The 144,179-nt window shown below is 33.2% G+C and overlaps 1 protein-coding gene across 2 annotated transcripts; it reads right to left on the bottom strand.

The window, feature by feature from the left end:
- Positions 1–31,029: 31,029 nt before the first annotated feature.
- Positions 31,030–90,451, bottom strand: LOC118204812 (transcriptional regulator ERG homolog). 2 transcript variants are annotated; one of them, XM_085815344.1, is made up of 5 exons: positions 89,620–90,451; positions 74,454–74,549; positions 55,817–55,870; positions 55,471–55,524; positions 31,030–35,188 (listed from the first exon to the last, which is right to left on the bottom strand). In XM_085815344.1, the coding sequence occupies exons 1-5, from the start codon at positions 89,630–89,632 to the stop codon at positions 34,650–34,652; spliced, it is 756 nt and encodes a 251-aa protein (XP_085671470.1). In that variant the 5' UTR covers positions 89,633–90,451; the 3' UTR covers positions 31,030–34,649. The 2 variants fall into 2 exon arrangements, with proteins under 2 accessions (XP_085671470.1, XP_085671471.1); XM_085815345.1 differs by lacking the exon at positions 89,620–90,451 and having other exon boundaries at positions 74,454–74,562.
- Positions 90,452–144,179: the final 53,728 nt, after the last annotated feature.

Here is a 144,179-nt window from a genome sequence, read left to right as displayed (position 1 = left end):
TCTAAGCACCATGAGGAGGTCTTCTGATAAGCATTGTTTACTGCTAAACTAATCTGCTCTTCATAATTAGAAGCCATCATAGAACCTTGATTTCCCTTATTTGATTGTCCATATTTTCTATCAGCTATTTTCTTTCTGCATTCAGATGCCTTGTGCCCAATTTTCGAGCAGTAATTACACTTCAAGTTTCGAAAATTTCTTTCAGCTGGAAAATTTTTGTTTGAATTTACCTTCCATTTTTCATTTTTCTTCTGTTCTTGATTTCTTCTTTTATAATCAGTATAGTATGCATTCTGTGAATCTTGAGATGTTTTCCCTTTTCTTGCTTCCCATTCTTCTAACATTTTGATTTTCAAAGATTCGGGACTAGGTAACTGATCTCTTGATTCGATGGCGCATCTAAAATTTTCAAAATTTTCTGGAATACTATAGAGCAGAAGAATCGATAATAAATCGTCAGCTATGTCAATTTCCATTTGTTTAAGCTTATCAACTATTTCGAAGAAATTATTCAAATGTTCAGACATCGTTTCGCTTTCCACCATTTTTCTAAATAAAAGCTGTTTTAATAATGTAGCCTTCTTCGCAGGTCCTTTCGATTCATATACTGATTTGAGTTTATTCCACACAGCATTTGATGTCACACAATGCTTTATATGACACAGTTCACTAGGATTAATAGCAAGAATTATATCTGCGCGAGCTTTTTGATCAGCTTGGAGCCATTTCTTTTCGTCCTTGGTTCCTTCAGCAGGTTTTAGCGCTTTACCGGTTACATAATCCCAATGGTCGTTTTTAATCAATACTGCTTCTATTTGTAATTTCCAACTGTCAAAATTATCTTTTCCGAGCTTTTCTATAGTAGTCAAATGCGACATAATGTAATACAGTCTCTCACAGCCAAATAAAAACAAAATTGAGCGCTATAAAAATAGGCTTAACTGAACGCTGATCAGTTCTTACCGTTGATTAGACGTAACAGTTCTTGTATTGAATTAGGCTTAAGAGTTCAATGCTCGAAAACTTCAAAATGTTCATTTTAAAATAAGTATTTTGCTAATTAGGCACAGTTGAAACGTTCCTGGGCCCATAACCATTGAAGAAATAAATAAGCCTAAATAGATTGTAATATCAATGAACATTTTTAATGACAGAGATTAACTTAAACATAGTTGCGTACAGCAGAGCAAAAAAGGCGAAGAAGTAAGAATGGTATACATATACATACATACGTAATAAACAGTTACGTCATCATTCATCACCGCGCGGATAAACGCGAACGGCGCATGCGTCAGGAGAAGCTCTCTTAAGCTAAACGTCGTATTATAATTTATGATACAACAATCCCCCTTTCGACGTTTGGCGGCTGAAAAAAAATAAACATTAATCATTTACAGTTATTCCAATTAATTTACAGCACTTAGAATGTTTCGAAGCAGTCAATGTTTTTGTCAGTACATCTGCAGGCATTTTCTCTGTTGGCACATATTTAACGTCTATTTCATTTCTTTCATAAATTTCACGAATGAAATGATGTCTAATATCTATGTGTTTAGTGCGTGAGTGATAAACAGCATTTTTCATAAGCTTTTGTGCACCTTGATTATCACAATATATAATGGTTGGATAATCAGCAGTAAAATTTAATTCTTTAAGAAAACGACGTAAATAAACTGCTTCTTTGGCACTTTCTGAAAGACTGATGTACTCTGCTTCAGTACTTGATAATGCAACAGTTTGTTGCTTTCGTGATTCCCATGTTATCGGATTTCCAGCTAGCTTGAATAGGTAACCTGTATACGATTTTCTAGTATTAACATCAGACGCCCAGTCGGCATCGGTATATCCAATAAGTGCTTTTCCAGTCTTTCGAAATTTTAAACAATAATTTTTAGTTCCTTTTAAGTATCGAAGAACGCGCTTTGCAGCCAACCAGTGTAATTTTCCAGGATTGTTATTAAATTGGCTCAGGTGACTGACGGCATATGTAATATCCGGCCTAGTAAACACAGAAAGATACATAAGCGAACCAATTAGACGGCGATAAGGTACATTGTTCATTTCTTCCTTTTCAGTTTCAGAAGGACACATTTCTTTACTTAATTTTACACTAGGATCTAAAGGAGTTGCTACTGGTTTTGCATCTTGCATATTAAACCTTCGTAGAATATTATCAACATATTTCTGCTGAGATAAACTAATAGAATTATTATTTACATCTTGATTAAATTCTATTCCAAGACAATAATGAAGTTTGCCTAAATCTTTAACATGAAATTCTTTAGAAAGATAACCTTTAAGTTCAGCATATAAATCACAGCTATTTGTTGCTATTATTAAGTCATCAACATATAAAATTAGAATTAACTATGCTATTATTAAGTCATTAACATATAAAATTAGAATAACATATAAAATTAGATGTTTTCATCCTGTATACACACTTATCTGATCGTAATGGTTGTAATCCAAAAGTTTTTGAGTTTTTTGTCTAATTTTTCATACCACTGTCGTCCACTTTGTTTCAAACCATAAAGAGACTTTTGCAAAGCATAAACATAATCAGGATTATTTTGGGTCTTCAAAACCTTTAGCTTGTTCCATGAAAATTTCTTCTTTAAATCTCCGTTAACATAAGCCATAACAAAATCTAGTTGATATAATATAAGGTCTTGTTCAGCACTGTATGCAATCACAAGTTCTTATAGAACTTGCTCTGGCTACTGGAGCAAAGGTTTCATTAAAATCAATTCCAGGTTCCTGTGCAAATCCTCTAGCAGCCAATCGAGCTTTTTTCTTTTGAACTGTTCCATCTGCATTATATTTCGTTCTAAGAACCCAGCGACATCCTATTACCTTTTTGTTCTGTGGTCGCCTTTACTAATTTCCATGCACCATTTTTAACTCATCAGCCGATATTTGCTTTACATTCAGAGGTTCTTCCTTCTTTTTATCAGGAATATTTTCGAAAAATAAAACTTCTAAATCTTTATCATAATTAGTAGAGTTTTCAAATTCATCAATGAATCTACGAGTAACATCTCGGCTTATAACGATTTTTCTGGAATTTTTATTCCACAGCCTGTATGCTTTCGATTCATTTGAATATCCTACAAATATATGTTCTTCTGAACGAGGATCGAATTTCCCTTTAGACCTTTTATTAAGTACAAAACATTTCTGTCCGAATATTTTGTAATGAGATAAAGTTGGCTTGATGCCAAAAAATAATTCATAAGGTGTTTTGTTTACTCCCAGGTTTCGATTCGGGCAACGATTACAAATATAAACAGCACAGTTCAAGGCTTCAGCCCAAAAGGATTGGGGAAGATTACTTTGTAGCAACAAACTTCTGGCCATTTCAGTTAAAGTTCGGTTCATGCGTTCAGCTTCTCGAATTCTGTTGAGGAGTCATTGGTGCAGAGAATTCTCGTTTAATCCCGCATTCTTGAATATATTTATTAAATTTTTCTCCGCGATATTCGAGACCGTTATCAGTCCGAAGGATTTTTATTTTCTTTCCTAGACGATTTTCGACCGCAGCTTTGTATTTAATGAATGCATTTTTCACTTCATCTTTAGTTTTAAGAAAACTGACTTCGACATAACGCGATTTGTCGTCTATGAAAGTAACAAAATAACGCGAACCAGCATGGGATGGGACTCTCATAGGTCCACACAAATCTGAGTGAATCAAGCTACAGTAATTCATACTTTGAAATTTGATTCTTTTGAAAAGGTTGCACAGTTTGTTTACCTCTGATACAGACTTTGCAGTCTTTTAGAGATTCAGTGTTATTAAAATTTAAATTTCTAACCATGTTATCAGACTTAAGTCTTTTCAAATCAGACTCATTTAAAATGACCTAATTTAAGATGCCACTTTACAAAATCCTGTGCTATTGCAGCTGTTTCAGCGCTTTGATGTATATAATAAAAGATCACCATGACGAATAGCCTGCACTAGTATAGATCTATTTGGGTTCTATTATTCTAGCATGTCGTTCTGTAAAATTACTGAACGATTATTTGCAGTAGCTTTAGATGTTGACAGCAAATTACATTTTAATTCCGGAACACACAACACATTTTTGAGCGTAAGTTTAATTGTCTTATTTCCGTTAGGTACTTTGATAAGGACAGTTCCAATTCCTGTAATTTTTGCTGTTTTGTCAACTGCTAACTTTATGGTTGAATTCGTTCGAGGGTGAAATTCTGAAAATAACCTTCTGTCATTGCACATGTGAGATGTACAGCCACTATCTAAGCACCATGAGGAGGGTCTTCTGATAAGCATTGTTTACTGCTAAACTAATCTGCTCTTCATAATTAGAAGCCATCATAGAACCTTGATTTCCCTTATTTGATTGTCCATATTTTCTATCAGCTATTTTCTTTCTGCATTCAGATGCCTTGTGCCCAATTTTCGAGCAGTAATTACACTTCAAGTTTCGAAAATTTCTTTCAGCTGGAAAATTTTTGTTTGAATTTACCTTCCATTTTTCATTTTTTCTTCTGTTCTTGATTTCTTCTTTTATAATCAGTATAGTATGCATTCTGTGAATCTTGAGATGTTTTCCCTTTTCTTGCTTCCCATTCTTCTAACATTTTGATTTTCAAGATTCGGGACTAGGTAACTGATCTCTTGATTCGAATGGCGCATCTAAAATTTTCAAAATTTTCTGGAATACTATAGAGCAGAAGATCGATAATAAATCGTCAGCTATGTCAATTTCCATTTGTTTAAGCTTATCAACTATTTCGAAGAAATTATTCAAATGTTCAGACATCGTTTCGCTTTCCACCATTTTTCTAAATAAAAGCTGTTTTAATAATGTAGCCTTCTTCGCAGGTCCTTTCGATTCATATACTGATTTGAGTTTATTCCCACACAGCATTTGATGTCACACAATGCTTTATATGACACAGTTCACTAGGATTAATAGCAAGAATTATATCTGCGCGAGCTTTTTGATCAGCTTGGAGCCATTTCCTTTTCGTCCTTGGTTCCTTCAGCAGGTTTTAGCGCTTTACCGGTTACATAATCCCAATGGTCGTTTTTAATCAATACTGCTTCTATTTGTAATTTCCAACTGTCAAAATTATCTTTTCCGAGCTTTTCTATAGTAGTCAAATGCGACATAATGTAATACAGTCTCTCACAGCCAAATAAAAACAAAATTGAGCGCTATAAAAATAGGCTTAACTGAACGCTGATCAGTTCTTACCGTTGATTAGACGTAACAGTTCTTGTATTGAATTAGGCTTAAGAGTTCAATGCTCGAAAACTTCAAAATGTTCATTTTAAAATAAGTATTTTGCTAATTAGGCACAGTTGAAACGTTCCTGGGCCCATAACCATTGAAGAAATAAATAAGCCTAAATAGATTGTAATATCAATGAACATTTTTAATGACAGAGATTAACTTAAACATAGTTGCGTACAGCAGAGCAAAAAAGGCGAAGAAGTAAGAATGGTATACATATACATACATACGTAATAAACAGTTACGTCATCATTCATCACCGCGCGGATAAACGCGAACGGCGCATGCGTCAGGAGAAGCTCTCTTAAGCTAAACGTCGTATTATAATTTATGATACAACAATCCCCCTTTCGACGTTTGGCGGCTGAAAAAAAATAAACATTAATCATTTACAGTTATTCCAATTAATTTACAGCACTTAGAATGTTTCGAAGCAGTCAATGTTTTTGTCAGTACATCTGCAGGCATTTTCTCTGTTGGCACATATTTAACGTCTATTTCATTTCTTTCATAAATTTCACGAATGAAATGATGTCTAATATCTATGTGTTTAGTGCGTGAGTGATAAACAGCATTTTTCATAAGCTTTTGTGCACCTTGATTATCACAATATATAATGGTTGGATAATCAGCAGTAAAATTTAATTCTTTAAGAAAACGACGTAAATAAACTGCTTCTTTGGCACTTTCTGAAAGACTGATGTACTCTGCTTCAGTACTTGATAATGCAACAGTTTGTTGCTTTCGTGATTCCCATGTTATCGGATTTCCAGCTAGCTTGAATAGGTAACCTGTATACGATTTTCTAGTATTAACATCAGACGCCCAGTCGGCATCGGTATATCCAATAAGTGCTTTTCCAGTCTTTCGAAATTTTAAACAATAATTTTTAGTTCCTTTTAAGTATCGAAGAACGCGCTTTGCAGCCAACCAGTGTAATTTTCCAGGATTGTTATTAAATTGGCTCAGGTGACTGACGGCATATGTAATATCCGGCCTAGTAAACACAGAAAGATACATAAGCGAACCAATTAGACGGCGATAAGGTACATTGTTCATTTCTTCCTTTTCAGTTTCAGAAGGACACATTTCTTTACTTAATTTTACACTAGGATCTAAAGGAGTTGCTACTGGTTTTGCATCTTGCATATTAAACCTTCGTAGAATATTATCAACATATTTCTGCTGAGATAAACTAATAGAATTATTATTTACATCTTGATTAAATTCTATTCCAAGACAATAATGAAGTTTGCCTAAATCTTTAACATGAAATTCTTTAGAAAGATAACCTTTAAGTTCAGCATATAAATCACAGCTATTTGTTGCTATTATTAAGTCATCAACATATAAAATTAGAATTAACTATGCTATTATTAAGTCATCAACATATAAAATTAGAATAACATATAAAATTAGATGTTTTCATCCTGTATACACACTTATCTGATCGTAATGGTTGTAATCCAAAGTTTTTGAGTTTTTTGTCTAATTTTTCATACCACTGTCGTCCACTTTGTTTCAAACCATAAAGAGACTTTTGCAAAGCATAAACATAATCAGGATTATTTGGGTCTTCAAAACCTTTAGCTTGTTCCATGAAAATTTCTTCTTTTAAATCTCCGTTAACATAAGCCATAACAAAATCTAGTTGATATAATATAAGGTCTTGTTCAGCACTGTATGCAATCACAGTTCTTATAGAACTTGCTCTGGCTACTGGAGCAAAGGTTTCATTAAAATCAATTCCAGGTTCCTGTGCAAATCCTCTAGCAGCCAATCGAGCTTTTTTCTTTTGAACTGTTCCATCTGCATTATATTTCGTTCTAAGAACCCAGCGACATCCTATTACCTTTTTGTTCTGTGGTCGCTTTACTAATTTCCATGCACCATTTTTAACTTCATCAGCCGATATTTGCTTTACATTCAGAGGTTCTTCCTTCTTTTTATCAGGAATATTTTCGAAAAATAAAACTTCTAAATCTTTATCATAATTAGTAGAGTTTTCAAATTCATCAATGAATCTACGAGTAACATCTCGGCTTATAACGATTTTTCTGGAATTTTTATTCCACAGCCTGTATGCTTTCGATTCATTTGAATATCCTACAAATATATGTTCTTCTGAACGAGGATCGAATTTCCCTTTAGACCTTTTATTAAGTACAAAACATTTCTGTCCGAATATTTTGTAATGAGATAAAGTTGGCTTGATGCCAAAAAATAATTCATAAGGTGTTTTGTTTACTCCCAGGTTTCGATTCGGGCAACGATTACAAATATAAACAGCACAGTTCAAGGCTTCAGCCCAAAAGGATTGGGGAAGATTACTTTGTAGCAACAAACATCTGGCCATTTCAGTTAAAGTTCGGTTCATGCGTTCAGCTCTCGAATTCTGTTGAGGAGTCATTGGTGCAGAGAATTCTCGTTTAATCCCGCATTCTTGAATATATTTATTAAATTTTTCTCCGCGATATTCGAGACCGTTATCAGTCCGAAGGATTTTTATTTTCTTTCCTAGACGATTTTCGACCGCAGCTTTGTATTTAATGAATGCATTTTTCACTTCATCTTTAGTTTTAAGAAAACTGACTTCGACATAACGCGATTTGTCGTCTATGAAAGTAACAAAATAACGCGAACCAGCATGGGATGGGACTCTCATAGGTCCACACAAATCTGAGTGAATCAAGTACAGTAATTCATAACTTTGAAATTTTGATTCTTTTTGAAAAGGTTGCACAGTTTGTTTACCTCTGATACAGACTTTGCAGTCTTTTAGAGATTCAGTGTTATTAAAATTTAAATTTCTAACCATGTTATCAGACTTAAGTCTTTTCAAATCAGACTCATTTAAATGACCTAATTTAAGATGCCACTTTACAAAATCCTGTGCTATTGCAGCTGTTTCAGCGCTTTGATGTATATAATAAAGATCACCATGACGAATAGCCTGCACTAGTATAGATCTATTTGGTTCTATTATTCTAGCATGTCGTTCTGTAAAAATTACTGAACGATTATTTGCAGTAGCTTTAGATGTTGACAGCAAATTACATTTTAATTCCGGAACACACAACACATTTTTGAGCGTAAGTTTAATTGTCTTATTTCCGTTAGGTACTTTGATAAGGACAGTTCCAATTCCTGTAATTTTTGCTGTTTTGTCAACTGCTAACTTTATGGTTGAATTCGTTCGAGGGTGAAATTCTGAAAATAACCTTCTGTCATTGCACATGTGAGATGTACAGCCACTATCTAAGCACCATGAGGAGGTCTTCTGATAAGCATTGTTTACTGCTAAACTAATCTGCTCTTCATAATTAGAAGCCATCATAGAACCTTGATTTCCCTTATTTGATTGTCCATATTTTCTATCAGCTATTTTCTTTCTGCATTCAGATGCCTTGTGCCCAATTTTCGAGCAGTAATTACACTTCAAGTTTCGAAAATTTCTTTCAGCTGGAAAATTTTTGTTTGAATTTACCTTCCATTTTTCATTTTTCTTCTGTTCTTGATTTCTTCTTTTATAATCAGTATAGTATGCATTCTGTGAATCTTGAGATGTTTTCCCTTTTCTTGCTTCCCATTCTTCTAACATTTTGATTTTCAAAGATTCGGGACTAGGTAACTGATCTCTTGATTCGATGGCGCATCTAAAATTTTCAAAATTTTCTGGAATACTATAGAGCAGAAGAATCGATAATAAATCGTCAGCTATGTCAATTTCCATTTGTTTAAGCTTATCAACTATTTCGAAGAAATTATTCAAATGTTCAGACATCGTTTCGCTTTCCACCATTTTTCTAAATAAAAGCTGTTTTAATAATGTAGCCTTCTTCGCAGGTCCTTTCGATTCATATACTGATTTGAGTTTATTCCACACAGCATTTGATGTCACACAATGCTTTATATGACACAGTTCACTAGGATTAATAGCAAGAATTATATCTGCGCGAGCTTTTTGATCAGCTTGGAGCCATTTCTTTTCGTCCTTGGTTCCTTCAGCAGGTTTTAGCGCTTTACCGGTTACATAATCCCAATGGTCGTTTTTAATCAATACTGCTTCTATTTGTAATTTCCAACTGTCAAAATTATCTTTTCCGAGCTTTTCTATAGTAGTCAAATGCGACATAATGTAATACAGTCTCTCACAGCCAAATAAAAACAAAATTGAGCGCTATAAAAATAGGCTTAACTGAACGCTGATCAGTTCTTACCGTTGATTAGACGTAACAGTTCTTGTATTGAATTAGGCTTAAGAGTTCAATGCTCGAAAACTTCAAAATGTTCATTTTAAAATAAGTATTTTGCTAATTAGGCACAGTTGAAACGTTCCTGGGCCCATAACCATTGAAGAAATAAATAAGCCTAAATAGATTGTAATATCAATGAACATTTTTAATGACAGAGATTAACTTAAACATAGTTGCGTACAGCAGAGCAAAAAAGGCGAAGAAGTAAGAATGGTATACATATACATACATACGTAATAAACAGTTACGTCATCATTCATCACCGCGCGGATAAACGCGAACGGCGCATGCGTCAGGAGAAGCTCTCTTAAGCTAAACGTCGTATTATAATTTATGATACAACAATCCCCCTTTCGACGTTTGGCGGCTGAAAAAAAATAAACATTAATCATTTACAGTTATTCCAATTAATTTACAGCACTTAGAATGTTTCGAAGCAGTCAATGTTTTTGTCAGTACATCTGCAGGCATTTTCTCTGTTGGCACATATTTAACGTCTATTTCATTTCTTTCATAAATTTCACGAATGAAATGATGTCTAATATCTATGTGTTTAGTGCGTGAGTGATAAACAGAATTTTTCATAAGCTTTTGTGCACCTTGATTATCACAATATATAATGGTTGGATAATCAGCAGTAAAATTTAATTCTTTAAGAAAACGACGTAAATAAACTGCTTCTTTGGCACTTTCTGAAAGACTGATGTACTCTGCTTCAGTACTTGATAATGCAACAGTTTGTTGCTTTCGTGATTCCCATGTTATCGGATTTCCAGCTAGCTTGAATAGGTAACCTGTATACGATTTTCTAGTATTAACATCAGACGCCCAGTCGGCATCGGTATATCCAATAAGTGCTTTTCCAGTCTTTCGAAATTTTAAACAATAATTTTTAGTTCCTTTTAAGTATCGAAGAACGCGCTTTGCAGCCAACCAGTGTAATTTTCCAGGATTGTTATTAAATTGGCTCAGGTGACTGACGGCATATGTAATATCCGGCCTAGTAAACACAGAAAGATACATAAGCGAACCAATTAGACGGCGATAAGGTACATTGTTCATTTCTTCCTTTTCAGTTTCAGAAGGACACATTTCTTTACTTAATTTTACACTAGGATCTAAAGGAGTTGCTACTGGTTTTGCATCTTGCATATTAAACCTTCGTAGAATATTATCAACATATTTCTGCTGAGATAAACTAATAGAATTATTATTTACATCTTGATTAAATTCTATTCCAAGACAATAATGAAGTTTGCCTAAATCTTTAACATGAAATTCTTTAGAAAGATAACCTTTAAGTTCAGCATATAAATCACAGCTATTTGTTGCTATTATTAAGTCATCAACATATAAAATTAGAATTAACTATGCTATTATTAAGTCATCAACATATAAAATTAGAATAACATATAAAATTAGATGTTTTCATCCTGTATACACACTTATCTGATCGTAATGGTTGTAATCCAAAGTTTTTGAGTTTTTTGTCTAATTTTTCATACCACTGTCGTCCACTTTGTTTCAAACCATAAAGAGACTTTTGCAAAGCATAAACATAATCAGGATTATTTGGGTCTTCAAAACCTTTAGCTTGTTCCATGAAAATTTCTTCTTTTAAATCTCCGTTAACATAAGCCATAACAAAATCTAGTTGATATAATATAAGGTCTTGTTCAGCACTGTATGCAATCACAGTTCTTATAGAACTTGCTCTGGCTACTGGAGCAAAGGTTTCATTAAAATCAATTCCAGGTTCCTGTGCAAATCCTCTAGCAGCCAATCGAGCTTTTTTCTTTTGAACTGTTCCATCTGCATTATATTTCGTTCTAAGAACCCAGCGACATCCTATTACCTTTTTGTTCTGTGGTCGCTTTACTAATTTCCATGCACCATTTTTAACTTCATCAGCCGATATTTGCTTTACATTCAGAGGTTCTTCCTTCTTTTTATCAGGAATATTTTCGAAAAATAAAACTTCTAAATCTTTATCATAATTAGTAGAGTTTTCAAATTCATCAATGAATCTACGAGTAACATCTCGGCTTATAACGATTTTTCTGGAATTTTTATTCCACAGCCTGTATGCTTTCGATTCATTTGAATATCCTACAAATATATGTTCTTCTGAACGAGGATCGAATTTCCCTTTAGACCTTTTATTAAGTACAAAACATTTCTGTCCGAATATTTTGTAATGAGATAAAGTTGGCTTGATGCCAAAAAATAATTCATAAGGTGTTTTGTTTACTCCCAGGTTTCGATTCGGGCAACGATTACAAATATAAACAGCACAGTTCAAGGCTTCAGCCCAAAAGGATTGGGGAAGATTACTTTGTAGCAACAAACATCTGGCCATTTCAGTTAAAGTTCGGTTCATGCGTTCAGCTCTCGAATTCTGTTGAGGAGTCATTGGTGCAGAGAATTCTCGTTTAATCCCGCATTCTTGAATATATTTATTAAATTTTTCTCCGCGATATTCGAGACCGTTATCAGTCCGAAGGATTTTTATTTTCTTTCCTAGACGATTTTCGACCGCAGCTTTGTATTTAATGAATGCATTTTTCACTTCATCTTTAGTTTTAAGAAAACTGACTTCGACATAACGCGATTTGTCGTCTATGAAAGTAACAAAATAACGCGAACCAGCATGGGATGGGACTCTCATAGGTCCACACAAATCTGAGTGAATCAAGTACAGTAATTCATAACTTTGAAATTTTGATTCTTTTTGAAAAGGTTGCACAGTTTGTTTACCTCTGATACAGACTTTGCAGTCTTTTAGAGATTCAGTGTTATTAAAATTTAAATTTCTAACCATGTTATCAGACTTAAGTCTTTTCAAATCAGACTCATTTAAATGACCTAATTTAAGATGCCACTTTACAAAATCCTGTGCTATTGCAGCTGTTTCAGCGCTTTGATGTATATAATAAAGATCACCATGACGAATAGCCTGCACTAGTATAGATCTATTTGGTTCTATTATTCTAGCATGTCGTTCTGTAAAAATTACTGAACGATTATTTGCAGTAGCTTTAGATGTTGACAGCAAATTACATTTTAATTCCGGAACACACAACACATTTTTGAGCGTAAGTTTAATTGTCTTATTTCCGTTAGGTACTTTGATAAGGACAGTTCCAATTCCTGTAATTTTTGCTGTTTTGTCAACTGCTAACTTTATGGTTGAATTCGTTCGAGGGTGAAATTCTGAAAATAACCTTCTGTCATTGCACATGTGAGATGTACAGCCACTATCTAAGCACCATGAGGAGGTCTTCTGATAAGCATTGTTTACTGCTAAACTAATCTGCTCTTCATAATTAGAAGCCATCATAGAACCTTGATTTCCCTTATTTGATTGTCCATATTTTCTATCAGCTATTTTCTTTCTGCATTCAGATGCCTTGTGCCCAATTTTCGAGCAGTAATTACACTTCAAGTTTCGAAAATTTCTTTCAGCTGGAAAATTTTTGTTTGAATTTACCTTCCATTTTTCATTTTTCTTCTGTTCTTGATTTCTTCTTTTATAATCAGTATAGTATGCATTCTGTGAATCTTGAGATGTTTTCCCTTTTCTTGCTTCCCATTCTTCTAACATTTTGATTTTCAAAGATTCGGGACTAGGTAACTGATCTCTTGATTCGATGGCGCATCTAAAATTTTCAAAATTTTCTGGAATACTATAGAGCAGAAGAATCGATAATAAATCGTCAGCTATGTCAATTTCCATTTGTTTAAGCTTATCAACTATTTCGAAGAAATTATTCAAATGTTCAGACATCGTTTCGCTTTCCACCATTTTTCTAAATAAAAGCTGTTTTAATAATGTAGCCTTCTTCGCAGGTCCTTTCGATTCATATACTGATTTGAGTTTATTCCACACAGCATTTGATGTCACACAATGCTTTATATGACACAGTTCACTAGGATTAATAGCAAGAATTATATCTGCGCGAGCTTTTTGATCAGCTTGGAGCCATTTCTTTTCGTCCTTGGTTCCTTCAGCAGGTTTTAGCGCTTTACCGGTTACATAATCCCAATGGTCGTTTTTAATCAATACTGCTTCTATTTGTAATTTCCAACTGTCAAAATTATCTTTTCCGAGCTTTTCTATAGTAGTCAAATGCGACATAATGTAATACAGTCTCTCACAGCCAAATAAAAACAAAATTGAGCGCTATAAAAATAGGCTTAACTGAACGCTGATCAGTTCTTACCGTTGATTAGACGTAACAGTTCTTGTATTGAATTAGGCTTAAGAGTTCAATGCTCGAAAACTTCAAAATGTTCATTTTAAAATAAGTATTTTGCTAATTAGGCACAGTTGAAACGTTCCTGGGCCCATAACCATTGAAGAAATAAATAAGCCTAAATAGATTGTAATATCAATGAACATTTTTAATGACAGAGATTAACTTAAACATAGTTGCGTACAGCAGAGCAAAAAAGGCGAAGAAGTAAGAATGGTATACATATACATACATACGTAATAAACAGTTACGTCATCATTCATCACCGCGCGGATAAACGCGAACGGCGCATGCGTCAGGAGAAGCTCTCTTAAGCTAAACGTCGTATTATAATTTATGATACAACAATCCCCCTTTCGACGTTTGGCGGCTGAAAAAAAAATAAACATTAATCATTTACAGTTATTCCAATTAATTTACAGCACTTAGAATGTTTCGAAGCAGTCAATGTTTTTGTCAGTACATCTGCAGGCATTTTCTCTGTTGGCACATATTTAACGTCTATTTCATTTCTTTCATAAATTTCACGAATGAAATGATGTCTAATATCTATGTGTTTAGTGCGTGAGTGATAAACAGCATTTTTCATAAGCTTTTGTGCACCTTGATTATCACAATATATAATGGTTGGATAATCAGCAGTAAAATTTAATTCTTTAAGAAAACGACGTAAATAAACTGCTTCTTTGGCACTTTCTGAAAGACTGATGTACTCTGCTTCAGTACTTGATAATGCAACAGTTTGTTGCTTTCGTGATTCCCATGTTATCGGATTTCCAGCTAGCTTGAATAGGTAACCTGTATACGATTTTCTAGTATTAACATCAGACGCCCAGTCGGCATCGGTATATCCAATAAGTGCTTTTCCAGTCTTTCGAAATTTTAAACAATAATTTTTAGTTCCTTTTAAGTATCGAAGAACGCGCTTTGCAGCCAACCAGTGTAATTTTCCAGGATTGTTATTAAATTGGCTCAGGTGACTGACGGCATATGTAATATCCGGCCTAGTAAACACAGAAAGATACATAAGCGAACCAATTAGACGGCGATAAGGTACATTGTTCATTTCTTCCTTTTCAGTTTCAGAAGGACACATTTCTTTACTTAATTTTACACTAGGATCTAAAGGAGTTGCTACTGGTTTTGCATCTTGCATATTAAACCTTCGTAGAATATTATCAACATATTTCTGCTGAGATAAACTAATAGAATTATTATTTACATCTTGATTAAATTCTATTCCAAGACAATAATGAAGTTTGCCTAAATCTTTAACATGAAATTCTTTAGAAAGATAACCTTTAAGTTCAGCATATAAATCACAGCTATTTGTTGCTATTATTAAGTCATCAACATATAAAATTAGAATTAACTATGCTATTATTAAGTCATCAACATATAAAATTAGAATAACATATAAAATTAGATGTTTTCATCCTGTATACACACTTATCTGATCGTAATGGTTGTAATCCAAAGTTTTTGAGTTTTTTGTCTAATTTTTCATACCACTGTCGTCCACTTTGTTTCAAACCATAAAGAGACTTTTGCAAAGCATAAACATAATCAGGATTATTTGGGTCTTCAAAACCTTTAGCTTGTTCCATGAAAATTTCTTCTTTTAAATCTCCGTTAACATAAGCCATAACAAAATCTAGTTGATATAATATAAGGTCTTGTTCAGCACTGTATGCAATCACAGTTCTTATAGAACTTGCTCTGGCTACTGGAGCAAAGGTTTCATTAAAATCAATTCCAGGTTCCTGTGCAAATCCTCTAGCAGCCAATCGAGCTTTTTTTCTTTTGAACTGTTCCATCTGCATTATATTTCGTTCTAAGAACCCAGCGACATCCTATTACCTTTTTGTTCTGTGGTCGCTTTACTAATTTCCATGCACCATTTTTAACTTCATCAGCCGATATTTGCTTTACATTCAGAGGTTCTTCCTTCTTTTTATCAGGAATATTTTCGAAAAATAAAACTTCTAAATCTTTATCATAATTAGTAGAGTTTTCAAATTCATCAATGAATCTACGAGTAACATCTCGGCTTATAACGATTTTTCTGGAATTTTTATTCCACAGCCTGTATGCTTTCGATTCATTTGAATATCCTACAAATATATGTTCTTCTGAACGAGGATCGAATTTCCCTTTAGACCTTTTATTAAGTACAAAACATTTCTGTCCGAATATTTTGTAATGAGATAAAGTTGGCTTGATGCCAAAAAATAATTCATAAGGTGTTTTGTTTACTCCCAGGTTTCGATTCGGGCAACGATTACAAATATAAACAGCACAGTTCAAGGCTTCAGCCCAAAAGGATTGGGGAAGATTACTTTGTAGCAACAAACATCTGGCCATTTCAGTTAAAGTTCGGTTCATGCGTTCAGCTCTCGAATTCTGTTGAGGAGTCATTGGTGCAGAGAATTCTCGTTTAATCCCGCATTCTTGAATATATTTATTAAATTTTTCTCCGCGATATTCGAGACCGTTATCAGTCCGAAGGATTTTTATTTTCTTTCCTAGACGATTTTCGACCGCAGCTTTGTATTTAATGAATGCATTTTTCACTTCATCTTTAGTTTTAAGAAAACTGACTTCGACATAACGCGATTTGTCGTCTATGAAAGTAACAAAATAACGCGAACCAGCATGGGATGGGACTCTCATAGGTCCACACAAATCTGAGTGAATCAAGTACAGTAATTCATAACTTTGAAATTTTGATTCTTTTTGAAAAGGTTGCACAGTTTGTTTACCTCTGATACAGACTTTGCAGTCTTTTAGAGATTCAGTGTTATTAAAATTTAAATTTCTAACCATGTTATCAGACTTAAGTCTTTTCAAATCAGACTCATTTAAATGACCTAATTTAAGATGCCACTTTACAAAATCCTGTGCTATTGCAGCTGTTTCAGCGCTTTGATGTATATAATAAAGATCACCATGACGAATAGCCTGCACTAGTATAGATCTATTTGGTTCTATTATTCTAGCATGTCGTTCTGTAAAAATTACTGAACGATTATTTGCAGTAGCTTTAGATGTTGACAGCAAATTACATTTTAATTCCGGAACACACAACACATTTTTGAGCGTAAGTTTAATTGTCTTATTTCCGTTAGGTACTTTGATAAGGACAGTTCCAATTCCTGTAATTTTTGCTGTTTTGTCAACTGCTAACTTTATGGTTGAATTCGTTCGAGGGTGAAATTCTGAAAATAACCTTCTGTCATTGCACATGTGAGATGTACAGCCACTATCTAAGCACCATGAGGAGGTCTTCTGATAAGCATTGTTTACTGCTAAACTAATCTGCTCTTCATAATTAGAAGCCATCATAGAACCTTGATTTCCCTTATTTGATTGTCCATATTTTCTATCAGCTATTTTCTTTCTGCATTCAGATGCCTTGTGCCCAATTTTCGAGCAGTAATTACACTTCAAGTTTCGAAAATTTCTTTCAGCTGGAAAATTTTTGTTTGAATTTACCTTCCATTTTTCATTTTTCTTCTGTTCTTGATTTCTTCTTTTATAATCAGTATAGTATGCATTCTGTGAATCTTGAGATGTTTTCCCTTTTCTTGCTTCCCATTCTTCTAACATTTTGATTTTCAAAGATTCGGGACTAGGTAACTGATCTCTTGATTCGATGGCGCATCTAAAATTTTCAAAATTTTCTGGAATACTATAGAGCAGAAGAATCGATAATAAATCGTCAGCTATGTCAATTTCCATTTGTTTAAGCTTATCAACTATTTCGAAGAAATTATTCAAATGTTCAGACATCGTTTCGCTTTCCACCATTTTTCTAAATAAAAGCTGTTTTAATAATGTAGCCTTCTTCGCAGGTCCTTTCGATTCATATACTGATTTGAGTTTATTCCACACAGCATTTGATGTCACACAATGCTTTATATGACACAGTTCACTAGGATTAATAGCAAGAATTATATCTGCGCGAGCTTTTTGATCAGCTTGGAGCCATTTCTTTTCGTCCTTGGTTCCTTCAGCAGGTTTTAGCGCTTTACCGGTTACATAATCCCAATGGTCGTTTTTAATCAATACTGCTTCTATTTGTAATTTCCAACTGTCAAAATTATCTTTTCCGAGCTTTTCTATAGTAGTCAAATGCGACATAATGTAATACAGTCTCTCACAGCCAAATAAAAACAAAATTGAGCGCTATAAAAATAGGCTTAACTGAACGCTGATCAGTTCTTACCGTTGATTAGACGTAACAGTTCTTGTATTGAATTAGGCTTAAGAGTTCAATGCTCGAAAACTTCAAAATGTTCATTTTAAAATAAGTATTTTGCTAATTAGGCACAGTTGAAACGTTCCTGGGCCCATAACCATTGAAGAAATAAATAAGCCTAAATAGATTGTAATATCAATGAACATTTTTAATGACAGAGATTAACTTAAACATAGTTGCGTACAGCAGAGCAAAAAAGGCGAAGAAGTAAGAATGGTATACATATACATACATACGTAATAAACAGTTACGTCATCATTCATCACCGCGCGGATAAACGCGAACGGCGCATGCGTCAGGAGAAGCTCTCTTAAGCTAAACGTCGTATTATAATTTATGATACAACAATCCCCCTTTCGACGTTTGGCGGCTGAAAAAAAATAAACATTAATCATTTACAGTTATTCCAATTAATTTACAGCACTTAGAATGTTTCGAAGCAGTCAATGTTTTTGTCAGTACATCTGCAGGCATTTTCTCTGTTGGCACATATTTAACGTCTATTTCATTTCTTTCATAAATTTCACGAATGAAATGATGTCTAATATCTATGTGTTTAGTGCGTGAGTGATAAACAGCATTTTTCATAAGCTTTTGTGCACCTTGATTATCACAATATATAATGGTTGGATAATCAGCAGTAAAATTTAATTCTTTAAGAAAACGACGTAAATAAACTGCTTCTTTGGCACTTTCTGAAAGACTGATGTACTCTGCTTCAGTACTTGATAATGCAACAGTTTGTTGCTTTCGTGATTCCCATGTTATCGGATTTCCAGCTAGCTTGAATAGGTAACCTGTATACGATTTTCTAGTATTAACATCAGACGCCCAGTCGGCATCGGTATATCCAATAAGTGCTTTTCCAGTCTTTCGAAATTTTAAACAATAATTTTTAGTTCCTTTTAAGTATCGAAGAACGCGCTTTGCAGCCAACCAGTGTAATTTCCCAGGATTGTTATTAAATTGGCTCAGGTGACTGACGGCATATGTAATATCCGGCCTAGTAAACACAGAAAGATACATAAGCGAACCAATTAGACGGCGATAAGGTACATTGTTCATTTCTTCCTTTTCAGTTTCAGAAGGACACATTTCTTTACTTAATTTTACACTAGGATCTAAAGGAGTTGCTACTGGTTTTGCATCTTGCATATTAAACCTTCGTAGAATATTATCAACATATTTCTGCTGAGATAAACTAATAGAATTATTATTTACATCTTGATTAAATTCTATTCCAAGACAATAATGAAGTTTGCCTAAATCTTTAACATGAAATTCTTTAGAAAGATAACCTTTAAGTTCAGCATATAAATCACAGCTATTTGTTGCTATTATTAAGTCATCAACATATAAAATTAGAATTAACTATGCTATTATTAAGTCATTAACATATAAAATTAGAATAACATATAAAATTAGATGTTTTCATCCTGTATACACACTTATCTGATCGTAATGGTTGTAATCCAAAGTTTTTGAGTTTTTTGTCTAATTTTTCATACCACTGTCGTCCACTTTGTTTCAAATCATAAAGAGACTTTTGCAAAGCATAAACATAATCAGGATTATTTGGGTCTTCAAAACCTTTAGCTTGTTCCATGAAAATTTCTTCTTTTAAATCTCCGTTAACATAAGCCATAACAAAATCTAGTTGATATAATATAAGGTCTTGTTCAGCACTGTATGCAATCACAGTTCTTATAGAACTTGCTCTGGCTACTGGAGCAAAGGTTTCATTAAAATCAATTCCAGGTTCCTGTGCAAATCCTCTAGCAGCCAATCGAGCTTTTTTCTTTTGAACTGTTCCATCTGCATTATATTTCGTTCTAAGAACCCAGCGACATCCTATTACCTTTTTGTTCTGTGGTCGCTTTACTAATTTCCATGCACCATTTTTAACTTCATCAGCCGATATTTGCTTTACATTCAGAGGTTCTTCCTTCTTTTTATCAGGAATATTTTCGAAAAATAAAACTTCTAAATCTTTATCATAATTAGTAGAGTTTTCAAATTCATCAATGAATCTACGAGTAACATCTCGGCTTATAACGATTTTTCTGGAATTTTTATTCCACAGCCTGTATGCTTTCGATTCATTTGAATATCCTACAAATATATGTTCTTCTGAACGAGGATCGAATTTCCCTTTAGACCTTTTATTAAGTACAAAACATTTCTGTCCGAATATTTTGTAATGAGATAAAGTTGGCTTGATGCCAAAAAATAATTCATAAGGTGTTTTGTTTACTCCCAGGTTTCGATTCGGGCAACGATTACAAATATAAACAGCACAGTTCAAGGCTTCAGCCCAAAAGGATTGGGGAAGATTACTTTGTAGCAACAAACATCTGGCCATTTCAGTTAAAGTTCGGTTCATGCGTTCAGCTCTCGAATTCTGTTGAGGAGTCATTGGTGCAGAGAATTCTCGTTTAATCCCGCATTCTTGAATATATTTATTAAATTTTTCTCCGCGATATTCGAGACCGTTATCAGTCCGAAGGATTTTTATTTTCTTTCCTAGACGATTTTCGACCGCAGCTTTGTATTTAATGAATGCATTTTTCACTTCATCTTTAGTTTTAAGAAAACTGACTTCGACATAACGCGATTTGTCGTCTATGAAAGTAACAAAATAACGCGAACCAGCATGGGATGGGACTCTCATAGGTCCACACAAATCTGAGTGAATCAAGTACAGTAATTCATAACTTTGAAATTTTGATTCTTTTTGAAAAGGTTGCACAGTTTGTTTACCTCTGATACAGACTTTGCAGTCTTTTAGAGATTCAGTGTTATTAAAATTTAAATTTCTAACCATGTTATCAGACTTAAGTCTTTTCAAATCAGACTCATTTAAATGACCTAATTTAAGATGCCACTTTACAAAATCCTGTGCTATTGCAGCTGTTTCAGCGCTTTGATGTATATAATAAAGATCACCATGACGAATAGCCTGCACTAGTATAGATCCATTTGGTTCTATTATTCTAGCATGTCGTTCTGTAAAAATTACTGAACGATTATTTGCAGTAGCTTTAGATGTTGACAGCAAATTACATTTTAATTCCGGAACACACAACACATTTTTGAGCGTAAGTTTAATTGTCTTATTTCCGTTAGGTACTTTGATAAGGACAGTTCCAATTCCTGTAATTTTTGCTGTTTTGTCAACTGCTAACTTTATGGTTGAATTCGTTCGAGGGTGAAATTCTGAAAATAACCTTCTGTCATTGCACATGTGAGATGTACAGCCACTATCTAAGCACCATGAGGAGGTCTTCTGATAAGCATTGTTTACTGCTAAACTAATCTGCTCTTCATAATTAGAAGCCATCATAGAACCTTGATTTCCCTTATTTGATTGTCCATATTTTCTATCAGCTATTTTCTTTCTGCATTCAGATGCCTTGTGCCCAATTTTCGAGCAGTAATTACACTTCAAGTTTCGAAAATTTCTTTCAGCTGGAAAATTTTTGTTTGAATTTACCTTCCATTTTTCATTTTTCTTCTGTTCTTGATTTCTTCTTTTATAATCAGTATAGTATGCATTCTGTGAATCTTGAGATGTTTTCCCTTTTCTTGCTTCCCATTCTTCTAACATTTTGATTTTCAAAGATTCGGGACTAGGTAACTGATCTCTTGATTCGATGGCGCATCTAAAATTTTCAAAATTTTCTGGAATACTATAGAGCAGAAGAATCGATAATAAATCGTCAGCTATGTCAATTTCCATTTGTTTAAGCTTATCAACTATTTCGAAGAAATTATTCAAATGTTCAGACATCGTTTCGCTTTCCACCATTTTTCTAAATAAAAGCTGTTTTAATAATGTAGCCTTCTTCGCAGGTCCTTTCGATTCATATACTGATTTGAGTTTATTCCACACAGCATTTGATGTCACACAATGCTTTATATGACACAGTTCACTAGGATTAATAGCAAGAATTATATCTGCGCGAGCTTTTTGATCAGCTTGGAGCCATTTCCTTTCGTCCTTGGTTCCTTCAGCAGGTTTTAGCGCTTTACCGGTTACATAATCCCAATGATCGTTTTTAATCAATACTGCTTCTATTTGTAATTTCCAACTGTCAAAATTATCTTTTCCGAGCTTTTCTATAGTAGTCAAATGCGACATAATGTAATACAGTCTCTCACAGCCAAATAAAAACAAAATTGAGCGCTATAAAAATAGGCTTAACTGAACGCTGATCAGTTCTTACCGTTGATTAGACGTAACAGTTCTTGTATTGAATTAGGCTTAAGAGTTCAATGCTCGAAAACTTCAAAATGTTCATTTTAAAATAAGTATTTTGCTAATTAGGCACAGTTGAAACGTTCCTGGGCCCATAACCATTGAAGAAATAAATAAGCCTAAATAGATTGTAATATCAATGAACATTTTTAATGACAGAGATTAACTTAAACATAGTTGCGTACAGCAGAGCAAAAAAGGCGAAGAAGTAAGAATGGTATACATATACATACATACGTAATAAACAGTTACGTCATCATTCATCACCGCGCGGATAAACGCGAACGGCGCATGCGTCAGGAGAAGCTCTCTTAAGCTAAACGTCGTATTATAATTTATGATACAACATGTATAATAGACAGAAAAGAAGGATTACATGTTTCACTCAAACGTCCATCACGAGTTCACGAGTTCTTAAAGTTAGCTAAAAGTTCTGTTTTAGTTTTTGCTGCGCGCATGCGCAAATCACGTAGTTGTCGGTGAGAGTTTCAACATACTCCCACCTTTAAATTTGCTGAAAAATCAAATTTAAAACTGTAAGCTTTGAACAGGCTTTACCTTTCAGCCGCGTCTTGTAGTCATCGATGGAATCTTTTCGCTCCTAAGATCTTGAGGTAAGTCATTACGAATATCAAGATCGCAGTAAGTCTCTGTTTCATCAGAAGAGCTGCTTGCCACATTTCTAAATTTAGACTGTTCATCTGACGATGTTACCTCCAAAGGATACAAACGCTTGGTTGGTCGCAAAACTTCTCCAAGCTTAGTCTTGATCTTAACTAAACGCACATGTCCAACCCGAGATTTGAAAATCTCAGTTACTTTCGCCAATAACCAGTCTGTTCGCATCTTATTATCATCGGACACTAAAACTAGATCTCCTATTTTCAGAGGTTGTGAAGCTTTTACATGTTCATAGTTTTGCCGTAACTGTCCGAGATATTCGATTCGAAATCTTTTACGTTGATCTTGTAAAAGTTTTTGTTGATAAATAAGCCTTTTGTTTAAGGATTTTGCATCTATATTATCCAGATCAGGAACTCCAATTTGTCGAATCTCATGAAGAAACATGGAAGGTGTGATCGGAGATAAATCTTCAACATCTTCCGAGACATACGTCAATGGACGATTATTCATTATTGCTTGACAGTCGCACAAAATTGTTATCATTTCTTCATGATTCAGAGATGATCGTCCTAAAACTTTGCGAAGGATTCTTTTCAGGACTCCTATTAATCGCTCCCACCATCCTCTCCACCAGGGAGCTGATGGCAGAAGAAATTTCCATGTGATCCTGTGGATACTAGCATGCTCTAAGATTTTATCCCAATTTAAGCTTCTGAATAATCTATCACTTCTTTTGAAATTCGTTCCATTGTCGGAATAGATGGTGTGGGGTCTTCCACGTCTAGCAATGAAACGTCTCAGCGCTTGCAGAAAACTTTCAGTCGAAAGGGAGAAAATTAATTCCAAATGTACTGCTCGAAAAACAGCACAGGTAAAAATTACTATCCATGATTTTTGATTTCCCTTCAATATCAACGGTCCAGTCAAGTCAACACCTACAATCTCAAAGACTGCTGCTTCTCTTACTCGTTCTTCAGGGAGAGGAGCAATGGGTATTTTCGAAGAACTAGCATCGAATCTCTGACATACAACACACCTTCTTATGACTTTCCTGACAGTCTTTCGTGTTTTGAAAATCCAATATAAAGCGTAAAGCTCGTAAAGCGGATATCAAAAATTGTACTCCTGCATGATTGTTCATTCCATGCTTAGCTCTAATTAATTTTACTACAATAGGATGATCTGAAGGAAGAATAATAGGAAATCGAAAATTTTCTGTATCATCTCTTCTCAGAATTCTGGTTTTAACCCTAAGGATTCCGTTAGAATCAATCATTGAAGTACACGTAATCGTTTGTCATCTAATCCAGAAAATGATTCACTCTGCACTAATCTCAAAAGAGTTAATTCGGCTCCTTTGATTTCTTCCGCTGTAATTGTTCCAAAAGTTCTTTCATTAGGACTTAGTCTGACATTTTTAACAAAACGGAAGATCCAAGATATTATCTTTAGAATGGTATTGTACGAAGAAATCTTATCAAAATTAACTTCAGTCATAGCATTCGAATTAAGTGCAGAAATTATTGTCTTCTTTCTTTCAGCATTTATAATTTCAAAATTCGGTACAATTTCAGAGGTAGGCCATTTTTCTGGATAATTTCTCAACCAGTGGGGACCCTCCCACCATTTCGATTTGATTGAGGTTTCCGGACTGCATCCTCAGGAAGGGAGGTCCGCTGGATTTTGCGTTTCAGGAATATAATTCCAGTCGTTTGGATTACTTAGAGTACGGATTTCTTTCACTCTATTGTGAACGAACACGGCCCAGTTTTCCTTCTTTTTGATCCAAAATAATGCATCCATGGAATCACTCCAATAATAAATAGGCAAGGTTTCTAGTCTCAAATCATCCTTAACACGATGTGTCAGTCTAGCACCAATCGTATAAGCTAAGAGCTCTAGGCATGGAATGGAGATCGGCTTAATAGGTGCCACTCTGGATCGAGCTGAGATGAGCTGACATGTAACGGAATTTTCATTACAGCTTTGCATAAATATGCATGTGGCATAAGCAGATTTACTCGCGTCACAAAACACGTGTAAAGATAAATCGGAAATTCTTTCGAAGTCAGCAAAAATTGTTCTGGGTATAGTTATTTTTTCCAAATTGTGTAATTTATTTTTCCAACTTTCGAATTTGAAATACTTTTAGGTAAATTGTTATCCCGTGAAATCTTCTATTTCCAGCATTCTTAAAGCATTAGCTTTGGAATCAGAGTAACAGGAGCTGTAAACCCAATCGGATCAAAAATTATGTGTACTATTGAAAATATATTCCTTTTGCTGACAGGCTCTTTCACAGAACTGTCTTTAAAGTCACATGACAAAGTGTCCTCTGATAAATTCCATTTGAACCCCAGAACTGATACAGTTTTATCGAACTCTTCACTTAAGGATTTCCTTTCAAAGTTTCAACGCTAGGTTCATTGTAACACCATCCCCTTAAATGAAATTTAGCAGTCGACATATTTTCCTTCGACACATTAATGAAAGTGTTTAGTTCTTCAATAGTATCAACGCTGGCCACACAGTTGTCAACGTACATTGATTCACTTAATTTCTGAGCTACCTTTTGTTGGTGTTCAGGAACATTCTCGAAATGATAATTCAGTGTGGCAGCGAGAAAAAAAGGACTGGCATTAACGCCAAACACAACGCGCTTATGTCGATATATTTTCAATTTTTCGGAATCTCCTTCATCCCACCACAGAAATCTAAGAAAGTCTCTGTCTCGAGGACAGACACCTATTTGCAAAAAATCCTTACGTACATCTGAGATAACTCCATATTTACCTAGGCGAAATCTGTTTAAAATACTCGGTATTAATTCCAAATAATTTGGGCCCTTTTCTAAATAGTCATTTAAGGACACACCATTCCTTTCCTTCGCCGAAGCATCGAATACAGGTCTTATCTTTGTGGTTGAATTTTCCTTAATTACAGCCCTATGTGGTAGGTAATGACAATTTTCGGTTTTCTTATCTTCAACAGATTCTATAATACCTTCTTCAGCCCATTCGTTAAAAATATTTTCATATTCTTTCAGACAGTTTTTTAACTGAAGATTTTTGACGCAGGATTTTAACTTTCTCTCTGCTAATAATCTGTTATCAGGTAAAACCTCATGCCCTTCTAACCAAGGAAGAGAGACCTGATATCTAGCCTCACTATCTCTCTTTAATGACTGACGAAAATATGTTTTAGCGATTTCATCAATTTCCTTTCTTGTGTGGGTTGTAGCAGGATCCGTTATTCCTAACGAGTCAGGACACCATAAATCCGAAATTAACATGAAGTGACAATACAGTTTTCGTACTGTTAGAGAACTCACGCTTTTCAGTTTTTCCCATCATTATCCATCCTAATCTGGTGTGTACACATGATAACCCACATTTTAATTATCTAACTTTCCCTGTTAGAAGCTTTCCCGCCACATCTGCACCTAAAAGAACATGAATTTCTAAAGGCGATTTTTCATACATCAAATCCACAGATTTATTCTGCATGTCGGTTAAATAAATTCCATGTTTTCGCAGTTCAGTAAGATATGTATCTCTACGAATTTGAGGAATGTCTGTACATATTTTATCCTGATTCAAAACCTGGAAATTACAGTGATAATCACCTTTAAGACTACTCAATCTAATTAAATATTTACTATGAGCTTCTTTCTTTTCAATTCCTCCGAACAAACCATGGATTAATTCTTCTTTACCACTTGTTTTATAATTCATTATACTAACTGCATACTTAGAAATGTAGGATCGCTGGGAACCACTATCTATTAAAATTCTCACATATTTTTCGATCCCATCCCCATGAAGTTTTACTACTAAAGTTTGCAAATTTACTAACTGCATGCAAGATTTATTTGTCAAAACACAGCCTTTTTTATCATTTTCACCCCCTATAACGTCTGTAGAATTATTTCCGTGAGGATCATCCTTAACAGTCTTACACATTATTGAAAAATGAGCTTTACCGCATATGGAGCATTTAACTTTGGTTTTGCATGAGCGGGAAATATGGTTCCGTTTCAAACATTTAAAATAAGCTCTGTTCTTCAGTAATTTTTGCTTTTTTTCGTCTAAGGTTAAACGAATTGCATTCCGACATTCTGAACTTTCATGATCTGAATCACAAAATATGCAGTTCGAATGTTTATAATTTCGATTCTCATTTGTAGACAGCAATTGCGAGGCAGACGATACTTCCGGTACCCGTTTATCATGCCAAGTTGACAGCTTGCTTTCGCGTTTTGTTTGTCGGGGGGAAGGAAAAATTGATGCCGCTTCTTTCAATTGCGAAGCTGTTTTTTCCGGTGCAATTAATTGCTGAGAAATAAAACCCATTAAACTGTGTAAATCGTGTTTTAAACTTTCCTTTTCTTTCTTATTATATTCTAAGATTAAATCAGAAGGAAGGGACTTAAGAATGATTGGACATAGAATACTTCCATAAGTGTCAGATACGACATTTAATGCTTCTAAACTGCGTATGTGAGTCTGACAGTGATCGAATAATTTTCTTAACGCTTTAATAGCATTAGAATTTCTCAATGGATTAATTTTCAGTAAATTATCCAAGTGTGCATTAATCAACACATCTTTACTTCCGAATCTATCTTATAGTAAATTAATAGCTGAATCATAATTTTCGGAAGAAAGTGAAAATCCTTCTATAGTACTTAATGCAGTTCCTGCTAAATGTGCATGCAAATAAATAAACTTATCTACTTTTTCTAAAAATTCGTTTTTGTGAATTGCCAAATCAAAACAGTTCCAAATCGAAAGCCATTGGCTGACATCACCATAAAATTTTGGAATAGATATTTTCGGCAATTTAATACGCTCTCGTCTGTTATTTTCTAGTGTTTGAGAAGATAATTGAGAAATAGATAGATTTGTATCGATAACAGTAGAGTTTTGGTTTGACAACTGAATCCGTTTTTTCGCTCTAAATTTCCACAACACAATTCTTTCGCGATATTCTTCTATAGTTTGAATCTCTTCACCTAATTCTTCTGGTTTCAAAATACTTTCGATTTCAGAATCAGCTATTTTAAGAGATTCAAACTTATCATTCAACAGTTCTAAGTTTTCTTCTAGCAAATTTATATCAACAGAAGACTTATCTAATTCTAATTCTATTTTCTTAAAAATTCTGGTAATGGACGTTCTCAAACCACCTCTCTTTTTCTTTAGTTAAGTAATAACTTCTACTGACATGTTTACTAAATCAAACATATAAATCTTAAAGAATTCAATAAGTGCCTTTCAAATTCAAAATACATAAAATCATTATTATCAATCTTCAATTAATTCGCTTTCTTCGCGGCACGGGATGCCAAAAAATATCCTGTTCATGATATTTTTAACAGCATAATCATTCTTAGAAAATAAAAGGTAAAAAGGCTTGCCTTTTAGTTGATCTTCTTTCTTGATCCAAAGGCGTATCCAGGAATGTTTTTATTAATTACATTCATCAAAGGCACTACTCACGCAAAAAGGGAGGCTTCTAAGATAATAAGATATTTAACTTACAATCACGTCACTAAACTAAAATATATATATAACACAGAAAAGAAGGATTACATGTTTCACTCAAACGTCCATCACGAGTTCTTAAAGTTAGTTAAAAGTTCGGTTTTGTTTTTGCTGCGCGCATGCGCAAATCACGTGGTTGTCGGTGAGAGTTTCAACGCGCTAAAAAAGAAGTCATGGATACCTTTCTCTTAAACGTGACTCACTTTTATTTTACAGCTGCTTGAAAAGCTGATGGAGAAAAGGCCAGTTTAATTATTCATTAACTCGAAATGGTGTTTCAGTGAATCCAAGGTACATGGCGCAAAACAGTGCAAAAGCGTACGAGAAAATGAAAAGTATATTGATGCATTTTTTCCCAAAGAGGTCACATTGCAGAAGAAGAATGCGATAACATTTTTTTGGAATATTCCGATTTCATCGAAAATGTTGTCCAGTCATACCTTACAGAATTTAAAACTTATGATGTGAAAAAAAAATGAGATTAGATGTTGCTGAAGGAAATAGCTGTTAAGCTTCCGCTCAATTTTGAGGGAGAACACCCCGAGGGTCTTCCACCCCTCCTTCCTACCACCAACCTCTCGAGAGGCCATACGACTCACGGTGTATTTTGAGTGTCTCCATGCCGCACGGAGAATATACGTGTACAAACACCCATGCCTTCTCCGGGATTCGAGTCTGGGCCCATAGGTACGGCAGTCAGTCTCACTAACCACTATATCAGCTGAGCAGCAAAATCACTGTGTAATGGAGAAAGTGCACAACAAACCAGGAAACTGATTGAAGGGTAGAATATAATAGTATATGACATTGATTAACATTTTACAGCATTTTCACATTACCGCCAAGAGTAATGACTTTTGAAAGCAATATAAAAAGACAGACTCGAATACCCATTTTTCGCTCGGAAGTCTCATTTACTAGCAGTTTTTTTTGTACTGAAGGACCTGTTATGTTACATTTAAGAAGTAGGAGCTCGTATAAACAAGTTTCAGGATTCCATCGCGGGAGAATCTCAAATTATCGTACTCCGCGATTGATGCTCGTAGCTGCACCAATCTGCAGTCTCGATCATCGGAACTGCAGATTATCGTATTGCGTGATTGATGCTGAGTTGGTCGACTTGAATTAGAGCAAAGCTCACAAAGGCTATGTGGGTAAGGGACGGATGCGTACCTAGAGAACGTTTTAAGAGAAACTGGCTCATAGTCATGTTACATATGATGAAATCATAAAAACTACAATGCAGTCAGCCCATTCGCCTGAATTTAACCCATGTCGGAATATTATTGCCGGTGTACAAGCCACTGTACTAAAAGTACCAGTGTACGGGCTAATGGGATCTTGAGGCTACCATTCATTAATACCTAAGATGACAGGTATCTCGCATCGCTACAAAAGCTGTTATTGCCACATCATATATGGTGGATCAGAGAAATGGGTATGTTGCACATCTCCAAGTATCCATACGGTGGTCACGGATGATCAACAAAGCGACCATTCCCTCGGCATCGCTTGAAGCAACAGTATAAGTATCAGTACCTACAGCGGGAAGTTCAACGGTGTATTACTCATCAATGGCATAAGATCGCCTTTTCTGATTAAATCTACTTTTACCATAACATGAAGATGCCTATATCTGCGAGTAGACGCTCAGAGGAATACAAATGGAAGCTTACATTCTTTATCTTTATTAATAGTCCAATAGCTGGATTAATCTTAGGGAGTAACATTAGGAGTATATTCTGTTCATATCTAATTCTCATATCTGGTACGTTGGCAAACCCTCTTTACATTACGAGAGCCTCAATGTCCCAGGTTATGCCATATCTTCGGGGCCTCCATCGCTTAATCTTTTAATAAGACAATGACGGACAACATATTGCCCACGCTTTCTTGCATTTCCGCAATTCACCAGGTTTCCAACTGCTGCGTTTATTAACGCGTTCTCCACACCTCTCACTAACTGGAAATCTCTCTGAAGGGTTGCAAAAAGAGTGGCACAACATTATCCGTTAGTCCGTACGACAGTTAAAATCTGGCATTGGAATGAACCGGATAACTTACAATAGTCATAAATAACATCCCAAGTCTGCTCGAATCGATCCAAGTCTGCTCAACCGTACGACAGCTGCTATTGTTGCCAGAGACAAATAACATTGCTATTGATTTCTGCATGTTCTGTTCGTCAAAAAGAACTGAAATTTTAATCCTTTCATTATAATGTATTTGTAAAATAAAAGTGATTTTGTTGACTACTTTCTTTCATGCAGTACCAAGTGTCTTGTAAAAATTTTAATTCTGTGCTTTTTACTAAAATATAACTTTGTGACCAAAATTAACATAGCCTGAAAGAAGATGTTGCTTATTTGATTTATTTCTTAGTTACATCCTTAGATCATTGACGAGTAATTCAAATGTTAAGAAAATACTTCAGTGTTTTTTGAACATTTTGATATAAGGCATTTTCAATGATCATGGTGTCATGAGAGTTTGGTTAGTATTCACCAAATATGGCGAGAATGATTGTTAAAGAAGACGAGGCAAAATATGTATAATTTCCGAATACATAAAGTATTAAAATTTTATTTTTGGCACAAACAACATAAATGTTAATATATAGATAATCTAATTTACATATCATAGTATATGTTGGCACTGAAGCAACAAATTTATAAACTGGTGTCAACATTTTAAATCAGTACTCTAAGAATTTTTTATAATGAACTCTTACTTACAGTATATGAAAGTAACAGTTCACAGTTCAAGTACACTGCATTTCAGAATTTTCGTGAATGACGTAATCCTTCACAGTCGTTTATAAATTTAGAAAAAAAGTTTTGAAGAATTTTTCATGCCTTTAATTAAAAAAAAGTATTCATTCATGCCTAAAGACAGAATCATACTCATCATTTCACTTTTTATGTTCCATCTCCATTCATATGTAAAGCTGTCTTGATCAATTGGTACTTCACAGAAATCGACTCGACAAAATCCGTATCCTCGAATAAATTGTTAGGTATTTCTGAAATGGTCTCCTTCTGCTGTTTTCCTTTAAGATTGCTGTTGTAGGTGGAATATGTTCCTCATTCACTTAACGTTAATTTTTATGTATGAGAATATTTCTTGAGCTTATCATTTCTTTCAGCTGCAAACTGCTTCATTTTAAATAACCTTCGATATTTCTTACCGATTATCATTAGATTTCTGAAGTTTTAACACATGTTTAAATAGAAGCCAAGTATACCTAGAAGCTTTCTGGGAAAAATATAAGTAAATCAGTTACGTTTTGCATAATTTGCTATGATTCGGGCAACTGAACTTAGAGTAGAATTTAATGCTGCTTTGTTTTATGATAAAATTGATCACTTAATCACTTATTCTTCTTTACTATTTTCCTCCCGAAATCAACAATATACATCTTTTACGCTTACCATCCGATTACTATATTTTGATAATTCAATGGTTTATTATTGAAATATCTTTTGAAATTGCATAGCATATTTGCATTCGTATTTAATTTTAAAAGAAATAATGATACCGAAATGCTACCAATATGCAAGGCAATTCATTATTTAGTATTAATGAGAATAACTCAGAAGTGATTCAACTGATGCTGAAGCATTATTTTTTACTCTTAGAACACATTTTTGTTTTCATATTCAACTCTCGGTATTAAGTTGACAGTTTTTAAAGATAAAGAGACAAAGAGCGAAAAAGAAGTTTTAATATTGCTCCAGAGTAATTTGAATTTGGTAACAATTAATATCAGTTAAAAATCCAATTCCTGTCACCTCACATTAATTTTTACATGCTAAAGAACTTTGTATACATACGAATCTGAAGGGATTCAAACAGAAATTAACATGGATCACATATCTATATGAGTAAATTTGCGACAGAACTAATTTGACTCACTAATTAATTGTTACAGGCCATGAATAAAATATTTCATTCTGGGTTCTATTTGGTGTTACTTTCTGGGAAAATATGCATTCTCATTTTTTGTTAAATTATATTTTCGTATTAATAACTACATTTTTATTGTTAAAAATTAGCTACGAGATTTTTTTTTTGTGTCAAATTACGCAAGTTAATATTTTCATGCACAGTATTCTGTCAATCTTTGATGAAATTATCATGATTTAACTTTTTTCAATGCATAGAATATTGTTAAAAAATCCTTAAAATTGCCAAAGCTCTTCATGAGACAGAATAAATTTTTCTAAGAGAGGGAAGAGCTGAAAGGGCTTAGGTTTTAACGGTCGTCCAAAAAGGTTTGTTAAGGTTTCGTTGAGCTGTCAGTCTACCAGTCTGCTGTTGCATTCACTCCTGCTAACCCATTTTTTTTTTTTTTTTTTTTTTTTTTTTGTCTTTTTTTTTAATAGGTACAAAACTATCTTCCTAGCTTTATTATTAAACACATTTTCTTCGCACTTACGCCATATGTAGTTCAACAGCAAAATTACAAAAATTTTAAAAGCAGCATGTGTTTAGAATTCGCGATCAAGAGTTAAGTGTTGGCATACTTTTTTTCTTTTTCTTTTTCTTTTTTTTTTTTAGTCTATGTTTATCATATCAATGTGCAGTTTTCTTAGTAAAATGGCTTGCGAAACTTTTTTTCTGTCTTTTTATTATTACTGTTTCGTGTGTTAAATTTATTAATTAAACATCATGCTCTTCGCACATAAAATTAAGTTGAATAATAAAATCACAAAATATTTAAAAACAGCATATCTTTGCATTCTCTGATTTACATTCTCCCGTACTGGAAATAACAATTTTTTAATCCGTACTGTGTTGCCATTGCTCGCTTTCAAATCGTTGAACTTGTTAAAAATTCGCTAAATTTTACGAAATATGAAATATAAAATTTGGAATTCAAAAGTTGGGCTTACAAGTGCTCAGGTTTGGGTGGAGGACTACGTTATTTAAAATCTGATAGCCTTAAGTGCCGCCTTTTCTCCACAGTGCGAGAAACATTTTTATATTCATGCAGATTCGTCATTATGTAATTTCTTTAAAAGTAATATAGAGCGATAATATTTTATGGCAACAATTTGAAAATAATTCAGACATTTAAAGTGATACCCCGCCAAATCCTGTTTCGAGACTATTTGCTCAATAAGGGTGATGAGTGAGTGATGTGTGATTATGGCAAAGCCTCGAGGGCTATCTGTTTAAGGGGAGGGATGCCTTCGTGGAGGACTATCTAAGGGAAACTGGCTCGTATACACGTTACACATGGGTAAAACCACGAAAACGCCCATGCAGCCAGCCCGTTCACGTGATTCGAACTTCGGACCGAACTACCAGTGTTCAGCGACTTTACCGCTCGGCCGCTGGTGAGCCAGTTCATTAAGGGATAACCTCGTTTTGAGCTAAAAAAAAAAAAAAAAGGAGGGCGTTGAAAATATATATTTTTTAAATTGCAATCTTTTTATTGAGAATAAAAATATAAGTATTATATATAATACTTATCGAGGATTTCAAAAGACTTATTCTTAAAATAGGTACTAAGACATTTTTAATATTAAACTTTTTTAAATTTTTGCGAATGAAAACGTAAGATCGTCTAAGAAGATGCCTTTTGTCCTGTGACATACTTTATTAGTCTATTTATTAGTATGAGAACCTAACCCCTTTTCTTCCATTCTCTTTCTCTGAAAACGTAGCCTGTATTACTTCTTCTCAAGCAAATAATAATTAAATTAAAATTTGAATATAACTGTTGTTTGACGTATTTTAATGCGTTAATTAATTAGTTTTTTTATTTACAAGTACAGAGAGTAAAAGAGAATTCGTTTCTATTTTTAAAAAATAGGAGTAGAAATAAAATATTTTTCCTTTTTTAAATTATCTTATTTTTATATTACTTTCTAACGTATTTATTCATTTGTTTATTTTGATTTTTCTTTGTAATGGATTTTTTTCTCTTCCATAAATACTTTATTCCCCAATTTCCTCAATTTTTTTCGACGAATTTCTACATTTAACTTGTATATCTTAGCTGTTCATCTGTTCATTTGTAAAAAAAAAAAAAAAAAAAAAACCACCCTCTTGAAAATCACCAATTTATATCATAATATCATAGCAACTGATTCAGAGCTCAATGAACTTATTTGAAGATGCGGAATCTAAGCTTAGATTTCATTAAGCGCTTTTGCGGCATATTTTATTGACTTTAATAATACGTTCCCAATCCGTTTGTTCTGTGGGCGTGATGAGACAAAGTATGTCCTGGTATATTCGGATACAAATTGCAAGCTGGTGATGGTCCAGACCAGTAAGATCCGGACATGGCCGGACTGAAGAGAGCTCCTTGGGATGTTGCTGGAATTGAACTTCCTCGTGGCGTAAGGTAATTCAGTTTCGGCGCATGATACGTCGGTAAAAAGAAATCAGATTGAAATTTGTATGCTGTTGGGTCGTTGTTTCCAGGTTGACAAGCCTGAGCTAGTCCATGAAAATCAAATTTATACGCATAACGTTTGCCATGGACCTTCGTCATGATGTTTTTATCATAGTAATACCGTAATGCACGACTTAATTTGTCGTAATTCATGTTTGGTTTACTCTTCCTTTCGCCCCACCGTCGTGCTACTTCATCCGGATCAGTTAGTTTGAATTCACCGTTTGTTCCTTCCCAGGTAATGCAACTGGAATTGCTGCTGTCTGACAACAGTTCAAGAAGGAATTGCCAAAGCTGAATTTGTCCACTTCCTGAAAAATAAATTAAAAACATTTATTAGTTTTTAACTTGGATTTATAAAAATTAGAAAATCGTGTTAATGAAAGTATGCATGTATTAATGCGATTATTTTCATTATACAGTATTAAATAAAATTATAGCGTTTAAAATGAGTGTACCTTGAAGTGTTACCACAGTTTTGTAGTATGATTAATCAAATCATATTCCAAATTATAGCTTTCATTTTTCAGTTTTTGGATTATCTTCTATTCAGGAAGAATGCAAATTAAGCTCATGCAAAAGAAAACGCGGAATTATATTAAAGAAATAAATAGCAGTAGCCAGTTATTAGATATAAATTTTTAATATTTCTCTCCAACAGGAGATAAGAAATAATCTGGTAGAAACTGTTTTAATGAGAGAAAGCTACCTATAAAACCAAGCTACCTATACAGCTTGGTTTTATAAGCAGATAATGATCTAGTGGCTTAAGATGTAAAACATCTTAGATGACCTTACTAACTATCTGACATCAAATAAGCAGATTAAAGAGAAATTCACAGCTCTTGACTACAAGATGTCAGTAAAATGAGCAAATAAAAGAATTTGTTACTTTATATAAATGTTATAACAATATTGTATAGAAACTGAGTATCTAATATACATAACTATAATATTATACAGAATTCGAAGAGTCGAAAGAAAGCTCAAAGCAAGAGATCCGAGGAAGCGAAAAGAGCTAATAATCAGGACTCCGCAGAGCCAGATTTGCGGCTAGAAAAGAAATGCCCGAACGATGGAAAGAGCAACTAATGAAGACTCCGTAGCTATCAGATCCGCGGCTAGAAAAGGAGCGATAAAAAGAGCGAATAATATCACACCCAAGGACTTATCTGCGACTAGAAAAGAAGCGTTGGAGCGATCACAGCTTGGAATCCGTGGAGGAAATTGAGCACCTATAACCCTACGTACTTTAACAGATCCTCGCGCTGCCAAATAGGAAAAAAAAAAAAAAAAAAAAAAAAAAACAGTATATCCATTTGTAAACAGGAGTGATCAGTTTCTCTGAGATGCTTCGGTTTATTTTATGTTTAGTTTTTTAAATACTAGACAGAACAAAAGCAAACCAAAAGCTCATACACGCACACACACACACACACACACATATATAATAACACATACACACTTAAAAAAGGTCAGAGATGTTTCCAGTAAATAATAAAAAGAAAGCCTGTTTGTAACAAGAATCAAATTTTTCGCACACTTTCCAACAAGAGCTCTCCGTGAACTAATAAAGAACTACCGCTCCGTTTTTGCTGGATCGGAGGTCAGTCACTCAGTAAAATGAATCTGTTCTTTGAATCAGTTCCGGAGTGGATCATTCATCTGTACTTGTAACGTGAAAGAACGGACAAATGTTTCCTTATTTGCATGCGAAGCACTTATCGTATCGAGTGAAAGTGCATTAACATTAAATTTGGTGAAATTTATTACCATGTTTAGGCATTATTATTAATGCTTAATATTGTTTTTATCTGAAACATTGTGTACAGTAAAGTTTTTGATTAATTTCAGAAGTTGATTTATTTTGTTATCTTTACTAGGCATTGTTAGGCAAAATTTGAGTTGTGCTGTAAAATAAAAGAGTAAAATGGTGTATCCACTTTCGTTTAATCTTTACTCAACATCATTTGTTTATTATTTAATTTCATTTAATCTTGTCTCCCAGAATATAAAAGTACATACAGCTTTTAAGTTGGATTTATTCTCTACTTTTTAATTCTCATTCTCTTGCAGTTCTTACAGTGGCGAGTTTCACCCGTTCGCTTATTCCGTTCGATAGAAAGGATTATTCTTAAGAAATAATGCGAAGAGGAAACTTCATTGTACGAAGCATCGTTAAGAGAATGAAAGCAATAACAAACCCTCATCAGTCAAAAACCAAGATAAAGAAAAGGGCAAAACTCAAAATTTTAAATATCGTTAGGAAAAGCTAAGCGTTTGTGATATACTGTATGATAGTAATATCAGCATCTGTATCACAGAAATATGTGATTGTTCACGATATTAAGTAACTTCATGAGAGTTCTTTTCAAATTTTAACATGACTAACTGCAGCCAGCCGCCTAAAGCAGTCTTGATGATATACCAAAAGTATTATTTTTTTATTACGCTGATAAAAATCAAGCTTTCCACTTTAACGATTCTAGACATTAGATGCAGTAGAAATTATAAAGTCAGCTGTCATGAATACTACAGCTCACCATACAGAGGGTGTTTGCACATTTTTAGAAAGATTTTGATAAAAAATTTTAAAAATCTTATGTGTACACTACATAACTTCGTGTACGAAATATTAAATTATACGCATTTTTTCCTGCATTTCTTTTAAACTTATTTCCTCGAATTTCATTACAGATATATTTCTCATTCAATTAAACCAATTCTCAATTCGCGACAAGGCAAGACATGAAACCTCAAAATATCTTTATTAAAAATTGAAAAATATAAATACAATTAAAACAGTTTTTGCTTTTAAAATTAGAGTTTCTACGCAAAACAAGCGATTCGGCTGGCGGGCAAGAAGGCAGATTTTTCCGTGCACAAAACTAAAAGTTAACTTTTGATCTCATTCAGCAAAAAGACACCAAAGGCGTAGAAATTGACTTAATTTGTTGTGGACGCTATGCTGAGTCAATGTATGGGATAATTTAATAACTTAAATAATAATTTCAGAATGGATTAAGCATAATTCTCAAAAATAAAAGAAAACAGTACTTTGTTGTTGCGAAGCTTAGTTTCTCTAGATTGGCAACAAATCCACTATTCTGCTAAGTTTCAAATGTAAACAAACATGGCTGCTATGGTAAAAAAGATTAGGCTTAGCTGCACTTAAATAACTTTTAAATTGTTGATAATTCTACAGCTATAACATGTAGGTTAATTAAAGGCATAAAAACTTTAACCGGAAGATAAGAACAACATAATTCAATCATTTTTAAAGCAAAAAATGCACAATTTACCAACATATGAGAATAAAATAATAAGCTCAATGAGCCGATATATATATATAGGTTCTAGGGGGGAAAAAACACAGGAAAAAAGCCCACACAGAAAAATGCTCACTTAGAAATATTCTCACACGGAAATAAGCTCACATAGATATATGCTCACATGGAAAAAGCCCACTGATAAATGAAATACGTAGAAATATCCTTACATTAATCAATCAATAAATTAATCAATTTGAACATCGTACACGTACTTCCATTTTTTTAAGAAAAATTATTTGATCATTTGAAAAAATTATTGGACAAATGCTCATATTATCCTTTTCAGGGGCGGTATATAAAAGAATGAAAAACTATAGTAAAATTTTGCGTGTGCTGTAATATTTTATACCACTGCCCCCCTGTACGACATTTTTTTTTCGTTTGTAACTGCCAATAATTTATTTTTGTGTTTAATTTACTCTGTTTTTGCATACTTTTGATGTGTATCTATAGAAATTGATGTCTGAATGCAGTTATTTAAGTTTGGAGCCAAAACATTCTAGAAGACCACAGTTTCCAATCGAAGTGTGGAATCATTATGAAGCAGCCTTCGAAAATCTCCTAAAACAACAAATTATTACAAAAGCTTTCATAAGGTACTAAATTCATTGTTTAATTGTAGCCATTCTAGTATGTGGTTTTTGTTTGACGGACTGGAAAAAGATTTAGCCTGTCAACGTTTATTATTAGCTATTGTAAATACAGGGTCTCCTGAAGTTAAAAAAAAAAAAAAAAAGGAATATATGTAAACTTACATTTGGTAATCGCGAATCATGTAAGAGAAACTCTGATGAAATCGGTGATAAAATTAGATATTTACATATATTAGCTAATATTCAGTAAGTTTGTCGAGACATTAGGTATTTTGGAAACAGAAGATGGGAAAAATCATGTTTATATATAACAAGACATGCTAAAAATTCGGGAGAACTACCTTATAAGTTAATGTGAAAAATACATGATTTATATATAACAAGGTATTTACGTAATTTAAATAAAATAATTGTTTCTATTTGCTTATTCTTCTAAATGTTTTGGTTATAAAATGTGTAACTTATACTTACTACTATTTTTTTAACAATTAAAATTGTAACAATTTTTCACTGTATATTCTGCATTTCATTTTTCTTCCTTCCTCCTCTCTTTTTCCTAATTCAAAACGGCCCATTTGTTAAGCTTATATAGCAACTAAATCTACACATAAGTTATACCGTTTTTGATATATATATATATATACACCATAGATGTTTTGGTAATTTAAATAATTTTTCTTTGAAAAATTCAAGTAGGTGTACGATGTTCAAATCGATTAATTATTGATTGATTAATGTAAGGATATTTCTACTTATTTTATTTATCAGTGGGCTTATTTCTATGTGAGCATATATCTATGAGCTTATTTCCATGTGAGCATATTTCTAAGTGAGCAGTTTTCCATGTGAGCTTATTTCTATGTGGGCATATTTCTGTGTGGGCTTTTTTTCCTGTGAGCATTTATACCTGTGAGCATTATTCTGTGAGCACTTTTCCTGTGACTTTTTTTCCTTTTGGGGCATTTTTCCGGTTACCATATATATACACTTTTCGTGCATCCGATTGCCACTAAAAAGAGAGGTGCACAACTACATGCTATAGCAGTCCCCTAAAATTGGCGAGATACATACATGCGTACGCGTACAGACATGTGTACAGACGCAACAAAAAAAATCGCTTCTGAATCCGTTTTAAATTAGTTTTATAATTCGTTTTGGGGGAAAAGAGTCCTTTATTCTGTCCTTATGTACAGATGTCACATAAGGACAGAATTTAAACATCTTTAAATTGCATTTGATAGCGGTTAAAATGGATATTTTCGTTGAAATATGGTTCTTGAAATTTTTCGTGATTACAATACTTCCTGTACTTCGTACAAGGAAGTAAAAAAGGCAATGTTTTGGAATAAAAAACTCTGGCACAGCTTATAGTTTGAAATGTGAAAAATATTATCTGCTACTTTTGAATTTATGCTTCTTTCAGAATGCGGCATGTAGACAAGCTGTAGATTGAAGGGTAAGCTTTTTCGCTTTCCGAAGAGAAACAGTCCTGTTCCATAAGTCGAAAATGTTTCAAAATGTATGACATTAAAATTTCTAAGTACAAAATAAAAAGTATTATTAATTGGAAAGGGAAACACAGTCAATCATTATTTCTACATGGAAAGATGATCCCAAACAAATACCTGATAAAGGTATATATTGTTTCTAATGTTTCCAAAGTTAAATCGTTGGCAACAAGAGAAAATCCACCGACCAGAAATTCATTGCTAAGATTTTAAATAATGTCTGTAGCAATAATAAATAAAATAATAAACCAAGATTTACAACTTTAAAAAGCTAAAAAGTATAATGTTCACAAGCTTTCGCCGAGGCATGTAGTTCAACGCAGAATAATTTGTAGAACAATGTATGAAAACTATTTAGCAGAGATAAACTTATATATTTTGTGACCTTTGATGAAGCGTGGGTTTACCTAAACTACTGCAACAAAATAACTTTTATGTTTTATGGAAAACGAAGAGAAAATATACAACCTTGTTCCTTCAAAGCAAAGAAAGTTTCAGTTATGATTATTATAATAAATTATATATTATAATAATCATAACTGAGTATATTAAAATAAACTCAACATGCTACTATCAGGAGAAAGATTTACGGGCAATATTTGCACAGTAAATTCCTTTTATTTATCGCAGTGACTTTCAAGGAGTGAAATTTCAAGACTAAGCAAGAAGTCATAGTTAGAAAGGTACCAATGCATTCCATGGGGAAAAAAAAAAAAAAAAAAAGAAAAAAAGAAGAAAAAAAGAAGACTGATACAGGTATTCTTACGATATTGCTTTATGTTTTACATGTGGTCCTTTGGCCTTTGGTCTCTTGAAAAGAGCTCTTTCTAAGCGCAAACTCATCCATGAGGGATGGACTGGGGAAAGTAGTGAAAGAGGAATAGAATTAGTACTTCTAGAAATTTTACGAAAAGCCTTTCTATCATGGAAATCACGATGCAGACTTTAGCCGTTTTTCTGGGCTATAAGTCTGCATCTTGACTTTCATATATTCTGGGCTATAAGTCTGGGATATTTCTGGGCTATAAGTCTGTAACGTGCTTAGCATGAACATTAAAAAAATACTTTTTACTTTTCAAGAATTAATTACATGCCCCAAAGTCATTCTAAAATGTGTAAACACACTCTGTACATTTTTTTAAATACAACAACTACTTTTAATTAGGCTTCGAAAAGAAATGATGTTTTAGAGCATTTTATGTTTTAGTTCAAAAAAGCATTCTCATTGTTTAGCAATTAAATGCAGAGAATGAAATTTATAGCATTTTTTCTTCCCTTGGATCTTCTCAAATATACTTACATTATTTTTGGCATGCTATTTGGTGTCATTACTGCTAATTTATTCTGAGTAGCTTCAATTTATATTGGCGCTAGTGATATTAGCTTAAATATCAATCGTTTCATTTTATTTTGCATTGGTGTTTATTAAAGAACTTAATGACAGGAGACACAACTGTACGTGTCAATTAGTATATATATTTTTTTCTGTAGCAAATTTTTTCTCTCTTTCTATCTGTTGAGCGAAGCCTGGCAAATCTTTCTCAAAGAACAGCGAAAACGAAAAAACTAAAATAAGGAGCTTAAAGAGGTATCGTCACAAGATACAACATAAACTGCATGGACTAAGCATAAATGAATGCTGAAGTCCAGCTGCGCAAGACAGTTGCAGCCAAAGTCTTCAAATCGCCATATAAGATCTCGGAGGTGAATTTTCTTTCTTAAAGAAGTGTAAAAAATTTTAAAATAAAAAATAAAAAGGGTGTCAGTTCCTAGCCACATGGCGTCTGAAAATTTTTTAATAAATTAAAAAAAAATCGCAGAAATTTAATTAGATATAGCCTGAATTAAATGCATTTTTATTTCAACTAGTCAGTTTAAAAGGTAAAAAATATTACTAAGAACTGCGTTTATTACTTTTAAATAGCTTAGTTTGTTACTCATTAAAGGCCTCTTCGTCGTCCGTAACGCGTCTAGCGCGTTCAAGTGAAACTTCCGCAGGGCGGCCGTAACGCGCTTCAAGCATTCTTCTATATTGTAAAACTTTTAAACGTTTAAAACGCTTTCTAAATGTTTACTTGTTTGAGTTTTTTTTTTTTTTTTTTTTCTAATACCTCCTAGAAGGCAGCACTAATCAGGCATTCTATTTCTAATTGAATTTCCATCGGGTTTTATGAATATTCGCGCCATTTTACATAAGATACATGACAGTGAGAGGTGGCTTCAACGTCTACTCAGCAGAAAAAGAGAAAAAAATGAGGTTGTGAATTGGAAAGAGAAGAAGGATATACGTTTGATGAGTACAGTCCATAATAACTCGATGATTGATGTTGGAACACGGAAAAGAACTGTAAAAAAAACCAATAATTGTAAAAGATTACAACAACAAAATGGGAGGAGTGGACCGCCTGGATCACATGTTATCAAATTATCTTGCTGTTAGAAATAAGCGGCGATATTATTTTTCCATTATGCTTTATTTCCTTATAATTTTACTTAATATTCATTGACACTCATCCACTACGAAAGTCATGTATGGTTATGATGCACAGAGAAAACAACATTACATGCTACGAAAAACAGACGGCCGCTGGGGGGGGGGATTTTCGCGGACAGGAGAGGTTAGTATCATACGCTTTGTCGGAATGCAACACATCGGCGCGTAGAATATAAAAATATTTTATTTCCAGCAGTGACAATACATTAATTTTAAATAACCAAGTTTGTTGATTAAATTTGGAAGATAAATATTTTATACTTTGTCGAATGGCAACACACTGAGGCGCGGAAGATAAAAATGTTCGAACTATTTACAGCAATGGCAATGCATTGGTTTTTAAATAAAGGGAGTTTTTTTTAATTAGAATTTTCTATTAGAAAATTCATTAAATTCGCACACAGTATGCTATAAATAAAAAGGAAATTCGAAATCAAAAATTCGGGTGTCTATGTACACGTGTTCGCATGGAGTATTATGTGCCTTCAAATTTTGTTAGCTCTAGGTGCTGCCACTTTTCACAGTGCGAGGAACATACGTACGTACATGCATGCATAAGTACATACATGCATACATACAGAATTTTTATTATTTAATAATAGAAATTAAGACACTTTTTTACATAAAAAGGAAACTTGTATTTTTGTTACTGTCTTGCTGTCTGTATTTTAAGTATTATTTAAATTAGTATTTTACCAATTTACCATATTCAGCGATTAAAGTACTTTTGAAATTTTAAAGGAAACATAAGAGGACACTTGAATAATTATGTAAAAGAACCCAAAGAAAAATAATGCCTTATTTTAGTCATCAAATAAATATGCAAAATTATTTTCATTCGCTTCTTACTTGCAGTTTACAATGTTAATATACAGAAGAGATACATACACACCGCAGTGTAAAACAAAGAGGGAAAATAAGTAACCTTAGCTTAGATTAGGTTTTATATAAAACTTTATTGATTTCAAAGGCGTCTGATGAGGTGACCTTTCTTCAAACAACAAAATGTTATGCTATGTAGTTTATGTGCTGCCAAATGGTATAGTGGTTAGTGTCGCTGACTGTCGTGCTGAAGGGCTCGGGTTCAATCCCGGAGAAGGCATAGATGTTTGTAAATGTATAGTGTCCGTTGCGGCTTGGGGGCACTCTAAATATGCGGCGAGTCGAAAGTCCTCTGGAGAGGTTGCTGTTAGGGGAAGATTGGTGGGGGATTCTCTTACCTGTCGCTCCCCGGGACGCTGTCCATCAAAATAGGGGGGGGGAGAACTGAGCTAAATTGCACTGTCAAACTGAGCTAAATTGCACTGTGTAAGGTGCTCAAGGCTGTTGCGAACGACAGGCGTAATCTTGCGCTCCTTGCCACGAGGAATTTCGTGGGCTTGAGCTGACTATAAGTCAGACAGTGAGCATTAGTCAACAACTAATATTTTTACTGTGTTCCAATATTTAAGCATAGGGTTATCAACGAGGTCGTCACTGACCCCCTGAGGGTCAATGAAATTTTGAAGGGGGTCAATGATGATCAAAGAGTCGACTGGGGATCGATAGTCAAATGTACACCGATCGAGATAATCAAAAACCTATTGATTATAAAAAAATTATTAATAAAACTGAAAATTTATTGATATGAAACTGTAATCATACAATTTCAAGTCTTATTCAAAATACATGGGTGTACTAAATTTTGGTATACTTTTGGCTTAAAAGTCAGCCAAGAGAAATATCCCAAAATAAAAGTTGTTACCGAATCAACATTATTGATTTTTCCTTCTTACCTAGTAGAAGCAGGGTTTAATCATGTCAATAATTAACTACAGAAAATAAGAAATAGACTAAATATTTTTGACTTAAGTTATTTAAGATTTAAGTTAAACAATGTTACACCAATTGTTAAAAAAAATTGCAACCATGCGTCGAGCGCAGTCATCACATTGATTAAAATCGTGCAATTAGAATCAGTCATTTTGTTTCTGACAAAGTTGTTTATATTTTTAAAATTAAAAATAATGCATAAAATAATAAAACATAAATCTAATAAACCATTTTTCAATACTTTTGTTCCTGTTCTTAGTCGAATTGTTATTTTTAAGTTATTTGTGTGCAATTATTTATTATAATACGGCTTTGTTGTATGCTGTATATTATAGAGAAAAGAGTAAAAGGATTAATGTAGAAAACCATTCTTTTAAAATGGGTTGAGGAAGATAAAAGTTTTAGACTGAAAATTACATTTTGATACACTTGATTAAAATCTAACACGAAGATTTGGTGTTGTGCTTTAGTTAGGTAAAATAACAATTTCAAAAGAAATAAAAAAGATAAAGTCGTTTAAAGGTTTTTTCTAATTTTTATTATCATGGATAATGCAAGTTACAGGCGATCGTCATTATATCTCATTCACAAAAGGGTTTTATAAGTGCAGCGCGATGGAGAGGGCAGCTAATGGATATAGATCAATGTGTCAACAAAACCAACTGAGCGCGTCGCTTTTAAAAGTGAACAAACACTCGAGTTGTGGTAGACAGCAACCAAAGTCACTATCAAACACGGCTTTTTATGAGGTACAAAACCATCTGTGCGATACGCCACTCATAACTGACGAGCGTAATGCGATAGGGAGTGTTTGCAGGGGATTTTATAGCTAATTTTCTGGATTCTACATGTGTAGAAAATTTTCTTGCAGTTACTTTTTATTATTTTGTAATAATACTTTGTATGCCTGATTTTATACATCGTTATGAGTCTGGGGAGGGATATTCTCCACCAGGAGCAGAATCCCCCCCCGGAGGAGAATTGTACTGTTTCGAAGGGAATGCAATCAGCTTTTTATTTACTTGTTAAATTGTAAGATATTATATGTTAATTATCCAATTATTATGATTTAAGTCTTTACTCTAGCTTCTCCTTTCCGTATTTTCACCAGAATACACATTAGGCTTTGGGGTATTTAAATTGAGTGTTTCGGATGTTAAGATCAGAGGCTTTAGCAACCGCGTTTCACTGTTTTTTAGTCTCGTGAATTCTGCTTAAAGTTATGTACCGGCCTTAGCGTCTCGCCAACCTATGTTTTAAAATAAGCAATGGTAAAATTCTGAGTTGGCTTAATAATCAGTTTATTTTTCGACTTACGTAGCTCCCGAATGCTTTTTCTACATTTGAATTTAACTTCTATTATGCTGACTTAAATACCCACAAGTGGAAGTTTCTTCTATAGCATAAGTTGTGCCCGTTTTGTTCAATTTTAGGCTAAATAGAAAGTTTATTTTAACCTTCTTCAGTATTTTGTGACTTGTTTGAGACGTAGCGATAACTCATTCTTAATCTATTAATCTAGTAAGATCTCCAGGACTTTAACTCTAGCGTCTAGTTGCAATAGAAACTTTACAAAGAAATTAGCTTTAGTTTGTGAATATGAATACTTTATTCAAGTTGTGGCATTTATCAACATTTTCTATACATTTGTTGTATAATTTAAAAACACATTAAAAATAATCTAAATTTAAATAAATGTACATGGATTTTACACTTTGTAAAAGATGGGGAGGATGATCTTCTAGCAGTGATGAAAGGGGTGCATGGGCAAAAAGTGTTGATAACCACTGGTTAATGGTATTATGATTAATGAGGCTGACTACAGTACGGAAGAACCCGGGTTCGAATCGCAGGAAAGGCATGTATATTTGCTAATGCATATTGCCTATGCGGCATGGGGGCACTCAAAATATGAGGGGAACCAAAAGTCCTGCCGAGTGGTTTGGCGGCAAGGGAAGACGGCTGGAACCCCTCGAACCCGTCCCTCGGGATGCTCTCCTTCAAAATTGGGGCAGAACTCTGCAAAGACTTACTTTGGTACTCAAGGCTAATCCAAATGAAGACCTAATCTTGAACTCTTTGCCGTCATAAAATTCGTGAACTTGTCTTGGTTAGGTCAGACATGCTATGCAAAATTCGATACAAGAAAGTCATATTTAATACAAATTCGATACACTCTGTAATAAGTTAGCGCATTTTTGATGAAATGGTCAATCATATTTACCGTTTTAGGTGAAAGATTAAACAGTTAACTCAATTTTTTTATGTTTCGTGAATTTTTTTGTGATTATTCTACAGCGATAAATTTTAGAGATGGTGCGAATCCCGAATTTTCTCGAACCTGAATTCTAAAACGTCCTCGAATCTTGAAACTCAGATCTTTCGAATTCTTTACATTGATAAGAGAAATTATATTTAATATTAAATGTTTGTAATTAAAGCAAAATTTCAAACATATGTTTAAAGAAAAATATATTTATGAAAACAACATTTAATAATACATTTATATTTACTAATACAACAATAACATATAATTTTAACGAACGATTGGTACCGGATTTAAGTTAAAGTATTCAGTTATTTTTGTGATTAGTAAATCTGTTTTAAATCAGACAATATTGCTTAGATAGCTACTTAATATAAATAAAAGATGTAGCTGTTTTCTCGAAGGAATATCATAATCCTGTCGACATTCAGACCCGGGATTTTCAATGGCGTTTTGAAACTCATCTCATTTTAAATCACAAATTAGTTTAGCTCGTCATAAATTAGTTTAGACTCATCTCATTTTAAATCACAAATTAGTATTTTATTATTAAAATTTGAAAAGTTTCACATGTATTTTGCACATTTATACAAACCAACAGACACAAGAGAGAAGTAGCTCTCTCTTCAATCAGATCGGGTTTCGTTTGGAATTCGTTTGGACACGCCCGTCGATGTGATGGACCAAAAAACGTTCTTCGTCGGACCTTGCAATTTTCTTCGTGCTTCGGCCTCCGGCTGCGTAGGCCGATACGCAGCAATGTACACTGCATAGTGTATTGAGAAACACTGTCTGGGTTGCCGTTGTTGTAGCTGGTTGTGATTTTAGCTGTTGTAGCTCTTCTGTCATGGCGAACAATACGTAGCAATGTCCCTTCTCCTCTGTAATCAATGCGCCGTCGACGACTTGTCGTGTCACCATCCATACACCACTTCTTTCGATATGTGCTCACAACAACTACTCGTGAACAGCGCACTAAAGGCGCCGTTTCTGATATGATGTTCCCAGTCGCCGAGCCATAACGATTTGACCTTTATCGAAGTCTGATAAATCAGCTGCTTTTCCTATCATATGGATAATTGCGCTATGTTTGGAAAGAACTTTGGGGTTATACTACTGTTCAGCAGGTAATTCTAGCCTGCTTTTACCAGTTCCTCATTTAATCCCTTTCTGGGTCTGGTGATGAAGAATCCAGATACAGAGTTTCTCCCGAAGAGGCTCATCTGAAGGGAAAGATAAGCGAAGCACCTTGCTTGTATGTGGGAACTGCCTGACTGAAGTTCACATCGCGGGAGGAAGGTCCATGCAACGCTGAGAGTCACATGACGTGGATCGTCGATTCAGAATAGGGATGGGCTTGCCAACTATTTCATAAGATCTTGTTGCGTTTGGAAAGTTCAAAGTTCCTCCTTTGCCGTGATTATCAAGCAAAATGCTTGATTTTTTCTGGCTGTCATCAGATGATTGCACGAAGGGCGCTGAAGGTAGACTGAGTCCGAACCGTAGCTCCGAGAGGGCAGAAGCTGATGGCAAAAGAAGCGTGACCGCTTGTCACGTGAGAAATAAGTAAACATGGTATTGGTTGCGAGGTTCCCGGGGAAATTCTGCTAAAATAACACATGTACAAAATTCAAAGCAAGTAATATACAAATAATAATTAAAATAGGTGCAATTAACAATCTTGAATACTATTTACAAATATGCAAATGGCAAAATTTATCAGGAAAGAGTAACAAGACGTAATGATAGAGAGTCCTTGGGTCACGGGGAAGGTCACCCACCCAGGTGAATACTCAGACGTATGCTGCTTAAGTTTTGCAACTTCGCAGGAAAGTTACAACAGTAGATTAGCAATTAAAGTAATCTAACTGAGATAGTCATGATTTTCCTTTAATAAATATGAAGCGTAGGGACTTAGAAATCTGTCCTCGTCTAAAATCTCATAATGGAACAGTTCAAAGTCCTTGAGATGATCGCAGTTCACTGCTCCGTTAAAGAAGTTGGTATTGATTTTTTGGATGAATTTTTAAATCATTTTGTAACACTTGATTCCGAACAAAATAATGTGCATTCCTGATGATTCTGAGGAATTTATTCTGCATTTTCTGAAGCTTTTGTATGCCCTTCGTTATTGCAGCCGTTTGGAAGGTGCGGATGAGTTAGTACGCAGCCGTGCGGATCAATCCTAGTCATGCATAAAGTCCCAATCACATTATGTTACGACTACGAGGGACTTGACGTCGAAAAGGACAATTCTCAGAACCCGCACATTTCCAAAAAAACCACGTAGCTAGGTGACCATTTTCACTTACTACAAAAACTTGAACGCCAAACTAATCGATTACTGCTCAGATTGGGATCATGTGATCCTTCAGAAGCAGATTTTTCGTCTGATTGGCTGATCTCTACGCGGAACAGAGCTGCAGCCGAGACATTTTCGGTGAAGTTTAAAAAAACCCCACATATTCGCTACATCCTTTCCGTAGCTAGGCGGGATTTCGCTTCCAGCGGAGCTGTTTTTTCTAGGAATCCTCCCGTTTAAACCAGTGCTACTAAAATCTCGTTTCTCAGAAAAGTCCTGTCTAGCAAGGACCGTCGCTAGATGTGATAATCTTTTAAGAAGTCTTCAGTCTAACGACTTTTACTTCTATAATTAACTTGTGTCCTAAAGAAATAAAGTTCGTAATTTCCAGGAAATTCTAGGAAAACATCTTTGGCATACACTGTGATTACGATAAGTAGTCACTTGAAAAGCAATTTATGGCATACTTCGTAAACTAAGCTACAGAATTGGAGTTGCAGTCATGTGATGTGGAGAAGCTAGTAGGAAAACAGCGAGATCGTCGTGTAAATATAACAAAATAGTAATTCTTGAAAATTTCTTGAGTAAATAGAGTAAAACATAAAAATACTCAGTGCACGTAGTAAGTAAAATCCAAGAAATAAGATGAAAGTAAGTCCCAGTTGAATTTATTGTGTTCGTCCGGGGTCGAACTCACAATCTCGTTGGTCTAAAACACAAGGCCAAGGTCTATCCTGCTTGTCTATTGAGCTCTAAGTGGTGAGAAATCTTATTACACGAAGAGCTGAAACGCATGAAATGTAAATTCAATCTTGTGGTTTTTGCAGTCTATGCTTATAAATTTGGGTATAGGTCTTTTAATTTAAAAATAAGCGATTTAAATTCATCTAGGTTGTTAATACTGGATAGCTAATTTTTTTCAGGTTGAGGAACATCTTTCTTGTGATTTAATACGTCAGCATAGGATTTAAAATTATTTTCCGTAAATGTAAGAGTGCTTTCAGTGAATTGAGGAAAATAATTTATTGTTAATAGCTTCTGCTTGCTATTTTTGAATTTCTTGCTTGGATGTTTCGGGCAGTCGGGGCTAGTGGCGGCTTGGGAACCAGCGTACAGGACATATTTCGCTGGTATAACGTTATTCCCTTTGATGGAGCGTTCGTGCGAATTATGATAATCCGTCTCACACATCTTGGAGTATTAAAGCATGCCTTTTGAGTGTGTCCGTAGGGCTGGCACCAGAAGCACTGCACGGACCCCGGTCGCTCTTATATCATACAGTTCTGACTCTCATGTCAGCAATGTGTGTAATTTGAAATACATCTTTGCCTATGGGTGTTTTTGTGTTTCAAGATAAAAAAACAGGAAGTAACGTAAGTACTTCATCCCTCATCCTCTTAAGTTGGTGGCATTTAATGACTGTTATGCTGTGGATTTCAATTTCCTATTTTATTTCATCTTTAATTACGATTATCAAATTCTTGTCGCTATTAAGTAAAACGGTATGGAAAGGAATTTTTTGCTTCTCTAATGTGCTTTACACTAGGCGAAAGTCTTCTTTACGCTTCAGTTGAATTCTCAGATTATCTCCATCGATTCTACTCTCTAATTTTGTAACTCTAAGGTTTGCTTTGATATGTTTACGAAGCTCATGCCAATTAATTTCCTTTTGCGTACTGGTAAGATTCGGTATTTTCCGATGCGGATCACGTTTGTACTTCTTAGTAGCGGGTGCTTCCTTATTACCTTGTTCCATTCCATCGTCTAAGTTTTCGCTGTTATTTAAAATTTCATATCTAGAACTCGTGCTCAAAGTTTCGAACTCTATCGACAATCCACTATATCTCTACGTGAGCGTTTCACTCATTTCGCTTTTTCCATTCGGCGTCTTTTTTTCTGTGACATCTCTTGTGGGTTTCCGTTCGAGGCATTACGGACTTTTACGGAGCTTTCATATTTTTTCCAGAGTCAGAGCTTTCATTTTCAGAAGTTTGCGATAAGCTGTGGGATACGGCATCCCTGTCTGCAAAGTTAATCATCATCATACTCAGCTGGCAAATTGCATAAGCAGAAAAGTCATACTTACAAGGAGAAGAGCATAAAATAAAAACGAGCGTTTTCCTAGTGCACAAATGTTCGTCTTGCCGTTTGCAAAGAATTCCGAGTTTTAAGTTACGCTGATTAACCGCTAATATTGTACAGATGGTACGACTTGTTCCGGCTCATTTGAGATAGTGCAGCATGACAGTGGTGTATCCTTGAACAATGGTTTTCTAGGAGAGTGGCGATGAAGGGTGCAGTAAGGGACCTCGAGACATCACGGGCCTAGGCAGTGGCATAACGTAGTTTTGAGTTTTCGTTCCCTCATTTTGGGATAGCATATTTTTGTCTTGTGGTGCAAGTACTGAACCAGGTTACAGTGATTATAAAATTACAAACGAATACAAACGTAGGAAAAGTTGCTGAAAATTTAAGTCCTAAGAGTTTCGCTGCAAGTCCAGCGGGAGTCTTAGCACATTAAAATCTGACTTGTCAAGTAGGAAAATTTTGGTTATATGCGAGCATGTGCGCAGCGAAAGGTCTAAGATACCTGTCCTTATTCAGGAGCTCGTAATGAAACTGACTGACTGTCTGACTGATAGGGTACTGCCGAGAATGCCGCGAAATGTGCGGAGTGTCCCGCTTAGATGAGAAATTTTGCCAAAACGGTGTATCACATGAAACTATCCTAACGTGAGAAGTAGGTCTAAGATGGGGATAATCGAAACATCGCAGGTATGAGAAACAACCAATCGTAGTAAAGATATATAGTCAAAACAGAAAATAGTCAGCACACGAAAATACGCTATAAACAGTCATAATGTAGTAGGTAATACTGCGAAAGCAAAAGGTAAAAACAGTGAAACAGCGAGAAGCTATAAGTGAAATTTATGTCCACTTCTCAATGGGGTCTAATTAATCAGGGGGGAAAATTTGAATCACAGACAAGGTGCGCCGCCAAGGGGCTAATATTCCTCTCCTCTTCCAAAATCTCGTACATGAAGACGTTAGAAGAATTCATGTGCTCACACTTTATAACTTTAGCGAAAAATCCCCTATTGAGTTTTTTTAGGTGATCTTCGATCGTGTCCACTTTCAAGTCTCTGTGGAGTGTAGCTTTGCTCACATGAAAGTGAGCATTTGCAATCAGTCGAAGCAACTTATTCTGGGTGACCTGTAAAATATTTAAGTCTTTGTGGAAGGCTGCCGCCCAGGCCGGTGACGCATTAGTGATGATAGGCCGGATAGTCGTAAGTATATGTCTTTTCTTGCGCAGATCAAGATGCGAATATTTTTCCAGCAGAGGGAACAGACTGTTCATGATGTGATCAGTCCAACTAAGTCTTTCGTTAAACATGATTCCCAGGTACTTAGCCTTACTGACCTGAGGAATCTTCTCGTTAAAGCGATATAATTTATTTCTAAGAGGAGTCTGTGAGCATCTTCTGCGAATAATTAGTAGCTGGGATTTGCTCGCATTTATTGAGATACGCCATCAGGTACACCATTTCTCGAAACAGAGCAAATATCCTGGAGCTTCCTTACTGAGTGGTTCGCATTTGCGGACTTAACAGCCAAGGCTGTATCATCCGCATAGCACCCTAGGAACAGTGGCGTAACTAGAACTCTAGGGCCCCTATGCAAAAACAATTCTTGGCCCCCTAATAAATTTACAGTACTAAGCTCCTCTCCCCCCAAAAAATCGAGGTTTCCAGGAGCCAACATTTTGACAATGATTTTTATAAGATTAGTATTAATAGTTAAAAATCTGATATGGAGACGCATGACTTCCTTGTATCGCCTATTCAATTATACACACTTTTTGCTGCATTTCATTTAAAGTTATTTCCTCGAATAATTTTAACTTAATTACCCGATCCCTCAAGGCAAGTTGAAAATGACATCAAAAATTGCAAATTTTGAATTAAATATCCCGGTCAGTTTTTGTCGTACGGGAGTCGAATGAAAAATTAAATTTCGTTACATGCGATTTTTTTTTAAATTTGACATAGACAAAACATTTTTCGTCATTTAAAACACTTCTGTAATGTGAAGATATGACTACAACCAACGACTGTGGTCGTGATGTAATGGTTAGTCAGCACATTCATATCGATAGGTTCGTGTTTCGAGTCCCGACCAAGGCATTGCTCATTTTTCATCTTTCCTGCTTTCAAATAAAATCCTAATGACTTTACAATGGCGCCCGAACTAAAATGGTGGTGGATGATGATTCTCCACCACCAGGATTTGGCGAGTGGGTCCCCTAATCTTCAGTCGCCCTTTAAGAGGGGGAGTATGTAAGGCATTTCTCCCGCCTTCTTGGAATGCCTACGTGGTATAGTGGTCAGCACGCTTTGCGCGTATTCTAGAGATCCGCGGTTCGTGTCCTGGCGATTGCATTTCTCATTTGTCTCATTTTGCTTCTCCTGCTTTAAAAAAATACCTAATGTCTCTACAACGTGATATTCTTTCAATAATTTGACATCAGGGAAAAAAATAGCTATGTATGCAACCATTGTTACTTTTTACTAAAGTTATCTGGATTTAATTTCCCTAAAACTAACTGAAATTGATTTCGTCTCTCACAGATTTTCCCCATATTTGATCAATACAGTCATTTGCTTCCCAATTTTTCTGTTCAATACAGCTTGCGATATGATGAGAACTTCCCTCGCGCTTTTTTTTTTTTTTTTTCCTTATGGGTAACGTTTGCCAGTGCTGTATTCCTGTTGACCACATCTGTCCTTATTTGAAATTAACCAACATGGTTCGCAATAGTCTTTGTTAAGTTCAAATGAATAACAAAGCAATTTCTGTCTATATACAGAAATATCTGTATATAGACGGTGTATATAACACTGAATTCAGCATTTTTTGTCTGCTTCCAAGAGCCCCCTTACTGTGTCATATGACACAGAGGGCCCCTGAAAATTTAAAAGAAGATGGATTCTATCATATATATACTATATAGTATTTATAAAAGAGTCCATCGTCTTTTAAGTTTAAACATATAATGTAGTTCAGCAGGACATTCAAGGGCTCCCCTAAGCCTTCGGGCGTTTATGCGACGGCATTCTTTGCATACCCTTATTTACGCCACTGCCTAGGAAGTGATTTGAGTTGATATGCGCCCTAGGAAAATCCGCCACATAAAACAGATACAGGACGGATCCCAAAATGGACCTCGTAATGATACTTTGATGCTTGGTCGGTATACTGGCCTGCCCAGCAGGTGATAGTGATCCCTACTCCTGCTAGTTATTGAAAAAGTCCCATTAGGGCCTGACTTGTGATACAACCGTAAAGAATATTCTTCAAAAGAGACAAGTACCTGACGGCCTCGTAATGAAAAGATGCATACCTGCATCATCTCCAACATCAGCCGTGCATGCGCAGTGCTTTTGTTCCTGGGCAAGCCCATTATTATAGATGGAGGGTGGTATTAATGTAATGCCTCTTCAGTGTATATATTTCGTATAAGAAAACGACTGCAGCTTAAAATATTTATTTTGAAAGTTACATGGTTTTTAAGTGTTTTCTTTATTTTGTTACAATGTTAAAACTAAAAAATTCTTTGTGTGTATAACTTTGTAAATACGTTTAGGGTTTTAATGGGATTTGTGCAAAATATTTTCATGTATTTTGATTGGTGTTAAGGTTTAATTTTTTTTTCCATTCAAAATCTTTTATTTCCTAATCAATTGTTTACTAACTGTTTTCCATTACTTCTGGAAATTAAGCTTTAATTTTGCATAATTGTTTCTTATGTATGTCTATTTTGCTGACCGATATTTTAATTTCTGTACAAGCGCCATGATAGCTGTCATAGATGAGGATTCCTCTTTATTCATTTATTATTCCTTTTAAGTACAAATATACATGTGTACAAGACTGATGAGCATCTAACTTAGTAGATCAGCTGTTCTGTTGATGCAGGGGGAAAAAAGAGAGAGAGAAAGCTTTTCTAGAAAAGTTGTGTACTGAAATTTAGAATTTTTTGAATACTGGATATGGTTCTAAATTAGTTTCATTGTAAAAAGAAAATATAGAGTTTCAATTTCTAGTTAAAAATAGGGGGTAGAAAAAATTGAAAAAATACTGGACCTTTATTTCAGTTGAAATTAAATTAATAAATTTAAATATTTATTATTTGACCTTGTTCTTGTTCTATTTGCAGTTTTCTTGAATATATTTACTATTATTAAATATTATTCAATAATCCCAATAAATAACTAAAATTTACCTTGGGAAGCTAGTCGACTGCTTGCAGCACTCAGTAACTGGTAAGGATCTGTGACTAAAATTAAAAATAATATTAAAATGTTCAGTAATCATACATAGGTAGTTCAAAAGCTTTTAACAAAAAATAGTGTTGCAAAACGGATATAAAATAGTTAATTTGTCTGCGATATTATGCGAATTATCATTCAGTACGTTTCGCTTGCTGTTTTTATTCTTTATAACATAGTTATTAAAATGTGCTAAGGTGAGAATGCATTTGGTTTTCTTAAACGAAATCATTATACAGTATAATATATTTAACTAAATAAAAATCTATATGTATACTTAGAATGTAAATAACTATTCACCTTGAACTTGAGACTGAGAATCTGAAGCTTTGGCAGCCAACTGACCTGCAAAACCTGAAAATGAAGATATCACTTAAAAATGAGAAATATAACAAATCTTTACCTTTTCATTAGAAATATTATAAAAGTTTTATCAAAAACGTAAGTCTTGCTATATAGATCCTATTTAAAACATTTTACGTCTTATGGTAATTTATCAAGGTATGTATTTTACAAATGATGTGCGACATATAGTTAAACTGGTATTTTGCATACATGATTTTGCGAATCATGTGAAATTTGTGATGAGCTCTTCTTGCTTGCATGTACGTTGACGATTTCTAGTTTAATTTTCTAACGAATCTGGTTTAAGAATTCACATCAATTTAGATTTTCTCTCGCCCTCGATTGCATATATATCTCTTTTTTGACGATAATCGGCCACTGTCGAGGATTTCTTGGCACCCTGAATTGACGAGAATTTCTTTATTAAGTCGAAAATAAAATAAAGTTAGTCATCTCAGAAATTAAAAGCATATAAAACTTCAGATTAACGAGTGTAAGAAACATAATACACTCATGTCCATAAATTAAGGATAATTCGGAGTCAGGCGCAAATCGAACTCTAAAGTAAATATATCACCTGTAAAATCACTACATACATCTCTAAGAATCATATGCAAATTTCAGGAAGTAACCAGATGACACCGACGGTACGTCACAATGACGGAAATGTAAGAGAGTGATATATAAGGAATACAGGCAAAGAAGTAAAATTGTTCGCAGGCACTTTATAAGCATTTCAGTGCAATAACCGAATAGTTATGACACAAGAGCGCATTTGGAGGATTTTTTACGTGGTAGAATTATCGGCCGTCTGGAATGTGGGCCTACCCAACTGGAAGTATCAGACAAACTTGGAATTGCCAAGAGTGTCATCTCCAGGCTTTGGTAACGATTCCAAGATGATGGTAATGTGAGTAAACGTCACAGCACAGGTCGCCCCCGAATTACAATGCCGAATGAGGACCGGTATTTGGCAGTTACTGCCAAAAGAAACAGACGGAGCACAGCCTCAGACCTGTCTCGTCAGCTCTCTTCAGCCACTGGTACGACAATTTCAAAGTAGACCGTGTACAGACGCTTAGGGCAGATTGGTCTATATGCTCGTAGACCTGTCAGATGCGTTCCACTTACTGCAACTCACTGTCGCTTGCGGTTAGCCTGGAGTAAGGAGCATGCATTGTGGACACCGCAACAAGTGGGCTTGCGTGATGTTTTCCGACGAGTTCAGGTTTAGCTTGCAGTCTGATTCTCGTCGGACTTTCATATGGAGAGCTCCAGGTACCCAGCTACCACCCACCAAGAAAACATCATTGAAAGACACCGTTACGGTGGTGGAGTTCTGGCAACGCCGAAGTGCTTGTTGCGTGGAAAGTGTGTGGCTAGTATTTTAAAGACTTTTAAATCTGTGTAAATTGCTTGTGTTGATTTTTGAGTGTGTTCTTTGCATTGGTTATGTTCTCCGCTATCAAGATATATCAAGTTTCGTGCAAGAAAGTGCATATTTAAGTTTTTATAAGTGTTTTTCGAAATCGACCTTGCTGAAACGCCCACCTGGCATGGTCGGGTAAGTTTATATGCATTATTCGTTAAATATTGTGTGTAAATATTATCTGATTGAAGAATTCTGTTCGGTATACTTGTATCTTACTGTAATATTAAATCTTATCATGCACATTTATTGAGATATTGAACTCTGAAAATCTTGAGTGTACGAGGCCTAACGTGGAGGACATTGTTTACATTGCATGTAGATGTTCGTAAAGTATAGGAAAATCATTTGGTGCACCATTATATGAAGAATTTCTGCCCGGTGGAAGACAAGATCCGAGAACGTTTTGATGCACTGGATTTTCTGGTCTTTCCGCCCGCTGGTCAATTTGTTCAATTTGGATGCCAGAACTTTAGTTTTTACTTTAAAAATTATTTTGAAGTGTTTTAAGTCTATTTTATTCTTCAGAATTAGATTTTTTTGAATTTTATTGAGAATTTTAAGAAGATATTGATTGAGCTAAATGTTCTTATATATGTTTTAGTGTTTTTAGTGTCTCCCTTACCGCAGTTGTTAGAATTTTATTATATTACTCTTATTGTCTATTTTATAAACATGGGTGAAAGAGATAGTGAAATGTCGAATATAATTAAAGAATTCTATAGGATTATTGATGAATTAAAAATGAAGCGAGTACCCAAGGATTTAATTTCTGAGTTAAATGCTCAGGTTGAGGCAGTTGTGAAATGGGCACATACGTCTACGCTTAAGATTATGGAATTAGATATGCGTAAGAGTAGTGAGGAGACTCTTTTAGAATTCAAAGAGGAGATAAAACAAATGATTGATGAAAGACTGGATAGTAGGAGAGATAGAGAAGTTGATGATCAAAGAAATAATGATAAAAAGAAAAACAGTGAAAAGAGATCTAGGGCTAACGATTTGATTATAAGACCAGTTGATAAAGATGTTGATGTCTATGATGAACTTAATGCTGAACTCCAACCACAGGATATAGGTGTTAAAAGTTTTAATACTTTTAGAAAGAAAAATGGTGATATGATTATCAATTTAAAAGATAGGTCAGATATACTTGCTGTTGAAAAAGCTATTACGGAGAATCCGAAATTAAACACACTTATTAGGACTCGAAGGAATAAGTTTATTAAGCCGAAGGTTATTTTGTATAATATTAGTGATTCCGTTGAAGAAGACTTGGTTTTGAAAAGATTTAATGAATTTTGTGTTTGTGATGGGAAATGTTCGAGATCCTTATTTCGTATTAAAACTCAAGAACATGGAGTTTCACATAGGATTTTTGAGATTTCTGCTAGGTGTCAGCAAGATATCCTTGAAGGGAATAGAGTTATGATTGGTTGGAAAGCATACCCTGTAAAATTATTCATTCAACCTAAGCGTTGCATGAACTGTCTTAGATTTGGGCACACCAAGAAGAATTGTAAGTTTGAAAGGGTTTGCTCTGCATGTAATGGTAGACATGAGAGGAAAAATTGTCATAGTGAAAAGAAAGAATGTATCAACTGTAAAGAAGCTTTAGATAGATATGGTATTAATGTGGAATATGACCACGATACCTTTTGGAGAGAGTGTCCCTCGATTATAAGAGAGAAAAAATTTATTCGGGAACATTTAGATCTAGAAACTTGAGGTGATTTAGCTTCTGCGGTGGGGAGATTTTGATTTTGATTTTAATTTAAACTTTTTATTTATTCCTGTGGCTACGAATTAATAATTTACGGCTTTTACATTGTGTGAAATAAAGACTTTTGAACTATTGTGTAATTTATTTCTAAAAGAAGACTTCTAGGAAAGGATATAATTGAAAATCTTGGAAGAAACTATACCCTTGCCTCCCAGGTAAGTTCAGGATAATTATTGCTGATTTTAACTGTATATATCGTTTTTAAACTGTATATATTGGATTTTAAATTATAATTATTATATTGAATGGTTTTATTTTGGATCCTTTTAACTATGCACATTTTAAATTGTAATCTTAATCATTGTAATGCTGCGGCATGCCGGCTCTCTGCAATAGATAATATTTCTGAGGATATCCCTGATATTGTTACAGTTCAAGAACCTTATTATATTGGAAAGAAAATGGCTTATATTAAAAACAGTTGGAGGACCATCCATGCAGATACAGGAAGAGCTGCTATTGTTGTCGTAAACCCTGGGATTGAATTCATAGTTAAACACGCTTCTGATATTATCGTTGCCATTGAAATACAGAAAGAGGGAAGGAATTATGGTGTGATTTCAGTTTATTTTCCCCCTGTGGAATGTTTGAATACGTATCTTTTAAAATTAGAAGAAGTTATATCTGTTTTTAAAGACAGTTTTATTATTATTGGAGATTTTAACTCAAAGAATTTTATTTGGGGGGCTAAGAGTCTTGATGAAAGAGGGGTTTTAACTTCAGATTTTATCATTTTAAATGATTTGATTTTATTGAATAAAGAAAATTCTAGACCCACCTTCTCTTCTGCATGTGGAGATGGATATACGGATTTGGTGTTGTGTTCTCCAAATTCTCTTATTGAGAACTTTGACATGCAAATATTGGAGGAAAATTCCCTTAGCGATCATAACTATATTTTGATAAGTATAAAGGATGTTAGTATTAAAGATAAGAGGGATATTATTCTGTCAAATAATGTTAAAAGAATTGATAGATGTTGCGTTAAGATGAGAAGGTTTATTTTTGAGATTGAAGACCGTATTGTCAATACGAAGGATGCTGGGGAATTTAATGATTTAATTTTGTATATGGAGAAGCGAATTGAAGAAAGAATGAGAAGAGATTTAAAGTGTGAGATACGACAAAGTAGTGGTACTGCTTGGTGGAATTATGAGCTGAATACTCTTAGAAGGAGAGTCAGGGCTATCCGCAAGAGTTGCCAGGTGAAAGACTTGGATGATGAAACTAGAATACGAAGAAAAATAGAATATAAAAAATGTTTGGCTTATTATAAAAAGAAAATTAAAAAGGTGAAGGGTGATTTCAGAAATAGGGCTTTTATTCAAGACAAGGAATATTACGAAGGAATTTTTAAGGTTGCTACGAATAAAATTAAGAAACAGATTATATTACGAGATAGTGATAATAGAGCGGCTACGAATGTAAAGGAAGAATATTTGAAAATTGTTAAAAAGACACTGAATATTGAAACTGATGAAATTGATGATCCTGATAATAATGGTGATAACTTTGGTAATGACGACTTGGATGGTGAATTGGACTTTACCTACGAAGAAATTAGGGAAGTCATTTTAAGTCTTAGAGACAGAGCCGCTCCAGGATTGGATGGAATTCGGGCAAGAGTTGTAAAAAGATTGTTTGTGAACTATCCTTCGTTTTTTATTATTTTGTTTAATAAATGTTTGTCTTTGCATGTTTTTCCTATTGCCTGGAAGATTGGAAGATTAATTTTGTTGCCTAAAAATGAAGATAAATATCGCCCAATTTGTCTATTAAAGGTTTTTGCTAAGGTATTGGATAAGCTAATTGTAAATAGACTTTTATATGTCATAAATGATAAACAACATCTTACGGAAAATCAATATGGATTTAGGAAAAGAAGATCTGCTAATCTGGCACTCTTTAGGGTAGTTGATAAAATACGTAGAATAAAAAGTATTGAACATGTCGCGGTTGTTTCTTTCGATGTCAAGGCTGCTTTTGACTCTGTTCGATGGTCCTCCGTATTAAATAAATTATTTGAGCTGAAGATTACAAAAGATCTTTATTTACTTATCAGGGATTATTTTAGTAATAGAAGAATTGTTTTTAAGGGATTTTCAGAAGATTTAGATATAAATTTGGATATGTTTAAAGGCTGTCCGCAGGGATCGTGTAGTGCTCCCCTGTTCTGGGCCCTAATAGTTAATACTCTCCTTGTGGATTTTGATGTTTCTAATGCAGAAATAATTTGTTATGCAGATGATATTCTGCTTATTATTAAGGGCTCCTCTCTGGAAAGAATACAGCATACCTTTATAAAAGTTGAAGAGCAGATGTTGAAGTGGAGTAAATCTGAAAATATTTATTTTAATGTGGAAAAGACTTTTGGACTTTTCTTTCCTAGAGGGGGTGCTAGAACTAGAGCACCAAGATTGAAATTTGAGGGTAAGAATATCCGTTTTCAGAGAAATATAAAATATCTGGGTGTTATTATAGATGAAAAGCTAAATTTTATTGAACATTTTAAATCTATACATAGAGAAACTGATAGAATTTTACATTTTTGTCGTAGTACTTTTAATACAGAAACTTTGCATAAAAAAGCGCCGATACTGAAGAGAATTTTTAACAGTGTTATCTTACCTAAGATTTTCTATGGAATAGGTGCTTGGGGTGCTAGGGCAGGGGAGTTGATCCGCTTGCGAGATAAATTGAATACTTTGCAGAGAAGCTGGATGCTGGCAGTTACGAGAGTCTTCAGGACAGTCTCTACAGAGGTGGTCTGCCTCCTTGCTGGTGTCCCGCCCCTCTCATTCCAGTATAATTTTTATTATAAAAAATTTTTACTTTCGAATAATTTGGTTGATCATATAGATATAAATGAATGTGTTATTAAAAGTGAAGCGTTTCTAAATTTTGATGATGATTGTATTCATCCTAGTAATAAGATTTTGATTCCTTATGACTGTGCATTTCTCGAATGTCAGGAAATGAATATTTTCACAGATGGTTCAGGACTCGAGGGGGGTATTGGAGGTGCGATCGTGGTATTCTTCTATGGAATTGAAATACAAAATTGGAAATTTCGTTTAAATTCTATGAATTCTGTCTATCAAGCAGAAATGTATGCTATTTTTGAAGCTCTCAATTGGATTAAAGGCACATTGAAAATTAGATATAATATAAATATTTATTCTGATGCATTGTCGGTGCTACAGACCCTCTCGGGTCCTGAAAGTAAAAACTCTCTTGTATTTGAAATAAAAAAGACATATGCACAATTGAAAGATATACATAATATTAAGCTTCACTGGATAAAAGCACATGCAGGATATGAAGGGAATGAGAGGGCGGACGAATTAGCTAAGTCTGCAGCTGTGGATGAAAATGTGATTATTAAAAATATCCCAGACTCTAGAAGAAGGGCCACCTCTACTCTATATAATTATGTATTGAACGAATGGAAAAATAATTGGGAACAATCTAATAGAAATTGTGGTTTACTGAAAAATATAAATATTGAAAAGAAAATGAAGTTATATAAAGATATTGATGCCAATCAAATGCTTACGGGACATGGACGCTTCCCTGCATATTTGAAACGTTTTGGATTGCAGGACAATGATAAATGTAATATTTGTAATGTCACTGGAGACTCTATGCATTTCTTTGAGAACTGTATTATTACTGGGAGTGCAAGGGATAGATATCAAAAATATTATAGAAGTGATTTCAAGAAAAATTATAAGAACTTTGTGGAATATTCTAGACAAATTATGAAGATTGTGAATAGCTCAAGAGAAGCCATAGGAATCTATGTGTGAATGGTGTTTTTGTATTGTATTTGCTTGGTTATGTGTTGTCTTATTTTTATTTTCTAACAGTTCTTTATTATTTTATTATGTTCTTTTGTGTGAATGTTTAAGGTCCAGTGATGACATGAAATTCACTGGTCGTATTTATGATTTTGTTTAGTTCTCTTTTTTCTAACTTTTTTGTTACTCGGTTCCTGGGGCTTTTGGTTTCCCGGGATTCATAGTTTAATATTTTATTTGTTTGTTTTTCTTTGTTACTTTTTTGAGCACGGCCGGGTCTCTGGCCCCTCGTTTGTTGTTAGATGGGCCGGCCCTTGTGATAAGTCATATGACCAAGTGTTCTTGGTTGGGTGGGCTGAAGGCTGCGCCCCCGTTAATTCACCGTTACGGTGGTGCAGGAGTGCTGGTTTGGGGTGGAATTCTGTGTTCCAGAACTGACCCGCATGTTCAAATTGGAACCATGACAAGCCAAATCTATTGGAACGTCATTCTGGAACATAATGTACGTTTGTTTCGGGCGCACAGTTTGTGTTTATGGATGACAACGCCCGTCCTCACCGTGCAAACATCGTAAACGAATGTCTTCAATCGGAGGATATCACACGTATGGACTGGCCAGCATTCTCACCGGACTTGAATCCAGTAAAGCACGTGTGGGACATGCTTGGCCGACGAGTTGCAGGCCGTCAACCTCCTCCTACATGTCTACCAGAACTTCGGAGAGCATTGCTTTTTGAGTGGTGTAATATCCCCCAAGATCAGATCGATAATTTGATAGTCAGCATGCCTAGGCGTTGTACGGAATGTATTGCATTGTCTGGGAGACATACAATGTATTAACAATCATACCAACTATGTAATATTGGTTTTTTGTAAATATTTTTTTTTTTTTTTTTTTTTGTAATTTGCTCCAGGGAGAAAAATTCGCTAATTTTTTTAATAGTATCAAACATATAGTATCTTTTTTTGCTCTTTACCTTTTGTTTAATAAATAAGCTTTACAAATAAGTCAAATTTGTTTTGCTTCTAACTCTTCCTTTGCCTGATTTTGCATTATCCTTAATTTATGGACATGAGTGTACTTTGAGAAAAAGTAATGAGCTTGCGTTGTTTTGTAAGTTTCTTGACTTAATGAGGAAAATAAAACTGAAAAATTAAAAATTTAAAAAAATCCTTACTCTAGCTTTATGAAATAATTTTTCATATTTTATTGTGTACTAAAGATGAAACCTTTGAGTTATGCTCAAATAAATCCAAAATAAGGACCCCAGAGTATACTTATCAGTTTTGATTTATTTTTAATTCTATAAATTTCTGCATATATTAAATATATCATAACAAGCACATTAAATATAATCACTTAACTCATTTTTTTCATCGTATATTTTATAGCGTTTAGAAAATCTAACATTCCAAAGATTAAAAAAATTTATTTTATGCCTGCGATTGTGAGGAAGTTGTCGAAATTATACAATTTTTACAGCACGCGGATGAAATATTTAAAATAAAGGGGAAATAAAGTTTGATTACGAAAGGCGGTAATGAAAATACAATACGAATGTAATACAAAGTAAACTTAGAATATTTCTAAACTTCAATAATAGTTATTAGTATAATATATATGCATTTTACAAGGGAAGAAAATTAGTTTCAATCATGTGAGTTTCTTGCAAATATGTGCTGTTTAAATATAAGTAAGAATATTGTGGTTGCCTTGCTCTATGAAATTCTGTGAGTAATGTAGTGATTAAGCAAAATTATTCTCGAGTTCTTTAGCGAGCTTTTATTTATCAGAATTTTATGCAAATTTTATTGTTTCTAAATGTTTGCAACTGAGTAAATAAAAATAAAATTCAATTTAAGAATAGTCTTGTGTACAGTTAAAGAAAAGACTCTGCAGTATACCATTTTATACAATCCTTAGTGCAATTAATAACGAGTTGGGGATATTCGCTTTTAATAAGCTTTTCTTTATTATTGATGACGCGTAATTGAGACTAAAAGCAGAAAATAAAATAGAATTAAAGGAAAGGGTTTTATACAACAAGCCTTTATTTAAAATGGATACGATAATTAATGCAATAAAAAAAGAAAACAGTATACAGTTTAATGGGAATGATAGATAAAATAATTCTGCTTACAGAATTCATCTACAATTTCCTATCACGAAAAATACAGGTGTAGAATGCCTAAACGCATAATGGCTTATACATTTAACAATGCAATTAAATTAATAGAAATTAAAAAAGTTAATAGCTTATACATGTGACAATTCAATTAAATTAAGAAATTTCGCTGTTTAGGAATCCCACGCTTTTATTGTTCGCGATGTAAACTTGTAGATGAATTCTGTAAATAGAATTATTTAATCTGTTGTTTCCATTAATATGGTAAATTATTTTCCTCCTTTCAATGCACTAATTATCATATTCATTTTAAATAAAAGCTTATTGTCCCAAAACTTTTTTTTAATTGCATTGTGTTTTCTGTTTTTTAGTCTCAATTACACGTTATCAATGTTGAAATTCTTAGTCATTATTAAAACACAAGTTCCAAATTACAAGAAAATAATGAAATAAAGAAAAATAACAGAATTTCATTCAAAGAGTAAGGAAATCGCTTTGAATATTCAGTGTCGTGAATTGGATGTAATGACACTGTTACCACGAGCATTTTAGTGAAATGAAAGAAATGAATATCGTTAATTCTTCATTAAGTGCGCCAAGATAGGAAAATCAAAAATTATTTTTGCGCAAAAAACACTAATTTTTTTCCTGTTTGTTTTAGAATGCAACACATTTTTTTAAATGTCTGATCCTGACACCACATTACTTCCTTGTACGCCTTATTAAATCATACACAGTTTTTGGTGTATTTCATTTAAACTTATTTTCTCTAATTTCAGTAGAAATGTATTTCTCATTTATCAATTCAGTTCTCACTTCGCGGAGTGTTAAAAATGCGTAAAAACTCAAAGCATCTTCATTAAAAATTTTACAAGAAAGCATAAAACATCAAATACAGTTGAAAAACAATTTTTACAATAAAATTAGTTTCTACGCAAAAACAAGCAATTAGGCTAACGGTTAGGCAGACAGATTTTTCGGTTCGCAAAATGAAAGTTTACTTTTGGTTCTACTCTGCAAAAAGGCACTGAAGTTGGTTCACCAGCTGACTTAATTCATTATTCTACTAAGAGTTTCAAATGTAAACAAATGGCATCCTCGTTAGGCTCAACATCACCTAAACTTCTAAATTTTCTATAGTTCTACAGCTGTTGCATGCAGATAACCATAAAGGCATAAAACTCTTAACCAGAACATAAGAACAACTTAATGCAATTTCTTTTAAAGCAAAAAATGCACAATTTACCAATATATAAGAATAAAAAATCTGAGCTTATAGAGCTCGCGTAACAGAGTGGGTACATATTATATATTTATATATGTTTGTTTCGGCCGATTGCAATCTAAAAGGAAAGTGCACAACTAAATGTTATAGCAGTCCGTCTCACGCACAAAATTTCAACGTTCTAAGGCTAATCTTATTTGAACAATGCGAGGCACATACATACGGACTTACAGATGGCAAGAAAAAACTCTTCTGAATCCATTTTAAATCCATTTTACAATCCGTTTTGGAAAAAAATATGATGCGGAACACCACATGACTTCCTTGCACGGCCTATTAAATTATACATTTTTTTTTTTTTTTTTTTTTGCTGTATTGCATTTACAATTATTTTCTCGAATTTAACTAGAGATATATTTCTCATTTAATTAATTCAGTTCTAACTTCCCGGCAAGGCAAAAATACATATCACCTCAAAATACCTTAATTAAAAATTGAACAGAAAAAATAAAAAAAATAACAGTTAAAACAATTTTTAAAAAAGGCAGATTTTACTAATAAAATTAGAGTTTCTATGCAAAAGCAAGCAGTTCGTCCAGCGGGCAACAAGACAGATTTTTCAGTGCACAAAACTGAAAGTTTACTTTTGGTCCACTCGACACTTTTGGCCAAAAAGACACTGAAGGCACTTAATTTGTTATGGACTCTAGTAGATAGAATATACCACTTCTGCGCTCACAGACGATGGACTGCGTGGCGCATAGGGGGGGGAGGAAATTTACGGAGGAGCCCGTGTGGGTTGATACGTCACCAACTACGGACCATAGACCTTATAAAAAGATAGACTAACCCAGTGGGCGGGGCGCGCGTCACCGACATGCCCGAGAGAAAGAGTAGGGACGATCTGGTTTACTTTAACACTTTGAAACCTATGGCGTTTGTATCACATAACTGTTTTTAATTATTAAATGTGATACTTTGTATAGTGATGAGATTATGAAAGTCTCAGTTTTTTCAAATAGGATTTAATGTATCTCATTAAAGCACTTTTTACTGCATTTCGCGCATTTTTTTCACGCGTACTTCTTGTACAAACATCTTTACTTCGGTAAAAACTCTAAGCAGGAAATTCATGAACTTAATTTTGCGTAAAAATAAAATTAAATTAAATAAGATTGATAGTACGTGATGCTTTGAAATAAATAAGGTAAAATTAAACAAGATCTGATATTTTTTTTTTTTTTTTAATTTAAAGAAAATTTTCAGGCAGTGATTTTCAAAACTATAATAACATTACAAAACCGTTATTTATTTGATTATATCATCATTAAATTATTAACATTAAAGTGGGTTATTTATTTTAGTAATTTAGAAAAATCGGAGCATAAAATTTTCTGAGAGTAATGAAGGGGAAAAAAAGATAAAATAAAATCTAGAAGCACTCAGATTTTATATTACGCCCAAAAGGAACCTTTTTTAACGTTTTGTGTGTTACCTATACTTATTGAATATCATGTTCTTCGCTCGTAAACCACATTTGAAACATGGCTCGTAACATTTGAAAACAGAATATCTTTAGAATTTCCGCACTGGAGATAAAAATGTTATTTTCCGTATAGTGTTACCATTGCTCGCTTTGAACTCGTTGAGTTTTTTAATCAAAAATTCGTTAAAGTCTTACAAAATATGAAACAAATTAAAACAAATTCGAAATTCGGCCGCCCAGATGCACATGTTCGGGTGGAAGATTACATTATTCAAAATTTGATGGCTCTAGATACCGTCGTTCTTGTCACAGTGCGAGAAACATACATGTATTCATGCAGATTCTTCATTATTTAATTTCTTTAAATATAATACAGGGCGATAATATTTGCAAGGAGACACGGACATTTATAGCTAAAGAGCGCAAAATGCCGCTGCCGCTTCGAACTAATAAATTAAATTAACAGTAAATAAAAAAAATCTTATGCAGAACTAAAAATAAATTTAAAAAATAATCACTATCAAATACAGGCAAAATTAATTATTACGATTAAATACAATTTTATTATTAGAATTAAATGTATAAAAATTATTAAGGAGTCAAAAGTGTTTATCACTATGATGTATTATGAAATACAATTGAAATAAAATTCCTTTATAAAAATTGTGCTGTAATACTCATCTATAATTTTAAAAAAGCAGCACAATTTAGAATTTTAAACAAAACTTTCAAAAATTCGTTTTTAAATATTTTAGTATATTTTACTTATTTACACCAATAAAAAGCATAAAAATTGCAAGAGAAAATTGCTTGTTTGAAATTTTTCTATTAGTTCAGATTTAAAATATTATTTTCTAAAAGTAGTAGTTACAAATTTCCTTACAGCATAGGAAAAGCTAAAAAAATATCCAGCCTTGAAAGCATGCATTAGCTTTATAATTATTTGGAACGTTAATTATGCTTGATAAGTATGCTAAACTTTTAAAAATCAATCTCAGTTTCAAAAATAAAAATACGGAGAAATTCTAATTTGTGAATTGAGGCGCTACAGGCAGCTTTTTCTTGACAATTATACACGCTGCAATAGGCAACCACTGGTAAATTTCTGCAGGTCATCCCTACTGCTCCTGATGTGATCTAGGTGACAGCCGGGAACGCGTCAGACGAGGGAGAAAACCCATTTGGGTTAGTCTATTTTTTATAAGGTCCATGCTGCGAACGCGTCGCATCCTGTTCATGACGTCATCACGCATTATCACCTCGGATTATCTTGCTATTGCTACGTCAGCCGCATGTTTTGCCCTGTTTATGTTTCCATGGCCGCGCTTATCTATTAACGAAAATCCGCCACGTAATTGCAATATGATAGAAGTTTCTAGTGCATTCTTTTTAGTTCAGCAACGACCGCTAGAGGGCAGCAGTCTTACCCGTAGGGCTTTCTGATTGGTTCTTGTGGTTCCTGACGAAGTTATTAAAAATTATTTTTAATTGATTATACTATTTGACTTAATATAGTAGTATTTAATGAAAAAGGTTCATGTATTTACATGTAAATTTCATGTATTTGTCCATTTATGGCATGGGAAACGTGGACGATAACACAAAGCCGTGCTTTTTTGAATCTTATTATTTGATTATTATTTGATCGTATCTATCCTCTTTGTTCATCTGACTGTGCAGCGGAAACCAGCATGTGGCTGGTGGATTGCACATAGGCAATTCTGTTCCAACTTGCTCACACCTTTGTACATCTTCGATAATGAATGAATTCGTAACTTTAAATTTATTTTGTTTCTATTTTAGGTTAAGATATTTTAAATTTCTCATTTCTTTATCTTATAAACATAATTTACGTAATTTTCTTTTCTTCTCGCCGTTAAATTAAATGTACTAATTTTCATACCATATTTTTTATATATAAACATAAGATTTTCTTTTTTTTCCACATTTTTAAATTTTACATTCTTTACCTTACGTTTAACTTGCAAAAGTAATAGATTTTTTAAAAGTAATACGGTTTCACAATTTTAATTTTTTTTTCTTTCTCTTTTTATTTTACAAAAGGTTTTTTTCCTTTCAGTTTAATCTTTCCTTTCCATGTTTTACATTTTTCACTTTATTTGTTTTACAAAAGCTGTACTTATTTTCATACGATTTTTTATTTATTTTTTACGAACTCGGTCTTTTTTCCTATATTTTACTTCAAGAAGTAATTTTTAATTTTTCTTTAATATAAACGTGTTTTTTTAATTCTTTGAAGAATTTTCTTCTCTCATTTCTTTTTTCTTTCTTTTATTTTCCTCTTAAGGTTTTTCTTAATATTTTAAATACTTATTGATGTTACACCTCCATTTCTCGAAGCGTAAAGTTACATATATATTTCTCTGTCTATGAAATTTAAGCTGGAACTTACACGCATATAATTTCCCTCTAGGCTTTCACGGATAATATTTTCTGTAAATTTAAACCAATAAGTGCGATGTTCCTTCCATATAGCTTACTTAACATATTATATTTCTTATTATTTTTTTACGCTACTAATACTTACGATATACAAAACTTTCTCTTCTAATGTATTACACCATACTACTAACACTTAACGGGTGATACTCCGAACTTTCTCTTCTAACGCATCATACTAACGTTTTGAAACACTACAAAAACGTCGCGGATTCTCTTTTACACATCTAATTTTTGTTCAAAGGATTCACGAAATGTGTCAAACAAACGTAAATTTTTAACTTTCTATTTTCCATTTAGACATTTTGCCTTACATTTAAACTTTATCATGTTTTTAAAACATATCGCTGTTAATATTTCGGACTCTTTTTTTCCTAAAAATAAATACAGACTTATACGGATTTTTTAAAGATCTACTGACTTTGAATTAAACCTTCTAATTCAGAAAAAATAAATTTTCACAACATAAAATCTACATGAACTAATATATGGACATCTCTAGCCAGTTTAGTTCAAGTAGATTTCATATTGTGAAAATTTATTTTTTCTGAATTAGAAGGTTTAATTCATTAGAATTAGAAGGTTAATTGTGAAGTCAGTAGATCTTTAAAAAATCCGTATAAGTCTGTATTTATTTTTAGGAAAAAAAGAGAGAAAAAAAGAAATGAGAAATTAAAAATATCTTAACCTAAAATAGAAACAAAATAAATTTAAAGTTACGAATTCATTCATTATCGAGGATGTACAAAGGTGTGAGCAAGTTGGAACAGAATTGCCTATGTGCAAACCACCAGCCACATGCTGGTTTCCGCTGCACAGTCAGATGAACAAAGAAGATAGATACGATCAAATAATAATCAAATAATAAGATTCAAAAAAAGCACGGCTTTGTGTTATCGTCCGCGTTTCTCATGCCATAAATGGACAAATACATGAAATTTACATGTAAATACATGAACCTTTTTCATTAAATACTACTATATTAAGTCAAATAGTATAATCAATTAAAAATAATTTTTAATAACTTTGTCAGGAACCACGAGAACCAATCAGAAAGCCCTACGGGTAAGACTGCTGCCCTCTAACTGTCGTTGCTGAACTAAAAAGAATGCACTAGAAACTTCTATCATGTTGCAATTACGTCGCGGATTTTCGTTAATACACTGGTGTGCAAAAATTAAGGACGAGACGGTTTTTTCAATATAACTTTGTACAAAAGCTTTCCAAATCAACACATTTAATACCGTAAGATCCCCAATACGTAAGGACGTGAGTAATGTAAGCAACACTTACTAAAAGAGAAATCAGAGGGATAAAGAGAAGTTTTATTGAAAAAGTAGCATGGAGCGAAATGCGACTGAAGGCCGAAACATCACTGGGATGGGTGTCCAGCAAGAAACATCCGGTCTTTAATAGGGGATATGATCTCCCCTGACTGCTAGGCAGGTTTCACAGCGTCTGCCCATGCTGAGAATGAGGGTGTCAATGCATTATTGAGGCATTGCTGCCCATTCGTCTTGCAGCGCCAATCGAAGCTCCGGAATCGCTACTGGTGGTGAGGTACAAGCTGCCAAGCGTCTGCCTAGAAAATCCCATACATGCTCGATGGGATTGAGATCCGGAGATCGTGCCGGCCAATCCATACGTTCAATATCCTCACTCTCTAAAAGCTGTTGTTCGGCAGCTACTGTGCGATGACATGGTGCATTGTCGTCCATGAAAAGGAACTGCGGACCCATAGCGCTTCTAAAAAGACGCACATATGGAAGAAGAATCTCGTTACAATAACGGGTCCCGTTGACTGAACCTGCGTCGAAGATGTGAAGGTCTGTACGACTACCAAGCATGATGGCTCCCCAAACGAGAACACCGCCACCTCCATACGTGTTCCTTTCAATGATGTTCGAGGGATGATTGCGGCTTCCCCGCTCTCTCCAGATGAGTATGCGATGAGAATTGCTACTCAGACTGAATTTGCTCTCATCTGCAAAGAGTACTCGTCCCCATTCATTGTCTCTCCAATTCCGGTGTTCCCGGCCATTTCTCCGATGGGCAGGCGTTAGAGGTACACACCGTACAGGGCGTCGTGCAAACAGACCACCACTGTGCAGTCTTCTGGCCACTGTAAAACGCGATATCGGTCGTCCAGTCGCTTGTGTTGCGTGTCTAGCGATTTCTCCCGCTGTCTGCCGCCTGTTTCTTCTGGCCTGTAAGGCAATATACCGGTCATCTGCGGGTGTGGTTCCTCGTGGACGACCACTACTAAACCCCCGGATAGCTGTTCCTGTAGTTTGAAATTGTCTCCAAAGTCGTGAAACGATGCTGTGAGCAATTCCGAACTCTGCAGCCACACTTGTCACACTGCGTCCTTCCTCCAACTTCCCAATGATTCGACCTCGGGTAAAAGCATCCAGATGTCGTCTAACAGATTGATTATTCGCCATTTCTCGCTGAGGCAGCAACTCGGTGTGATTTTAACTGCTATACGGCGTGCAATCTCTTTGCCAGAAATACTGATCTTACACCGACAACATGCTTTATACTACTCAGACACTCCCCCATTACGTCTACCTGCATATCTGCGCATGTGCTACCGTACATCACCTTACTTAATCTCCTGATTGGTCTTTCTGTCCGCTCTGCCTCTTCGTTCAGCTGATATGCTAATTTTTCGACTTCGTCCTTAATTTTTGCACACCAGTGTAGATAAGTGTGGCCATGGAAACATAAACAGGACAAAACATGCGGCTGACGTAGCAATAGCAAGATAATCCGAGGTGATAATGCATGATGACGTCATGAACAGGATGCGACGAGTCCGTAGTTGGTGACGTATCAACTCACACGGGCTCCTCCGTAAATTTCCTCCCCCCCATCCCTGTGCGCCACGCAGTCCGTCGTCTGTGAGCGCCTCATGGCGCAGAAGTGGTATATTCTATCTACTGACGCTGTGCTGAGTCAATATATGGGATAAATTAATAACTTAATGTTAATCCCAGAGTGGATTAAAGCAGGATTTCGTTCGCAATAATAAAAGAAGACGTTATCATTGTTGTTTCAAAGCTTAGTTTCTCTGGATTTTCAACAAATACACTATTCTGCTAAGTTTCAAATGTAAACAAATATGACTGCTATGGTAAAAATATAAACTTCCCACACTTAAACCACTTTTAAATTGCTGATAATTCTACAATTATAACATGGAGGTTAACTAAAGTGATAAAAACCTTAATCGGAAGATAAGAACAACATAATTCAATTGTTTTGAAAGCAAAATATGCACAGTTTACCAGCATATAAGAATAAACAAACTGAGCTCACTGAGCTGAGTAATAGAGTGGATATATATATACATACATATATTTATATACTTTCGGTGCAGCCGATTGGCAACCAAAAATAGAGGTGCACATCTACATGTTATTGCAGTCTCACAAACAAAATTTCAACGTTCTGAGGCTATTCATTTTTGAGTTATGCGAGATACATACATACATACATACGTTCGTACGTACAGACGCCACGAGAAATCTCTTCTGAATTCATTTTAAATCAGTTTTATAATTCGTTTTGGGGAAAAGAGTCTTTTATTCTGTCTTTACGTACAGTTGTCATGCAAGAACATCGTTAAATTGCATTCGATAGCAATCAAGGTGTATATTTTCTTTGAAATATGGTAACTGGAATTTTTCGCGATTACAGTACTTCCTTGACTTCGTACAAGAAAGTAAAAATTAGGGTTAGATGCAATCAAATATTTCACTGACGTAGCACTGGATGTCTAGTTCATACTGACAGAATGAGGAATTCTTCATAGTTTGCCTTTCGGCGAAACCTTTTGAGGAACATTTAACATGACTTGGCTCCATGTAACAATTCGAGATCTGTCAGAAGATTCATTAAAAATGAATTATTGTGCTAGATTGGCTGGGAAATTTGCCAGATTTAAATCCGATGAAAGACTTGTAGTAAGTTCTCAAGGAACATCTTAGCAAAATGGACTCTACGGCAAAAGACCTAATAGAATTAAGAACGCTAATAGAAGTGTGGCTCCGTGCTATAGAAGTAAAACTTATATACACAAGCCTAGTAGAGTTAGTGCCTAAGCGCAATTTAAAGGTCATTTCTGCTAAAGGAGGACAAATTTTCTATTAATTTTATTACTGTCACTGTATATGAACGTTTGTATATAAATTATAAAAGTAATTGATTTATCCCAATTAATTTGCATCCTACAATATCAGTATTTTACTTGATATAAAATGAGACTGAAAGAGACTTACCAGCCGTTACACTGGCAGCAGCATCATAAGAAGGCGTCGCAGCAGTCGCTGGATTCCATGCATTTTTCCGCAAGGCCTCTGTGTACGCTGAACTATCTGAAACATACATTTCGATTTCTTAACATTTACTTTATTTAAAAATGATGCTTTTAGGCATTTAAATTGCATTAGTCAGTTTTCGAATATGAAATTAGTGTAGGTTTATATGTGTATTTATGACTTTGTTGAACGATAAAACTAAGACTATTTTCAATATACATTTGTGATCTTCAGGATTCCAACATGAAGACTATTTACAATATCTTTTACTCACTTTATATTGAACCAGTGGTCACTAAATCATCAGGAATCTTAAAAAACTTAAGAACACCTCCGAAATTGAGTTTTATTAATCTTAATGCTTTATATTACATTAAATTTTTATTAACCAGGGAAAACTTAACATCTGAGAGTTCTTTCAGCTGTATAATTAAAGCTAATGACACATCTTATGCTTTCTGATATTAATTTCACTGCATTTTCAGTAATTTCACACTATATACGAACTACTAAAACACCCTACTAAACTTCCTTGGTCTTATATTAAAAGCGCAACTTTGATAAGCTTGCAACAAAATTGGCAGAGGCAGAGGTAAGAGGAAGGATATTTCGTTTATTGAAAAAAATTAACATGGAAATGAAGATTCATCGTAACAGATAATTTGTGACAGACCATGGGCTATTTACAGTATACCTTTGTAAGGTATATTTTAATTTTATAACAGTTATTTTAATTTGGAAACTTTTTCCTATAAATTCTTGTTTCCACTTACAACTAACTCTCTATCAGAATGAGTTTTTGGAATCAAGGTAAATGTAAATGAGTTAGCAGAAGTATTTAAAGAAGGTTCAACTAACTTCGAGAGAGAGTGCTAGGAATCGTTAGTAGCGCGTGTTTGCCTTTGGACTAAGTCACTCTTGAAGCTGTTAGGCTCGCAGTATTTTACGTGCCTTTTGATAGATAGTTTAATTTAAGGGCCAACTAAGTTAGATAACTGTATAAGACCGAGAAGGGGCCGACTGTTATTCTTATTTGAGTGAAATAGAGGTTATTTTAACCCTTCTCGATTCTACGTCTTTGGTTGTTTGAACTCAGCGATAAGTCGCTACATAGTTCACTAGGTTCCTCGACGTTCATCTTAGAGACAAGGAGTGAGGAACCCTACATTTGGCTCCCGAAAATTTTAACGAACTATGGCGTTAGAAAGTGGAAATTTTGCATTGGATCCTCTTGCCTTTCAAATCCCTCAGGCATCAGTAAATCCGATGAAAGGTTTCGGTTTCATAGTAATAGAAACCATGCGGGCAGCAATGAAGCCAACTTAGACATTCGACGGCATAGGTTCGGTTATGACCTTTCTTGAACAATTGGAATTGTATTTTACGCTACATCCCATCAATGAACTTCATAAAATTACAATTACAACAGCTAACTTAAAAACCAAGCCCTTAATTGCTTGAAGGGTATTGGAATGTTCCTGCTGGGAGGATCCAGGGAAAACTTCAAAACCGTACTATTTAAAGAGTTTCCGGTAGTCAACGACCGAGTAAAATTGTAGGCAGAGCTCTTCAGTAACTGGCCGATTTTACCATGAGAAAGATCCAAGTATTCAATCTACTGTATGGAAAGAGGCCAGATAGTGAATTGATCGACGTTATTTTGCCGTCGCTGCTTTCTCCAATACAAGACTTTCTGGAGGTAAGAAATCCACAGACACTCGACTGTCTACACTGACGGAAAACAAAATCCCAACACCAAGGAAAAATTATTGTAGAGTAATGAAGTTCGGCAATGTATTTGTCTAGATAACATGTTTGATTGATTTAATTTTCAAGATCACAGGTTAATTTAAGCTGAAGAAAATGCATTTCAAATATGAAATGTTGTTACATTAATAGCCGGTGTAACCTCCAGAATGAATGCAAGCCTGCAAATGTGCATACATTGTGTCATATAGTTGCCGAATGTCACTTTGTGGTATGGAGTTTCATGCTTGTTGCACTTGTTCTGTCAATACTGGGACGGTCAATGCTGGCTGTGGATGATACTGGAGTTGTCGTTCAATAATGTCCCATGCGTACTCAATTGCAGACAGATCTGGTGATCTCGCAGATTAAGATAACATGTTGACACTCTGTAGAGCACGTTGCGTTACAACGGCGGTATGAGAACGAGCATTATCCTGTTGGAAAACTCCCCCTTGAATGCTGTTCATGAATGGCAGCACTACAGGTTGAATTATCAGACTGACGTACAAATTTACAGTCAGTGTGTTTGGGATAACCACCAAAGTACTCCTGCTGTCATAGGAAATTGCTCCCCAGACCATTACTCCAGGTGTATGTCCAGTTTGTCTAGGTCGCAGACAGTTTGGCTGCAGGAGTTCTCTTGGCCTCTTTCTGACCAACACACGGCTATCATTTGCACCAAGTCAGAACCTGCTTTCATCAGGAAACACAAGAGATCTCCATTCCGTCCTCCAATGAGCTCTGGTTTGCCACCATTGGAGTCGCAAACGGCAATGGCTTGGAATCAGTGGAGTGCACGCTACAGGGCGCCTGCCTCGGAGCTATCCGTGAAGTAATCGATTTGTAACAGTTCGTTGTGTCACTATGATATCAACTACAACTAGAATTTCTGCCGCAGAGGCAGTACGATGCGCCACAGCCGTACGTCGAATACGGCGGTCTTCCCTCTCAGTAGTTCTATGTGGCCGCCCGGAACCCGGCCTTTTAGAAGCAGTACCTTCATTTGTTCACCGCTCCCAACAATCATGCACAGTGGATACATTCCGGCCAAGTCTTTCTGCAATATCGTGGAAAGAGAATCCACTTTCTCGTAGCCCTATTACACGACCTCATTCAAACTCGGTGAGCTGTTAATAATGGCTTCTTCGTCTTCTTAAAGGCATTCTTGGCTAATATCAACTAAAATTTCAAAGATAAATAACGCTCATGAACTTTACAGCACGCATTTAAAGCAAACCTGATTTGCAAGTTCTGAATGGCGCTACTAGCACCACACTTATGTGCGAAGAGCGAAATTTGAATTGATGTCATTTTTAGATGTATAAACACGCCTACCAAATTTCGTTTATGTAATATGTTTTTACTGGTGTTGGGATTGTTTTTTCCGTCAGTATATTTCAAGTCGCAGTGAAGCTGAAAACGCGCGCACGGTAAATTTTCGCCAGGGAGAGTATTCGAGGTTTCCGTCTTACAAAGACCTCAAAGTAAGCAGTATCCTTATCAGCAATCTGAGAAAACCGAAAAAGGAGGTAGCAAAAAGACGGGAAGAAACAAAGCCATTTCGCAATCGTCAAAATAAGCAACAGAAACAAAGGACTGATAAACAAAAGGATTTAAACTAATTAGGGTGTTCAAGATGAGGGTCCGGTCACACCCTGCGAAGAAAAACCACTTGGAGAATCAACTTAAATGTCGTAGTGGTACAAAATTTGGCTTTGCCCGAAATTTCCATTATGTTAAATAACGTGCCTACCACGGCCTTACTCGGCACTGGGGTTTAGTGCAGCTTTTTGGTGCAGGATTTTTTTAAAAAAGAAATTTCGACGGTTTAGGCTGTTTAAAACCACACGGCAGAAAGTAAGTGCCACCCAAGGTAAACAGAGTGTGAGCATTGGAAAAGTAGGACTGCACGTACAGATTAAAAACGAATGTCAAAAACTGAACTTTCTTGACTTGAAACTGAACTTGAAAGATCTGTTAACATCAGTAATATTGGGGTTGACTTTTTACGCCCAGTGAGCTCGGACTTAAATTTTAAGAATTCTACTTTACAGGCACAAATGGACATAGTAGAAGAAGAATGGAGAGTATCTCCAGAACTAGAGCTGAATCACCTCCAGGAAGAGGAAAAGAAGAAAACTGAAGCCCTGGTAAGAAATTTTAATAAATTGTTCGATTCGAAACCTGGCTCCTCCCAAGTAGTCAATCATTAAGTCAATGTTGAGGATGCCCTCCCATTTATGTATAAGCCTTTTAGATATGAAAAAGTAAAAGAGAACATTATAGAACAGCATATTAGAGATGTTGAAAAACAAAATAATCACCACAGGCCCATACGCAAGCTCCTAACACTGCGAAAAAATTAGTATTTATTTTGGGTATGTGCTCATATTATCGATTCTTTATAAAGGATTTTGTGAAGATAGTTGAACCTTTGCTGGTTCTAAAAAAGAAGACAACTAGGTTCACGTGGACGGCAGAGGCGATCACTGCGTTTGAACAGTTAAAACAGACTTTAATCAATGCCTATTAATTCCCAGAACATTACCAAAATTAAAAAAATCTCTGCGGACGCCTCTGAATTCGCAGTCGGCGCCATCCTTTCGCAAAACGGGCAACCAATTGTCTGTTTTAGTAAAACTCTGAATCAGACTCAACAAAATTATACCGCAATGAAAAGAGAAATTCTCGCTGTCTTATTAGCAGTGCAGAAGTTTTGTGTTTGCTTTGGAAGCGTCCCTGTAATAGTCCATTCAGGCCATGGGGCATTCGGTCACTTGTATTCCGGAAAAAAATCTTTCACCCGGCTTATACGCTAGACGTTAAGAGGAATATAACCTGATAATTAAACACACACCAGGGAAAGAAAATGTTGTTGCGGATGTCCTGTCAAGAATTAAGATTGATGAAGAGGGAAATACTATTAGATGTCTGATGTAAACCACGAAAATAATTGACTCCGTGATACGATCATTACAGAACTGAAAACGGACCCTGAATTCAAGAAGGTATATGCATATCTCGTAGACGCCGAATATTTTGAGCATGTAGACATTACAGCAATTAGAAATAGAGCAGCTCACTAAGAAATCATATAATAAGAAATATATACTAATATATATTTATAAACTTAATAGCTAAATAATTGCTCGACCATATTCCCTCTCCTAAGACGATGAAAGTATTTCCCCCCGAATTTCTCCTCGGTTGAGAACCCTTGCCCTTAAATCTCTCTTTCAGTTTGGCTTTTTCTTCTTTCTGTTTTAAAAATAGTAACATTTTTAAAATTAATCTTTCTGGTTGTATTGCTCCTGAAGAACAAATGATAAGTGAAATTTTTATCTAGCAATGTTAATACGAAATTGTTAATAAGCTGTAACTGTGCAGTCTGTTAGGTTTTTTGAAGCAGTAAACACGAAAACTCAACGATGTCCTTTCCAGGATTTGAACTCTGGATCTTTTGATTGCTAGCCGGATGTGCTGTCGGTTACAGCCCATCCGGCTAGCATCGGGAAAGCTGAAAATTGCTATACGTAATAATAAAATAATATTACACCTTTGCATCGAAAAATAAAGCAATTTCGCCATTATAAAGCCTATTCCATTCATATAGTAATTCATTTATTTGTGTTTCTATGAAATGCTTGTGAAACAAATGAATTTTTAATTCTATTCTTTTAATGCGAATGTTAGTTGTCGACTTTTTAATATGGTTGTTTGAATGTAATGCCTAAAAATAAAGTTAAATTTTTAAATGCGAAACTGTATGTGTAATTTGCTGCTTATTACATCCATACTTCGCTACATGTATTCACAAAGTAGGGTGTCTGGGTAAATATCTACTAGTAAGAAACTTACATATCTAACGAACCATTAATTATAGCGTCACCCTATTCAGTTTCATGAAAGAGAAACTCTTAATGCTTTATCTACAGTAGGTGGCAGATCCCAACATTGTGGGTTATTCTCTGAATTGGCTAAAGTGAGTACATGCTAAGGATGCGGGAAACCGCGGATAATAGCGAACGCCATTATCTGTTATATGTATATTACATGGATGCCCAAACAAGAGATCCATGAAACATACATATTTACAGCGAAGTTTAATTAATAAATTATGGAAGCACAACATGGCTAACATTAAATTAAGAGTTAGTAAAAGTATATTACCTACACCATAAAACGTTATATAATGTAAAATTAAATAAAGCAATTTATTATGTATTCTTTACTAGAATGTTCCCTTCTTACAAATACGAAAGTAAAAAATTTTGATATTTCAGCTTAATCCGAAAAAGACGATTGAGAAATGCAGTTATATACTGTGAACAGTTACATATCGCTTCAGAAGATGAGAGAAATGAGAATCATTTATTTTGATAGGACTTGAAGCTCTCTGATAGTTTTCAGTCATTTGCAGCAACACTACTCTTAGACTTTGGGGCCCTTTCTGTAGTAAATAAGAACTTTAAGAGAGCGCAGCTGCAATCATACCTTATTAATAAGAATACAATAAATACTGGCCGCAAGAGTGAAAAACAGAGTTAAAAGAAGTATGCGTACGAAAGCAAAAGCAATATTCTGTCACCTGATAACTAAGATCTCTATTCAACATATTTATCACTATCAAACTAGAGTGTGATTTTCAAAATTTCAGCGGTTTGCTGTAATTGAGACTATCCATAAGATTTCCTTAATAAGCATTTATTTTGCCACATTTAGTTACATCAGCACCAAATGATCGTACGTGGAAAGATATTGCGCAGATTTGTCTCGATGTATATTTCGACTGTATTAAGGATATACTTTCACATCGCTGGTAATTCCAAACTTACAGGATCCTCGGTTTTTGCCTGTCTAAACCACAAATAAGTGAAATCGCGGATACAGAGGAACAACTGCATATTAATTTGATTGCGACATTTTGCTCATTAATTATTAAACGTAATGAACTTAATATACTAACTTAAGTGTGACTATTTGCGCAAGCAAAAGCCATCACGATTTTCCGCTCGTTATCGGTTGTGACACTGTTATTTCAGTTCTCGTTACAATCATGCCATAGAGCTCAGTACTAATTTTCCATGAATGCGTTGAAGTATGAGAAATAATAATAAAGATTTGGATCGATATTAAAAAACGAATAGAAGCTGGTAATTTTAGGTATCCTCTGAAATTTTTTAACAAAACGATCTACTTTACCAAGAATTATTCTACGCGCATTTATCCTGAAAAATCAGCCGAATTCCTTTAAGGGTAAAAGAAATGGAAATTCGTGTTCCGTTACTTCCTCTTTTAAGTCAATATGAAGTTTCAAAAATAAATATTTAAGTAGCTCAATATGCAACCTACCCGTTTTAAGCAATGCTTAAAAAATAATAATTTTCGCATAAATGAATTTGTGCTTATTTTGAAATATTACACAAGTAACATTTCAAAGTGAAATTTTGCGCAAGAAACATAGTTTATTTGATTTTTAAGGAATAATATCTTTTAACATCTTTCATGAGCTTCGTGACACTTTAATTTGCTTAATTTCAGTATGCTGATCCAGTGAAGAAGAACTTAGCAATCGTGATACCAATATTCGTAAGAAAATTATGAATTTTTCAAGTTAGAAATATTTTCGAAGGAGTCTTCAGAGTACCGCCATTTGGCCATTACATAAGGTTTCTAACTTACGTTTCAATTGGTAATTACTTAACAAACTCAAAAATATGAAAACAATCAATGCACTTCTTAATAACTGAAATTTCTGTTTTATTTTTTAATAATCTACCTAACTAATATAATTTTAAAGGCATTTATTTGACAGTACATTCAATCGATTATTATAAGCATTTTTATCATTGTAATTAATAAAAAGTATTTTTAAAGCCATATATTATTTACCTTGGGATAGAATCATATGGATTTTTTGTTATTCTAATTGATAATTTATCGGAAAAGTATTTGGTAACAAAATATTGAATATTTAACAAATAGTGCTATTAAATTACTATTAATTTCGTATTTTTATTCAGCATTATTTTAAAAATGTATATCAAGAAATGACATAAGTAATGATACATAGTTAGCCTTCCATTCTCTGATATTTGAGTTCTTTCAAATATTTTATCTTTATTTCTGTCATGGTTGCTCTATTAGGAGGAAACAAAAAAGTCTCTCAAACACCTTGGACAATCATTTTATTTGACAAGTAAGTTAGGGAAATCAGCCATGCACAAAATTAATTATTCGATCAATTTGGTATTTTGAAAGGACCTGAAATACAGGGTGTTTATAAAGTCCCGGACCCGTTTTGATGTTTAATAACTCATAAAATAATGAAGATATAAACAAACTTATGGCATTTATTGATGGAATAACTTATATATTTACCTTTTCAGGTTTGAAAATCTTTACTTTTGTAAATATCGTCTGCGCGTGTGGTTAATTTCAGATAATTTCATTTTCCAATCTAAATATCTGTACTTTTCCAAATATCGTCTGCTTATTAAATTGCATTTTTCTCTCTTTTGTTTTTGGCAACTATTGCAATGTTATAGACTTTTTACTTTGGGCATTTGTAAAGGACAACGTTTACAGGAGGAGAGCGTCGAACATTGATGACCTAAAAGCCAGAATTACAACCGCAATAGCCTCTGTGGATGCCGACATGCTTGCCGGTAGTTAGCGTGAAATTGAATATCGACTTGATATTCTCCATGCGACGAAGGGGGCAGACGTGGAAGTTCATTGACAAGGGTCATGAAACTTTTTGAGTCTATCTAACCATTTATGTTATTAATTTTAATCTATCTTTATTATTTTATGAGTTATAAATAAATCTTTATCATTTCCTGAGTTTATTATTTTATGAGTTAAATCAAAATGGGTACGTGACTTTATAAACACCCTGAATTTTTAGGAAAACTACGTATTGAAAGATTCTTATATTTTTTGTGTATATATCTATGCATTGTTTCACATCAAATTATTATTCAAAGCTTAAGTCATAAATTATTATTGACTTGTGTCTTGTTCACGTTACTATTGATAACAATCTCTTTCCTTCGTCTAGCATGCTGTTTTCTTCTCTAATGAATTAGTTTGTTTAAAATAAAGAGTTAAATTGTTCTCCTGGAGAGAAAGTAAAATATTGGCTTTGAAATCAAATTGTAATGCAACTAAAGTTCATTTTAACGACCTATCGCTTCTTATAGAAAAGAAACGCTATAAACGAGTGATCACTACAGCAAAAATCGATTGAATGTGCTGTCATCAGCTGGTGTATATCGAGTAATCGTTAAACACAGCGTCGACTGCATTTGAAAACAAGCTTATCACTCATTTATTTCCGCTGTTTACATTAATTCATTACAGATGTTGCATTTTTTAAAAATATGCAGAAGAAATTGTTTGCATATTAATTTTTTACTCCCTAGAAAAAAATTTACGAATATTTAAGGAAATATTCTGTACATATTAATATTCATGTAATAGTAAAATTGTAATATACAGTGTCACTTCGATATCGAAATACATGTTTCCATTATATAAAGTTATTTAGTAAAACCATATTACTTTTTTTTGGAGGGGGAGGAATTTTGAAGAAACAACTATACCCTCTCAGGGAATCATATAAGATTCCTTAGAGTAACTACAGGTACTGACCACGATACAAATACATAAGGGAATAATGTTCTAAATTTGCTAGTTTCTATTACAAGATAGTATTTCTTAATGCTTATATTCGTAATAGCTTTCTCTATAATGCTTATATGTAATGTGTTTATATTCATAATAACTAGGGCAAAAAGTAAAACATCGCAATCATGAAGTAACTTGACAAATCTCGAAGGCTCAAATTATAGATATCCTCCATTACGAAATCTTATTTGATGAAACTTATTACTTAGCTTCAATGATAATTTTTAAAAATTGTATAAATGTTCGAACTAGAACAATTGCTAAATGAACAGGAATAAGATAAGGCTTTTAGAAGAACTAACTATTGGCTATCCTGGACAGCGAAGCGTCAAATAACCCGTACTTTTAAATGCTACAGCAAAGAAAGTTTTCTTCATTGCTTCTTCTTATTATTATTAGAAATTTTATATTTAAAATATCATGTGTAATTCTAAATGCTTTTACTGCTCTTTTTATTAGTAGTAATTAGATAAATTATATTAACTATATTAACCTATATAAATTAGATTATTTAGTTATTAGATAAATATTTTAAAATATTATAAACCAGAATACAATATATATATATATATATATGGTATCCTTTAGTATTCTTCATTGCTTGGTAAATTGAAGCCACTTAACAGCGAGTTTCACATACGCTGTCATCTTCTACTTTAACTTATGAGCTATAGAAAATGCGGATGTGATGAAAAGGGAGACAAGTATATTGTACATTTCACTTCCTTTCATGCGGGATAGTGACGCTGACTAACATACTGAAAGGCCGAGGTTCGACTCTCGGAGAAGCGTAGAGTGTCTGAGCGGCAATGGAGCACTCAAAATACTCGGCCAGCCAAAATCGCATCGAGAGTTTACGGTAGAACTGAAAGATCTTTGGCCACCCTCCGAGATGTTCTACCTTGGAATTTCGAACTGGAGCGAAAAGCTTAGCAGTTAGCAAGGCCTGGTGATACTTAAAATGCCTAAATGGATGCGCAGATGCTGGTCCTTCTTCAAACTGTACCTGCATGTTTCACCGAATTATTCTGTTACCATTATTTTGCAATAGTTATGGTCTTACCTTTTATAGATTGAAGAAACAGTCACTGAGAAATATAATTGCATTTTTTATAAATGGATATAAATGCGTAAAGTCATTAAGTTTTTTGTACTCTAAATTAATTGTTAAAAATGGGAAATTAATATATATCTTTTTTTAAGGAATTAAAAGAATTCAAGAAAAGTTTTGTTATCAGTATGAGAAAAATATTCTGGAGATTTTGAGATAAATTTTAGATTTGCATTTTGATAAGAACTAATGCACTTTGCTGGGGGAGCAGATGCAGTTGATGAGATTGGCGCATAAAATCTATTAACTAGAGAAAAATTTGCCTTTGTCATTCATTGGCCCTTGAAGTGAGATTAAAAAGCTGAAAGGCCAAGTTAAGTGGACAAGGAGTTTAAGCTGCGAAATATATTCCAGCTGCACTATTCTTTGCGACTGACTTGGTACATAAAATACTATTGCATATTTGTTATGATGCCATTGATTATTCATTCACAGACAGATCACATCAAAATGTCAGTGCCTGCAAGTATGTATATCCCGATCTTTACTCTTTAATACTGGCATTAATTTAAATTATTTCTAAAGAGGTTGTCCCAAACTATCAACATGTGCAACAATGTTTATTCTGCTCTTTCCGAGTGGTCTCGGAATAAAAGTGGGAAAAAAAAAAAAAAAAAAAAAAACTTTTATCATTGTGGGAACAGTTTCAAGACATCCTACCTCTGAAAGCAAAAAGTTTTAGGCATTTTAATATCATCCTTTTAAGTCAGTATTATTTTTGTGGAAATTAAAATTTCCTGAGATGAGAATAATGAAATTTATGTAGAGAAGCAGAATGGCACATTTTGAAGGAACTTTCCTGTTAGTCTGAAAATCTCGTAAGACGGCAAATTGTATTGAATTGATAGAGTTAATATTAATTGAACTCTATTAATGAAATACATGAAGAGGATGTCTGCACAAATCATCGAGCGGAAAGATCCCAAGTATTCCATTAAATGTATGCAAACAAAAAAGTTGGGGTTCTCTGCCTTGATTAATAAATGAAATACAATACCAAAAGGATGAAAATTTGAATAAAACATTAAAAAAAATAATACTAATATATGCAGCACATTGATTGACAATGCAGTTTACATGTTTTTGATTTTGTAACAATCTGGCATCTTTTCTTGCTTTCGATTTTCACTTCCAGTTTACGTAAAGAATTTTAAATCTTATTTGATATTATGTTAGGATGTTAGTGTAAGCAATTATGTGCGGACGCTGAAGTAAAAAATGCAACGAAAAGGTATTTGCTATTACGTGTTTTACAGATGGATAAATTCTAAATTTAAAATAAGAGTTCTTGATAATATTCTTAACACTTCATGCCTGTTAACAAGGTTTTAAGTTACGCCTATAAATGAAAAACCTTCCTCAGCCCAATGTAATTTTTGTTCAAAAAACTAAATTACAAGTTAAAATTGTTTCTGAACGTTGTGCAAGTTTAAGGGCTTCTTTTATTGCAATCAAATATTAATTGCAAGTTAAAATGGTATTTGAATGCAATTATGTGTTTTTTTTTCTAAAATACGAAAAAAGTTGTGGTAATAAAATTAAACAAATTTTTAAATATTTTCCAGTAATAGAATGCATCAGAATTTGACCTTAAAATTTTATAAGCGCAGAATATCAGGCACTTAATAAGTAAAACAAAAAAGTCTCGATTTCTTAATATTTTGATCAGTTTAACAAGGAAATAAATGCATTAGATATAACCTTTTTTTTTTTAAATATGCGAAATTTGTTCTTCAAAACGAAATATTTGTAAGAATACAAAGAAATATCCATCTTCACTTTTAAGCTTAAAGTTAAATTCCTTCTTTACGATTTACGGAGATGGGATTTTGTCTTCGGATTAAATTAAAGTACGTACCATTCTTATCTCCCAAGGTTAATCAGTTAAGAATTACCACTATATTTTAAATAAAAAATCAAATTTCATAATTGTACAAGCATTTTGGGTCAAAACAAGTTACTGTTGAAAATATTTCTCAACAAATCAGTATAAACTAAAGAAGAGATAAACAACACTTTACTTATAATAACCGGAATAATTGAGACTTGTTTTCTTCGTTGCTTTGAAATGAGACACAGTTCGAGAGCCAAATGAACGTATTTTAATATTCAGCAACAAGATTCGAAGAACAGAGACCCTGCAGTTTTTTTCTCGTTACCCACTGATTCTTTTCTTTTGGAACCGACGCAAATTTTTCACGTTTGGAAACCAGTAAACTTATGATAAAAAAAAGAAAAAAGAAAGAAAGAAGTGAATGAGAATTTAGAATAATGGCAAAACGTCTAGGTAAAAATGCAGGGAATATTGTTTGATATTTACAAGAATATTCCACATGAACGCAGTACATCTATCGCAGCCACGACGAATTGGTTGGCGTACACTTTGGAAGACCCTCGTCATATCTTGTTCTTTAGCAGTAGAGATGCTAATTCTCGCGACAAGATCTTCAAAAAAGTCAATCTGCGTCTTATAGACGAGATCTGTCGACAGAATGATGCTTATATAACAGCTGCTTCTGGATGCTCATTTGATCAGTTCTTACCAAACATTATGTCTTATCAATAACCTTAAGTAAAACAACTTTTCATCCTCCGTATCTTTCGCACTTAATAGCGGTCCCATTTCACATTGTATTTCTACTTCTGTATTTTTTCTGTCAGTTCTTAAAGTTGTGACAGTCAGTTTTGTTACACCTCTTACATGCTTAATCTAACATTCCAAACTTCCATTCAAGTAATGTAATACTTATTTTTTAAATATACACTGCTGCTATTACTACTAGTAATAATAATAATAACAAAAATAATAAGACATGTTTACTCAGTTATATATTGAGGTATAATGTTTAGATCGTTTAATTGCCTTGTGTAGTGCACTCAGTATGCCAAAATCATGCGGTATTAAGTCAACTTTACTACATGTTAGCCAGCAATAGAACGTCTTTAAAAAACATATTAATCTCTTTAATAATCCTCTTCTATAAAATGTAGATTTTTATTAATGAGTCAATTTTATCGTGTTAAAATTATCTAACACTTTCGATATATCTTCAGATATATCGAAAGTGTTATATAGGAGACAAATGGCTTAATATTGATAGTTAAAATTAATATCTACAAAAAAGCTAAAGGCATGATTTTTACAAAAGCATAAATACAAATATTTAAATATTATGGCGAAAAGAGAAGAAAACACTGTATTACTATTTTATTTGAGTCTGGCATCCTCTCTTGGAAAATTATTATTACATTACTTTTTAATTTACAGGAAGATTTATTTATCACAACTTATTTTAAATTTTACTATGATAAAATAGTAAAACAGATGTAAAATGTTATTAATTCGTAGACGAACAGTTAAAGAAAATGTTCCGGTGTTTTGAGTTTTCTACTAGAAATCGTAATCTGTATTCTGAGGCAATTGAATTAATTGACAAATTTACTGTCCGAAGAGCTACATAGTTCGCTACATAGCCAATTATCTAGCTAATCAGATTGTTAACTGTCCTTTTTATACTCATACAAGATAAAATCAGTAATTTATAAACCTTTAATGAAAAATAAAATATTCCTGTCCTTAAATATCAACGCATTTTTGCTTGAATATTTATAGGATAAATTCAAAGAAGCGGCAAAGAATTAATGCCTTAAATTTGGCGAAGCAGTTTCTTTTTTCTTTTTTTTTTTTTCCTTTTTTTAATTCTTCTGCTGAAACGTGTATACTTTATTTTATGGAGGCTATTGCATGCATAGTAATTCCATTAATTTAAATGTAGATCAAGATTTTAAATAAAGATAATTAACTGAAACCTCAAAAGATATAAAAGGCAGAATCACGATATTTCAAAACTTCTTACGATACCAAAATAATTTAAATATACCAAGAAGTGCCTAAATTTTCTGCTGCGAAAATAATGAATTTAAATAGGGAATAGACCAGTGCATTTTGAAGATGACTGTATGATTAAAATTAAATTTTAAAGAGATATGCTAATTTCAGTTTTTTAATTAGTTGTAGACTAAATTCATGTTCAGTAATCAATAACTACTAAATAAAAATAACCAACTAATTCATATGTAATGTCACTGTTCTCCGTAAATGTACTTATCATTTTCTGCCTTAATATTTAGTCCTTTCTCTTTACAACTGTGAAATCATTTTATGTAAAACATTTGATTCAAATTTGTTGCCTTTATTTACTTCCTATTTGTATTTCATAGCTGATTTAAGGCATACTCTGTTTACTCGCGTACTAGTCGCACTTTTCTTGCAAATTTTTTTATTGTGAAAGTCTAGATGCGACTTTTATGCGGGGAATTCTACTGCACAATATTGTACACTTTTGACGATTTTTTTCTACTTTAAAATGGGGGTGCGACTTTTACGCGAGTAAATACGGTGGTTCCCCCCCCCTTATATCTTGAGTAGCATCGTATCAAAGGTTTTAATACGTATTATGGAACATTAAAATACATTATGTATTGGTGCACATTTTTTTAAGTTATACAATAAAATCAATCTTATCTATATACTGATGAAATAAAAGAGAATATTAGAAAAACAAATCGACTTACCACTATAAAGCATTGTCGTCAATGATACGAAGTCCGTTCTTCGAGTCCTTCTGTGGATTCTAAGCAGGTTCGTCCGAAAGTATTTGATTTTCACTCAAGCTGTTTTATATACGAAATTCATAGCTGACATTTTTTATAAATAAATTTGTTTCACGTCTTTTATTATTTTATTTTTTCCCACTTTTTAAGTTACTAAATTATATTTTTATCTAGTTATTCGCTTTTGCTCAACATTGCTTTCCATTTTGCCTTAAATATTTGCTAATTTCTAATAAACTGAATGGCAACTAGAGATCATATATGAATCAATTCTTGCTGGTATCATTTTTCGGCGAAAGAAGTAGGAAATTTTAACACGATTCTGAAAGACTGTAACTTATCTTACACACATATTATCTCTGTTTATTAGCAAAGCAGGTTTACAAAAAGCTTTTAAATTCTTTGATTTTTTTTCACTTATTGTCGATAATGAAAAATGAGTAACAAAAACGTCAAAGAAAAAAAAATTCATGTGATTGCGTTAGTTATTTTAAGTATTGCTAAAAATATGACTTGATTTCACAATTTACTAAATTAGGCAAGAGAATTTTTGAAAGCAGCTTTGGACTTTAATTTTTTTTAAATGAAACTCCAGGAAGGGTCAACGAATTGAAAAGTATTCAGATGTATTTAGAAAAAGAAATGTCGCTGTCAGCTCTTCATGTGCCACGTGGTCAACGGATGACTTCACGTTCAGTGGAGGCTGCCAGGAAATGGTTCAGGAAGAGCAAACCTTATCAAGATCGTGTGATGAACCAGAGATGGACTTCCTGAGGTCAGGCATTGGAGTCAAGACTGCTGACCTCAGCGTCCGACCGCGATAAATATTTCTCTGTCGTCCAATCGGTTTGCCGCCACAATTGGAAGGATTACCGCAGCTCAACGGGACGAAGGAGAATTCGTCCAATAGCGAAGTGCTTTCGCTCGAGACCACGCCTTCGTCTCTGGTCTCGTAGCACCTGCTCTTATTTTTATCAACTATGTTTAGCTGCTCTCTGGAAAACAAACTTCTCCGTTTCTTTAAATACTTAATTTACAACATATCTGTAGGTATAAAGCGAGGGGGCGGGATTCATGAAATAAATTTTGATTTGAATAATTTGTAAGTGAAATGCAATATATTATTACCTGAGTGATTTTGAAATATATTTGTCGATGAAGTTATAACTGCGAAATAAAGGCGTAAGTTCTGATATTTTATTATTAAACAACATAACAGTAAACAAATTTTCTACTTTTTACTTCCTTGTACGAAGTAAAGGATATATTGTAATTGCGAATAATTTCGGGTATCATATTTCAACGAAAATACCGAAAATGACGCTTTTTTTTCAAAGTGGATTTTAAAACAACGGACTTAAAAGGGATTCAAAAGAGATTTTTTTTTTTTTTTTTTTTTTTTTTTTTTTCCGTAATATTTGTATAAACGTATGTGTGTATCGCGCATAATTCAAAAATGAGTTGCCGTAAGAACGCTGAAATTTTATATGTGAGGCTGCTAAAGGTCAGTTTTTTTTTTAAAATTTATTCTTATATATTGGAAAATTGTGCATTTTTTGCTTTAAAAGTAACTGAATTATGCTGTTATTATACTCCGGTTACGGTATTTTTATGCCTTTAGTTAATCTGCATGCAATATTTGTAGAATCATGAACAATTTAAAAATTTAATTGGCTGAGCCCGTTAGGCCGCCATTTGTTTACATTTGAAACTCTGAAAAGAATAGTGGAAGTCAGTTGTTCTCTAAGAAACCATTTGGTGCATCAATTTCAGTGTCTTTTTGGTCAGTGTGAAGGAAAGTTAACTTTCAATTTTGTGCACCCCTCGTCTTCCTGCCCGCTGAACGAATTACTTGTTTTGCTTAGAAATTCTAATTTCAATTGTGAAAACTGAATTAATTTTGAGTTTGAGTCTGTACTTCTTGTCGCTTAGATACTAAAGTCGCGCTTGCAAATATCCATGCCTTCTATGGGATTCGAACTTGGGACCTTCGATATGTCAGTCAGCAACAATAACAACTATCCCATCTGGGCATCCTTTGTTCTCCATCGAAACTGGAATGGAATTGGTTAATTAGTCTTTTAACTATATGGTGCCCAAGGTAATAAGGTCAACGGCAGAAACTATCTTTTCCCTCTTGATTAAGATAAAATTCCTGAATCTGATTAGAAGTAACAGGAGAATTGTAAAAAATAATAACTGACTGCTTTCACTTAGCCTTCTGCGACTGTCTGCACGGTTGACACACTGAAGAGATTTCAAAGGAAAATTTGACTCTTATAAATTCTAAATCATTAATAATTTTTGTGTGTTCAACCAATGTGTTAAAACAATGATAAATATATTAGGATGTTCATTTCCTAATTATCTCTAGTAAATTACTTTATGACTTTACTCTCTTTTCGAAATTTTAATTCATACTCCATCCAAACGAGATAGTGGTTATTGACTCGAACTAGGGTACTGAAGGGCTCCGGTTCGAATCCCGAAGAAGCCATGGATGTTTGTAAATGTATAACGTCTCTGCGGCATGGGGGCACTCTAAATATATGGCGAGCCGAAAGTCCTGTCTTGTGGATTGGTAGTAGAGGAAGAATGGTGAGATCCACCTTCCGGTATGCTGACCTTCAAAATTGGGGTAAGTGAGCAAAATCGGGCTGTTACTTATATAGTGCCCAAGCCTCTTGCCAATGACAGACTAATCTTGTACTCCGTGCCGCCTCAATGAATTTCATGGTCTTGTTCTGATGTCAGACCAGAGAGATTAGTCACAACAACAGAACAATAATTCATATAATAATGGGATAATTCATAATATTAGAAATTGGATTGCACCTTAACTGGCCTTGACCTGGAGTTTCGATTGATTGGTATAATTACATCGTGTTTGGAGAACACCATGAAAATTGCATTGCGTTCATTTCCTTAATCAATACTTTAAGAAGCGAGCGTGCGCAAATGCGCACTGATTTGTGGGAATCTGAAAATTTACGATTCCCATACGCGCTTCCCGTGCACTCATTTAGCTGCAAAATAAAACATAATTGCGCCGGTTAATAGTGGCAGCGTGGCTGAAGCCGTCGAACACTCATACTTCGGTCTTAGAATTTTCCCAATTATTGAATGAATTGGATATATGAGGATTTCATCATTTTTTCTCATGTGTAATATAAACATAAATCCTGGCTAATTAATTCTCTTAGAATATCTTCCGCGAAGCATTTTTTCATACAGGTAGATAGTCCTAAATTATTTTACAGCAATTATCAGCAGCTCTGAAGCACAAAATCAGGAAACAGAAAACAAAGTTTATACCTCTCACACAATCTGTCGATTGCAATCCATTTTGGAAAGCTAAGTGGCCCCAAAGTTCCGAAAGGTACACTATGGGAGAAAAGTGCTTTAATTAGTATTCACGTTACAGGTGATCCCGCTTTACAGAAGTTCGCGTTAAACCATTTTTCTTCTATGAAAGATATATAGTACTTTTTTTGCTTATAGAAATAAGTCAGAAAAATAATTTAACTGTTACGAAAAAAAGTGAAAACATTATGTAGCATTTGTTTTATGAAATGTTTGCAAAAGGTTAGATAAAAAATACCCGTAGCTTAATTAAAGAAGACCACTTAGATTTATGTTAGCTTTCAAAGGATATTTTATTTACTATGAAGAACACTACAACAGAAAATTTCTCAATCTAAGAGGCCAATATACTGCTGTATTTCAAGATTTTTACATCAGTCAGAGCAGACCGAAAGTACCGAATGTCATCACTAATTCATTAGAATAAAAAGCAATACATTTTAGAAATGCATTTATTTAATTTGTAATCCGAATAACATGTGCTATTAAATACAAAATGATAACTGCCTTTTCATATTACTTTCATTTCAGGAACCTTGTATTAAAACTCATCGTGCAAAGTACTCAAGCTAGCCATGATAAACCACAGGTGCCAAACAGTGGCTGTGATAAGATTCTTTAAAAGTGCTACCCGTGATTAAATATAGATAAATAGGGAGACTACATAAGTTCCCCCCCCCTCGTATGTAACGTAAATACAAGCAAGTTCCCGATAAAAGTCCTCAACAAAGGCATACTAATTTTTATAGAGAACCTTTGTATGTTTTGCTTCATTCAATTAAACAGTGAACAATTTCAATCTCTTTTAAATTTCAGATGGCTCCTTAATGTATACCTAATATTCTGGTATTAAATTAAAGTGAAGATTGATAGATTCTGCAACGTTTTGGTACCATGCTGAATTTACGTTGCGATCAGTGGATAATTTTATCTCGAACAAACCTGAACTCCGGCACATTACTCATTGGCACGAAATTCGATTTCATGGCATGAGATAGATTTCTGTTTGCCTAGAGCAACTACCAATTTATCTAACTAGTTTTAGAACAGTTCAAACGGAAAGGATCTCACCTTTTCCATTCAGAATGTTATACAGTTAATAGATTCTTAAATTGTTTAAGCATATAACAACTTCTTAACATAGCACAATGAATAATTTTTAACAACAGTTTAAGAATAATAAAATGTAAAATGTTCTACATTTTGAGTAGTTTATTATCATATGCATTAAATATTTGAAGTATAAAATAAGAAATTGTTAAAAGTTTCACAATATAAAGAATAAGATTTCACACATGACTCTAATTTTTTATATACAGATGCTGTTTCCACATTTTTTAGACTGTTTTGCTTTGTTATAAAAAAAAAAAAAAAAAAAACTTCTGCTTTGAATTCTTTTTTAACTGCAACTATATTTTGAAAGTATAAGTTATCGTCTGTTACTTGACAGTTTTATTTTCAGGCAAAATGGCGCTTTTAAAAATGCGTTGAATGGAAGACTGTGTTTGCGCTCTTTTCAAAGGAAAAAAGCTACGATGAATAATTTTAAAGCTATGATAATTAATATTGTCAAAAAAAAAAAAAAAAAAAAAAAAAAAAAAAAAGGAAGAAAGGGATCATAGTTTGGCTTCAAGTGGAAAAATTGTTCCAGATGCATATCCAGAAAACAGAATCTTTCGAATGTTGCAAATTAAGATCTTTGATAATTAAGGTAAAATAATACGCAGAACAAATATTAATTTAGAAGTCAAACAACAAAAATTAGCGTTATATTTGCAAAGTTTCGCAGTCCTGTGAAAATTTGCAAATATAACACTGATTTTTTGTTGTTTGACGTCTAAATTAAGATCTTTGACGTTAAAAGAAAATCCGCCAAGTCAAATGAATGTTGCAAAATCATTGAAATGCTCAGTGTCAGTTGTAAACAAAGTGATTGATGCTTATTTGAATCTTAAAAAGGGGAAAAAACATAACGTGCACAGTCTTTCTTCACGATATATCGCCGAACGCAGAATGCGCTGCAAAATTCTTTATGAGAATATCCGGAGAAAAATGAAAAATATTTTCACAATAGATGAAACTTGAGTGTTTTTAAATAACTTCAATAAAAAAAAGTATGTCTTTATTATCATCAAAGACGAGAAAAATCTTAAAACATGGTTCAAAGAATGAATTGTTGGTGGTTTTTCATACAACGGTATATTAAAATAAAAGAGAGTGGGAAGAATGTCAAGATCAACTCCACATATTATGAGGAACATATCTTATACCCAGTTTTCAAATACGAAATACCTTCTCTTTATCCCCAGTGACATCAATCAGTAGAACTGCATCAAAACAAAGCAAGCAGCCATATATCAAAACCCATTATTAATTTCCTGGAAAAAATTGGAACAAGAAACAGGACATACCCTTCACTCATATTCCTACTAAATCTCCTGATATATGATTCATGGATTTTTTGCGCTTTTCCACTTTTAAAAAGCGGATAGTCCAAACATCGACCTACAACTCTCCTTTAACTTTAGAAAGTTGTTGAAGAAGAATGGGACAAAATACTTCGTCCGATACTACAAAAGCCTTTACCATCTTGGAAATTACGGTGGATATGAAGATAGTGAAGAATAAGGAATATCAAATATAACATTTGAAACTTAAAATTTCATGTAAAACATAACTGCAAATGCAATGAAAATCGTCTAAAAATGGGCGAACAGCCTCTGTACCTGTTAGGAGTATCAAATACTCTTTTGTTATTAAGGTAAGATAAATCTGCCCACTTTCTTTGCTTTTAGAATTGAAATAATGTGGCAGAAACTAACATAAATATAAAATGCAAAAATATTGAAGAGCAAATGAATGATATCCAAATAAACATTTAGAAACTTTCCTCAAAATATAGATTACACTTTTTAATATAGGCATATAAAACAGACATCACAACATATTACAAATAAGCTATATTCGTGATTTGCCTAAATAGGAAGTACGTAGTCAACTGATGCTTTCATTACTTGAAAAAGAAATAACTGAAAAGCACCCTACCGTTTCCTAAACACATATTAGAATCATATATTTCTGCATATCAACAAAGCTTTTCATTTGAATTCACCGAAGGAAAAAGTTTTGAAATCATATTAGGATACTGATTCAGAAGTCAAACAACAAAAATCAGCGTTAATTCACAAAATTTTCACAGGACTAGTTTCGATGGTTTTACCGAACCATCATCTTCAGCTGCAAAACCGCAAATGAACAAGATAGGAAATAATGTTTAGATAAGATAAGAAAGCCTGGACAAGAATAAGCAAGTGGCGCCATCTGTTGGCGAAACCAGAACTAAAACATAATTTCTCTAAAAGCCGAAGGCAAATTTGGATTGGAATTAGGATCGTTAATTAGAACAGAAAGATTTTTATGAATGTGAAATGCCTCTAGAAAATCCAGTTCTCCAATGGAAGATGTTTTTTGAATAATTTTGGCAGCAGAAAAATTGAAAGTGTGATTTTCGGACCAACAATGTTGAGCAACAGAAGACTTCTGTGTTTCCTTTTTTCTAACATATGCCTCATGTTCTTTGACGCGAAATTTTAAGGCTCTCTTAGTTTGGCCAATGTAAATTAAACCGCACTGGCAAGGAGTCCTATAAATACCCCAGGAATTCATATCCGGAATGGGGTCCTTGAGTATAGAAGTTGGGATTTTATTGATGGGAGAGTAAACAACCCGAAAGTTAAATTTCTGCAAAATATGTGCAACTTTATAGCTAATTGATGGAAAGAAGGGAATGACAACAGAATTTTTATAATCTCCTAAAATAAGAGTGTGGCTTTTAGTGTGTTGAGATGAGAATTTTTTAACTGCTTGATTAATAATGTTGGGTGAAAAGCCCCTGTCAATAGCTATTGCTTTTAAATAATTTAGTTCTTCATCAAGGGCTAGTTTGGAGGAGCAAGCTTGAAGAGCACGGAAAACATAGGAATAAAATGAAGCTAACTTTTGTTTAGTCGGATGACATGATTTAAAGTGTGGTGGAAGGCAAACCGATGAAGGTTTACGGTAAACTGTAGTACTGAAGTTGGATGTGTTACGTGTGACCAGAATGTCGAGAAACGGAAGAGAATTGCAAGTCTCAAGTTCAAAAGTGAACTGAATAGCAGGATCAATAGAATTCATTGTTGAAAGAACTCTATTTAAATCATCTTTATTACCTTCAAACAGGGTAAAAGTATCGTCTACGTAGCGGAACCATGCCGGGAAGTTTAAAGTTTCAAACAATTTTGATTCATAATAATGCATGTAGATATCAGCCAGGATGGGACTGAGGGGGCTTCCCATGGCTAATCCCTCAGTTTGCTTGTAATATTTATTTTGGAAAACAAAATGTGTTTGTTTCAAACAGAGTTGAGTGAGAGAAATTAGCTCATCAATTTCGATGCAAGAGAAATGAAATTCGCGAAGTCTGGTTTCTAGACATCTTAATGCACCCTCCACTGGGACATTGGTGAATAATGATTTTACATCAAAAGAAACCATGAGTAAATTACGAGGAGAAATGTTTTTAACCTTTTTTACAAACTCTATTGAATTTTTTATGGTGTAAATGTTATTGTCTAATAGAGTGGAAAATCTAGAAACTAAATATTTAGCTAATGGATACGAGGCAGTACCTAAATTTGATACAATAGGGCGGAAAGGAATACCACTTTTATGAATTTTGGGAAGAGCATATAATCTGGCACAATTCGCAACAGATGGGATAAGCGAATGTTTTAAGTTGCTTGAAATGATTTGCGAAGATTTGATCGCAGTTTTTATTTTGGATAAGTCCGAAGGTGAAGGATCTTTAGGGATCGGATTATACGGTCCTTCGTTTAAGAGTTTAGTGACACCATCGATGTAAGTGTTCTTATCCATGACGACTATCTGGCCACCTTTGTCGGCCTTTGAAATGACAATATCCGGGTTAGAATGAATCTCGCGCATTGTAGCTCTTTCTCTCGCAGTTAGATTTGGTTTCAAAGGTTTAATATTGAATTTCACATTATGAGCGATAAGATGCCTAATCATTTCTTTCTGTGAATCTGAAACTTTACTGAACCTCAAAGCTTTTTCGATAGGAATGTAAAAAATTGATCCCCAATTTTATTCAAATCAAATCTAATCAAAAACCTTCGAGTCGCGTTTTAAGAATTCTGTTAAATTGCAAACTTGCCTTACTTCGGTCCGTGATAAGGGATACACGTCAACAATTGTCCAAAATTGAACATGAACTCTATAAGCTTCATCTGGAACTCGCTAAAACATATCCAAAATTCACTGCCCATGAACAAAAGTCTTGGTCTAGAACGGAGAATGCAGTTAACCGTCATAAAAACACCCTTGCAGTTAAATTCGAAAAACTTCTTTTACAGTCTTCCAGTTCAAGTAGTTCAAAAAATCTTCCCATTGTAAACATCAAGCCAATAGTTAATATTTCTAATGTTAGTCTTTCAGAAGAACAAGAGAGAATTCTAAAATATAATTTTAACTTCTCACAAACCTGTAAATCCTCGATTCCAAAGATTTTGGCTCCTATCGAAAAAGCTTTCAAGTTCAGTAAAGTTTCAGATTCACAGAAAGAAATGATTAGGCATCTTATCGCTCATAATGTGAAATTCAATAATAAACCTTTGAAACCAAATCTAACTGCGAGAGAAAGAGCTACAATGCGCGAGATTCATTCTAACCCGGATATTGTCATTTCAAAGGCCGACAAAGGTGGCCAGATAGTCGTCATGGATAAGAACACTTACATCGATGGTGTCACTAAACTCTTAAACGAAGGACCATATAATCCGATCCCTAAAGATCCTTCACCTTCGGACTTATCCAAAATAAAAACTGCGATCAAATCTTCGCAAATCATTTCAAGCAACTTAAAACATTCGCTTATCCCATCTGTTGCGAATTGTGCCAGATTATATGCTCTTCCCAAAATTCATAAAAGTGGTATTCCTTTCCGCCCTATTGTATCAAATTTAGGTACTGCCTCGTATCCATTAGCTAAATATTTAGTTTCTAGATTTTCCACTCTATTAGACAATAACATTTACACCATAAAAAATTCAATAGAGTTTGTAAAAAAGGTTAAAAACATTTCTCCTCGTAATTTACTCATGGTTTCTTTTGATGTAAAATCATTATTCACCAATGTCCCAGTGGAGGGTGCATTAAGATGTCTAGAAACCAGACTTCGCGAATTTCATTTCTCTTGCATCGAAATTGATGAGCTAATTTCTCTCACTCAACTCTGTTTGAAACAAACACATTTTGTTTTCCAAAATAAATATTACAAGCAAACTGAGGGATTAGCCATGGGAAGCCCCCTCAGTCCCATCCTGGCTGATATCTACATGCATTATTATGAATCAAAATTGTTTGAAACTTTAAACTTCCTGGCATGGTTCCGCTACGTAGACGATACTTTTACCCTGTTTGAAGGTAATAAAGATGATTTAAATAGAGTTCTTTCAACAATGAATTCTGTTGATCCTGCTATTCAGTTCACTTTTGAACTTGAAACTTGCAATTCTCTTCCGTTTCTCGACATTCTGGTCACACGTAACACATCCAACTTCAGTACTACAGTTTACCGTAAACCTTCATCGGTTTGCCTTCCACCACACTTTAAATCATGTCATCCGACTAAACAAAAGTTAGCTTCATTTTATTCCTATGTTTTCCGTGCTCTTCAAGCTTGCTCCTCCAAACTAGCCCTTGATGAAGAACTAAATTATTTAAAAGCAATAGCTATTGACAGGGGCTTTCCACCCAACATTATTAATCAAGCAGTTAAAAAATTCTCATCTCAACACACTAAAAGCCACACTCTTATTTTAGGAGATTATAAAAATTCTGTTGTCATTCCCTTCTTTCCATCAATTAGCTATAAAGTTGCACATATTTTGCAGAAATTTAACTTTCGGGTTGTTTATTCTCCCATCAATAAAATTCCGAGGTCCATACTCAAGGACCCCGTTCCTGATATGAATTCTTGGGGTATTTATAGGATTGCTTGCCAGTGTGGTTTAATTTACATTGGCCAAACTAAGAGAGCCTTAAAATTTCGCGTCAAAGAACATGAGGCATATGTTAGAAAAAAGGAAACACAGAAGTCTTCTGTTGCTCAACATTGTTGGTCCGAAAATCACACTTTCAATTTTTCTGCTGCCAAAATTATTCAAAAAACATCTTCCATTGGAGAACTGGATTTTCTAGAGGCATTTCACATTCATAAAAATCTTTCTGTTCTAGTTAACGATCCTAATTCCAATCCAAATTTGCCTTCGGCTTTTAGAGAAATTATGTTTTAGTTCTGGTTTCGCCAACAGATGGCGCCACTTGCTTATTCTTGTCCAGGCTTTCTTATCTTATCTAAACATTATTTCCTATCTTGTTCATTTGCGGTTTTGCAGCTGAAGATGATGGTTCGGTAAAACCATCGAAACTAGTCCTGTGAAAATTTTGTGAATTAACGCTGATTTTTGTTGTTTGACTTCTGAATCAGTATTTATTCGGCGTGTTATTGTGTCTTAATCATATTAGGATTTTGAAATATTTTTAACGAAAACTTCAAAAAAAATTGTTTTAATTACTTTTTCAAGGGTCAATTTTTTAATTTTTATTCGAATGAGCAAATGCTAAAATAAACAAAAAAATTAAAAAGATCCTAAAATAAGGCTCACATTTAAAAGAAAATAAGAAATGCTACTGGAAAATTAAAGCAATATAACTGTTTTCTATACAGAAATGAAAATCAGCAGTAGGTTACGAAATGGAACAATTTAGGTGCAAGAGAAACATTCTCGAAAATAATTAAGATTAAGTTTTATTTAAGTGATTTATTTGAGTGAAGTATTGCGGTTTGTTATTTGGGATACGTAATTTTCGGAATAAAAAGTTAAATAATACTGGTGAATAAAAATTCCAAAGTAAATAAGCTAAAAATGAAAACAAAAACAAATAAATAAAATAAGATAAAAAAAGGAAACAAAAAATAAAAAAAAAAAAAAAAAAAAAAAAGAGCTGAAAGCTTTTAGATTTTATATTATGTCCACAGAAGCGTTTTTTTAACGTTTTGTGTGCTACCTTTATTTATTAAATATCATGTTCTTCGCACTTAAACCATAAAATTCAATTCAACAGCAATATCGCAAAATAATTTTAAAATTAGCATAGCTTTAGAATTTTTGATACACAGTCTCGCGCGCTGGAGGTTTTTTTTTTTTTTTTTTTTTTTTTTTTTTTTTTTTTTTTTTTTTTTTGTGTCCCGTACAGTGTTACGATTACTCGCTTTGAAATAGTTGAGTTTGTTACTAAAAAAATCGTTAAAGTTTTAAAAAATATAAAATTTATAATCAAACAAATTCTAAATTCCAAATTAGGGCTTCCAGATGCTCATATGCAGTGCAGGATTACGTTATTCAGTCGTTATTGTGGCTTTAGGTACCGTTGTTTTATCAAAATACGAGAAACATAGATAGATTTATGTAGGTTCTCCATTATTTAATTTCTTTAAATATAACACAGGGCAATAATATTTGGTGACAACAATTTGAAAAGTGAAACGGACATTAAAAATTTTCAACGCTAATGCCAAAACAAAATTAATATTTCTTCTGGGCTAATGCCCTTTGGGCTAAAAAATAAAAAATGAAAATTTTACTTTTATTAGAGAGAAAAATAATAAAGTAAAATTAGTAAATATATAAAAATGGAAAATCAAAAATCAATGCTTCTATATTGAATTAAGTTATTGCAATTATATTATATTGAATTAAATTATTGCAATTATATTGTTATGGATTTTGTATTTAGTTGGTTATTTTTAGTAGAATTATAATTAAAATTGTTTTATATCCCCGTGTAAGGACGCACGAGATATATTTGAAGAGAAAGCTACGCCGGAAAGTAAAAATACAAGAGCACGCACATTTAACATTTAATAGATATCTCGTAATTTATATTTAAATTGAATAAATGTAATTGAATGGGTTAGCTGTAACCGTAATTCTACTCTTTTGCTTTCCAGAAATCTCGAGAAAGCAGAAATTTCCAGAACTTTCTCGTGGTCGGTTAAAAAGCTTTAAAAAACCGGAGAGAAACATCTCAGTTCAGTTGTTTACTTAGTTGTTGTTGCTGATTGTAACGAATTCGCGGTGAGATCGGATTAGCTTTCTCTACGCTTTAGATTGCATTCTATTTATAGTTTTAGTAGTTTAAAGTATAACTACTGCGTGATATTGTCATATGGTCAGAATATCTTTGAGGAAAAATCCAGCTTTTTGTTATATTTCTTGTGATAAGAATAAATTTTATTAACTTTTTATCGGACTTGTGCATTAAATCTATTACGAACCCGTACGCACGCAACAATATAAACAAATAATCATGTGTTTCCTCATCTTTTAGTTGCTCTTTCATTACATCTTTCTCGGAAAAAGCGAATATAGGCAAATTTTGAGGAAGAATTCTGTGGCAGTAAGTGGTATATATACTTCTGTCTCAAAGTATTACAGTAAAGAAAATTATCCGGACGTATATAAGCATTCCCTACCGAACCACGCGTATAAGGAAAAATCCATTCTCGTGATTGGAGATGACTTCTGATGACATCATTTCCTCTACGACTTGACTTTGCTTGGGCTCGAGACTACATCTACATACAGTTTCTTTACATTTTACTAGCAATGCCGAAAAGACTATTACTGTTAATGACTTGGGTTGTATTTTTATTACCATGAGATTACGTTTCTTACGGCACTGTAATATAGTGAATTTAATATTAAAAAAAATGAAGTGATTGGTTTTCCCCTGGAGAGAAAAAGTTATTATTTCTTTCAGTGTGCTAATTCCGTAAATGCGTATTATATTGGGTATAGAGGTTTTTAATAAATGTATTTTTAATTTAAAACCATTCGTATTAAAGGTATTGTGATTGCTAATTGATGTTCATAATATACCTATTCACTGCAGATGCAGTCTTCGAAAGCATTAGACAAGTTTTTCGCAAATAAGCAAAAACGATGGGAGCTAACATAATACACAGTTAATTCACGATATTTGTATTCTGTCTCAAAAAGTAATATTTATTTTTTAAGTTTGTGTATCGTAGATTTGGAACAGAGAAACAGAGATACCTATGTTTAAATTGAATAATATTACTTTATGAATATTGCCCGTTTTTTAGTGTGTAACGTCTTTTGTACTTTTGTATACAACTAGTGTTTAGAGCAGGATTTTTTTTTTTTCTGTGTTTTAAATTCAGAGCTAATACTGAATGTCGGTTGTCTTTCATTTAAGGCAAAAGAATATTAAAGATGTGAAAGACATGGGCATTAACACGGAAACAGCATATGCAATTGCAAAGGAAATGTTCTCTTCAGTGTGAAGGGAACAACAGAATACGACAAAATTGCAATAATAATATACTTACGAGCATAATATGCCTTTACAGTTGGGTCGATAACGTCATGTCATCTGAAATGTTTCGGTTTTTGCACTAAAATAATGAACTCAAATATTTATTTAACCTAAGCGCTTGGATGTTAACAGTATATTTGAAGTATTTTTATAATTTTACTATTCCATGAAACAGTAAGGTCATCTACAGAACGCTGCATGTAAATGTTTCGCCTGGCTTTATCATTCAAAGAAATTAAACGATAGTGTTTACGCTTCCGTGTCACTCATGCGCATCATTCAACGAAAAGGAAACCATAAGAATCCCGCATTACCGCTAACAGAATGTCATCGGAAAGTATGTCCAAGTACAAGTACGGTTTTCCCTATGCGCGCGGTGCGGTACGAAATGTTTATATGCCGTCCGGATCAGACACACATTTTATTAAATAACAACACATATCTAATTTACACAGCAGAATATAGGCTTTTAAACAAATTTTCATTGCATTCTCTTCTTTTTCCATTTTGTAACGCTCCTGAAAAACTACTGGTGAACTGCTGTCTGCCTTTTAAATCCTAAGTAGGCTTGGGATGAATACATTTTCTTTAGCATTATTTACTACATTATTTATGCATAGCGATATGTGTGTTACGCAAGTATAAACCCTTTTGTGAAAAATCCTTAATTCTGTCAATTATTTCTTTCTCATAGCGACCCATACATATCAAAATTTACGATCAGAATGCTGAACTATGTATTTAGAAAATAAAACAAAAGAAACGGGTGATTATTCCACAGTTTTGGGTTCTACTGAAATTTCTGCATGCGATAACTGGCATGCGTAGGTATGTATTAAAGGAAGATAGAGATTCCGAGCAACATACGAACTATCTCAAGAGTCACGCAAATTAAACGAACTGGTACTCTTCCGTTTTCCGGATTCAGAAATGTATGTATGCATGCATGTACGTATGTATTTATATGTTCATGTATGCATGTGTATATTTATGTACTTATATATGTGCTTGTTTACCCTCACACATGTACGCACATAAATGCGTATACACTTTATATATGTATATATTTTTTAATTCGGTCCCGATAACAGAAGAGTGCGGAGAACGAATTATCTTTGACTATTTACTTTTCATTAATTTTTGTTCAAAAAGTTCGTGAATAATATTTCACATGTAATTGCTAATGCTGGTGCATTTCGTCTTTATTTCATAAATACGAAAATAAAGTACCCCTCTTTATTAATTAATATAATTTTAAAAAATGGGAAGAGATTTAAGAAAATTTAATTTTGGATGTGTTTGAATAGTTTTGACAGAGGAAACTTTTCTCTTAGTAATTTCCCTATAATACCGCTATCTGTTTTTAGGAACATCACAAATTCTTGTCGTTGCCGAATATTTTCATTTGTTAAGAGATGAGAGGATTATTAAAATTTTATTCGGAATTACAACGCAGTTATAAGGCTTACTTCTATAAAATTAGCTAAAGAGAGAAGGAGAGAATACAGCATCTGAGTAAGAAATTATTTCTATAGATAAGCTCGATTTTATCTTAGAAATTATAGTTCTTTGGTTAACACATTTTTGTGATTGTAAGTTAAGGAGTGATTGATTGAAGTTTTCTGTGCTATCCTCACGTGGAATCACGTTTCCTTTTCTTTAAGCTTTAAAAGAACTAGTAACAGTTCAATCAGGATTCCGTTCAGCATAGAGGAAAGTATTAAGCAGTGTAAAAAATAGTTGTTTGCTGAAATTCTAAATAATATGAGAAATTCTTAACCGTAAACAATTACAAAGTTTTAATTTCAAATTATCTTTTGCAGCGAGACTCTACTTAAAAAAATTTCAATTATATTTGCTTCATTAAGTGCTGATTTCATATTTTAAGTTGAAGATTATTCTGTTAAGGAGATAACCATCCCTACTTTTTAAATTATCTCAAAACACCAATTCATCAATGTAAGAAAACCAACTGAAATGCGGCTGCTATAAATTATTAATGCGGCTGCTTAAAAGCAATATTTTTGTTAAAAATGGCCTCTTCTCTAAATCTTGAATATTTTTGTATTTGCATAACTTGCATGTGCAAAATATAGTACTCGTTTGCTAACAATTAAATATATAAAAACCTTTTTATTCCAAAAATACTTTCCGTAGGCTGCTATTCAACATAGCAACCCAAGACACTGAGGCACTTTATCGTACCGGAAAAATAAACTTTTGTATGTTTTCTTTCATACAATTCTGAATCCAAACATAATTATTACCGAGTCGATTCTATCGAGAAATGCAACTGCTATGCATGAGCTTCATTATCAGAGAAACACTTTTCACATAAAATCTACTTGATTTTTTTTTTTTTTTTAAATATAGTAATTGCTTGGAAAAATAAATCAGGGCCGCAGTCTAATGCTCCCAAATCTTCCATAGGGAGCTCTAATGCAGATGCTATATGGGTGTGGTAACATACTGCTGAGCATCATTATGAAGAACAATTTTTTGGTGTTGTTAGAACTCCTAATTTGTTCTAACAAATGGTAGCTGCATTTTTCATTGAGACCCACTAGATGTCTAAGAAAACTAGCTGACTGCTGTTAGTTTTATTGGGTTCAAATCCCAGAGAACGGGCTGTATGGATTGTACTCTTCATTTTCTTTTAATACGAATATGAGCCACTTTCTCTCATTCCTTCAGGAAAGCAATCTTCCACGAGGCAGAAAATCCTCCCGAGCTTTGTTATAATCAGTTGAAATAAACAATAATTTCTCAATGGCCTAGGAATAAAAGTGCTCTACAGGTCTTTATATATATATAAATCTGTTTTACGGTACAATATGATAAACAGTGACATGGGTGTCTGTCGAATCGTAACCACTTTCAAAGGGGAAAAAAATGTTCCATTTTGTTTCTTTTTAATCAAACGGTTACTATTTTCTGGACAAGTCTTGCACTTTGTAAAATAATTTTTAAGACTGCCAAGCGTTAAATACCAAGATAGGAACAAAATAGGCAGGAAGATACAAAATGGTAACAACAAATGCTCTCCTTTCCTCAGATTTGATCAGCACCACTAGAAGTGTCACTAACGACGATGCATAATAAAGAGGTCAAAAAGTCGATAACAGTGTGACGCCGATCGCTTTTATCAGGGTGACGATGATAGGCTCTTTCAGCCAAATAATAGATCCGTGATTGAATTGGGAAAGCAAAAGACACGTGGCCATTAAATGCCCCTCTCACGAAGAAGGGGGAGATACGGTTTACGACCTCCTCCTCTTCACCCTCGACCGTGAAGGGATTATGATTCTCTGATCGAAACGCAATAGATCGTGAGAAGGACCCTCTGTGACGTCAAACCGCAGAGTTGGGGTAAATCGTTGCATAAGTGGCTTCAACCTACTTTTAAATCATATGCTGAATCCGCGGTCCAGAGTAAAATTAACACATGTTGGACTCAATTTAATCTCCTCATGAAATGCTATTACGCCTTGTAATTGCCGAAGATGAAGAGCTACGATTCTACCCCTCTTCCTAGCCATAAATGTTATTTGCGTCACCTTGGCGTCCTCTAAAGTAGACGTCATGGCATAGAATGAAGTTCTGTAATCACATATGGTTCTACACTCTGTAATCACATATATCTATCTAAGTTCTGGCTTTACTGAATTCAGTATTTGATATAATATATAAACATGACATTTCTTCTCGATGAGTTGCAGAGGACATACTGAAATTACAAAGAGAGAATAATGTAGAAATTGACAGCAAGTTGTCATGAAAAATTTGCAGTGGAAGATTCAAAGAGAGATACCCAAAGAGCAGCCTAAAGAAAGCTAAAAGGAAAAGTAAAGCTGACCTTTAAAGTAATTTAGCTTTATTACCTTTGTTATAGCAATGAATTTGCTTTAATATTATTACTTCAAAATAATTTTCAAAATGCGAAATTTTTAAAACAGAATCTTTAGGAGTTTTATAGTCACTACAAAAACTTTTGAAATAAAACTTATTTACTACCTTCCGCCAAACTATGTACATAAGTAAGAGAGATAATATTTTCTGTCTAAAATTTCTATAGTATGTATTCAGTGAATAAGAATGAATTATGGTACCGCAAAACGTTTTTACTATTTTTACAATGATGTATGTCTATCTGTGTATCTGTATGTGCGTGAAATTTTTTCTTTCTCGATAACTCGATAATATGAAACTTCCGATATTTTGTTTTTCATATTTGAACTTTTTAGATTCATGCAAAGAGTTTATTACTTGTAGATTTAGGTGAAACTGGACAAATGGAAGCGGTATTTTACTGAAAGCTCACAGCAATCTTTAATGGACAACAGAAAGATATACTTTACTTGAAGAGCATTACACTTTTTAAATACAAACTATATTAAAATATAATCCCAAACTTGTCAGTTTTAATATTTAAGACATTTATTTCAATGAAAACAACCTCCAAAAAAAAAAAAAACTATTATAAGATTATTCAAAACTTCTCATATTTTGTATTCATTATAAGTATGGGATTGAAAGCAGCATATATTTATAAATATTAAATTTATTCTTGGAATTATGCCAAATGCAATGAGAGAAACTCATTAGTATAAAGACAAGCTCTAGTTATAAAGCTATTAAATGTATTAGGCTCAGTCCTTAATTGTGTATTCGTTTCACTTTTGTATTGAATCACTTTTCAGATAAAAGAATAATCAGATTGTGACGTTTATCTGGATCCTTCCCTTTATCAGTAGTTTGTTCCCCTCAGCGGACTTGCTCCGCTCTCCGCCTCTTGGTCGTGAATTGCCACTTTCTTACTACTAAGAATAATATATTCCAAGATTTATACTTTCAAACAACGAAACTGCAGATAATATTGAACGGTTTATTAAATGGGTTCTTTATATGGCATTTAAATATAGCTCTTATATAGTTTAATCAATATGCGCACTGTATTTGAAATGTTTTGAAAACTTATAATGCATAAGGTATTCACTGAAAAGGATATAAATTTGTTAAGTTTTTTGCATGTCTACCCAAAACTCAAAGTATTCAGCTTTGCTAGCATGGCTTTGGAAAAGTTTATACGGGCGTACGGGAAAACTGATGAATGAAAAAAATTGATGCTAATACTCATTTAAAATTTGTCAAAAAATTAGATTATGCCAGTAAAAGTTGCATAACTGAATCTTTTTCTTGTACGAATTAATAAAGGACACCATTTTAGTATCCTTGCTCTTCCACAAATCTTCACGATTTTAGCAATATATCACAGATGTTATGATCGATGTGATGCATATGTGAGAGTAACGGATTTAGTATAGATGCATACCATGTCACTAAAATAGGATTCGGTGAGCCTTTGTGAAATATTAAAAAAGACCTTGCCGAGTTTTCCTGCATTTCAGTATAATAAAATCTGGTCCCTAGTTTATCTGACACGAATTTTAAAATATTCCAGGGAACGAATAAACTATACTCTACAAAGGACCCGTTCTCTCTCTCTTTTCCTTCATATTAAGGGATTTTTTATATTTTATCCTTATTTTCAACAACTAACTGTGCAATAAAGATATACAAGATACGTACTGCGTTTCTTTATTCCAGGTACTACTTGAAGAAATATACATTGCATCATTCAATGCATGTACTTCACGAAATGCGCTATTTCAGTGGATTATAGAAAATAAAATTATCTTTTTTCCAACAAATGTGAGTAAGGACGATGAATCGAATACTGACCATGAATAATCAAGACCTATCTTCATAATATTTCCTCTCAACTGGCAGTGGTGTGGGTTAAGAAAAGAATGGGTATGAAGGATTATTTCTAATCTCCGACTCTCACAAGCATTTTAGCGGATTATTTTCATTCCATTGGTGAAATATGCATATGGTATTTAGAATTGCTGTTAAAATTCAATAACTGGCCAGTTTGTGTTTCTGCACTTTATTACTTTACAACCTGTTCTCACTTAGCATGTACTTAAGCAAATATTTTATTTATGTATTTATTTAATATTTTTTTTCACATCTGAAAACCGGGGTTATCGAATCAACAGATATTTATTCACGAGCCCACACCAGAGCAGCTAAATAATAAATACTTAAATTTTTTGAGAAAATGAATATTGTAAGATTGTAAGGCAGATTCGTAATAAGTACGATCATCTAGACCAGCGGTTCTCAACCTTTTGACTAACGCGTACCATCTAAGCAAAAATTGAAAACCTTTAGTACCACCACTCTTGAACAAAGCTCAGATCGCATAAATTTACGACTACTAGAGAAAAAACTCAGTCAGGATTTAATTTTAAATTTGATAGTTAAGAATATTTTTCTTCTTTGCTTACCACCAATGGTACGCGTACCACCGGTTGAGAACCCCTGATCTAGACGCATCTGAGTCATTACTTCTCCGAATTATCATAATTGCTTAAACTTTCACATGTGACTTAGAGTTTACAATTTAAAATTCTCAAAAGTGAATATTGCACATTATTATCAATAGCTGCTCAGCTTTTTTAGAGCACTGCAAATTTCTTCTTTTCCTGGGATGAAATTCAATTTCATGTATTTCTCAAGCACTCTATAAGTTTAAAACATCTTTCATCACGATGGATCAGCTTTAAACAATTTGAAAATAAAAACGTTTTGCAACACAGTATATATGGTAAATATTTGCATAAGAATATGAAAAAGGAAAATGCAAGCCGTTCTCTTTTAATATTACTGTGAACTTATGTTGACTGGCTCCCATGATAAATTTGTTGTTAACTATCGCCCATAATAAATTTAAAAAGAGAATAGCTTATACATTTGAAATTGCAATTAAATTAATATATTTCGTTATTTAAGCTCCCCAAGCTTTAATTATTCCCGATATAAAATTGTAAATGAAGTCTATAAATGGAATTATTTACTCTATTATTTTCATTAAACTAAATCATAAATTAATTTTCTCTTTTTAGTGCATTAAATATCCTATTTTTCATATCATATACATTTTAAATAAAAGCTTATCGTATAACAAAGTTTTCCAATTACATTTTCTTTTCTTTTTTTAGACTCAATTACATATTAATTTTTAATTGTTATTAAAAACAAACAATAAATGATAAGAAAATTAAGAAATAAAGAAAAATAACTGAACATCATTGAGGATACGAAAAAAATCGCTTTGAACATTCATTTTCGGAAACTGCAAACAATGCAATATCAAAACAAATATAGCCAATTCGTCATCAGGTGCGCCAAGATGGCAAACTGCGTAATTAAGTGGGAAAAGATGACAAATCTAAAAGCAACTTTTTCGGGAAGAAAACGCTTTCATTTCCCGTCTGCTTCAGATTGCAACACATTAAAAAATGTAGAAAATCGCTCAATTATAATATTTTATTGCCATTCTTCTTTTAAAAGAGTTTTATAATCTAGGAAAATTTCAAAAATTTATATCGGACACAATTCACATGTTTAAATTTTAAAATCATAAAGCTCAAATCCAGCAATTTATCAAAAATTCATTAAATTAACTTACAATCTTCATACAAATTTAATTGAAAAAATTTTACCGCTCTTGTTGGGACAAACAGTAAATTTATGACACACTTAGTTTACATGTTAAACGAAGACATGTGCAAAATATCGTTTAACTATTAAATTAAAAAAAAAAAAAAAAAAAAAAAAAAAAAAAACCTACATCGAATTAAAAAAAAAAAAAAAAATTCTTCACCACATTGCATTGTCATCTACAAACAATGTGTGTACATAATTTAACCTCGATAGCTTATCAGAAAGTAAATTAAAAATAGATTACTATATTCCACTCACGGTAAGCAAAATAAGTGAACTAAATGATAAAAATTTTTCAAAAACATTTTGAAAGGTCTTTACAGATGTGTATAAAAACACATAAAAGAACTGAAAAAAATCCATGTGCTTCAATTTCGCTTGTTTCACATCTAGATCTTTTCCAGGCATTTTGGCTCCTTTCACTTTAAGGGTGCAATAGCTGTAATGACCAGTACAGGACTGTAGCCTCCCATTATACTGAAGCTTTTCCATCAAAACTTATTCGAGGCAGCTACTGCAGCAAGCGGCATTAAACGAGAGAGAAAGGGTTGGGAGCAATTCAGCCCTCCTGATAACGAAAGAATAAGGAGGAGGAAGTCTTAAAAGCAGAGACCCTTTCCCATCTCCTTTTAACAAATTCCATCCTTTCCCGGCGATCAAGTCATTTCGGGGCTTCCGGCCTGCGGAAAAAGAGGTTTTTCTCAAGGAAACTGCCATTTTGTTATGGTAAACAGCATCCCTCCCTCTCGCCCGGCGCGGCCGCCCTGATAAGCAGGGCCGCCGCCCTCTATTATACTGACTCCGGCCGGCGTTCAATCATCCTGTCCGGCTCGGCGATAAGGACCCGATAAGGGTCCGGACGGCGAAATTGCAGGAAGGAAGCGGTGAAAGCGGTTGTTGTTGCTACCGGCAACGGGACCTGACGTTATTTACGGTTTGTGTTCAATAGAAGTTAAGAGAATAGGATGCTGCGCTAGTATACTGTGAAGAATTTAATTTAAGATCAGATATTTAAAGTACTTTTATAGGTTTCTGAGATGTGCATCTTTGGTAATGTTATCTTCTTTCTGTTCGGATTTACGATCTTTCGAAACCTGATGTATGACCTTATTTTACCTCTTACGCTATTTTGTAAAGACTTTTAATTAAAGTCCTTCGACAAGTATCTTTTATTTCTATAAGATGTCAGAATATTATACATTCTTGAAGAGGCTTAAGGATCTTTGATGTATTAGGCATAATATTACTTTTCTTCTTAAATAATTTTACAAACTTTTCAATTAAAGTTCTTCTACCAGAATTATTGATTCATATAAGATGCCAAGATGTTATATAATCTTGAAAGGTAAAATTATACAGCTTTTGGTTGGCAGGTCTTTAATGCAATAAACTACTCTTTATACTTCTATTTTAATACTGAGCTATTTAGAGTAAGATAGGGCATTTAAGAATTTATACAGAATATCTTCTGTAGGGAAACATTTGAAAATTACTCTTAAGTCATAACTTGTTATTTAATTTCGAAAGAGTCATAAATTGTAACAGCACACTCTTCTTTGGGCGTTAACAAAGTTCGTAAATTCCAATAGTTTTTTTTTTTTTTTTTTTTTTTTTTTATTATTAAATATGAAAAACGAAAGTTGAGTTGCTTATTTGCTGAGCGCGTATGCTGGGAAACATTTTATTGAAGTGTTTAACATGATATTATTAAAATTTTGTTGTAAATCGTGTTGTATGAGTACAAATATATTAAAAATTCCAAAAATATTTAAATATCAATAATTTCATCCAACAGTACTATTAAAAACAATAATTTAATTTATGTCTATTAAAAATCATTCTAAAAATTTAATTAAATGAAAATATCATTACTGTAATTTTTATTTAAAAAAGTGGCTATAATGATATTTTCTCCAACAGTAATTATTATATCAGAATGCTAGTTTTTTTTATGGATGGATGTAAAAATATGTTACAGTCATCAGAAAATGTAAATAATTGTTAATATTTCATTTAATAAAATTATTTCATTAGCGTCAACATTGTTTTTTTTCTCAGCCATATTTATTTGGTAACTACAAAAATCTGGTGACCAGCTGAATACAAAAGACGCCCAAAACAGATAAAACTGAAGACTAAGCAAATGTATCGCCTGAACTAAACAAAACAAGCGTTGAAGTTTCTCCTTTCTTAATCGATATACACTAAATCTTTTTTTTTTTTTAGTCCAAAGGGATTTGAATCCCGAAGGACTATTAGTTTCGTTTTGGCATTTTGCGTCGGACGGATAAATGTCGGTTCACTTTTCAAACTGTTGCCATAAAATGTTAGAGTCCTGCATTATATTTGAAGAAATTAAATAATGAAAATCTGCGTAAATGTATGTATATTTCTCACATTGTCATAAAATAACGGTACATAGAGTCATCGAATTTTGAATAACGTAATCCTCCAACGAATATGAGCATGTGGAAGACCAAATTTGAAATTTGAAATTTGTTTTATGATCGATTTCCTATTTTTTAAAACTTTGACGAATTTTTGATTAACAAACTCAAGGATTTCAAAGCGAGCAATGGCAACGTTGTGCAGAAAAAACATTTTTATCTCCAGCGCGTGAATCTCTGTATCGGAAATTCTAAAGATATGCTCGTTTTAAAACTATTTTGCGATATTGCTGTTGCACCGGATCTTATGGTTTAAGTGCGAGGAACATGATATTTAATAAAGAAAGGTAACACACAAAATGTTAAAAAACGCCCCTTTGGACGTAATTTAAAATCTAAAACATTTCGGTTTTTTTTTTTTTTTTTTTTTTTTAGTTGAAGCCTAATTCAAATATTGGAAATAAAAGCTGAAGAAACTAAGTTTAATCATTAAGTTTCAGAATTGGAGCCTAAATTCGTAGAAAACATATATCATCAGTAACGATCGCGACATCAAATTAATAGATGTTAAAAATAGACGTTTAAGTATATTTAAGAAAAGTGAAAAATATCCGAATAAAGAAATTAATTACCAGCATTGAGTTGGGAAACATGAAACCAAACCAATTATTCCAAAATTTAAGATCTGTTGCTAAAAATGATGTATCAGAAAATTTGATTAAAATCTTTTGGCTTGAAAAATTACCAGAAACAATAAATAATAGTCTGTTAGTGAGCGAAAAGGATATTTCATAACTTTCTATATGAGCAGACAAAATCAAGAATATGAAACCGCACACAGAAATATTTGATGTTCATAAGCTCACAGAAGCAACTGTACAAATCAGCAAAGCAACACAGGATGAACTGTTAAACAGAATTCAATTTCCGGAGCAACAAATGGCAAAATTAAGTGTTGAAAAAAATTTCAGATCAACTGCGAACTAAATACCCCTCTCTTAGGCTCATGTAGTCGATCCAAAGCTAATGGAAAGCTAACGGAATTTACAAAGCTAATGGAAAACATTGTTATTTTCATTTTAAATTTGTAAATAAATGCAAGCCAGAAAAATGCCAAGTACCGTGTCCGTGGGAAAAAAAATAATAAATAAAAATAAAAATAAATAAATAAATAAATAAATAAATAAATAAAATCTGAAATGTTTCAGATTTTAAATTACGTCCAAAGGGGCGTTTTTTAACATTTTGTGTGTTACCTTTCTTTATTAAATATCATGTTCCTCGCACTTAAACCATAAGATCCAGTGCAACAGCAATATCGCAAAATAGTTTTAAAACGAGCATATCTTTAGAATTTCCGATACAGAGACTCACGCGCTGGAGATAAAAATGTTTTTTTCTGCACAACGTTGCCATTGCTCGCTTTGAAATCCTTGAGTTTGTTAATCAAAAATTCGTCAAAGTTTTAAAAAGTAGGAAATCGATCATAAAACAAATTTCAAATTTCAAATTTGGTCTTCCACATGCTCATATTCGTTGGAGGATTACGTTATTCAAAATTCGATGACTCTATGTACCGTTATTTTATGACAATGTGAGAAATATACATACATTTACGCAGATTTTCATTATTTAATTTCTTCAAATATAATGCAGGACTCTAACATTTTATGGCAACAGTTTGAAAAGTGAACCGACATTTATCCGTCCGACGCAAAATGCCAAAACGAAACTAATAGTCCTTCGGGATTCAAATCCCTTTGGACTAATAAAATAAAATAAATAAATAAATAAATAAATAAATATCAGGAACACTAAATGTTGCAGTAGATTTGGCGACAAGCTTTCCTGCAAACATAAAAGAATGTCGCAAATTTCGTTTATTTATCAAAGATAATTAATTTTCCATTCCTCATTGATAGTGTGGCCAATGTTAGCATTTTGGCATCACTTGTAGATAAAAACTTTTCTGACTTTAAATTATACTCCGCAAATGGTTCAGAAACTGAAACGTATGGAACTGAAGTTCAGGTTACGAAAATATTTCAAAGTTTCTGTTTATAAAAGCAAAAGTAAATTACGGAATATTATGAGCCGATTTTTTAAAGTTTAAAATAAATTTCAATTTACGGGTTGACCTGAAGGGACAGCAATTGATTGATGGAGAAACTAAGCTTTGCGTTAAAGGTGTCATTTGTTTAGTACCTCTCAGTAATAGTATAAGCATGTTAAACAACTCAAATAAATATTCAAACCTGTTTCCTAAACATCCTGATATATTTAAGTCAAACTTACTAATCTCAGGTACAAAGCATGATGTCAAACACTGTTGTAACCGAAGGTCAACCTGTACATTTCAAAGCTTGCCAACTTGACTTAAAATTTCCTAGAAATAGCTAGAAGCTACATCTATGGAAGTTTTTAGAGATTTAAATTTCACTTTTGCTTATTTAGATGACGGACTGATCGTACCACGTAACAAAGAAGAGCAGGAGAAACACCTGAATTTAGTTTTTGACCGATTAAACAAATACGGCTTAAGAATAAATTTGTCTAAATCAACTTTTGGGGAAGAAAATGTAGAATTTTAGAGTATTTGATTATAACCGAAAGTTTTAATCCATTACCTAAAAAAGTAGAAGTTGTATTGAATTGCAAAACAATCATCTATGAACCAAGAACATTTCTTGGCATGATCAACTTTTATGGGCGTTACTTAAAAAACACTGAAAAAAACCAAGCTGTTTTACATGGCCACTGGACAGGTTTAAAAAAAGGGAATAAAGAAAAATTCAGTGGACAGAAAAGGCATTAAAACAGTTTGAAAAGTTTAAGCAAGATCCTAGTAATGCTGCATTGCTATCCTACCCGAGTCCTGAATTACCTCTGGAATTGTTTATATACGCTTCAGATTCGGCTAATAGATCAGTTTTACAAAATTAGGACAAAAAATGGATAGAATCCAACAGCATTCTCTTCGTAAAAACTAAATACTGCCCAGCAAAATTACAGGACGTATAATCGTGAATTGCTTGGAATTTACACCTCTAAAAAAACTTTGAAGGAATAAATTTTACCATATTTACCGATCACAAGCCTTTGCTGTACGTTTTTCAACAAAAATCTGACAAAGCTTCGCCCAGACAATGCAGACAACTACAATATATTTCACAGTTTACAACTGAAGTTAAACATATTAAAGGTGAAAACAATATAATAGCTGATACATTAACAAGAATAGAAGAAATTACAGAACTTAATTATAATGAAATAACAGAAAGCCAAACTGATGACGAAAAATTAAAAAATTTACAAAATTCAACTTCATTAAAATTTAACAATATCCTTTACCTTCAGAAAAAGTACGGTGTGACGTATCAACCACAACAGTTAGACCTTGTATACTGAAGAAATATCAAATGAAAATTTTTATTCGCTTTTGCGGATTTTCATATTGAGGAATAAAATTATCTGCAAAGTTTATAACTTCAGACTTCATTTGAACATTAAAAAAGGCATACAATAAGGGGCTTGAGAATGTATTTTCTGCCAGAAAAAAACAAAGTTTCTCGCAACATAAAATTCATTATTGGAAAACATCAAAAAGATACTGAAAGATTTTAAAAACTTCATATTTACGTAATAGGGCCATTAACACCATCAAATTGAAAATGTTTATTGTCTAACTTGCGGAGATAGACTTATAAACTGGATTGAAGTATGGCAAAATAGGAAGACTTCATAGGTCACTCAAAGCAGCATTTAAAGTTTCATCCAAACTAAAGCCCATAACAACTTAGTTTGGGTGAAACTTTACCAACTGCCTTTTTAAGATGAAATCTGCAGTACAAGAAGATACCAATCATATGGTAGCAGAAATGCTATATAAACAACCTATAAAACAGCATTTTAAAATTTTCGCAGGGAATTTCAATCATAAAACACCAGACTCATTCCTAGCAATGTTAAAAAAATTAACGGAATTCATAAGACCAAGACTATCACATCATAAAACTTCACAAAAAGTGTTCATTCATAGGGAATTAAAAACATGTTCTGACGTATTCCTAAGAGTAGACAGAGTAAGAAAGTCACTCGAACCTCTTTATGAAGGGGCATTTTTGATGACTGAACGGATACCAAAATGTTTGACTTGTGATATAAAAGGAAAAAATGACAATGTAACCATTGATAGGTTAAAAGGAGCCTTTATCCTGACAAAGAAAGATTTTCCCCATATTAAAGGGGTACATTGGAAGTAAATGAAGGAAATGCACCTTCTAAACAGCTCTCGAAGTGGCAGAACAATAAGGATTCCAGTAAAATTTAGAGACTGAAATAAACTCCTACCAGTAATTACCAGTTAAAATTCTTGAACGTAACTTAGTTATTGATGGGGGGATAATGTAGAAGTAAAAAAAAATTCTAAAATATTTAAATATTAATATTTTCATCGAACAGTAATATTAAAAATAATAATTCAATTTTACGCCTATTAAAAATTTTTAATTTAACTAAACAAAAATACAATTATTGTAATTTTTATTTCTTTGCTATGGTGACATTTCTTTCAAAAAAGTAATTTTTTTTATCAGAATACTAGTTTTGTGATGGATGGATTTAAAATTATGCTAAAGGCCTCGGAGAGTGTAAATAATTGTTAATATTTCATTTAATAAAACTGTTTCATATATATCGACATTGTTTTTTTCTCAATCATCTTTAATTAGTGACTACACTGTTTTAGTTAAGTAATCCTTTACTATTTAAAAATTATCTCTAACACTTTTTTTTTTCATTATAAAATTAATTATACTAAATTAATAAAAATAAGGAAGATACTTGAAAATACTTTAGCATTATGTAAAGTTATTCAGCACTATTAAAAAGCAGTGTGACAAGTTCAAGTCGTTCATAAATTTTTGCTCATAGCGAGCATGGGTCTGGAATTTTCTGATCTCTTTATAAATACGGCTAATTAAAACTCTACGCAAACTGAGTACTGATTTGAAATAATAATAATAATAAAAAAAAAGTTCATTTCCTTTATCAGATGAAACACTTCATACCTGAATTTACATGTGTGATATCTCTACTAAAAGAAGAAACATAACGGCATTATGTTACTAATGTCATTAATAAATTGAAAGAAAAATCTAATTATCTAAAATACTAGGATGATAGTAAAGAAATACAAGATTTTAACTTGCTGAATTTCAGATGAATAAAATTATAATAAAATTTTTCTTTAAACCACATACTTACAGATTACTGTAACCTTTATACCCTGCTCGCCATTAGTTTTGCTTTGTTAGATTTATCCATAGCATTAGCTTCATACAGTATTAAATACGAGCTTCACTATTTTGCTTATGTATTGAATCATTCAGCAGACTGCATATTATCGATATTATGTTTTAAACATTTCTCCTGTGTAGAAGTGTGTCAAAGTGTTATCAGTGAATGTCAACGCCAAGAGAAAAATTCTGAAGTAGAAATTTTAAGGGTGAGTTTCGAAATAGGTGATCGAGAGAGGTAGAAGACTGTTGATAATTCTTTCGGCTCTTCCTTAACAATACTAAGGAATTATTAGTAGTTCAAAGGGGCTTTGTCCCTGAGGGACTATTGTTTTCGTTTTACGATTTTGCGTTGAATCACTCTGAATGTCCATTACACTTTTCAAACTGTTGCCATCAAATATTATCGCTCTGTAATATATTTGAAGAAATTAAATAATGAAGAATCTGCATAAATGTCTGTATGTTTCTCGCAATGTGATAAAACAACGGTACCTAGAGCCATCAAATTTTGAATGACGTAATCCTACTGCGAATATGGGCATCTGGAAACTCAAATTTGAAGTTTGTTTTATTATCGATTTCATATTTTGTAAAACTTTAGCGAATTTTTGAATAACAAACGCAAAGATTTCAAAGCGAACAATGACAACGTTGTACAGAAAAAACATTTTTATCTCTAGCGCGTGAGACTGTGTATCGGAAATTCTAAGATGTGCTCCATTTAAAATTATTTTGCGATATTACTCTTGAACTGAACTTTATGGTTTAAGTGCGAAGAACATAATATTTAATAAATAAAGGTAACACACAAAATATTAAAAAAATGCCCCTTTGGACATAATTTAAAATCTGCAGTCTTTCAGATTGTCTTTATTATTATTATTATTATTTATTAAATATTTATTTATTATTGTTAGCACCAGTGGTGCCATCAGTTTGTTCACATTCTTATTTGTGTCACTTTCGTGTCCGTGTTGCCAGCAAATACTATCACCACGGATTATTCTGAAAAAAAAAAAAAAAAAAAAAAAAAGTTTTAAAATGAAATGTTTTAAATTTTAAATTACGTTCAAAGGGGCGTTTTTTTTAACATTTTGTGTGTTACGTTTATTTATTAAATATCACGTTCTTCGCACTTAAACAATAAAATTCAGTTCTCGCAAAATAATTTTAACATGAGCCTATCTTTAGAATTTCCGATACACAGTTCAGCGCGCTGGAGATAAAAAGGTCCCCCCCTCCTCGGTAGATTGTTGCCATTGCTCGCTTTCAAATCGTTGAGTTTGTTACTCAAAAATTCGTTAAAGTTTTACAAAATATGAAATCGATAATAAAACAAATTTCAAATTTCAAATTTGAGCTTCCACATGCCCATATTCGCAGTAGGATTACGTCATTCAAAATTCGATGGCTCTATGTACTGTTGTTTTATTACAATGCGAGAAACATACATACATTTATGCAGATTCTTCATTATTTAATTTCTTCAGATATAATCAGATATAATATTTGGTGACAACGATTTGAGAAGTGATACAACCTTTTAAAGGTTTCAACGCAAAATTGCAAAGGGAAAACAATCGTCCTTCAGGTACAAAGCCCCTTTGGACCAAAATAAAATAAAATAAAATAAATAAATAAATAAATAAAAATGTACAGCAGCATTGAACACTTTTTTAATGGCGTAAGTAAGAAAGTGAAATATAACAAGAATTCAAAAAGACAAAAAAGTTGTCTTAGAAGGAATGAATCCAAAATCAGATTGGTTTGTTTAAAAATAAAGGTAAATGAAAACCGAATGATTCTAAACCAAGTTTTCATCTTGGACATATTGCATCATCTCTCCCGCTTCCGCCCTGCCAAATCGTTTGCTTTCCGCTGCTGCATTTTCGTTATTCTATCGAAAGACCCAAACGGGATCTAGAACAAGCAAGCTAAACTCGCCGATTTTATCTGTCTTCATAAAAAATGTTTGTCGATAATACTGAATTCTGTCGACTGACATTAACTGCAGTAATTAAAGAGTTGTTGACATGAAGGTACTCAAAGAATAAATTGCAGTCATGACTAATTTGATATTTCTTTGTTCCCGTTGATAAAACTTTTTGATGAAGCTAAAATTGGAGCAGTAAGCGCTTGTCCTTGATCACATTTGTGTCTTTTATACATTGAATAATTAATTGCGATGGAGCAAGTAAAGTGTAGGAGCGGAGAGCAAGCAGACAGCCAGGACGGAAGCGAGAAAGATTATGCGACTTGTTCAAGATGAAAGCATGGCTTAGAATGATTTAGTTTTAGCTTAGCTTTATCCTACTGGTTAATTTTAAGTTTCCGTTTCCCATTATGAAATTATTATTGGTTGAAGCATTAATGTAAATAAATATCTGCGTCATTAGCTTAATGTAAGTATCACATTAGGAGGATTCATTTAAAAACGAGCCAGTTCAGATAGAGTTATTATAAGCAGTTACTATTTTTTTACGATAGAAAGGGGAAATAACGAAATATAATGGAGAGTTAAGAGAAAGTTGAAAATTCAAGTTAATCTTTTAGTTTACTTCTCTCTTATCTTACAAAGAAAGAAAGAGATAGATAATTTAAATCTATACAGTTATAACTCTTAATGTTGGACAAAATGCTGTAAAATTAAAGTTAATAAGTTAGAATGGAATAAAATATAATATGAATATGCCGAAAGTGGCAAGTAACCTAACATGCAGGAAGCACAGGTAGAAAAGCAACATGAAGCATAAAATTAGAAATCAGTCCTGGAACAGACGCAACTTAAAATCTAAAACAAAGCAGAAGTTTTATAATTCTTTGGTCTTTGTGAAGGAGCTACCAAGAGAATTATCAAGAGAGCCAAGTTTTTGAATTATATCTAAATGAATTTCAGAAGGAATAGTAATCAATTATTTTTTCTTCAATCAAAAATTTAAAGCAATCATCACAATTAACCTGCTCCCGCCCGACTCGAAAGAAAATATATGCTTTTTAATTGAATTTTTTTTTTTCGTTAAATCTTAAGTATGCTCTCAACATAAATATGAGTCAGCTTTCTTTAGAAAATCTTCCACAAAGGCATAGCTTCTCCTAAATAGTTTATTTTTGTATGTTTTGCCGTATTCGAGTGTTGGGTGTTTAAATGTAAATGTTTTTTCAATTTATAGTACTTTTGTATAAATAATTTGACAATATACTATTTATCTTCAGTATGTGATAGCAAGTACATTATTAATGTTTCCTTTTGGTACATAAAATGAATTCACGAGTTAAGAAAAGGCAAAGTTAGTATTTCAGCAGCACCTGTTTTTGTTCTGGTTATGTTCTCCAGAGATGTCTGCAATAGATTTTAGCAAAATTTAGTAAGACTTTTCTCTGCAGTTGGAATAATTTCATTTCGATAAGAAAAATTTCTGTAAGGATTTTAGAATAATAGTTATGCAACTATATAGATATATTCTAAACTGACTCTATAAAGTCTATATGCAATGATATCTGAGAGCGTAATCTCTTAAGTTCTTATTTTCCTTCTTGCGTATCATTTTACACGCAATTTTCTGAACTATTTTTTTCATCATTCAAATGCTCAGATTATTTGTATAAAGTACATAGCTTCTCAGTAAGCTGCCTAACCTATGAGTTGAACAAAATACGGCTACTTTTAGAAAGTTTTTTAATCAAGCAAATTCGGACAGATTTATATTTATTCCCCTCTAAATATTATAATCAATCTTCAATGTTTCTTAACTATTTCTGCTATAATTATATTTACTTCCTGATAATTTAATTTATTTCTTGACTTCTTTGTCATGTTTCAGATATTTCAACAGAAACTTCGTATTAACAGCAAACTTCTTTCTGTCTTTGGCATTTAATACTTTTAACCGTTTTTCAGGCACTGTAAAAGAATAAATTGATATAAACTATATCGAGTCATCTTTGAATAAAACGTCAAGTTTTACAATTATGTTACATTTTGCAGAAGAATGAAATGCTATTGCGTTTACAAAAGGCTAATATGACCATAATTCTAAAAATAATGAAATTTTTTTTTTCCTTTATAGTGCGCATTTTACAAAAGCTGGGATACATATTACATTAGCACCTACATTTATGACCATCATTACGATCATTATACAAATAACCGTTAATGGAAGAAAGCGATCAAAGCCTGAAATCCCCAACCGCGGGATGGGAGAAATGCAGGTGAACAAACCAAGTGAAACCCAATCTGGGTCTTAAAAAACCTCTAGAAAAACAGAGAAAGGCAAATATCGATGTCCCATTGCGTCACTCTCGCCATAAAGTAAACACAGCCGCCCTCACTTCCCGCCTTTACAGAATCGTTGGGGTGGGGTATATTCGAAACAACTTCCCCGTTCCCTACATTGGTAATCGACACCCTGAGGGTTTTTAGTTTGCTATTAGGTGATAAATGACGGCACTGAAATCATAAAATATTGTGATTTGGTCATCGTCGGGATGATAGAACGATGAAAGGGAGAGATGAAAGGAAAATGTGGAACATTCGATAGCGGTGGAACACGTACAGGAGATGAGGAATTTCGAACGGCGATAATGATTTTGTAAAAGAGATGAGAGCGTATGCTTTATAGGCAGATTATAGGGAATGAAATGTATTTTAAATTTAAAAAAGAGGCTATACTAAAAAGGCTTACTTCTAATTACATTCTAGCAAGCCTTACCCTTACACGTGTTATTTCTCGCTTTTTATATGAATAGCCGTTAACAGGAAAATGTAAAACTAATTGCGGATGTTCTGTCCAAGAAGCATATTAAAGTTTTAACATGTTTCTAAATATTACTAAATCAGCAGACGTTGGTGATTACTAATTTGAATACAAGCCAAAAGGAAGCATCATATAAGCTTAAATTTATTAATGAACTTTGTTATATAACATAAAGTAATTGTATCTCGCGCTATTAACAGGAAACTTTTGCAAGTCAAGCGAAAAAAGTGTTTACATCAAATAAAACTTCTAGATTTCTTCAGAGGAATCTAGAAGTTTTATAGGAGTACTCTTTTTCCAAACTTAAACTGCGTCCTAAGCCAATTAGTTTATGTAATTAACCACTGTTTGAAAGCCTTTACCTTTTTGATGGTATAAATATTGTGATTCAACATGATTATGAAACAATGGTTAACGGAATAATTAATGTCAGTTGATATCGCACTTCTCTCCTGATAAGTTGCTGGCTAATCTGAGCCGGCGCTGAAGCCTCTGCAGCTTGTGCGTCCCGCCTTGGTCAGCGGATTTCTAAAAAAGTAAAGTTTTCAGAATTTAGGCAGGCACTGTACTGCAGAATTTACGAGCCTTTAAAAGTCTTCAAGTGTTGCAAGCGTTCTCAGATGCATAAAATAGATATATGTATATATAAAGTACAAAATAAAAATTAATAACTGAAGTAGATTTAATTGTGACTTTTGTGAAACAAGCCATCTGGAAAAAAAAAATATTCACGGGGGAAAGGAAATACAGTATTTTTTTTTTTTTTTTTTTTTTTTTTCTATTTTTTATTCGGAAAGGTGAAGGAAAAAAATGTGTGTGGTCTGAACAAACTTAGCTGTTCAATGTTTATTAATGTTTAACAGTGCTTACACGAAACATTACATATGAAGTTTTTGATTAATTTCGTGAGCTGATTTATTTTGTTAACTTCACTGCTCATTGTTTTGCAAAGTTCGAGTTATATATAATCAATAAAATAATGGATCCACCTTTAGCTTACTTACTTATTTAAAGCACTTATTTATTACTTAAATTTGGCCTTATTGTTAAAGGGACAGTGGACTTTAAAAATTAGTTTTTTAAGGTATGTATTTTCAACAAGAAGTACATATACATCAGTTTATAAAATATATATTCAAAATTAATTTATTTTAAACTAAAAAATTTTAAAACAAATAATTAATTATTTTAATTGAAGATTTAAAATGCTCCTTGCGGGCTGATTTTCAATATTTTTCCTTCTAGTTAGTTATAAAGACTTGATAAAAGTTTTTGTGTATCCCTTATTGAATATGATGGATCAGAAATTTTTAGAAAGGATTTTTGTGAACTTAAACACAGTTTTCGGAAAAATGTCACCTTTTGTTAAACAAGTTTAAACTCACAAGTTTAAACTTCTTAATAACCTCATATCCAAAAATGCATACATAGATCTACTGTAACATATAACAAGATAGTTTCTTCCAAATATCATTCCTTTTTAACTAAAAATGAGACGCATGGAGCATTTTCAAGACATATGAACCGCCAAAAAAATTTGTATTGGGAAAAGCGAATTTAAAGTTTTTCTTCAAACTTTCCTTTAATATACATGGTCATGAGAAACAGCAAATTAACTTTAAATATGAATATGTAGACACTAGATAACATTTTCGTATCATTTAACTATTTTTAATCTTATAATATTAAGTATGAGAAAAATAAACATATCTCAAATTGGTACCTGATTCGAAATTAGAGGTAGACACAATTTATGCATTATACCAATGAAACTTTTAAAATTCACTCGCGTCATATTTACCTTCATTTGTTACATTTACATTATATTTTAATGTTTTACAATATTTTTTACTACTTCTGTTTTTTTCCTAATGATTTACAATATGTTTTACTATTTCTGTTTTTTTCCTAATGCTTTACAATATTTTTTATTTTTCTGTTTTTTTTTTTTTTTTTTTTTTTTCCAAGCAGGTAAACTTCTCTTTTTGCTTTGGTTCAAACGATTTTGGTCACGCTTTTTTGCAAATGCGTAGGAAAAACGTACACATTTTAAATGCCTTTAACTTCTTTAAAAATTAGAATATTTGTACTCTGTTTTTTTTTTTTTTTTTTTTTTTTTTTTTTTTTTTTTTTTTTTAGCATACGATGTAGTTACGTATATGGAATATTGCGAGAGTAAAAAAACAAATTCAATATTTTGGTTGATTTTTAGCTATTTTAAAGTCCACCGTCCCCTTAAATCTTTAAATGTATGTACAACTTTAAAATTGGATTTATTCTCTGCGTTTTAATTCTCCCATAATCATTCCCATGCAATTCATACAGGGTTACTAGTTACTTATATAATTCATTAATAAAGAATGTATATTTAACACAACATTTTGAATTTATATGTCAATTTTAATTAAGCATTTTCTAATTTTCACTGAAATTACTTTTTTGAAAATTAAAACAAATTTTCACTATCCCGGTTTGATAGGATAGCTTATCTGAATTAAAGTTAAGTATTCAGCTCGTGCAGGGCAAACCACCTTCGACCCCAGTCAATTAAGTGGTATCCAAGATGATATCGTCCCCCAACAGCTGAGCACTTTGCTAGTTATGCATTCAGCCGCCCAGACGGTATAGAGACGCTGACTGCCACGCGGATGGCCGGATCTCGAATTCTGGAGGAGGCATGAATGTTTGTAGAAACTGTAGTGTCTGTGAGGCAAGGGGGCACTCAAATACATGGTAAGCCAAAAGTCATCTCGAGCGATTGTTGGTAGGGGAAGAGGGGTGTAAGGCCCTCCGACAGTCTCCACGATTGTTTTTCCTCTATTTGGGGGAGAGCTGCATAGTTAGCGGGGTGGAACTATACCTATACATCCTATTGTTGAATTCTGGGTCCCGCCCGCTTATATATCTACGTGTACCTGTAGTTACGACGAAAACAGACGAACAACAGATACCTGTAGTTCGTATGGAATAGTCGAACCTGTCATTAATTTTCAGCAGTCCTAACTCCGAGAACGCCGTCCATGATGCACCGCAGAGTCAACAGATTTTACAGCTTTTAGAAGAAGGAAGTTCCCACCCAATTATTGATGAAGAATACTTCTAGAAAGAGGGAACAGGTTTAGAGGTTTTCTACCCTTCTTCCCTTACTGCCATTGCCTTCATGAACAAGACAGTATTTACATTTACAAAAACCCATTCTTTCTCCAGGACATGAATTATGGGACAAGATTATGTAACCGAAATCCCCATCACAAAGTTAACAAGATGTTACACAAGATGATGGATTATAGCCCTTAAAATACAACTGTCAGGATTTATTTCTTAATTTTGGACCTGAATTTGCCCACTATATTTATGTAACTCAGTGATTAAAAGCAATGTGATTGTGCTGAGTAAGAAAGCTCACATGAAAATTCAAACTGAAGCCTAGTTCGCTATAAATAAAGCTTACCAAGACTGAATATTTTGAATTTCTTTACATTACTTAATCTTTAATTATAATAACTAGAATAGAGCGGCATCTTTTTTTATTTTTATTTCTTAATTGTCCTTGAGCATTAAAAATGTAAGTCTGAAGGCAAATAAACTACAGTTTTGCGTTTTTTTGAAGTAAAATTCTTAATATACTCAAGCATGTTTTCTCGGCATGTATAATAAAAGCAGTCACATTTTCAATCCTCTATAGTAATAGTTTTCAACCTTGTTTACCCTAAGCTGTTTTTTTTTTTTTTTTTTTTTTTTTTTTCCAGTTTTCCTAGATCATTTCCATTTCCTGTTTTCTAAACCTGGAAAAAAAATTATTTAAATGTCGATTATTTTTTAACTCATTTCATAAATTAAACAACAAAAAGTATGGAAAATGTTCATAAATTCCAAAACTTGAATAAGTGTAGTTTTTCTGTTCATAAACTAAAACGAAATACTTAAAAACTAAATAAAAGGCTGACCGCGTTCTCTCCTGACACTGTGAAATTGCTCCGCAGGGATTTTCCCCGACTGAGAACCTCTGCTGTATACTCTATAGATGTGAAAAATAAATACTTCGAAAATCTTTTAAATGCAGAACCTTTTTAATTAACTATATGTAAATAGAGAATTAGAATGAGTATGGCAGATATTTATTAAAATTATAAGAATTATAATTTAAACGTATTTAATTGCTTTACAGCAAAAATTTAAGAACTCGATAACAGAGCCGTATAAACACGGGAAATTACATAATAATATGATTGATTATGTCATTTAATTAGAGAAATTAAAATGTAAAAAATAATTCTACACTTATATATCAGAATATAATCAATGGGTCTTTCTGATTCTTATGGGAATGAAACTGAAAGAATAATTTTAGCATTATTCTCAGTGTATGTAAATAACATAGACAAGCAAAGAATACATGAATTAGGGGCTATAATGCCTAAAACAAACTTAAATTAATGTATTTTTTTTTCATTTGATGTTTCCTTTAAAATAATTTAAAACCATAACTCTGCGTTTCTTAATGAGAAAGCAACACATTCCAAACGTCAGCGTTGTTTTCGTCATATCCGTTGCAGACCTCTCCATCTTAATTTGGATGCGCGCAATAAAAGAGTTCCTCTGGGGTTTCTATCAATCACAGCTTCTCTTTCCCAAATCCGTGGCTAAATCCTCCGCGATTTACGCAGGGAGTGTTTTTATCTCTGTTGCAGGTCACACTCAGATCAATAGATTTTCATTAGCAAGGCCTCAGAAAAAGAGAGCGGGATTTCATTTCAGTCGAGGCCTCAGCATGTGGTGCTATGGTGTCATCCTTTGATAATCCTCCTAGGGTTGGCATCAGCCCTGAAAGCAGCGATTACGAGCACAATTAACCGCTTTTTATTGATTGTTCAAAGCGAAATTGAGCGGAACCTATTTTCAACAAGGGACCGACTCAAAATGTAGAATTCCTACTGTGGAAACTTTTGTGCAAAATTGAGCAAGAAGCTCTTCCGTTAAAACTATTCCTTCTTTCAAAGATTATTAAATTTTCATTTCGTTCCAGCACGCGGACATATTTGTTTACATTTAAAACAGCAGAATAGTATACTTGTTGCCAATCTAGAGAGACTAAGCTTCGCAACAATAAAGATAACGCCTTCATTTATTATTGCGAATTAAATCATGCGTAATCCTTTCTGGAATTTTTCGAGGAAATAAGTGTTTAAGATTTACTTCAAAATTTTTAATATAGATATTTTGAGTTTTTATATATTTTTGCCTTGTAGCAAAGTGAGAACTGAATTAATTGAATGAAAAATACTAAATCGTCTGTGAAAAACTGTTTCTTTTTTTTTTTTTTTTTTTTTCTTAATTTCTTTTATACGTCGTTCTAGATTTATTATAGCATTTGAATAGAACATGTGGCAACAATTAGATAATTTTGAAAATGATATAAATTTTGTGCATTCTGAGTTATAATATGAAATCGCAAAAGCCTATAAATGCACTTATAAGAAAACTCCCACGGAATACTAATACTGAATTAGTTATAAAAGAAATCAAGGATCAAGGAATTCCTATTGAAAAAATTACTAATTTTTAAGCTGTCATGCTACCATCTTCAAAGCTTTTAAGCTTTAAAGATGGTAGCATGACCCCTCTCCCGCTCTTTGCAGCTGAATGCAAGAGGAATGTATCAGGTAAAAATATATATAAAATCAAGACCCTAAGAGTACTAGATGTTCGCATAGAAACGTATAAATCGCGACCAGGGCCCGTGCAGTGCCATAAGTGTCAGCGCTATGGACACATACGGCCCCTGTGTCATTACAAAGCGCGCTGTCTGAAATGTGCCGCTGTGTCATTACAAATATCATGAAATTCATACTTGTAAGCTAACTAAAGAGCAAAAACCAGCTATCTGCGCCCTTTGCGAAGGTCCCCACGTCTCATCGTATAAAAGTTGTTCGCAGCACCCTGAAAACATTCAAAAAAGCATAGCTAATCATAAGAAACTAAAAGCAGCTAAAGCAAGAAATTTAGATCTAAAGGAGGATGAATTTCCTGCACTTCCTAATGCTAACCCTAAAGTTAACCCTTCGGCTTGGGAAAAACCTATTGAAAACCCACCCAACTTTTTTCATTGGTTCAAAACACAGGTGAAAAAAAGCGAAAGAATTATTCAATGAATTTAAAAAGGCTAAAAATATATTAGCAAAACTTGAAATTGGCATAAAAGCCTTCGAATACTTTACTAATCTTGATTATGAATTCTAGTTCAAATCAAAATATTAATACTGTGATTGCAGCCAACGCCGGCTTTTTGAAAGTTTGCTATTTCAATGCTAGAGGCATTAAAAATCAACTCCACGAAATCGGAGACTTTGTAGATAAAAATCAGATTGACATAATGTTAATTAACGAGACCCACCTTAAAGAGAATGACAAAATTAAACTTCCAGGCTTCTCTATTGCCAGAAATGACAGAACGCATACCAGAGGTGGAGGAACCGCGATTTTTATCAAAAATCATATAAAACATTCTGTTATTCACCTCCCTGCAACTAACCTTATTGAAAATACTGCTATGCTTGTTTATAGTACTACTAATGAAGTGTATCTGTTCATTGCTGTGTATCTCCCTCCGAATAGAATTCTCCTAAATTAGGATCTTGCCATACTTTCTTCTACAAATTATCCCACGATAATTGCGGGAGATTTAAATTCAAAATACCATAGTTGAATACTAGGATGGACAATGCAAATGGCCGGATTCTGAACAACTATCTGCTAAGTAATGATATTAGGCTTTTTGCCCCTCACACTCCTACCCGCCTGCATCATAACGATGAAATTCTGGATATTGTGCTACTCAAAAATATAAGTACTGTGATTCTTCTTTGGCGAAATGAAGCAATTCCAATGATGGAACACAGCAATAACTTTTATTTAACACTAAAAAAAAAAAAAAAAAAAAAAAAAAAATGGTGACATACAAACAAGAAGAGAAAACATATTCTATAAACTTATTTAAAAAAAAAATAATAATTACATGCTTCGTGGAGAAAATGCATGCAGCTCTCGAGCCTGCATTTCAATATTGCCAGTAATCTGTACATTATTTATTATTCATCTATTTCAAATGCACGAGAGATTAATAACGATATTAAAGCTGTTACAACCTCTTCCCCAACAGAGAGACTTTTTCCGAAGGGAAAAGTTCTGTAAAATTCAAAAGTTTATGAGCTTGGCATTCTGAATTATTTAAAAAAGAGGTAATTTCTCCCATAAGTTCCAAGCTTTAGACCAAAATATTTTAGACACATATTTTTACACCAAATTTAAAATAGAGAAAAAAATGGAAAACGTTCAAATTAGTCTTCCTTTTTTTTTTTCTTGACGGTGCCTAGATCTCTTCCATGTTGGACCAGTTCCTCGGCTATACTTCACAACAAAGCCTTTCCTCAGTTCATTTGTGCCTTTCGGATAATATTCAATTTTCACTTGCTTTCGACAATTGTTTTCTTCGTCTATTAGTAGCGGCTTTGATATTAAATCAAAAGCCTAAAGATGATGATAACGCTGCAATGCAAAATGATTCTCAATGTTAATTTCTTTATCGTTTTTCAAATTTTCGTGAAAATCTTCCACGTTTAATTCCGGTGATTTAACTTCTTCAAAGATATCTCTGGTTGCTCAATTTTCTTCCTTCATCTGTTCCTTCATCTTCTCTTCATCGCTTTTAGATATTTCTCTTTTCCTTTGAGCTCTAGCAAAGACGGCATTAACCTGGTATCACTAATTTTAAGTTCGGTGATGAACTAAACAAGGCAATTCAGTGTTAACAGGAAGTAATTACTTGATATCACTAATATTACGTTCAGTGATGAACTAATAGAATAAAGCAATTCAATATTAACAGGAATTAATAACCTAGTATCAGTAAAATTACTTTCTCTCATGAACTAATAAAATAAGACAGTTCAAAATTAACAGGAAATAATAATCTGGTATCACTAATATTACGTTCAGTGATAAACAAATAAAATAAAAATACGCACGATTATTCGATCTCGGTCGGTGCCTCCAAAATAATTAAGACTGTGATACTTCTTTGGCTAAATGTAGCAACTCCAATGATGGAACACAGCAATAACTTTTATTTAACACTAAAAAAAATGGCGACATAGAAACAAGAAGAGAAAACATATTCTATAAACTTATTTAAAAAAAATAATTACATACTTCGTGGAGAAAATGCATGCAGCTCTCGAGCCTGCATTTCAATATTGCCAGTAATCTGTACATTATTTATTATTCATCTATTTCAAATGCACGAGAGATTAATAACGATATTAAAGCTGTTACAGTACTACTCCTCTACTGGAAGTTCATGAAGATTTGATGTCTGACCATTTCCCGATAAGCTTTGATTTTTACTGAATTTATCCGCCCCTAAAGAAAATTTCTTACAAAGTTAACTGGAGCAAATTCATTGACCAGCTTAAAGACTATCGCTGTAATTGTAGTTTTAATCACTGTGGTGATATTGAAAATCAAGTCTACTTACTTACGCATAAAATGCAAATTGCTATTAAGAATGCCTCATCTCCTAAAAATCATCTTGCACTTCCGACTAGAATAAAAGACTTAATTAAAAGAAGAAATCCAACCAGAAAACAATGACAGTTATCCCGAAATAATCAAAACAGAAGACACTTAAATTACCTAAATAGGAAAATTAAAAACGATATTCAAGAATTCCGCTCTGATAAATGGGATTTCTTACTTGAAAATATGGACTTAGAACCGAACTCAGTCTGGAGGATTGCCCGTCTCTAAGAATAAGCAGGACCAATTCCGTTTCTCCTATTAATCACATGGGTGTCAGGCACCACTTAGAAGCTGAAATTGCAAACTTAAAGGCTGAAGAGCTAGGAAAAGTTTTCAAGTCACACCCTGAAGAAAATACTGAGCTTGAAGAAGAAATGCAGTACTCGGTTCAATCCCTGAAAGGCAGCAGCCCCTCTAATTTTATTGAACTCACCTCTCCCAGAGAATTAAGGCAAATTATTAAACAACAAAGTCCGAAAAGCAAAAGGCTTTGATGAAATTAGTAACGATGCTCTCAAAGCTCTTCCTAGAAAATGCATTGTTCTGCTTACAAAAATTTTTAATGCTTGCATAAAACTGAGATATTTTCCGCAACAATGAAAACATAATATAATTATCACCATCCCCAAACCGGGAAAAGATCCTAAACTGGTCACCAGCTACCGTCCGACTAGCCTGCTTCCTGCTTTGGGGAAAGGTTTTGAAAGAATTCTCAAAATTAGACTGACAAATCACCTTAAAAGTCTTGATCTCATCGATAGCTCACAATTTGGCTTTAGAAGTGGACATTCAACCACTCATCAAGTTCTGAACCTTGTTGAATATTTTTCAAAAAATTTTCAGAAAAAGAAAGCAGTCGCTGCGTACTTCCTCGATTTCGAAAAAGCTTTAATATGACAGTTATAATATGAACGAAATATAACGCTGTTAAGTGAACCTAGCGCTAGAGTGTCGCTATGATAAACATAAAGAAATTTAAAGAGTGCATTTATTCTGTTGTAGTTTATGTGCTATCGAAGAGTAGATTTAATCCAGTCCAATAAGTTTAAATGAAATGCAAGAAAAAATGCGTATAATTTAATATTCCGTACAAGGAAGTCATGTGCTGTACACATCAGATTTTTAAAATTAATAATACATGTTTTGAAGATTTGTTAAATTCACAAGTATACAAAAGGACATAATCTATATATATAAAGAAAGTCTGTTTGTTTGTCTTCTAATAACTCAGTTACTACTATAGCTATTTCTAGGTCTTGGAAAAGGTCAATGTCCACTTTTCTAAAAAAAAAAAAAAAAAAAAAAAAAAAAAAAAGCTAAACTCAGAGATGTCAATTAAAATCTCAGAAAAACGATAGTTTTCTCCCTCATTTTTTCGAGTGGCAACAGTCCCGCAAGTTGGAAATGAAAATGTGCTTTATTTCGAAAACTGTTGCCACTGCTCGCTTTCAAATCCTTCAATTTATTAATAAAAAAATTCTAAGTTTTACGATGAAATAAAAATAGCGTTGTTAAACATTAAATACATTATTTCCGATTCAAAAAATTCGTGGCAAATCTAAGTTATGCGAGAGTAATAATATAGTCTAAAAACAGAGGTTTCTAAATCGCAGCTAATGTCTAAGCCTAATGAGGCAAACTTCTGCTTTTAGAAGTTCTTATCATTTTAGGGTGTTGTTCCTGTGCCACTCTCTGACCATGAATTGAATCGAAATTATAGCGTCTGCAGTGGGAGTTATATGTACCATTGGTTTAAAAAAAATGATATATTTGTCAGCGAATTAAAGAAAACAGTTGAATTTGTTTTGTTTTGTCACAAAGTGTTTGACATTAAAGTGCAAGTTGTGGTTCGAATATGCTTAAGTTGGTTTTGCTAAATTCTTTATTTAATTTCTTGTTCCAATTATAATTCATTATGTAGCATAAGTGAAACTGGAAATTAAAGACAAGTTAATAAAACGAATTTTAGCTTATAATTCTAAAGGAAGTGAAAACAGACCTAAGAAATACATAGCTCTTGTAGGGGTTAGCCCCTTCTCACAGTATACTCGCTTGCAGATACCACTTCAATGGCGGCCAGCACCATTATTAACTGCACCGCACCCCCCTGACGCGGTCACCGTACCTCCCCCGGAAAAAGGGAGACCGGGGATCGAAAAGCCAGAGGGGCGATTATTCAAATCTCTTCGGGATGCCGACGACGCCCGAAACTCCCGGTCGGCAGTCTCGGTGCTCCCGAAAATGAACTCCAGCTCGGTCGGGGGGCTCGGCTATGAAGCATCCTTAAAGCCCTTTCGTTATGAGGCAATTTTTCACGAGTCCGCTTCGGAGCTCTTTTAAGCTCCGCTCGTAGTTCGGACTTTGAGGGATGCTCAGCTTTTCCCTTCTTTTAAGCGGCCGCAGAAAAGGCTTAAAAAGAAGGCGTACTTGCACTCTTCTATCTACCTCCCTCTGTTTTTTTTTTTTTTTTCTTTCTCTACTCGCTTTTATGATTTTTAGTTTTAACTCTTTACTGCTTCGAGAAAGGAGAGTTTTGATAGCGATGGAAGTTTCTGGATGAATGCATAAGTCTTAAACAAGCTTAACTTTGTGTCTTTTTTCATAAAAAGAATTCAGTTAAAATCTGGAAAGAGAAGAAGAATTTGAATGACACAGAAGTATGTGAATGAAGTCATTTTCGTGTATTTTTCATTTTTACATGTTTGTTTTTCTCCTCGTAGAGGAAATGGAAAAGCAGTTTGACTACTAATTGTTCTGTATAAGATTTCTGTCATGATGCTGCTGAAGATGGATTATGCTGGAAATTAACCGTGGTAAAATAATGATACTAAGCGATTAATTAATTGAAAATTTTTGTCTTTTTTAAAAAATTAAAAGAATATAAATTTTTCATTTTTGACTTTCACAATTGCAAATCAGAAAACCAGTGACCAACAGAGATCAATTATGTTTTTTATTCATTTTTGTTTCGTTTAAAAATAAAAAAATCAGCTGTTATAATAAAATTTCTTCGTACCATTATTGTACAATCAGATATTCAAATGTTAGTGGGTTGTCGAAACAATACAATAATAATTTTTGTCGTACATTAAAGAGCATACAAACTTTTCAGCTTTTCAAATCTTAATTTGAAATCAATTTTCATACATTTAGGAACATGTTCTTTAAGATATAAAATATCTGCTGCAATGGAAAATAATAATTTTGCTTTTTCATATCTAAATCTGTACAACAAGGACTTACTATAAAGCTTCAGTTGTTAACGAAATACTAACGAGCATTAAAATTTCATTTTGGTTCGACTTTATTTTCAACTGAAAACATTAGCGCATTTCGGAAGAGAAAAGAGTAGCTTTCTTCTTTAGGAATATGACGTCTTAACATGAAACAAAATAATTTGAATATTTAATCAATCACATCCGGATCATCTGCTTAACTTCATTGGAATTTCAGTCAAAAAAGCCCCAGCAGATGAAATCCGACTGTCTTTTACATCCTCTCCAGAGGCTTTCCAATAGACAGTTTTTAATGCTGTTGTTCCTCAGAGGTACGGATATTAGTACAGAGATATGCATGATATGAGATAGTGCATGTGCATGCCTTATCTGAGATGCGAACACGAGACCAATGACATGGCAACCATTTTTCACTAAACATTCTAACGTCCAAGATGACGTGTGGTAGAAGATTCTGCATTCAAAGCTGAGTAAAAGACACGTTTCTAACAATTTTTTAATACTTTTAAATGTAAATTGAGTTGCAAAATTCTTAAGATAATGTATAATATAAGGGAAAGAAAAGTAAAAAAAGTCTATGCTTGTTTAAATTAAATTACTTTTTTCTTAAGTTACATGAAAAGGAAATGTATATGATAACATTTTGTTGAACGCGATAGTTACAATATTTAACCTGTTCATATTATTAAGCAGAATATTTTGCTGTTAAAAAAGAAATACCATCTATCTTTCTATGGGATAACCGTTTTGAAGTTCAAATCAACTTTCTATGGGATAACCGTTTTGAAGTTTTCTATGGGATAACCGTTTTGAAGTTCAAATCAGCGCAATACAACGGCTGGCTTTTGCCGAGTATTAATGTTCAAGATAATGCCCAAAGTTTGCAATCATTCATGGCAGGAGCTAGACTTTCTGCCGCCTTTGCGAACTCTGAGATTTCTTAATTCTATCACCGGGTTCTTACATAAATTAAAAAATTTTTCCACCCCTAAATTCTGCTGACCGATGCGGCTGCACAGGCTTTGGTGCCAGCAGTGAAAAAAAGGAATAAATACTGAAGAAATGTGAAATAAAGATGAATCTGGGCAACTGCACAGTATCTATGCAATGAATTATTTTAAAAATTTCAAAGTTTAACTTTATACCTCAATTTATTCTTAACTAGCACCAGTATTCTCATGGGTGGCTTTGCAAATGCGGTCAAGAGGAAGAGACTGACGTTAATTACGGAAGGGGAAAGTAAACGGCTGTGTCAGAGATCATAAGGGGAGATATATTTTAAAAGAAAAGTGTTTTTAGGTCTCATTCAATATCAGTATATCAGGAATAAAAACTTGAGCTAGAATTCTCCTCTTTCTTCACTGTAGGTCAGTAATGTGTATAAGGATGCACATGGCATCAGAATGGAGACAAATTACATAGGATACGAAAAGTTTTGAAGTGCTCTTTTATGTATTATTAAACAGCTTAATAATATAAGTATGCACTTTTTTGGTTTATTAATAAATAATTAATATTAATAAATTAATTTATTAATAAATTATAATAAATTTATTAATAAATTACCTTTTCAATAAAATAGTACGTAAAACATATCAGTAATAAAGTATTTATAACTAAAAAATTTGCCATAAAAAGTTATTTCAAAATACAATAAATCAAACCGTTTGAGTTATAGAAGATTATTGCGAAGAACAACAGTAAAAAGGATCCTTGCAATAAACACAGCTCCTTCAGTTTAATCATTACATGCATTTCAATTATAATACATATTTTGTAATTGTTTGAATTAAAAAATGTTATTCATTGCCAAATAAACAATTTCAGTTTAATTTAATTAAATAGAGCGGACTGTTGTTCAAGAATAACCCTTAATTAAGATACAACATAAAAAAATATTCAAACAATAAATGAGATACTGGTGGTTAAAATTTTCGAATGCATGTTTTCATATTTTAGGTTCAAGCGATGGTAATTGCAGGCAAGTGGCTGATTTTGCATTTAAGACGCTTTGTATTTTGTTTAGTGATAAATAAGGTGTCAGAGTCTGTCCTTTCCAACTCCACTTAAAAAAATTCATTTTAAAACTTCAAACTGGCCTAAAGTTTTTTAAGCCTCATTTAATGCAGTGAATGCACGGAACATATCTGCCCCAGCCCCAAGAAAAGGATAGTGGAGAAGCCTGCATCAAAGACTAATACAAATAATAAGTAATATAAATTTTGATTTCCCAGATAAAATTCTCAATTCATCTTGTGAATGCAGCTACTAATCTGATAGACTTTGTTTTTGAAACGCAATTTTTAGTTTGCTTTGAGATGACAAGTCTGTTCTGAGTTTAAATTGGATTTTTTTATTGATACTGAACATATTCAGACTTCGTTCATCAAGAACTTGCACTTAAGCTACTGGAAAATTGTATTCAAACAAATCCCTGAATTTTTCAGGATGCGCTTTCCACTTAAATAGTTTGTCTGTCCCCCCCTTAAATCTTGATATTATTTTCGTTTCAGAAGCTTTTTTAAGAATGAATCAATCGATATTTCTTTTGTCCTTGCAATCCAAAAAATGCATATGTTTTTTATTAAATGAAAACACTTCTAAATTTGCCTTAAAAACTTTGGCTTTTTGTTCTGCAAAGATAAATTCATTTTATTTATTTTGCTAAATTCTTGGTCAAATATATCAGTTTGAATACCTAGGCTTCATCATTTAAAACCGTTGCCTATAGGAACTCTTAGAAGTGAACTAATGAAAGAAAAGCAAAATTACTTGTAGCCCAATATCACCAAGGGAAGCAGACTACTTAACTTTTTTTATCCAAAAGTCTAATAGTATTTAAACAGCGACTCTTCGCAACTGATCCAGTTCCCAAGAAGTACCTGACAAATTTGGTTTATCACAAGCAAAACATAAGTAAAATAAGGCCCATGTAAAAATTCGCTCTACTGCGAAAGTTGATGCCTATGGCCAAAGTTGAGGTTAAAGAAATGTTCTAAGCTTTTACTTTGTAAAGAGAAAGACGGTTTATTTATTTTTGCATTTCAGCAGATGCCTCATATTAAATCCCCCGAACTACGTATAAAAAAGGCTTCTGTATGTAAATTTATACAAATATATAGTTGCACATGATGGAAAAGTTAATTTATTATTTTATATTTCTTTATTAAGTAAACAATATGTAGTTTTAAGATTTTAAAATTAATTATATCTTTGAGTTAAGATTTCTCATCATTACAATGTTCTTCCTCGAGTGCACTACTTCTCTGAAAACAGTGGTTAAAATTTCAAAACAATTTGATCTACCGTATAAAGCTTAAGTAATTTTAAAATGAGCAACTGCTTATGTCTCTAACATAAAAAGTTTAGAAATTATTTTTAATTATGCTTAAAAATAACCGATTTTGCGGTTAAAATAAAAAAATAATAATAAATAACAAAAAAGAATTTTTTTCGTTATTTATTATTATTTTTTTGAAGTATAATTCTAATATTTTTAAAGTTTAGACTTAATTATACTTTTTAAATTATAATTAAGTCTATACTTTAAAATTATACTTTTTAAAGTATAATTCTATTATTTTTAAGGTAGGTCATTTTAATTCTACATCATTTTCCATTTTTGAAAAAAAAAATGCCTAAACATACTGATTTGTTTAGATAATTCTACGCGCAGAGCATATTACGATGTTATACGGATGTATAAAGATGTTTTAATTAAAATAATTTAATATTTGGAATATAAAATAAAAGTAGCAAATGCTTTATTAAGGATTTCGAAATAAGTATACAAAATTTGAAGCTCATAAAACAGTTACGAAGATACTGAGTTTTAAATTTTTTTAAATTGGGGATATTTTGACGTTTTTAAAACTTCGTGACTCCAAGGTATTTATCATACTTTACACATTAACACTGCATAATATAAACATTTTGTGAAAATCTGTGTTTGTGCAGTCTAGTAGCTTAAAATTTTGTAAAGCAAATTAATAATCCCAGTTCCTGTTCCACAAGATATCCAAAGATAATCAAAATATGATATTGCGCCATACGCCACTAAACTATGCAAACTATTATTACCCAGCTACCAATGAATGCTTGTTGAGTACAATGTCGTTATTTTAGATTTGTGCCAAAGTTCAGCTAAACCATCATTCTCAGGATAAACTCAAACTCAAGCTTCCTATCGAAATGTAGGTTTCATTAAAAAAAATAATTTATTGCGATATATTTGAATGCCAGTAGTTACACGATGTTTTCTTCTCTTTCCATCTCTTAATTTTATCCCTTCTTCAAGTTGACATTTAATTCTGAATAATGCCTGTAAGTAATTTCAAGAACAAAATTGCATTTCAGTAATTCATAGTTTGTTAAAATTATGTATGACTATTTTACTTTAATTTTTTTTAAATACATCTTTACGAAAAAAAAAAAAAAAAAAAAAAAAAAAAAAAAAAAAAAAAAAACCACTATTAAGAGATTAAGTTTTGTTTTCTGCAAAACGTATTTGATGTTTCCCATTTGTCTGACAGGCCGTTCTGAATGTAATTTGTAAAATCTAATATTTACATCACTATTGTTCTTTAGATTTCATAAATATAGTTTAAATATTTATATTTAAGACACACAACTAATAAATAAGGGAAAGTATTACTGAATATAATGATTAAAAGTCAATTAATTTTAAACGTTACATATTAATATGTTAAGAGGTAATGCCTAAATGGATGTTTATATATCAAATCAGATTTGACTAATTTATAATTTAATAATTGATGCTAAACTATGAAATAATAAAAATATTTTGAAATTATTATTGAAGTAGTAATCGTAAATGTAAGGCTAATATTCATTTTTTTCCCCTAATTCCCTAATGCATTTAAGTATGAGATTTATTTTCCAGCCACTGTAAAATAAACAGAGTTTAAGACACAAAAGTTTTAATTGTTTTAAGTGTGCGTCATTATCGGTAATTCTCTTTGAACTTATTTAAAAAGTCAAAATGAAACTCATCAACTTTCAGTATGTAATTGGAATGATTAATTCACCTCATATAAATCAACTTATATTAATATATGAAGATTTTATGTGTAACATACTGTTATACTTTATACTTGTACAGTGTACTCTCAATTATCCCGACTAATGGCTCGGAAGCAAGTCACAGAAAATTTCAAAAATACGGTTAATCCAAACTATCAATTTTCATGCATATTGTATGCATTTACTTATTAAATAAATTTAATAATTTTACTTTTTTTAAAACGTTAAATACTTGTCAAATTTCACTGCGTATCTTTCAAAGTGTTGTTTTATCACTGTATTTATACAAATATATAGTTGCACATGATGGAAAAGTTAATTTATTATTTTATATTTCTTTATTAAGTAAACAATATGTAGTTTTAAGATTTTTAAATTAATTATGTCTTTGAGTTAAGATTTCTCATCATTACAGTGTTCTTCCTCGAGTGCACTACTTCTCTGAAAACAGTGGTTAAAATTTCAAAACAATTTGATCTACCGTATAAAGCTTAAGTAATTTTAAAATGAGTAACTGCTTATGTCTCTAACATAAAAAGTTTAGAAATTATTTTTAATTATGCTTAAAAATAACCGATTGTGCGGTTAAAATAAAAAAATAATAATAAATAACAAAAAAAATTTTTTTCGTTATTTATTATTATTTTTTTGAAGTATAATTCTAATATTTTTAAAGTATAGACTTAATTATACTTTTTAAAAGTATAATTAAGTCTATACTTTAAAATTATACTTTTTAAAGTATAATTCTATTATTTTTAAGGTAGGTCATTTTAATTCTACATCATTTTCCATTTTTGAAAAAAAATGCCTAAACATACTGATTTGTTTAGATAATTCTACGCGCAGAGCATATTACGATGTTATACGGACGTATAAAGATGTTTAATTAAAATAATTTAATATTTGGAATATAAAATCAGAGTAGCAAATGCTTTATTTACAAAATTTGAAGCTCATAAAACAGTTACGAAGATAAATCTCCACTGAATCTCCACTGGTCGACGAAGCCAACAAAGTTTTAACAGAAATCACTGCTGTCTCGAGGCCTAAAGTAATTGTTAGTATTCTTCTTGGATTTCCTTTTTAGAATCACTCTATGCTTCTTATATTCTTGTGACATTTGAAACGATATATGCATGACTCTGCATCACTGCACTGAAAGTCCGGTTCAGTAGAACAGTCGAATCGCCACTGAACCATTCCTGGATATTTTCTAGATTTTCGAAGAATTTTACATTTTGAGTTTTTTTTTTTTTTTTTTTTTTTCGGCATACGAATTCAGTTGTTGCCTCGACTTCTTCACAATTAGATAAATCTTCAAATCTGTACTTTAGAATAAATTATACGAGATTGAAACTAAAACCTAAAGACCCAATTCAGAGGTTTTCAGAACATGCTCGGATTTGAGAGTGTTTGTTTTTTAAACAACCTTCCGCATAGCGTTGATTTCCGCGCAGCACACAGGGATAATACTAAAATTCGTTAATCCATACCCAGATAATCGAAAATACACTGTATATTATAAGAGAAACCAATTAATTAATTCATGTTGCTCCTGTATATTTCCAAAATTACGTATTGAAGGCGGAAATTGCTTTTATAGTAACGTGTTTTAATTAAGGAAGAAGAATTTGAAATTTAGAGCTCAGATTTTGTAGCCCATATTTCTAAGCTGCTTTATTCATAATTATATTAGTCTCATTCCTTTCCTCAGTCAAAAGCTGATTTTTTTTTTCCCCTTTTTTCCAATTTTTTCTTTTCCCTTTATTCCCCCCCCCCCACCCCGGACCTGCCCCGGACGCACTTTTCTACATACGTGTGAGTTTAACTATATGGGCTCTGTGGAATACTGGAAAACACATAGCGAAGATGAGCAAATGAAGGGCTTCTGGGTAGTGATTGTAAACAGACTGCCAGGCGGAAATGAAGCTTAGGGTGGGTCCAAACCCTTGGCAGATGTAGTAAAAGAGAAAGGACAGCTCGTGTTTCAGACTAGCGTCTCAATTTTAAAGAACAGATTTGGACTGTTTTCTTTCTCTTTTTAGGTTTCAGAGTTTCTAAGTACACAACAGAGGCATAGCTAGAGAGAGACTGCCAACCCCGGACGACACATTTTTAAAGGCGGCATTTTTTGCGTGAAACATTATTTTAGAGAGATTAATCAGATGGATAGTCGAGGCAGGTGAAGATTAATTAGATTTTAAATTTCTATAAGAAATTAATTAGAGAAGAAAAAGAATTTTTGCTCAAGATAATGCATTCCAAGTAATCTCCACGCAAGATCAACAGCTACATACTTTTCGTTGTCCTTTTTTATTCTGTTGAAACTTCTGAATAAAAACTAAGTTATTAAACTTACATTTAAACTTATGAGTAAGAACTAAATTATGATCACGATAACATTCATGAAGAAAACTTCCTCGTTAAGAAAAAAGTACTTCAGATTTTTATTTTCGTTATTGTTAGGAAATCGAAACAGGCACGTGGAAGGGCAGTCCATCTGAATTTTTGCAGTTTATTCCAAAATATAATTTCCAGAACAAAGTTCCAAGTATTGAAATAAACTTGCGAAACTTTCTCTCAATTGCTGTAAGTGTTGTTAGTTGTGAGAAGCGTTTCCTAAATAAAAATCGTTTAAGAAGTGTCTTTGCAGTTAAGAAATCTTTCTATACTATCTACATAATAACAACAGGAGTAATGTAGCAAATCACTGCAATGGCATCGATGGCTTCCCGAACAGAAAAGCAAAATAATAATATAATTTCGAAATATTGAAATTAAAGTTTTTCTTCAAAAATAAGCGTAGAAGTTTAATTTATTTCCTTTTACGTCATTTAGAGCCTTTTTATAGTTATTTGTGCCTGTCTCAAGAGGGAGACAAGTTGAACGAAAGTTCCAGGAGACAAACTCTGACCGTTCCGGGCGGCAAAAGTTCTAGCTATGCAACTTGTATACAGAAATGGTAAGTGTAAATAAATGTGCGAGAACTACCAAGTAAAGTTCTACCTTGAGTTGACGTTAGAGAAAAGCTTTGTATGTCCGTAATTAATTTGGTATAATTTCTTCTTTCTCGATTTTTTCAAAAATAAAAATAGGTAGCAAACTCTCTAAACAATATATTGTGTTTATTAAAAAAATTAAGGTAATTTGAAGTCGAATTTTGTCTAATTTTATAAGACAGTTTTGGTAAAGTCAAGAACTGAATTAAAAGCAGAGAGATTACAGCGTGCAAAATAATTTCTCCCAAAGCTGAAAAGCTCTTCGCTGAAATTTAGCTTTGGATATGACTTGTGCTGATTTATTATGCTTGGACCATGATCTTTTTCGATTAATGTTATTGTAGACGATCCATTTTTCATCACCAGCGATCATTCTTTTCAGTAAAGGGTCAGTTGCATTACATTTTAAAGGCGCGTTGCAAATTTTGATTCGTTGTATTCAGCGAATTTTTTTCAATTCATGCGGAACCCAAATATCGAACTTTTTAAAGAGTACAAGCTATCTTATGTGATTTTCAGTTGTTATGTGTGATACATTTAATCTTTTTGCATTCTCTCGTACACTTATAGGAAGGTTCGATTCAACTATGGCTTTAATTTTATCATCATCAACTTCAGACGATTAGCTTGATTGGTCATCTTCAAGTTAAAATCTCCAAAATGAAATTTTTTAAAATTAATTCTGATACATACGCTCTGTTATGCAATCAACACCATGAACTCAAGTATCTCTTTGAGAGTTTCAGCTGCTTTTTTCTCTTTATGAAAACAAAATATATAAAATACGTCGAAAATGACAAAACTTTTGCACTCTATAGATAAT

The sequence above is a fragment of the Stegodyphus dumicola genome, chromosome 4 (assembly GCF_044657685.1).
Source record: "Stegodyphus dumicola isolate Sdum_Otavi_A_Nest chromosome 4, ASM4465768v1".
In the NCBI taxonomy this organism is placed as follows: Eukaryota; Metazoa; Arthropoda; class Arachnida; order Araneae; family Eresidae; genus Stegodyphus; species Stegodyphus dumicola.
The sequence above is the reverse complement of the archived record's forward strand: the minus strand, read 5'-3'. Positions and strand labels throughout refer to the sequence as shown.

Bases quoted from the DNA above. Each gene is read 5' to 3' on its own strand.
- LOC118204812 (XM_085815344.1), bottom strand. The intron at 55,525-55,816 runs GTGAATAGTTAT...TTTTAATTTTAG, and splicing joins TTCTCAGTCTCAAGTTCAAG to TCACAGATCCTTACCAGTTA. The intron at 35,189-55,470 runs GTAAATTTTAGT...TTTATTTTTCAG, and splicing joins CAGTCGACTAGCTTCCCAAG to GAAGTGGACAAATTCAGCTT.